This window comes from Chinchilla lanigera, unplaced genomic scaffold, assembly GCF_000276665.1.
Source record: "Chinchilla lanigera isolate Chin_1 unplaced genomic scaffold, ChiLan1.0 scaffold00091, whole genome shotgun sequence".
NCBI classification, from domain to species: domain Eukaryota; kingdom Metazoa; phylum Chordata; class Mammalia; order Rodentia; family Chinchillidae; genus Chinchilla; species Chinchilla lanigera.
The window spans coordinates 3,615,939-3,723,766 of NW_004955492.1; the positions used below are offsets into that span (position 1 = coordinate 3,615,939).

General features: G+C 41.4%; 3 protein-coding genes across 13 annotated transcripts in view; 1 reads left to right on the forward strand and 2 right to left on the reverse strand.

Annotated features, from left to right (window-relative positions):
- The first annotated feature begins 11,950 nt into the window (after positions 1-11,950).
- Heatr1 (HEAT repeat containing 1) lies at positions 11,951-56,331 on the forward strand. 2 transcript variants are annotated; one of them, XM_005404931.2, is made up of 45 exons: positions 11,951-12,083; positions 12,367-12,517; positions 13,050-13,266; positions 14,894-15,035; positions 17,003-17,104; positions 17,550-17,690; positions 18,583-18,794; positions 18,954-19,087; positions 19,920-20,022; positions 20,992-21,102; positions 21,482-21,599; positions 22,564-22,671; positions 24,145-24,240; positions 24,683-24,771; positions 25,803-26,014; positions 26,329-26,450; positions 27,019-27,210; positions 28,923-29,109; positions 29,258-29,394; positions 30,107-30,299; positions 31,800-31,969; positions 32,380-32,538; positions 34,329-34,571; positions 34,976-35,107; positions 37,133-37,236; positions 37,387-37,530; positions 38,200-38,318; positions 38,416-38,537; positions 39,937-40,065; positions 41,455-41,685; positions 42,573-42,699; positions 43,743-43,903; positions 47,234-47,280; positions 47,754-47,877; positions 48,629-48,769; positions 49,237-49,529; positions 50,219-50,369; positions 51,320-51,478; positions 51,617-51,751; positions 51,893-51,997; positions 52,078-52,246; positions 52,850-53,004; positions 53,561-53,719; positions 55,024-55,132; positions 56,029-56,331. In XM_005404931.2, the coding sequence occupies exons 2-45, from the start codon at positions 12,376-12,378 to the stop codon at positions 56,115-56,117; spliced, it is 6,435 nt and encodes a 2,144-aa protein (XP_005404988.1). In that variant the 5' UTR covers positions 11,951-12,083; positions 12,367-12,375; the 3' UTR covers positions 56,118-56,331. The 2 variants fall into 2 exon arrangements, with proteins under 2 accessions (XP_005404988.1, XP_005404987.1); XM_005404930.2 differs by having other exon boundaries at positions 55,024-56,122.
- Positions 56,332-57,294: 963 nt separating this feature from the next.
- Positions 57,295-77,839, reverse strand: Lgals8 (lectin, galactoside-binding, soluble, 8). 7 transcript variants are annotated; one of them, XM_005404932.2, is made up of 13 exons: positions 77,758-77,839; positions 76,240-76,335; positions 74,301-74,548; positions 72,613-72,767; positions 67,083-67,171; positions 65,969-66,179; positions 64,635-64,754; positions 63,982-64,038; positions 62,576-62,602; positions 62,330-62,452; positions 61,751-61,839; positions 61,150-61,315; positions 57,295-59,166 (listed from the first exon to the last, which is right to left on the reverse strand). In XM_005404932.2, the coding sequence occupies exons 4-13, from the start codon at positions 72,652-72,654 to the stop codon at positions 59,017-59,019; spliced, it is 1,074 nt and encodes a 357-aa protein (XP_005404989.1). In that variant the 5' UTR covers positions 72,655-72,767; positions 74,301-74,548; positions 76,240-76,335; positions 77,758-77,839; the 3' UTR covers positions 57,295-59,016. The 7 variants fall into 7 exon arrangements, with proteins under 7 accessions (XP_005404989.1, XP_013360163.1, XP_013360162.1 ...); XM_013504709.1 differs by lacking the exon at positions 72,613-72,767; XM_013504708.1 differs by lacking the exon at positions 63,982-64,038.
- Positions 77,840-93,880: 16,041 nt separating this feature from the next.
- The window catches only part of Edaradd (EDAR-associated death domain), a 67,688-nt gene continuing 53,740 nt past the window's right edge, over positions 93,881-107,828 (reverse strand). For all 4 annotated transcript variants that reach the window (XM_005404939.2, XM_005404940.2, XM_005404937.2 and 1 more), the window contains 2 exons: positions 106,585-106,630; positions 93,881-96,002 (listed from right to left, as the gene is read on the reverse strand). In XM_005404939.2, coding sequence (XP_005404996.1) covers positions 95,611-96,002; positions 106,585-106,630 — 438 coding nt within the window. In that variant the 3' untranslated portion in view covers positions 93,881-95,610. The remainder of the gene's footprint in view (positions 96,003-106,584; positions 106,631-107,828) is intronic.

Here is a 107,828-nt window from a genome sequence, read left to right on the forward strand (position 1 = left end):
TATATATATATATATATAAAAGCTAGTATTGCCACAGATCTTAAAGTGAGCCAAAAATCCATGTATTTAATTACTTGACTTAATGGAGAGCAGCAGTAGTACCCATCACAAAGACCAAACTGCAGCTAAAAATAACCATAGTTGAGTAAGACTGCAGGAGATATTCTAAGAACAGATGAGGAAACATGATAGCAAATTCCTCTGTCATTTGCAAATATAGACTTGTTCTTTGTTGGAAAAGACTGAGTCTTCTGCTGAGCTGGGGAATAATACTCAAAGTTTAATTTCCATCCTGTCATTGGGAAAGACAAGTTAAAATCTTGAATAAAGCCTGCCAAGAATACCTACCAAAATCAGATGGACATGTCCAGAAAAGCCTAATAATGGGACATTTCTTCCTTTGTATAGCAAATGTGTGTTTAACTGATGGCCTTGCAATGTAACTTCAAATGTAACATGATACTTCTTCACTTGTGTAACTCATTTGTGTTTAACTGATGGCCTTGCAGTGTATCCTGAGATGTTTAAATTGCCTTAGCATCCCATGATGTCATCCAATCCTCCAATCACAATGCACCAAATCTGCCTTTGTACCTCCCCACTTGTTCTCCCTATAAAAGTCCCAAAACCCCAGCAAGCAGACTCTTTGGGAGATATCCCAATAGGCCCACTGGTATAATAAAATGCCTCCTAAACCCTCTCAGTGCTGTTTCTTTCCCTGTTTGGTCTGTTTTCTGTAACAGTTGTGGATTAGTGATAGGGAAGTAGTCAGAGTTGGCCATATAAGGATAATAACCCCAAAGGTATTTTCTCTGATGATTGCAATAATATATAGGGGGAAACAACTTTGAGATGGATACAGCGCGGGTCAAGAGGCTCAGAAATTAATTTGCCTTTTAAAAAGCAGTAAATCACCTATTTAATAAGAAATACAAAATCTGACTAGGTCTGCAGTAAGCCAGAGACTTGGGCTAATGTCGTCCAAGACCTTGGTTTAGTAAAAATACTTTGACTGGGGATTTGAAAACCTGGGGTCTAGATCCAGCTCTGTCACTAACCATTTGAGGGATGTGAATAAGTTACTTATCTGGGGCTCAGATTTTTCTTCTAGGGGGAAAAGACAAAAGTAACACATATTCATTATAAAAATCACAACCAATATCTCAGCATATAAAATTAAAAATGGACTTTGCCTCACATTCTGAGTATGCCCCATGATGTGACTGACGTTAAAAATTTGTATTACTCTAATTATGTATTACTCTATACATTTCTCTGTATATATATAAATAATTGTTATAAAGACAGGTTCAAACTCTATCATCCAATGATTTTCCTTTTCTATGTATCGTGAACAGCATTTTATCCTGCAGTCTTCTATTTCATAGCACACAGATACCTAAATTAACTTATACCTGAATTACTTTAGCCATTCTTATTTCTGATGGATGTTTAGATTGACCCTGATTCTTTACCAACTAAAAGTCCTCAGCAAACACATCTGTATGCATCTCCTCATGCACTTGTATTAGGATTCTTAATGTTCACTCTAAAAGTGGAATTTCTCAGTCGAAAGCTGTATTTATTTTAAATTTGTATAGATAGTGCCAAACTACCCTCCAAAAGTGAATGGTTTTATATTTTTCCCATAATGCTCCCCGTGCATATCTTCACAACATTGACAATCATAAATTATTTTATACTATAATATTAAATTATATTTATACTGGCAAATCTGGTCAGTGAAAATGGAAATATACTGAAACTTTCTCAAGTAATAAAATGAAGAGCTGGATTCCACGATCTCTGAGGACATTTTGGATACAAGTCTCTAGAACTGCAGAAATCAGAATTGCTTTACCTAAAGACAGAAATGGCTGTGTCATGGTGGACTTGTCGGAGCCCTGCCTGACCTGTCTGCAAAACCACAACGCCTGGGCCTGAGAGTTTTCAGGGATAGTTCCAGAGAAGATGGCACATCCAGGCAGAAGATCTGCAGAAAATGAAACCTATCAATGTCATCTGCAGGGAGCAACTTTTAATGTTTAATGTTTAGCACTTTTTTAAAAAGAGCTAAAAATGAAAAAACTATTTAACCCTTCAATATTGAATACTATAAGGAAAAGATAAAAGCACAATAGTTTACCCCAAAAGATGTGAATTTCCTAAATCTAGCATGTAGCGGGGACTCAACAAAGAGTGACAGTAACTGTCCTGATGAAGCATCTCGGCTAATGTGTCCTCTCTGGCTAAATTTTGGTTGTGTAGATACTGTGCTGATGCTAACGAAACTTTCAGTTACCCAAAGGGGAAAGAAAAGATTATGACAGAGCAGTGGAAAATCTACCAGGGGAGGGTTATGTTGATTGACGCGTCCTCTTGGCTGCAGGGCTCAGTCTTTCATTTAGATTTACAGCCGTCTGAGTGGCAATTTGGAAGCCTTCTAGACTTAGCTCCTCTGCGTTCCACGGAGGTTAACTTCTTAGCTACCTTTCATTTTCATTCAATCCTTTCTTGTCTGGTAGCTCTTTTTAGTTCATAAAATCCTTGAACAGTTATAAAATCTTTAACTTTTACAAATTTTAATCAACAATATCTAAGAATGGAAGAAATCATATCTAAATGGCATTCGTGGAGAAATATTAAAATGTGATTGTAACCCTGGTACTGCATGATTGCAGTCCCCACCTGACTGTCACCCCTCTGATCTGACCTGTACTCCTTGGCCACAATCAACCATCTCTGCAACTTGGAATGATTTCCATACTTGACTTCCACCTCCTGCTCCATTCCCTTCCTCAGTTTTCCTTTGTAGCAAACTCCATGCTTCAAACTAATCAGACCAGCAGCTCTCAGAACCCTGTGCTCCATCTCAGTGTCTTGATACATGCTGACCCACTGGCTGGAATGACTTGTTCTTATTGCCCGGCATGTTAGCTTCTTTTCTTTCTAGCCAATCTTCCAAGATTCAACTGGCATGCCACCTTCTATGGGTAGATGAACTGCCTGGGGAAGGTTAACCTTTGATGGCTCTGTCTCTGTTTTATTGAGATGGTCAAGCAGATTGACTAGGTTATTTTAAAAGCTGTCTTCTGCATGGGACTCTGCTAAGGCTTCTTCCTGGCTAACCACAGGCCCTGTGTGTTGATCCTCTTTCTATCACTTATCAAAGTGCCAGGCAAATTGTAGAGGCATAGTTACTGTTAGTTGAGTTGACTTGAATGCAATTAGCATAACATAGTGGTGAATCAGAAATTATTCAAAGATTCATTTTATTGGCGATATTGACATAAATTCCTAACAAAAATACTATTTTGTCAAATAAACCACACTTAAATCATACAAGCTACTAACAAATTATGTCTCAATGAAAATGTCAGTTGACAGAGTAATCCCAAATTGTAACAGGAAAAATGAAATATGAGAAAGATTTTATTGTTACTTTGATAGTTTTCTTTGATAGGCTTCTGATACAATAGTGGTGGTTCTCTAAAGATTCTGAGACCTCTTCCAATTTTTAAAAGCACATTCAGTGAAAACACAAGGCTAATGACATGTGTAATATGTAGAAAACATATTTTTCTGGTATTTGTCCAATTACTTTCTTAAAGGTACACCATTGTCTTCCTAACCTTCAAAGAGTTCAAATGATTTTGGCTGTCCAAGTTTGGAAGGTTGAATGGAATGGACTCTCCTTTACCTTCCTAACAGTACAAAGAAAAATTGCCTTATATTATACATTTAATGTCCTGTAAGTTAAGATTCTTTCATGTCTGCAATTCACTTGTAGCTTAAAATACAGTAGTTACATATAGAATGCCTTTTACAGAAAGATCCTCTCAGGTAATGAAAAATTTCCCAATGTCTTCAAAGGCATTACAGGAGTAAATGCATTTCACTTTATTGTTCCTTTGTTACAGGACTCAGTGTTTCCTTCACAGGGGACTCTTTGTTCCCAGTCTAAACATCTTCAAAATAGCATTAACCTAAAGCACACATCACTATTTAAATATTTGTTGGAATATTGTCTCTGGCAAGTTCTTTATACTGCGTTATTTATGGGGAAAATGTTAACTATGTGCATTAAGATTTATATATTAGAGGCTGATTTAAGAAGGAAAATGACAAGATATGAAATGTGCTAGTATGCATAGATAAATTAGAAAAAAGCTGTAGTCTTTAAATTTTATGTTAAATGCATAGATATATTAACTATATGTATACTTAACTATATATAACTTTATTTTTCTAAATCCACCATCCCACACAATAAAGTGTTAATGACTTGTTCACAGCAGTGGAATGTTGGATTGTTAATGACTTCCAGAACCAGAATTAGTAAGTTAATGGATATAACATATTTTGAGTTCCTGATGCATATTTCCAAATGGTTTCTGAAAGGGTGGCATCACTTTATATTATCACTTATAATACATGAAAGTCTGAATTAAAGAATGTCTTTGCCAGGAATATATACCACTACTTTAACATTACTGTTGATAAGTGATTATTAAGTTATAAATATCACTTTATAAAAGTATATAACTTTAAAATTTTGTTTATGCAACATACAATACATATAATTTAATATTATATATAAATATTATCTTCCATGCCTCTATTTAACTTTTTGCACCTATGGATGTACTTGTAATCATTGTTTATTGTCTTGGCTAATTCTAACATCTGTGTCAGTTCCAAGCCAGTTTCAGTAGGTGTTTCTCCTTATTGTGTGTATTTTCCCACTTTTTAAGATTGTTGAGGGGACTTTTTATGTATTTTTCCACCTTTTTTTCATTGGATGCCAGCATTGTGAAATGCACTTTGCTATGTGCTGGATATTTTTGTATCCTATACATATTTTTGAGCTTTGTTCTAGAATGTGTTTAGGTTACTTGGAGACAGTTTTATCTTTCAAGGCTTGAAGCGAGGGTGTGTACGGGAGTCATACTCAGTCTGGGGTCATAACTCCCAATTCTGAGGCATGGCTTTTTGGATCCTCTACCCAGGCCTACAAATCATGAGCCTTTTGATCTCACTGATAGCTAGATCAAACTCTAGTGGCCTTTTGTCTGGACTCTTGCTCTACTTCCTCAATGCAGAGTTTGGGGAAAATGGAAGTAGATATGCATGTATCACTGTAATATACATAAATTAACCCCCCCCCCAAAATAAAAGACCCAATCAAAATCTGGGCACTTGAAACAAATAGACACTTCTCAGAAGAAGTACAAATGGCCACTAAGTACACGAAAAAATGTTCAGCATCTTTGGCCATTGGAGAAATACAAATCAAAATAACAAAGATTCTGTCTTACTCCAGAAAGATTGGCTATCATCAATAATTCAAAATACAATAAACAGAGCTGGGAATATAGTTCAGTGGCACAACACTGCCTGGCACGTGCAAGGTTGTGAGTTTGATTTCCGGTACCAAAAAAAAAAAAATACCAGAGAGATTGTTGGAGGAAAATAAATCCTATACATAACTGTCGGGAATGTAAACTAGTACAACCACTATGGAAATCAGTATGGAGATTCCTCAAAATTCCTTTCTTTTCAGAACCATAATTTGCTCAGGTATTCTGGAATCCATTCATGTGAATGAATTGAGATGAATATTTAATTTTTTCATTCCACCAAAGTGACTTAGCCCAGTTTTAATTAGTGAATATTTTCTCCTTTACTCTTTTTTATTTTCCCTTTGTACTAGTAACTGCTCACTGGAGTCTGCTCACTGGAGTCTGTTTCTGGATGAGCTATTTGGTTCTGGGATCCGTTTTTGCCCCAGAGCTATACTCTTTAACTTGAAACTGCTTTGTCATATGTTTCTAAAAGCTGGCAATGCTAACTTATGATGTTATATTTTTCCATTAAGTGACCCTCTGAGAATTTTAAAAATATATTCGAGTATACTTGTTCTTTTACATACACTTTGGAGTAAGTGTTTCAATTTTTTAAAAAATTGTTGAATTTTCTTTCTGAATTGAATATGTAAAATAACTTCAGATGGCGAGTAGACACCCTGCATGTTTTCTTTACTACCCAAGAGCATAATATTGCTCTCCATCTTTTTTACTCATTCAAATCTTTGTTTTAAGAAAGTTTTACAGTTTTATTCACTATTACTCTAATCATGAAAGAATATACCGAGTGGCAAATAGTCATAGAAACTATACAGGACAAAGCGCACTGAAACAAACAAACAAACAGAAAAAATGGGATCCAGGTTTCCCAGCTCTAGAACCTAATGTATTCACTAAACGGAGGACTGAATAGTTCTCATTAGACACGAAGAGGGAAACATAAGTTCTGTAGTTCCCAAATGACATTTGAAAAAATTGTTTTTACTTCCTTTTACAGCATGTGGAAGGGTTAGAGAATCACTATTTTAGATACTCGTATATAATATTAAAACTGAAAACTGCTGCTTCTGATAAGGCACCTAGAGACAGAGCGCCCTCTGGAGTCAGGAAAATGCTTTGCTACCCTCTGCTGGTTTCCAACCATTTGCCAGGCATTTGCTCCTATTTGTTTCTAAATCATCCTTTTTCAACTCCCAGCTTTCTATCAGAGCCATTTCAAAATAGTTACCCACCCACCAAATGTTTCGTTTTGTGGTCCTGGAGACTTTGCACTGAGCTGAACCCAGGGCCTTTGCACTGAGCTGCATCCTGATTCTTCTTTATTTATTTACTTATTTTTATTTTTATTTTGAGACAGGGTCTGTCTCTAAGTTTCTAAGTTGCCTAGACTGGGCTTGAACTTGAGATCCTCTTGCCTCCCATAGTGGTAGGATTTCAGGTGAGCGCCACTAAGCCTAGGAGGGTAAAAGGAGTTGTTAGTGACAAGATCACAAGTACTCAGACTCATAACAATGGAAATAACTTTGTTTCAGACACAACATAAAAAAATCAAACAGTTAACTTCTCAATCACTTAACCAGACTTGTATTTGTTAGTCATTGGCCAAAATGTAGAATTTACATGTTGTGTTTCTTTGCTAATAACATACATTTTATTTCTTTTCTCATCAATAGATATATGTTCATCAGGGCATTCCATTAGTTGTGATACATGACGAAAATAATCTAATATAAACTTCTGAAGTTTCTGAATACTTTTGTTGTAGTTAGAATAATCTAAGTTGCTCCTATAATAATGTTACTCTCATTCACTTTCATTCTGCTTCACATTTCTTGAGCAGAAAAGAGACACAGATATTGCTATCCAAGTTTATATTCATTCAGTTTATCAATTAACACGTTAGTCACGTCTCAGGTGCTGTATTTGGCATGAGGATTCAGTGGTAAACATGAGAAAATCCTTGTGTTCAGTACTATCTTTGGACTAGCATAAAGCCCTGATTTCTGCACATTACAAATACATATAAATAAACTTAAAAAAATCTTCCCCTTAGCACAGCAGAAGGCTGCATAAGCACAGCCTGAACATCCAGTCTCTCTTACGATTTATGCATCTGAGCTTCCGAGGAACTGGTCTTTTCCCTGTGTCCCCCAAATAAAAGACAAAATGAGTAGTCTGAGTTTTTGGCTTGTGCAGTTGCTAAGTGTTCTTCCATGTGCAAGGAGGACTTAAGATGGACTAAGGAAGACTGATTGATTGGCTTGTCACCCTTGCTTCACACTAAATGAACGCAGTAGATTTTGACATAATGCAGTATTGTCTCTAAGTAATTCCAAGCCCATGATTTCTTATTTCCTTTTGTTTTCCAGCTTATAGTTCTGGTTGTACTTGGAATTAGTGTAGTATTCTCCATAATTGAATATGGCACTTGAGGAATATTTAGCAACATTAAACAATTTATATGACTCAAATCTGAAAATAGGTAGACATAGCGCACCAGGAATGATGGGGATACGTAGTCTTTGCAAAGGAAACAAAGCAGACTTTGGTTTTGGTTAGTTTTTTTGTTTGTTTGTTTTTGAGACAGGGTCTTGCTACATAGCCCAGGCTGGCCTTGAACTCACTGTGTAGACCAGGCTGACCTCAAACTCACAGTGATCCTCCTGCCTCAGCCTTCTGAGGGCTGGGATTACAGGTGTGTGCCACCACACCTGTCTTAAACTTTGAATAATGAACTTGTAATTTATTTTTGGCAAATATTTACCAGACACCTTTAGATAGGTTTAAATAATCTTAATGGATTATTTAAAATCTTATGTAAGATTTTGCCACTAAATGAAAGTAGAAGGAAGATTATTAGAAGATGAAGGGAATAGGGTGTAGGTCAATGGAGGGGGAAAACAGTGATGGAGGGTGGATATGACCGAAGTATTTTATATGCATGTGTGAATATGCCACAATGAAACTCATTACTCTGTACAATTAATGAGCACTAATAAAAATTTCTCACTAATTATAATCTATAATTGTTTTCTTGGAAGAAAGATAACTTTTGAAAACAAGTGAAAAAAATTTAATGTTTTGATTTTAATTTAATATGTATTTTTATGAAAACATTTAAATTTTATACATGTTGAACATCATTAAATTTTATTTTCAAGTTTTTCTGGCTATTATCATTGATGGAACATGATTACATGAAAATCTACTATAGTGGAGAGGAGATGCTAAGGATTGAACACGGGGCCTCCTGCATGCTAAGCAAGTATGTTACCACTGAGCTCCATTCTCAGACCTAGTGAAAAATCTTGATTAAACAACATAATTGGTGAATTTGCTGAAAAGAAAACAAAATTTATAGGATAAATATATAGGAAATTATTAACTATATATGCCCTTATGACTCATCTAAATTCATCAATCAGTGGTATACTCAGACAGGTACAATGATCATTAAATTCAATCATTTTTTAGATTTTCTGGTTTCCAGTCTTATGAAAACATTTTTTTTTTTTTTTGTCTTTTTGAGACAGGGTCTCGCTGTGCAGTTCAGGCTGGCCTTGAGCTTCACTTTGTAGCCCAGGCTGGTCTCAAACTTGCAAGGATCCTCCTGCCTCAGCCTCTCGAGTGCTGGGCTTACCAGCATGCGCCACCATGCCCAGCTTTATCTTGTTATTATAAATGTTTATTTTGCCAGGCGTGGTGGCACACACCTGTAATCCCAGCACTCGGGAGGCTGAGGCAGGGGGATCGTTGTGAGTTTGAGACCAGCCTGGGCTACAAAGTGAGCTCAAGGCCAGCCTGAACTGCACAGCGAGACCTTGTCTCAAAAAGACAAATAAATAAATATATGTTTACTTGTCAGTGTTGGAAACTAGTATATCTTAGTTAACAGGGAGTTACAACGATATATAGCCTTTAAATACTTAGACCTACAACAGTGAGCCTCCATTCATATTCTTAGCCAGGCTCCACAAATCTTAGGGGTAGACTTCATGCCAACCTGCTGAGGCCAGTATTCTAGTGAAAGGAGCATAAAATAAAGAGACAAATCAGATCATCTCAAGTAGCGGTAGTGCCAGTGGCATATTTGATGGACAGAAAGAAGGCCACCTGTGATTGGAGCAGAGTCCCTGCCAAGATCAGTCTTATCTGGGATGATCATTTTTTCTAAACTTTTCAGGTACTAGTGTAAAATGTTCCCTCCTCAGAGAGACTTCTGCAACTCAAACTAATGACACCCTCTAATCACCCAACCATGTGGTTTTGTATTATTTCATCAGAACTCTTATCACATCATCTGATGGTTTTCCTCCTGATTTATCCACCTGCATCCTGTCTCTTCCTGTTTGAATGTATGTTGCACAGAAGCAAAGACCTCAGTTTCTTGGTCACCATCATATCCCACCCTAGCATAAAGTACTCATGGAGTAAATCAAGGAATCTGTACTCTGCATTAAAAGAGATGAGGTGGAAGGAGAGACTATCTCTTGAAAGAGAACTTATTCATTCAAATCACTCCGACAAGCTTGCTTTTGGGGAAAGCAGCATACTTGCCATGGACAGGGATTGAAATCAGGAGAATTCATCATTCTACCACATGAACTTCCCACACATCACAATGAAGAATATACGCATGGGGCAACCCACCTTCCAGGCCTCATTCTGCCCCTCTTAGACAGAAGCTTTCTTTCTCTCAATAAATTCTTCCTACTCTTAAAAAAATATATATGCATTCATTATAGCTAAAATTAATGAATGTATAACAGCAAGAGTCATGAAAAGGATTATTAGCTGGGAGATCTTCAGAACTACATATGATCTATAATATTTTAAATTCAAAAAGAATTGAAAAAAATATATTCTTTCTGGTCACTAACTGAATAACCCATGAGACCGGCATACAATCATAAAATCTGAAATGCACAGAAGCAAAGACCATTAGGCACAAATACAATGAATTGTTTTAAAATGGAGAAAAGTATGTGATTCATGATCACTATATTTTTAAGCAAAAGCTTTGTAATATATGTACTCATTACGAATTTTTGAATAATTTCCCTTTCTACTTTCCTACCCTACTTCTAAAGTAAAATTTGTCTCAGCACTAGTAGCTATTGGAACTGACAGAAAATTCTGAACCAAATATATGTAGCACAATTTTTAGTTTCATTTTAATAAAGCTTTTGAAAATACACAGAGGATTTTTCACAAAAAAATGAAAAAGAAAGTATGACATGGATAAAATAGGCCTGATTTTCACTGTTTACCAAATACCTAAGTGAATTGCTCTACAAATGTAAAATTTCTGTGATGCATGAGAAAGAAAAAAATTCCTTTAAGAGATCTGTTTGTGGAATGAAATGGACACCATCAGAACTTTGTTATTATTCTCTGCAAGGCAGTGAACACCACACAAAACATAGATTACTGTCTGAATAAATAACTGAAAAGGTTTTGGTTGTTTTACATCCTGCTAAAGCAAACCAACAACAGATCCCTTTGTGAATGAAAGGGAGAGAATCTGCAGGAAGTATAAGAAAAGGGAGGTCGTGATTTTGTGGCTGCTTCCGATAGCTCCCAGGAAAGAGGGTTGGGAAAACTCTGACCACCTGGCACCAGTAAACCCCGTCTCGGGAGAGAGCTACACGCTTCCGAACAGACAGGCGGGGCATATCCAGGCTCAGCCCTCCGTCCGTGCAGGTGTGAGCGGTCGGTCCACCCGGTGCCTAGCATGTGCCACGCTGGCCTGGAAACAGGGTTGGTGGGTGGCTTTGTGGGGCTCTGCAGCAACGCTCGTCTACACCGACGCTCGGAGGAGGAGTGCTGTTCTGGAGCAGGGCTGGGGTGGACCTCATCACAGAGGCAGAGGAAATAATTTAAGGGTCTTGTAAATTTTCTCTGGACCTGGAAGATAGTCATACCTACATACCCATTTGCTGAGCCTCTTCCAATTGTTCAAACGAAATGAGTGCATTTATTGTTTGTCAACTCTACCTCAACAGGGTTCGTTTAAAAGAAAAGTACTTCGTGCATTCCAGGAATGCACACACACACAGAACAGTGACAGGGGAGCCCCGATCTCCTCAGCGGCGGTGTCCAACACCAAAATCTCGGCTTGTTCTCATTTTATAGAGCAAGTGACAAACTCTGACAGATGACACAATTAGGCGGAGGTCACACCGCTGAGAGGCGTGCCGCTGATCTTTGAACCAGGTATCGAGGCTTCACCACTCCGACTCCCGAGCTTTAGCTCCTACGTGGCGCTGGTAAATAGTAGTAAAGGTGGAAGAATATTCGCTAAACGGATGAGTCTCCCGACTACAGAGCCTTGAAACTCACAAAGGGCGCGTTTATCTAGTGATTGAGTGGAAACTCAGACCCCGCCACATCCCGCGCGTGCGCACAGCTGAAGGGGTCGGGCAGATCGAATCCCACAGCGGAAGTCTGCAGTCCCGCGAGGCGGGACTTGGTTCAAGGGGCGTGTCGGATGGGCGGGGTTTTACGTCAAGAGAATCGCGCAAGCGAGTCGCATTTCCACAAACTAGTACCTCTTCTCTTGCCGTAGTGCCCCAAACCGGAAGTTCCTCTAAGACAGGTTGTAGGTTTCCGGGCATGAGTTGAGCTCTGATTCCATGTGGGAGCTGCTGTGAAGAGTTGTTAGCTTCCGAGTCCTACTCTAATTTCAAGCTCCGGGTGAAGAGGAACGCAGAACTGGTGGGTGTGGCTGCGGATCGCGGCGATGTACCGGGGAAGGGCGGTGTGTCGGGAGTTTTTGGCGGGGAATCTGCGGAGTCGATAGGGAAAACCGCGGCGCGGAAGACTGAAATGCTTAACGTTGCTGTGCTGCGTGCCTGTTGAGGGTCCGCGAGCAGCAGCCGATTTGTGTGTCCTTGAGAGCGCTGAGTGCGGAGGAGAGCTAGTTGTACGCGAAGCCTCTTGTAATTTGGTAGACTTCTCACGGTGGTTGTGTTTCTTAACCTGTTTTTATAAATCGCAGGCGTGAACGATGACGTCCTTAGCCCAGCAGCTCCAGCGGCTCGCCCTCCCTCAAAGTGATCCCAGCCTCTTGTCTAGAGATGTAGTTGCCTCTCTGTTGTTTGACCCCAAGGAAGCGGCTACCATCGACAGGGACACCGCCTTTGCCATCGGTGAGCTGTTGTTTAACTTTGGAAAGCTCTTTGATACATCTGCTTTCTAGATGTTGCAGTTATTTGCTTGTTTTCTCTTCTTTCTTAGAGATTTCTAACTTGTTGACTTATGTGTTAAGAGAAAGAACAACAAGTGCTATTCCCAAGTGATCATGAGGCCTAGATGCTTGAAGAGGGGTCTGAATTGCTCAAATGAAGAAACAAGATTGGGGAGGTCGACTGATACGTAAAATAGAAGAAGCAACTGATACAGGCAGTGGCTGGGCGGGGGGGAGTCCTCCATAAAGGATGACCTATTTATTGTCAGGGGTGTTAAAAGAAAATAGGAATGGCCGTTGTTATGAAGTACCTTTTGTTCTCCTGGTTGGAAAGATAGGATTTACTTTTATGTGTTGAAAAGAAGTCTGTGTTTGGGATTACATTACATACCATATTTGCTGAAAGGATATACAGGCTTTATGGTCAAGTAAAACTGTAAAAGAGAATGGGATGAGTTTGCAAAGAATTGTTAAGTAAACTGATCTTTTTCTAGGATGCACTGGCCTGGAGGAACTGCTTGGAATTGATCCTGCCTTTGAGCAGTTTGAGGCACCGTTGTTCAGCCAGATGGCAAAAACCTTGGAGCGCAGCGTTCAGACTAAAGCAGTAAACAAACAGCTGGATGAAAACATTTCATTATTCCTTATTCACTTGTCCCCTTACTTCCTGCTTAAGCCTGCACAAAAGTGCCTGGAGTGGTTAATTCACAGGTAGCTAACAGTTATTGATATAACTGTGGGCTAGCTACTCTGATTGTTTTTTGAAAATCAGACAGTTGAGAACACTTACCAATTTAAAGCTGAAGAATTAAGTGTATTAAGAAATGACTGTGTCTAGAATATGACATAAGCATTTTCTCATCTTAAACACATAGCTGAAGATCCTGAGTAAATGGTCCTCATTAGTTCTCGTGTCACTTTGCCATTACAGATTATTCCATTATACTTGAGGCAAAGGCTATTGAATTTCCTTCTTCCAAGTAGAAGGTAACAATATCCTCTAAAATACTGTAACTTAAAAATAGAACATAATAGCGAATGTGCATTGAGTAGTTATGTACCAGGCCCTATGCTACGCATTTTTCGTACATTATCTTAATCCTTCCAGTATGCAAGGGGAGATACTTGGATTAATTCCTTTTACAACTGAGAAAACAGAAGAGCATTTCAGTTGTCTTGAGTCAAACAAAAGTTTATTTCTAAGGACTGATCTTTCATCTACTTTGGCTGCTCTGTCAGTAAGCTTACTCAGTTTATATTCAAGTAGAAAGATTTCCATTTCATTATGTAGATATGGGAATATAATGATTTCCTTGTAGGAAGCAGGCAAGTCATTGAGAAAACATAGTTTTAACGTGGTTCTCTTAACTTAGAACATTAGACTCATCAGACAAAAAAAGTTCCAAAGTATAATTAAAATTCTCTTTGTCATCTAGCATTTAACTTCCAAATAGATCATTGATGTAAGGAGTACTTTTTTTATTTTCTCTTTCATTTATCTCTTCATGTAACATTTTTCAGGAAACATGAAGTTTGATACATGGATAAATAGGTTGCTTTTGGTTGTTATTTTGAAATAATTACCATATTAAAAGTTTGTGCAGGGTTATGGGGTAGCTCTGCCTGTATTAATTGAGGAAAGCTTCATGGGAAAAGTAACCCCTTAGCTAATACTATAAAGCCTTATGTATAACTAACTAACTAAAGATGGAGCAGTGTGAAGGAAAATTAAGAATCTAGACATGTAAGAGAGTACATTTGAAAGCATAGGACACTTTAGACAAACGTATGAAAGATCACTTGGCTGAGAGAATTAGGAAAACGACCTTGAAGACTGAAAGCGAAGGCATGTGAGCTAAGTCCTGAACATAGGGAAGGATTTACTGTGTCTCACAGAATGAGTATGTTTATTTTATATTCTTAAGGTACAGAGACTGATGATAAACTCCATGAAGTTCATGTGCAGATATATATGGTTATAATTCGATAATTTTTATCCAAATTCTTTCCTAGCCAAAGAAATGTGATTTTTTAATTAGTCTTTTGTTTTTATAATTATGGTAGTTAGGAATGCTGTGGGATACTTTGTTAGCATTTTATTAAAGTTCAGTGGAGAGTAGGGTGTTAATTTTGATACTGAATATTCAAAAACATTACTGCATAAGGAGTGACAGAACCTTGTTGAAGCAAACTTGAATGCAAAATAGAAGGTTTATTGAAGGTCTTTGTATCTGACTGATATTCATTGTAGGACTTTTTAGCTCGTAGATGCATGATTTAGACATGTCAGGAAATCTGCCTATAGGTTTGTGTCAATTTGAGTTTGCTTTTTTCCCAGGTTCCATATCCATCTCTATAATCAAGATAGCCTCATTGGTTGTGTTCTACCATACCATGAGACAAGAATATTTGTGCGGGTGATACAGCTTCTAAAAATTAATAATTCAAAGCACAAATGGTTCTGGTTGTTGCCAGTTAAGGTATGGTTGTTGAATGACATATCTGTACATAAATATTACAAATACAATTTGAAAAAAAAAGTAAAATCCTTAGGCCTTCTAGGGATCGTTCAAATATTACCTACATAATTTTAAAATTTTTCTTCCTGTTGAAACTGTTGTTAATAAATAAACTGGCACTTATTTAGTACCTGACATCAGGTTAGGCATTTTATATCATATTATAGTGTTGTCTGTTCTCACAAAACTAACTTTACAGATGAGGACAGATTCAAAAAATTGAGTACTTGCTGGAGTTCACATAACTAAAGTGTATGGAATTGGAATTGGAATCATGTTTTGTGGTTTATGCCTGTTTCTTCCTACTATACTGTACTATGTGCCATTTTAAATTTTGGAACTTAAAAAATTAAAAAAAAAAAAAAAGCAGCTGATGCTCTTGCTATGTAGTTTAGGCTGAACTTGAACTCACTGTACAGCCCTCGCTGGCCTTGAACTGCCAGCAATCCTCCTGCTTTAGCCTCAGCCTCTGGGCTAGGATTACAGGCATGTACCACCAGACCAGCTGACGGTACTTTTAAAAATTAAAAAGATGAAGGTAACCTGAAGAACTTCAGGAAATTATTAAAAGCTGTGACTAAGGGGTTTGGGATGAGTTTATAGATGAGTAAGAGGGTAGTTGCCTACCAGGTTAGGTCTGGATAAGATCGAGTATCACAGTATCATGGTAAAAGCACTGACGTGCCATTAGCACTTTGTCTGAAGCATGTAGTAGAGGAAAGGAGATGTATGCTGTTGGCAAGAAGTTCATTGTGTGTTGAGTGAGGAGATCCAAGCCAGGAAGAGGACAAGTGAGGCCAGAATGGGCCACGGGGTTGTGCAGAGTCTGCTGGACAGATGATGGCAAGGTCTGTGATCAGAGTGAGTGAGAGGAAAGAGATGGGGATTTTTATCGTGTTTTTTTTTCTTTGTTTGTATTTTATTTTATATGTGCATACAGTACCCAAAGCCTTCCCACTGAGCTATATTCCCAGCCCATTTTTAATTAAATACATTTTTTTTTTTCTCATTTTGAGACAGGATCTTCTTAGGTGGCTAAGTTGCATAGGCTGGTCTTAAACTTGGGATCCTCTTGTCTTAGCCTCCTAGAGTGCTGCAGGCAGGTTTTAATTTGAAGGAAAATTAAGAATCTAGACAAAAAACATTTGAACTAAAGAAACCAATATGTGATAAAGCTGCTCAGCAAGCTGTTCTTGCCAACATTGATTCTGCTCAGAGCATCAAGAGCATTTTCCCTGGTCTGCACACAGATCATGCTGTTTCCTAGGCACCCATGTTCCCCTTACCCCCTAAAGGTTATTTCCAGTTCTCCTTTCACTGATGAATTCCATTGTATCAGCAAAAAAAAAAAAAAAAAAAAAAAAAAAACAAAAAAAAACAAAAAAAAAGGGGCTGGGGATTTAGCTCAGCGGCAAAAGCGCCTGCCTGGCAAGCGCAAGGTCGTGAGTTCGGTTCCCGGTACCGGAGAAAACGTAAAAAATAAAAAAAAAAAAAAAAAACATTGTATCAGCAGATCTTGTACACTGGTGGGTAGTGGGAGTAGCAGCATAAGTTGGCCAGGTTCCTGGTCTCTTTCTATTACTGGCAATGTTGTATAGCAGTGAAAGAACCCTATCATGTTGGCTCACAAACCAAATCCAACAAGTAAAATTACTCAAAATGTAAAGAATCCATATTACATTAGTACATACCAAAATGGTAAGCATTTTTCACTCAGGTCCTCTGCGTTCATTGTTGATCTTCTCTTGAGTTTATACAGTTTGCAGTTTTATGTCTTAATTTCATCACTGCCACCAGCTAAAAAGAGCAATTATGTTTTGTATTTCTGAATTGTGTGGCAATATAAAGATGTTACTAGGGTAGGTACTTGAAAATAATAATTAATTGTTGAATATCCTTAATAGCTTGTTTTTTCCTTTCAATGATAGCAATCTGGAGTGCCCTTAGCTAAAGGAACTTTGATTACCCACTGCTACAAAGATCTTGGATTCATGGATTTTATTTGTAGTCTGGTGACCAAATCTGTGAAGGTATGTAACATATTTTTTCATAAATAAGTAATTCCATGAAATGGTTGCCTGCTCTGAATGAAGAAGACATACTGGAGCCTTCCCTGAGAGCAGTGGTACTTTGAAGAGATCTGTTTTGTTGAATGATCTGCTGTTTGGCACATAAGCAGTTTGAAAGTCAGCCTTTTATCACCGAGGGCATTTTTCTATAAAAGTAAATTAATCTACAAAAGTAATTAATACAAAAGTAAATTGTTCCTTGCCAAGTTCTAGCTACCCCGATTTAAATACCATCTACAGATGTCAGGAAGATAGCTTGGCAGTTCATTCTTATCCTGTCACGTATTTATTCAGTGTTGTATGTGATAACAGTTGAAATGTCGAAGTAATTCAAGAGAGCTATAAATATCTTTGTATTTTGATCTAATTGCCTGTAAGTCTCTTTGGTCTATACTGTTTGTTCTAGGCTTTTGCTGAGTATCCAGGAAGTGCAGCCCAGTTGAGGGTGCTCTTGGCTTTTTATGCTTCTACCATTGTGACTGCTATAGTAGCCACCAAGGACATATCAGACAACGTCATTGCCAAACTGTTTCCATATATCCAAAAGGTTAGTCTTGTAGCTGTGTCAAGGAGCTTGTGTTGTACTTAAAAAATTTTTCTCGCTTTTGAAAATTTCATTTTGATATAAATGTTTTTAAATTGAAAATTTATTTCAGATGGTTAATAAAATTTAATCTTTAGCCGGACATGGTGGCGGTGATGAAATTAACACATAAAATTGCAAACTCTATAAACTCAAGAGCACTTGGGAGGCTGAGGCAGGAAGAGCACTATGAGTTTGAGGCCAGCCTGGGCTACAAAGTGAGTTCAAGGCCAACCTGAACTGCATAGTGAAACCTTGTCCCAAAAAGACAAAATTAAAAAAAAAAAAAAGGTTCAATCTTCAAGTGAAAAATACAACTTTTCTCAGACCTAATTAGTAAATGTTGGCTCTCTGGCTCTGCTACTGTCTCCCAGATCTATTTGCTTGGCAGTCATTTTACCTCACTGGAAAGAGAGCAGGGCAGTCTCTTGCAGACACAGGCAGTCTCACCACCTTTCCAGTTGAACTTGGTTTTGTATCTTAATGTTTCCTTTCTCAAGAGCTCCACTGCCTGCTGCCTTTCCAGATGCCCTGTGGAGGCTCAGGTTTTCACTCTTACAGTGTCCAAAATAACTATCTTTAAGCAGATCCCTTTTTTATTGCTGTCCAGACTCTGATTGAAGTGTCCCTCTCATGGATAGGGCTTGCAAATCATATATGAAAACATAAAAATTGTGCATATTTGTTGGGTACCAGGCAGTGTTTGGATACATGATGTGGTATATACAAATTAGTGTAACCATATGTGTTTCCTTAAACATTCATGTTTCTAATTTGTCGTGGTAAAGTACATTTTAAGTAGAAGAAAATAATTCCTATACTTAGTGACTTACCTTATATTTTGCAAAATATCTAGGGATTGAAGTCATCTTTACCAGATTACAGAGCTGCAACATACATGATCATATGTCAGATTTCTGTGAAAGTGACTATGGAAGATACCTTTGTTAATTCGCTGGCGTCCCAGATCATCAAAACATTGACCAAGGTTCCCTCTTTGGTCAAGGATGGATTAGGTTGCTTGATAGTTCTCCTGCAGAGACAGAAGCCAGAAAGTCTTGGGAAAAAGTATGTATCACTGACCTGAGAAATACGCTAATTAGAAGTGCATGTAGTTATTTTGAAAATTTTTGTAATATAATGATTTTTGGAATGTATTAGTGATACACTATTTTATATTGCCATTTATCTAACTTGTCAGTGTCACATGTACTTGCTTCTCCCAAGGCCTTTTCCACACTTGTGTAGTGTTCCTGACCTTATTGCAATCCTTCATGGAATTTCTGAAACATATGATGTCAGTCCTCTTCTGCGTTATATGCTTCCCAACCTGGTTGTCTGTATGATTCATCATATTACAGGTATGTGGTTTTACATTTGTGTCCAGAAGCTTACTGTCTAAGACTTGACCACACTAATTTCTCATCCAACTGCAAAAAATGTTTTTCTCCTGGGTCATTAAAAGTATAAGACCAAGAAATTTCATGAATAAAAATCCATCTTATAAAAGTAAGCCAAAAGTAAATAGAAAGTGATTATTTATTTGCATTGTTTTTACCTTTCAGTAAATACAGAAAGAAGAAATACTTGATCCTGTTGCTACTTAGGGAACATAAAGACATCACTAGAATTATGTCAGTGTGTTAGAAAATGAGATTTGCATAACCAAATCTTGATTTTAAACATGCATTTCAGGAAAATAGCTACCATAAAGAGAAAATATTCTTCCTATTCTTACAGTGAAGGCAGGGGCCAACATTAAATTGCTATGTTTATAATGAATCTGGCATAGAAGATGACAACCTTCAGTAAGGAGGCACGGACATGAAAGTTAACCTGTTTTCAGAGATATTGTACTAGTGAGATTTAGAGGATAGCCCAACTTCACCACTCACTTATAATATCAGTTAGGGAAAAAGTGTCTACTTTTTTGTACTTTTCTTATTAGTAAAAGCATGATAGTACTTGTTAAAAACAGAATTTTAGGTAAAACACAAATGAGGGTAATATATACAAAAATGCTTTGTAGAGTATAAAACAGGTAAACTACACCCTTGAAAATAGGTAAAAAGCTGAATATTGATGGGTGTTTTTAAATTCTTCCTAGAAAGATTTTCTCCTGTAAGTAAATTTAATTGTATGAGCATTCAAAAAAAGTTTCCCCAACTTAATTTTAATTTATTACATATTAAGGAGAAGACACTGAAGGGATGGATGGACAAATCTACAAGAGGCACTTAGAAGCTATACTTACAAAAATACCACTGAAGAACAATTTAGACCATTTGTTGGCTAGGTAAGCTATTTTTAATATGCTTTTGATTTACAGATTTGAGGCTCATCAGACATTTCAGGATTGATTAGCAATTTTCTGGTATCTCTTTCTTATTTATATCTTACTTTCGTTTTTGTCATTTCATTAATTATATGTACTTAGGGGAATAATTGTGACAATATGAAAAGCAAAAGTAATTTCTCTTGCTTGTCTTTAATATTTATAGAAGAAAATGGAAAGGTAATAGTTAAGCCAGATTTGGCTGGTAACTAAGTACAGTTTGTGTTTAAAGTTTTCTATTAATCAGTGGGCTATAATTTCTAAAATAATAAGTCACAGTTAATAGTAAATGTCCATTGGAATTTAAATATTGAGGATATGCATGGATTGAAGAGTATTTCTTTTCTGTTAAGATACGTTAGCCTCCCCTTCTATTCATTGCCACGATGAATAGAATGTGGGCATTGCAACCAGACATAGCTTGGAATCCTGCCTCTGCCTCTTCCATAGAGTAGTGGGTTCTGCACGGCAGATTTCTTAGGTCTGTTTTGCCCTTTTGTGAGATTGGGCAGGCCCGTCCAGCTGGTGTGTGTTATCTGTGCTCCTTGTTGAGAAGTTGGTTGGAAAGTTACGTGTGAAGGCTCTGGAATCAGAATGGGCTTAATGTGTAAAAAACCCCTCTTCTTTTCTCACATACAAAGACTCAGTGAGGGTTGGACTTGTGGTGCTGTTTAATTGGACCTCAGGCAAATTGGAAGATATCTTTTGTCCTTGTTCAGTGATGGTGAACATTTTAGAACTTTCAGTGATAACAAAGAGACTGTTATGGCGTGCATGCCGCAGATTTACCACCACTGCCTCAGTTTCTGTGTTGCTAAAATAATTGCAATTTCTACCTCATAGAGGAATGGCAATAGAGGTAATATTTATAAAGCCCTGATGACACAGTAGAGGCTCAGTAGTAATTATCAAATGTGCTTTCTTTTGTAGCCTTCTTTTTGAAGAATATATTTCATATAGTTCACAGGAAGAAGTTGATCCTAACAAAGTATCTTTGCTTAATGAACAATTTCTCCCACTCATCAGACTTTTAGAAAGCAAGTAAGTTGTGTATTAGTGTTCCTTCAATGTATACATCCTGTTCTATAAAGAGATGACTTACAAGTCACATCTTACTATAGTGAGTTGTAAGAGACTTGCTGTATTTTTTTTCTTTCATGATGTATAACAAAAATATTAAATATAAAAAGAAATAGGTGTGTGGGAACTGAGAGTATATTTTTTTATAAAGAGACTGTTTTGTCTTTTAGAGTGGTCATAGTGACTAACTTGATCAATATCTTTTGGTTTTATGTATACCATTTGTTAAAATTTAAGTCTCAGTAAATATTTAATTTTTTATTTTATGTTTTTAATATATGTGTGGATGTGTGGTTAATGCCTTTATAAGACTTACGAGCTCTTTTAAATTTCTTTCCAGATATCCCCGAACATTAGATGTTGTTTTAGAGGAGCGCTTAAAAGAAATTACAGGTCTAAAAAAGCAAGAGCTTTTTCACCAATTTATTTCACTTTCTACAAGTGGAGGAAAATACCAGGTATATTGCTCTTCTGCAGAAGAATTATGACAGGAAATATGACATTGTTTGGTTATTGAATAGCTGCAGATGGTAATTCCCCTGTTTGGAAATGTCACAGAGATAAGACTGTACATAGACATTATTCTTGCCTCCGACCCAGGAAGTGAATAGATGAAGAAAAGTACAATAATTTTTAAATAACTGTGGGTACAGTGCTTATTTCAGAAAAAGTATTGTTGGGGAGTTTCATATATGATGTTCATAAACAGTTACCATATGGTGACCTAAGAGGTTCCCAGTGCTCCTTAGCTTTCTCTTAGGTCAGTGCTAGGCAGTACAATACCCACAGGTCACATTAAATCATTGATTAAAATAGATAATGACCCTCATAAAACTTTTGAACTCATTCTTGTGAGTCAACCCTAGTCTTTATACACAAGTTAGACTTTTAAGCAGAAGTTCTTGTGATTATCCTTAAAAATAGTTATCATGAGGAAAAGTGATTTAGTTTTTTTTCCATAAGACTTTCATCTTTGATAGCGTTGCATTTCCAGATCTTAGACTGATAGACTTTCTTCTTCATCCAGTTACATATGTGAATGAAGTTGTCATTTATTTGAGTTTCATTTTGCTGTATCATTTAGCTGAGCTATATGCTATCTTCAGTGAAATGTTAATGATTTATTAGAGGTGCTTTTTGCTTGCAATTAGGCATACATAAAACTACAAAAGTACTTCATAGAACTACGTCACTGACTTGAACCTACACATACACATAAAGGACATATGAAATCACCATTAATAATACAGATTTATCTGTTGTAACATTCTACAGACAGTTTTGCTTTACATTGTGATTTCTATAGTTTTAGATGGTTTTTACTAATTAATATGTTGGGCCATTTGAAGTGTATTCTGTTTTTATTGGTCGTGTTCTGCTAAGCTTAAGTGAAATCATCTGGTAACTATGGTGAACCTACAGTTTTTGGCAGATTCTGATACCTCTTTGCTGCTCAGTCTGAATCATCCACTTGCTCCTGTGAGACTGCTGGCCATTAATCACCTGAAAAATATCATGCAAGTATCAAAGGTTTGTGTCGGGTGTGATTTTTTTCTTTTCCTTATGATGAGCAGTCTCATCCTAGCATAAGAAATAAAGGTTGTAAGAATTGATACTGTGTAATCGTAGAGATAAACTGAGTTGTATATTTGCATTTCAGATTTTTAAAAATATTATTTATGTATTTGTGTTCCATATCATTAAAATTTTCAAACGTTACAGTTTTAAAATGTATATAAATAATAAGCTATTTAAAGCATTTAAGAAATGCTGCTCTATTTGATATATCTCTGATGTGGCATGAGTTGTGTTGCTTTTTTTGAGTTGTGTTTCTTTTAAAAACTGCTAATAGGTTTATTTTACTGGTTCACTCAATATAATATAAACACCGGTCTTTGTTGTGATTGGAAGAATTTGATGTCTACAGTAAAAGGGATTTCTGGAATCTTTCTGAAGTTATTCTCACTCTACCTGCTTTACTCTGAGGCTCTTTCTCTGTTCTGTGGATTTGGTTCATTTTTCAACCAAGGACATTGTGCACATTCACTTTCGGAGCTTCAGTGCAGTGACACAGTGAATGTCTTTCTTTGTGTCAGGTTTTATTCTTCCTTCTCCATCAATGAATGACAGGACATAGGTTCTGTTCTAGAATTCCAGACTGAGATATATGGCTTGCTTATTATTTTGGAAATTGTGGTAACAGTTGACAAATAAAATTTAGACTTAATTTTGTGAATTCTGAACATTTTACTTTGTCTCCCAGCAGTAATGACCATGATTTTTATAAGATTTCACCCCTACTCCCAGTGCACAGATAAGGATACATTCAGGTTAACTAACAGTCCTATATTTCTCTTACTGTGAGTGAGTATATACCTAGTTTTCATTTTGTTTATAATTTAAAAAAGAATAAGATACTGATTTGTGATATAGACTGGCTTTGAAGTACATTCCCTTATCCTTGTAAAAGTTTAGATAATAGAAGTAGCTAACTTTTATTAGTACTTATTATGTATCAATACTGACATAATTTTTAAAACTCTGCCAACCCATCAGGTAGGTATTCTTATGAGCAGTTCTGTTTTACAAGGAGAACAGTATCGTCCAGAGAGGTTAAGTGACTCGCCTGCGGTCACACACCTAGTGAGTGGTGGAGCTAGGACTTAAACTTGGGCCTTCTTGTTCTTTAGTCAGTGTACTTCAGTGTCCGGCCTCTTGTTTTAATATGATCAACTCCTTAATAGAAAAATTACACTTGTGTTATACCTATTTTATATTTTCAATGGAAACTGGAGGAAGTTTGTTCCAAATAATTGTTAATCCCAGAAGACCTGTTAGAGATGACCTAGTTCTGTAGTGTTTGAATTTTCTTCAGGGCAGGGCCTGTGTTTTTTTCACTGGTATTCTAGAAAGCTTTTCACAAAACCATTCTTCCTTTCTAGCATAAAATCTTAGGAGGTTTGTAGCAACACCTAAATTTATTTTTTTTTTCCTGTTGTTCAGGAAGGCATTGATGAGTCTTTCATAAAAGAAGCTATTTTAACCCGATTAGGCGATGATAATATAGATGTTGTTTTGTCAGCTGTCGGTGCTTTTGAGGTGAGTGAATTATAGAGATGTACATTGTTTGTAAATATTTTCTTGCCCTTCTCGCACGATTCTCTGCTCTAGGCAGGAGGATATTTGGAAATCATTCTTCCCCTGGAAGATTACTCACTTGAGAACTCAGACTTAGTCTGGTTAGAAGAAGCTCAAAGAAACATTTAGACTGAGCGATTTGATACATAAAGAAGTTCTTCAAGAGCAGAAGTGCTTTGTAAATTTTTATATTGCTTTTAATACATCTTTATCAATAGCAAATGTCTTGGGAACGTGGAAAATCGGTTCATGAGTGCCACTTTTGATAAACTGCTCTCATAAATTTTGGTGTTTCATTGGGATCTTGGGAAGAAACCTTTTCTATAAAGTTCATTTTATTTTAGAGACACTGTACATATTTGACACAAGTAAATATTTACTCGTGGATTTTTTTTCCATGTAGATTTTCCAACAACACTTTAATGCAGAAGTGACTGTTTCAAATCTTCTGACTCTCTTTCGAAGAGCAGACCTTTCAAAAAATAAGGAGTGGTATGTGTTAATTTCTTCACCTTTTTCCCTCTGCTCTTTTGAATTGATGAAGTTCTCATATGGAGGTCACATTGATTTTTCTTGTTTTTTTTTTCTTATTAATTACATTTTATTTATGATCACAGTAATAGGGCATATTTCAATGCAGTACTCTCTTGCATTATAAAATTATAAAACTAATTTATTCCAATTTATATTATACTATTTTCTATGTTTAAAATTTTAAAAGTAAAATGCAAGAATATGTAAAAAAGTAATTAAATTTTGGAAAGTAGGATGAGACAACTTCTAATTGTCTACTTTATGTACTTCTACATAATTATAACTTTGTGATTAAAAACAACACAAAAACATTAAAAAGTATGTCAGAGGTTGCTGATATCTTGCATAGTACTTGATGAGCTCCAGTTACTCCATTTTTGGCACCTAAACTTTTTGCAAGGAAAAGCAACAAGGCTCCTAGAGCATGACAGTGCATACATCTTTCACAGTTTTGTGTCTGTCATATAGGTAGATGTCCATCACATAGATACATATAGTTCCATCACACAAGGATGTGCTCAGTTAATATTATTTTTTGAATGCTTGATACATGTCTGATGTCCAGTGCAGTTGAAACATGTGCTATGACATCTTCTGTGTTATAGACCTAATGATTTCTTAACCTGGTGATTTCTTTAAGGAAAAGAAAAAAGACTTGATAGGGCAAAATGGCTGTCCCAGATAATACCTTTACTGGCATGTTTTTAAGTGATGTCTTGGTGGCTTTTCTTTTTGGTTTTTTTGTTTTTGTTTTTTTGTTTTGTTTTTGTTTTTGTTTTGTTTTTCTCTGGTGCCGGGAACCGAACTCACGACCTTGCACTTGCCAGGCAGGCGCTTTTACCGCTGAGCTAAATCCCCAGCCCCTATGGTGGCTTTTCAAAAAGAAGACCAAGATATTATCAGTGAAGCTAGAATGATGTAATGATAAAGTTTTGCGACATTACAATGTGTAACATATATATTTCAACCAGGTGTACTGCATCTTTTAGGTACAAGGTCCTTCAGATAGCAGCAGCCATACTAATTAAAGAAGAGATCTTGAGTGAAAGTGAGCAGTTGTCAAATCAGGTTGTTGTACAACTGCTACCTTTCATGGTCATCACTAATGTTGATATGGAATCTCCTGAGATGAAAATTGCTATGTATTTATCAAAATCAGGAATTTGTTCTCTGCATCCTCTATTAAGAGGCTGGAAAGAAGGTAAGAAATTCAGTTGTTCTTTTAGAAAAAGCAAACTGGTAACACTTTAAAAAGAAGATCAGTACATTTTTAATGGCTGTGTTTTCAATTTGAAATTGTGGTTATTGTGGGCCAGCAAGTTTTTAAATTTTTGCTAAGACAGAAAGTATACAGTGAAAAGAAATTGATTCACAGACAGGTTTAGAATTGGATAAGAAAAAAAGAAAGCCAACATTTGAAGACAAATAGTAAAATTTTTACCTGAATGCTTATTTTACGTAATTCTTTATGTGTTGGTGATAGAAGAGTCCTCTGTATTCAAAATTTTTTTACAGCTCTTGAAAATGTGGTTAAAAGTGCAAAGCCAGAAAAACTAATCGGTGTAGCAAATAAGAAGATGATTCACTTGTTGGCTGGCAATATAAATGCAGGAGATCCTTCACTGATGCTAAAGATGGTATGTGTGCTGCCAGAGCTCACCCTGGCTTCCCTTCTCATACTCTGGTTAGAGTCTCAGCTTTTGTTCTTATTTTCTATTTATTTATTGGTTGCTTTGTGTAACTTTAAACGTGTATATTGTTATTGTAACATTCTGCAGAATATTTGATGTTCTTAATATTTTATATGATTTTTATAGGATTCTATATAACACTAATGAGAATAGTATGTTCCTTTTCATTTTTTCTGTCATTCTCATCTAAAATAAAGTGTTTTTCCTTGTTAAAATAGCAGAATATAATCTAAAAGAAGAGAAAATCGTTTGCCTTAGTAATAAACCTTTATAAAGGTATTATGTAATTTAAATGCAGGAACCTGTTGGCAAGTGCAGTTACATTCATTATAATTTCTGAGGACATTTATTTTTGTAATTACATAGAGATCAGTGCTTACGGTTTTTTCTTTTTAAAGTTTGTATTTGTCATTTCCTTTTATTTGGAAAACGTGGTATCTTGATAGTCCTCAGTTGGAAAATGTGACCTACAAAAATCGAGAACTACCAATAATGGCGTATGTTTATTTTCAAGGTGGAAGATTTAGTAAGTGCTAGTGAAAAAGAAGCCCTTAACCTGAAACAGAAAGTGACATTTCACGTAATCGTGTCTGTGCTTGTCTGCTGCTGCTCATCTTTAAAAGGAACTCACTTTCCATTTGCAATTAGAGTCTTCAGCTTGTTGCAGAAGAAAATGAAGAAGCTGGAAAGTGTCCTGACTGCACTGGTAAGGACTGCAGCGTCTACAGCGTTGTGTATGAGTGGGGTCACAAGCGGGCCTGTGCGTCACAGCAGAACTAAAACTAGAGGCCGGGTGTGGTGTGCGGGTGCTAGTGGGGTGAAATGGGGAGTCTTGGGAAGCAGTCGGGTACTGCATGAGTGCTGTCTTGCTTTTGTGGAAATTTTAATGAGTTATACAATTTCAAGGTTGCACGGTTTTATATCCTCATTTTTATTGAGTAATTATCCAAATTACATCTAACTGTATCTAGTGATGAAGAATCTATTTGTTGTATTAGCACTTCAGCAAAGCATTATATTGTTCTATTATTTACTAAAACTAGATCTTTTATATTTTTTAAATTTTAATATTCCATTAGATGTGGATCTCTTTGACATGCTGTTGTCTTTGACAGTATTACTTGGGACATTAATTGTTTTCTTGGTTATTTGAGACAGGGTTTCACTATATAATTCAGGCTGGCCTCAATCTGACAGTGATCCTCCTGCCTCAGCCTCCCACATGCTGCGACTACCGGCATGTGCCACCACGCCAAGCCCATTAGTTATTTATGCTTCTACCAAGCACCACATCTTGAGGAAACAAGATTATTGCTTTAGTATCTGTCATATAAAATAGTATTTTGTTTTTATTTGTTCTCCAAACTTCAAAAGACTTCTCATTATAGGATTTGCTAAATGAATTACATCTTTTTTACATTGACTTATATTCAGGATTTACTTATACTTTCAGGACTTGTCATAGCCATTGATAGCTAAAATTGTGTAAACTTTAAAAGAATAATCATCTTTTAAAAAATGGCCTGTGAGCCTTTCTTAAAATCTTAACTTCTTTTTCCTTTGAGAAGTGTAATAACTGACACTGCTTGTTCTCAGTGTTTAAAATATAGACTCGCCGGGCGAGGTGGTGCACACCTATAATCCCAGCACTCAGGAGGCTGAGGCAGGAGTATCGCAGTGAATTCAAGGCCAGTGTGAATTGCATGATGAGACCCTGTCTCCAAAAAATTAATTAAATTAAATAGAGAATAATTGAGTTATATATAAGTAGGTGACAAATTGTCTTATATTACTTTATTGTTGATACCTTTTCTGAGGATCATGAGTGTATTTTCAGCTGTTGTAGCACATTGAGTCAGTGAAATCCCTTACAAAAGACATTATCTTGCTATTACAAGTTGTGCTGCTATAAACATAGGTGCACATATATTGCTACAGTGTCTTTAATTCTTCTGGGAGGATACAAAAGACATTATTTTAAATCTAGATTTAGAATATTTTCCTTTGGAGATTTTACCATGTACCTTCTTCAGATTAGCAGTAAAAATGTAGAATGAGAACATGTCCCTTTAAAGATCTCTTGGAAATCTGATTCCTTACTTTCTATTTAGAAACATGCCTATTTGCTTCCACCCTTTATTTGACAGCATTTATGTAAATAGTTTGTTTTTAGAAATAGTGTTTTAAGGTAAAACATAGATAAAAATGAAGCAACATTTAATTTTTCTGTGGGTTTTTTTGTTTTTTTTTTTTTTTTTGTAACTAGTAATAGGCCCCTTTAAAAATCTGTGGAAGTTAATAATCTTCTCTCCACTTGAATGCACTTACTGGCTGTCACTCAGGAACCTGTGCATCTGCTACAGTCTGCCTGCGTAATCCCTTCAGTGTCTGCTAGTTTGTGTTGGTTTAACATTTCAGGAAATCTCTTCGGAATGGTACCCAGAGCTGATGTTGGACAGAAGTTTACCAGAGGAGCTGTGGGCACATTACATAGAGCACCTCCATCACAGTGCCCACAAGGTTGCCATGGAGGATTCAGTGTTACTTTTATTTTCCCTGAAGAATTTTATTTATGCACTAAAGGCTCCTAAGTCTTTTCCTAAAGGTAAGATGCAGCGTGTGAATCTGTAAACATGATGCTCTGCAAAACTGAATTCTGGGCTCCACGATTCTCTTTCAACTTGAAGGAAAAGCCCCCACAACATGCTCACATAGGTTGTATGTGGCTTTTCTTTTTCTCTATGTCGCTGTAGATGACATGTGGTGGAATCCTGAACAACTGGAAGAGGACAGCAGGCACTACTTGTGTTTGCTCATTGGGCTCTTTGAGATGATCCTTAGGGGTGCCGATGCCGTTCATTTCAGGGTTCTGATGAAACTTCTCATAAAGGTACCCACCTCATCCCCTTCAGACGTTCTTCCCTATAAGAAAATAGTTTAGATTCATCTTAGGTTATTATAGTTAAGACATGTATAATATAAATGAGAGTAGCTTTTTAACAGGGGTGAATGTGTGCAAATGAACAAGGGCCTGTAAGCAGTACTGTAATCAGGCCACTAAGCAGTGCACTGAGCAGAGACCTACACTGCTGCATCCCCTACTAATGTGTTAGGTTCACGAGTGTACTTAAGAATCACAACAGCCCAGTCTGTTCAGTTATTACATACCATTTGCAAATGAGGAAACTGATATTCAGAGAGGTTTTTCAGCACCTACAATTTCATTCAGGAAATTCATCCTGAGCACTAGTAGCTTCCATGCAGCCAGTACTTGCTTCTTACTCTTGTCTAAATTGCTCTCTCCACGGCATTTGACATCATTAGCAGTGACTGCTCCACCTTCAAAGTGCTTTCTGAATGAAGCTTCCCAGGTGTCTTTTTTTTGTTTTTTTACTCAGTGTCTTTGTTTTCAAACTCACAGTTACAGTAGGTCTCCCAGGTGTCACTCTTCATATCCGTCCTACTTGGTTAAAATACTGTACGAGTACAGAGTAAGTTTAAGAGATAAGGTTTATTTTCATCTTAAAATTGTACCTTAATGAAAACGGAATTTGGAAACAACTTGAGTGAAAATTAACCTTCCCTTTCCTTGTTTTAACTAGGTACATCTAGAAGATGTTTTTCAGTTATTCAAGTTCTTTTCTGTTTTATGGACCTATGGTTCTAGCCTTTCAAATCCACTGAACTGCAGTGTGATGTCCACGCTGCAGACTCAGGCGCTGTACATGGGCTGCACAATGCTCTCTTCTCAGAAGACACAGTGTAAACAGCAGCTGGCATCCGTGTCATCTCCAGGTAGGGAAGATACCAAAATAGGCCGGGAGTAGTGGCCCAGCAGTCAGGAGGCTGAGGCAGGAGTTCTGCCAAGAGTTTGAGGACAGCCTGAGTCTACATAAGGAGTTCAAGGCTGGCATAAACTACATAGTCAGATCCTAACTCAAAACAAAACAAAACAAAACTGTTAGTGTTTTCTCCGTGTGGTTTATGTCATTTGGAAAATTTATAACTTTTTTTTTAAGTGGCTATATGTAGAATTTTTCTATTATATTTTTAACTTTCTAATGATACTTGGTCAGATCTCACTAAACACAAAAGTTGAAAAATAGAAACCGCAGAGGGCCGTACATGAGTTCTTAATATACAGCTGTTCATTTTCTGAACTCCAGCAGCTAGTTTTTTGGTTGGTTTTGGTTTTGGTTGTGATTTTGGTGCCAGGAATCAAACTCGGGACCTCAGCTTGCCAGAAAGGTACTGTGCCACTGAGTGAAATCCCCGGCCTGTGCAGCTGTAGTTGTATATATGGAAGCCAAATCATATAATTCAGTAATCAGCTTATTCAAAAATCTCTTCCAGTTGTATCTCTTTTATCAGGTATAGGTCATTTTTAAGTTTATTACTCACTAGTGAAACACCTGAAAGTAATTTTTTTTTACAAAGTGGAATTAAAAAGTTTAATGCAGGATTCATGAAATTGATGAATGTGCTGTTGATAAGCAGGCTGGCTTACAAAACTACTGGCAAATGAGTTGATCCAGCAGACTTAGACTAAAGCAAAACAACCAGAGGAGAAAAAAGTGGATGAGGATAGAAATGTGATTGATGCTTCAAACTAGAATGATTTTAATAGCAGGAGAAGAGTGGCCCTGGGAAATGGGAAATGTTCTTGATACTCTCTTTATTCTGAAATCATTTTTTGTTAGTGTTCTGTGAAAACAAAGTGAGTGATCGTACACTTTCCTCAGAACAACTTCTAAATATTTACCTTTTTTAAATTCCTGGAAAGAACACATAATTTCATTTATAGCCAAAATTTTGTTCCATATAAATAATGTAATTTTTTTATTTACAAAACTAAAACTCATAAAAGTTAAGTTTTTCTCCATTATTGCTATATATGATTGTAGTCTTTAGGTGAATTGTGCTTAAGAAGTTTTTTTCTAGTTATTTTCAGATGATGAGAGCTTTCTATACATTTTAACTTCAGTTTTTCAACTTCAGTATTTCAGTTAATGTGTAGTGGCATTTTTCCATATGGATAAATACAGAAATTTATGAATCAGGCATGATGGGCAAGCCTGTAATCCCAGTATTAGGGAGACCAAATAAAGAGGATCACCATGGGGGGCGGCAGTACTAGGGCTGGAACCCAGGGCCTCATACCTGCTGCGCAAGTGTTCTACCACTGAGCTGCATCCCCAGCCCCAGAAGGGAAACTTTTCATGATGTGCCACCTATTTAAATTTTGTACTATTTCTCTTCTTAAAATTGCTTACATTTTTCCCCCTTTGGTTTTAGTGGTGGCATCATTAATCATTAACCTGGGAAGCACCATAAAAGAAGCCCGTAGGGCTGCCATCCATTGTCTCCAGGCCCTCAGTGGAGTGGCATCGCAGTTTCATCTGGTGATAGACCATCTGGTTCCCAAAGCAGAGGAGATCACTTCTGATGCCACCTATGTCATCCAGGTAAACTCACTGGCAAAGAAGATTTTGTGTGCACGTGCGCGCCTCCTCGGCCCTATGTCCACATGAGCAATTTTCTCAATTTCTGACATTTTACCTTGTAGGGATGTTTGATGCGATGTCAGTGAATTTAGAAACTAATATGTTGGTAACTGTATATATTTTCCCCACTTTTAAAAGATCACAATACCGTATTTCTATTTTGCTGATCTTTCTGGGATAAAAGACCCATGTTTAACTTTTTATAGTGAGCTAGTTGGGGTATTGATACTCTTTCCAATTAGTGTTTTAAAAGGAAGTGAAAAAAATAAAAGCAATGTCACATCATTTGAGAAAGAATCTCCTTAATTAATATACTTAGCTTTTGTAGTTCCTTAACCGTTTTTCATCCAATTTTCTTTTGGGTATCCTAGGATTTAGCTACCTTATTTGAGGAACTAGAAAGAGAAAAAAAACAGAAATCTCACCAGAAGTTGTCTGAAACTTTGAAAAACCTACTTTATTGTGTGTATGGGTGCCCATCTTATGTTGCAAAAGAGCTGATGAAAGTATTTCGTGAAGTCAACAGTGAGGTACGTGAAGTGGAAGTGGATTGTACGTTCTGTGTACATGTCTGAGGAAGACATTTGTGCGCCTTGTGTGTATACTCTCAAAGTGATCATTTGGAAGGAGGGTGAGCTGGAGGTGGAGAAAAGATCCAGGATGCTAAAAGCACATATTGGTGAATTTCTTACCATTTTAAAATTTGTTATCTTTATATATGTTTAAGTTTAATTTTACTAGATTTAGAAGTCATGGGGAATGTACAACTGAAAATTGTTGGTTTATATTTATCTTTCAAGTGGAAAATCCTCCACAGGGGAATATATTCAGACATGAGTCTGTGACAGTTCCACTGCTGTTTGCTTATTTATTAAATACGTGTCTGTTTTTCTGGGGGAAACGTCCATAGCTTTCACTGTGTTCTCCAGGAAGCTGTGGTATACAAAGGAACAAGGTGACGAAACACACGTGTGTTGCAGGTCAGCAAAGAAAAAGTCCTCTTACCCTAGCCTTGTAAAAATGCCTGTGTGTTTCACCAGCCTCATACTGGCTGCAGACTTAGAGAATTACAACAGGGAAAATGGAATGAAGATCATTTTATCAAGTTTCTCACATTTATGCACTCTTGAGTTATCCCTGTTTCAGCATTGATAAACTTGTGTAAAGGACCAAATAGTAACTCCAGTCAGCTTCCATATCATTGAGTTCCGTGTCTGCAGATTCAACCAACCTCAGATTAAAATATTTGGAGCCAGAGCCAGGCATGGTAATGCATGCCTGTAATCCCACAATCCCGCGAGGCTGTGGTAAGGGGATGGCAAGTTCAAGGCCAACTTGGAACATAGTTCAGTCCTGTCTCAAAACAAAAAAGGAGTGGGGAGCTGGGAACAGTGGTGCACACTTGTAATCCCAGTTCCTCAGGAAGCTAAAGGGTCACATGTTGGAGGCCAGGCTGGGCAACTTCGTGAGACTGTCTCAAACTATTTTTTTAAAAGGGCTGTAGCTCACTGGTAGAGCACCCTTAGGTTCAATCCCCAGTAGCCCCCAAATTTAAAAAATAATTTGCATCTGTAATGAGCATGTACATTTTCCCCTTGACATTCCCTAAACAATGAGTATAACAGTTATTTATATACCATTCATATTTTATTACTAGAAGTGATCTAGAAGTGTTTTAAGGTACATAGGAGCATGTGCATCGGCCATGTGCAAATACTGTGCCCTTTTATGTGAGAAACTTGATCACCTATGGCTTTTGGTGTTCAACGGGATCCATGAACCAGTCCAGGAATTGGGATGGCTGTGGCCGCACGAACCATCAGTCTCTGTTTTAGCCTCTCAGTTCTGTCACTGTATCAGGAAAGCAGCCACAGATGGTACACAGACAAGTCAGCGGGGCTGTGTGTTAACAAAATGTGTATGCAGTGATTTGCTGGCCTCTGGTTTAGTTATGAAAGTCTTCACATGTAACATTTGAATTGACGCTAATCATACCAAATTGAAAACAATGTTTAAGGTAAGCACAGTGTTTTAGCAAATGCTAAAATAGTGTTATACTCAAATTTTGGTTTGTACTTGCTGTTCTCAGAAGGTCTCAAGAAGCACAGAGATTGGTCAGTGTTGGGCATTACAAGTGAACCGCCAAAGGGGACTTGAGCACCCTCAAGTGTGTTCACAGCCACCCCTTAGAGTTGTAGGGATTCAGTTCTTCCCTCCAGGCTAAGCTCCTAGTCTTCAAACAGGGTACCTTTAGATGTCTTCACAGAGCGAGCAAAAGCATTAGTTGTAACTGTTCACTAACAAGTTTTTCAATCTTTAGATGGTGCTGTCACAGCTATTGCCTCTGGTGGAACAGCTACTAGGAAAGATGGAGAAAGAGCACACAGCTGTCCTGAAAGATGAAGCCATCGTTTTGCATCTTGCTCTGGGAAAATATAATGAATATTCAGCTTCTCTTTTACACAAGGATCCAAAGAGTCTAGATATGTTTATAAAAGCCGTGCACACAGCAAAGGAACTTGAGACAGGAATGCCAACCATTCAGATCACTGCCCTCGAAAAGGTCAGTGGCTTTCTTCAAAAACCCAAGCATGTTCAAGCATTTAAAGATTTGTGAATTATTGATGGACTGGACATGTTTTAAAGGAACATGGTATATTTTACCTACTGTACAGAACTGAAAGTTGTACATTGATCGTTAAAAAGAATTGCATTTTTTTTTGTTTGTTTGTTTTGTTTTGTTTTGTTTTTTTGGTTTTTCTCCCGGTACCAGGAACCGAACTCACGACCTTGCGCTTGCCAGGCAGGTGCTTTTGCCGCTGAGCTAAATCCCCAGCCCCAAGAATTGCATTTTAAATGAGACAATAACGTGGAACAACTTTGTATTGTAGGTGAAAATGATACAGGAATTACTTGGAGTTCAAGCTTGTTCACTGAATTCAGTGGGTGTTTTTTCTTTCTCTCTAGATCACGAAGCCATTTTTTGCAGCTATATCAGATGAAAAGGTTCAGCAGAGAATTCTATGCATGTTATTTGATTTACTGGTAAACTGTAAAAATTCACATTGCTCTCAGACTGTTGGGAGTGTTTTTAAAGGGGTAAGTTACAAACTTGGTGTAATTTATTAATGCTTAGTCTCTTGCAAGTGACGCCACATTTAAGTGTCCTGCATTTTCCAGTGCTCCTAAGAGGGCAGCTGTCACCATTAGGAAGAATCAGAAAAGTAGGTCGTAGGTATAAAAGCAAAATAAGTCTCTGCCGTTAATTTTGTTGTTTGAAATATTTATAATTTTAATGAGGTAAGAGTGTGTGTGTGTGTGTGTGTGTGTTAATTTGGATCTTACTTGTATTAGGTAGACTCTGTGTGTTTTCATGGAAAGAATGAGACGCTCAGTGTTGAGCTGGGTGAGATTATTCTTAGTCATGTGCCAATATAGTGAAATTGAGACACTACTCATTGGTTTATGTGGGTTTTTGTGTTTTGTTTTGTTTTGTTTTGAGACAGAGTCTCACTATGTAGTTCAGGCTGGCCTTGAATTGACTGTGTAGCCCAGGCTGGCCTCGATCTGAAGATGATCCTCCTGCCTCAGCCTCCCAAGTGCTGGGATTATAAGCGTGTACCACTACACCTGGCTTATGTGTATATTGAAACCTAACTGGTTATTCTGTTTTTTGAATTCATAAACATGGAGAGTAGTATGATAAAGTCCTAGTATCCAGATTTAGCAGTTTTCAAAATTTTCACATATTTATTCAGGCTTTTCTTGTTTTTCTTTATTGAAGCATTTTATAGTAGATCTCAAAACACCATTTTACTTTTCATCCCTGTATACTTCAGTATGTGTCTGTATAACTACAATGCCATTATTATGTCTGAAAAAAGTTAATACCATATTTTTATGATTGTCTCAAGTATACTTTCTGAAATTGTTTTCTTGGAATCAAAATGTAAATATTTAGTTGTGATGTCAGAACCTCCCTAAAGAAGAGAGTCCTAGATGCTACCCTATTTGTAAAGAATCTCTGGGGCTCTGAGTCTGTGTATGTGTGTGTCTGTGTTTGTTTCTTAGTCTTTCCCAGTTTGATAGGATATATCTGGCTTGGCACATGGAGCCAGCGCTTGGAGGATTCTGTATTAAGTAGCTATTTTCCACTGTGAGGGATGAATATGGAATTGAGTGACTGGATGAACTGTTATCATATCACCAGGACAAGATCAGGGCTGTAACTTGAGGTGCAGGACAGACCTCAAGAGGCAAATGAATGGTAGAAGGAGAGAACTCAATTAAAATGAATACCAGAGTTAAATCCCTGTTGGCTAGTATTGAGTTGGTTTCGATTTACACCCTCTCTGTCCTTTCCTTTCTTCTGATTTTTCTTATAGTCTTAGTCATAAGATGGTAAGAGTATCACATGTGTGTGGCATGGCAGGGCAGACACAGATCCAGGAAGCTCTTCCTCCCCAGTTGAGGACCCTTCCCATGGGGTAATGTCTGATTTTAGTCTTAAAATTTTTAAAGGAACTTGGAGAGAAATTAGAGGGAATCACAAAGATAATACATACTTAACAGGTTTTGCAAACTGTATAGCACTCAGTGCTGTTTGAATTAAGATTTAATCCAAAAGGGAGCATCTTAGAACATTTAAGGGATTATCAAAAAGAGAATTTTAACCCAGATTTCTCCCATCTTTCATCTCAGGAGACAACTGACTAGAGAGCATATGAAATATTTTCACACATCATATCAGCCAAAAAGATAAGCTTGGTTTTGTATTTAAGGAAACTGTACATCTCAATATAAAAATTATTTGGACTACTGAAATTCACTCTATTAAATGAAACACTTATTTGTGACAGTTAATATATGATATATGAAAAAATAAGTATGTACTGGTATAAGTAGACTAGCAAGATGTCAGAGTAGTATGTGTCGTTATGCAACTATTGGTACATGGAAAATTTCCTAAAGGATTCATTATTGTCAGTGATGCTTTCCTTTGTGGATTGGACTGGGCTCTAGAGTGGTATAAAGACATAAAAGTGGACATAAATGCTCTCATCTCATCTCTTTTAGTCATTTATTATCCTAATCATATCAATCATTTTTTCTTCAATATTTCAGATTTCTGTTAATGCTGAACAAGTCAGAAAAGAACTGGAACCACCAGATAAAGCCAAATCCTTGGGCACAATTCAGCAAACAAGAAGACAAAAAATGCAACAGAAGTAAGGCTATGAATACATAGAGAGCATCTGCAAATGTTGTGAAAGCTTTGTGATTTTTTTGATATCCATCAACTTGGTATACTCAGATACAGTAGCTTTTACTTAGCAATGGTAGTATTTATTTTTAACTTTTTGTCTTCTGTTTCTCAGAAAATCACAAGATCTAGAATCTGTTCAGGAAGTTGCAAATTCTTACTGGCAGAGAGTGACCCTCATCCTAGAATTACTACAGCACAAGAAGAAGCTCAAAAACCCTCAGCTATTGATACCAACTCTTTTTAACTTGCTGTCAAGGTAATGACTCTTGGCCTTGATCTGTGAGAGAATAGGATTCTAACTCTTGCCCATCTGATTGTATTTAAAAGCCTTTTAGCTGGCGATAAAGCTTAGCAGCAAAAGCCTGGCCAAGCATAAGGTCCTGAGTTTGATTCCCAGAACCAAAAAAAAGATGCAAATAAAAGCTTCTTTTCAGGACGCCTTCACTTAGTTTGTACAATAAAGAAAGTTAAGTTCTATGGTTGGGAGAACAATTTTAGGTCCCCATTGCCTGGTTTCCTTCTCAACTTGCAGTACTGTGCCTGGACAGCCATTTCTTCCTTATATTTAAAGATACAGGGTAATATCTGCTATATTTTTTAGGTATAAATGATTAGGTAGCTGCAGAGTATACCACTGAATCATGGAATGTGCTATCATTTGAAAAGGAAAGTAATTCTGAAGGTCATCCTCTTAGATTCCAAAGAAGTTACTGAAGAGTATAGTAGAAAGGGAACATAATTTGACTTAAACACCTATCTCTGTGAGAAAAATTAAAGTTAAAAATCCTATCCCTTATTTTTAGACTTTATGTTTAATGATAGCATTTTAGTTATGACTTTTTTTACTGTGAGTTTTCAGTCGTGGTCATTAATGTGAAAATTGTACGACTTTTATATTTCCCATCATTTTCTGTGTGTTCTGAAGGTGTTTAGAACCTTTGCTGCCAGAGCAGGGGAACATGGAATACACCAAGCAATTAATTCTTAGTTGTCTGCTTAATATTTGCCAAAAACTTTCTCCAGATGGTGGCAGAATACCTAAAGGTATGTGCTGGACGGAAGGAAAGGGTAGAAATATTACCTACTTGGAGTATGAATGTATCTGCCACTTAGATGGTTTAAAAATTTCTCACCGCTGTAGATGTTGTAGATGAGGAGAAGTTCAATGTGGAATTGATTGTTCAGTGCATCCGCCTGTCAGAGATGCCTCAAACCCATCACCATGCCCTTTTACTTTTGGGTACAGTTGCTGGAATATTTCCGGTAAGTGCTAATGGTTATATTAGGCTTTAACATTTATTTCAGATACTTTTCTTCCATGGACATGTATTGGCATATACTGATTTAAATTCTTTAGGCTGAGAATTCTTTAAATTTGTTAGAATCAATCCCTAGAACTGGGTGAAAAGTAATTAAAAGATAAATGTATTAGGTGAGAGCATCTCTCAACACTGCTAGGACTCTCAGCCCTGCCTCTTTACAGCTGGGATACTGTGATCTATTTGATACTGCTAAACTTTGTTTCCCTGGTTTATAAAGTGAAAATACAGCGAACTTCTTCACAGGGTTGTGGTGAGGATTCAGACACTGTACCTAGCACACAGTAAGTCTAGTAAGCTAGTAGCAGCATTTATTTGGAAAAGATTAATAGCTCATCAATCCTCAACTAATCCTATGAACAGCCTTCAACTAGAGACAAGATTAATTTAATTATAATCTACTTCATTTGAAGACATGATGCTCTTACAGAAAAATGCATTATTTAAAAATCTTTGAAGAGATTATAACTATTTTCATGTCAGAGATTTATTTATTTATTTTTGTCTTTTTGAGACAGGGTCTCACTGTGTAGTTCAGGCTGGCTTTGAGCTCCCTTTGTAGCCCAGGCTGGTCTCATACTTGCAGTGATCCTCCTACCTTCTCCTGCCTCAGCCTCCCTAGTGCTGGGATTATAGGCGTGCACCACCATGCCCAGCTGTCATGTCAGAGATTTAGATTAGATGATCTAAGGTGCAGTTCTCCATAAACTTTAAGGAAACTTAAGTTACTGAAGTAATGCCAGATTTATATATATGGAATTTTTTTCCCCTTGGAGGAAGTCTAGCTCTCAAAGGAGTTACTATGAATGTTTATGTACATGTGTTTATGTGGGCATGCTTTCATATGTCTTGGAATTACTGGGTAAATCACATGGTAGCTCTACTTAAGTTTTCTGAGGAACTGTCAGACTGTTTTCCAGAGTGACTGCCCCATTTGATTCCCACCAGCAGTGTTTACAATTCTGATTTCTCCACACCTTTGACAGAACTTTTATTTTATTTTATATAACAGCCATCCTAGTAGGTATGAAGTGATATCTCATAATTTTGATTTTTTTAATTCTCTAATGACGCAAACATTGATTCATGTGTTTATATTTGTGGCTTACGCTGTGATCATTTGCATATTTTCTTTGGAGAAATTTTTTTTAATCTTTTGTCCATTTTAAATGTTTAACAATTTTAGTTGGTACAAAGGATTAAACCCAGGGCCTCATGAGTGCTATAGCCCCGATCTTACCCATTTTAAGAACAGGTTATTTCTCTCTTTACTGGTAAATTGTAATGAATTGTTAGTATTTAATATATTTGAAGTAAATGTTGATGATTATGTTTTCTTTTAGGATAAAGTTCTACACAATATCATGTCTATTTTTACATTTATGGGTGCCAATGTCATGCGCCTAGATGATACTTACAGTTTTCAAGTTATTAACAAGACGGTGAAAATGGTTATTCCAGCACTTATGCAGGTAAGCTGTCTGAATACCGCGTCATCACTGTTAGTTTTCAGTTGTTAGAACTCTGCATATATGTGGCATCGAAAGACTTTCTGAAGTGCTCAAGTAACTTGTGCCTCTTAAATTTTAGAAGGATAAAGGTACAAAGCAGTCTTGAGAGTGTTGCGTTTTCTAGGAATACAAGCAAGCCTGTTATATGTGGTCCTGATGTGCTTTGGTATTTTAACCATAAAAGTTCTTAACCCATGAGAAGGAGTAAATTTATATTGACTCTATTTCAGAATACTGTGTCAGCTTGATAATATAGTTTCTTAGACTAAAAAGGATAATGGGGAGGAGGCTATTAGAGCCAGCCCGGCCAGTTTGTTGGCATGCAACCCAGCAAACATTCACCAAGCTGCTCTAGGAGCCAAGGGCTCGGTGAAGTGAGGTACAATTAGGAAGGAACAATTAGGAAGAAACAATTAGGAAGTAAAAAATAGCTCTGAAAATGAAAGGGCTTTGTTGTCTACTGGAGTAATCTGCTTATCCCTACCAAAACGGTTTGGTATCTGTTCGCATGTCTCATCCGTGCCAGAGATGAGTGTATTAATATTGACATTAGATGGTGTTTTCTGTGTTCCACAAGTAGGTGAATATAGAAATTTGCCTAAAAATAAAAATAACTCTGCATTAATCCCTGTGATAAAGGCATAGATAATTGCTACATTTTAGAATAGGGACGAGGGTGGCCAATTTTATAAGTAGAATTTGCACTCCTACCAAAAGAGGATAGAATTTGGACAGTGAAATAGCAGAGCGTGGCATGGGCCTGTGCGCAGTGTTTGGAGAATGTGATGTAGATGGATTTGCTGATGAAAATGGATTAAGAAAGGTTGAGGTAGAGGGCATTGGGTTAGTCATCCAAGGGTTTCTTTATTTTTTGTAACTCATTCCCTTGTTCATTCACCAACACTACTTTGATCACCAGAACCAGAGTAAAATGGTTTGAACGTTAACAGCAGGAAGCTGTTGGCCCTTCTCTGCTGTGCTCCCCTAGATCACATACATTCTTCCCAAAGAGTACAACCTTGTCAGGAGGCCCAAGCAGATTGGCTGTCAGTGCCACATTTGACACTTGCCATTCACTGCCTCCTATTATTACTTTTCACAACTGCATCTTGTTTCATAGGGTTTATAAATCTCCTTTGGGGCATGGTTCACATTGTAGACTTTTCCCTGCAGGGCCACAGTGCCTTGGTTATGCTAGGTACTTATTGGCTATTTACTGATAGGGATTTGATTATTAAAATTCTTTCCATAACTTTGGGACATACCTGAAAGCCTGTTTTTGCCCACTTCAAGCTTGCGTTTTAGGAGAGTTACTTTTTCACCTACGCATGTCCTTTTGCTGTTCTGCAGTCTGATAAGGGAGACTCTGTAGAAGTCACAAGAAACGTGGAAGAGGTCGCGGTGAAGATCATCAGCGTGTTCGTGGATGCACTGCCGCATGTTCCCGAGCACAGGCGCCTGCCCATCCTTGTTCAGCTTGTCCATACGCTGGGCGTAGAAAAGTTCCTCTGGGTTCTCCTTGCTTTGCTCTTTGAACAATATGTCACTAAAACAGTGCTGGTGGCTGCCTATGGAGAAAAGGTACGTTGGGCAGGGTGGTAAGAAGGGAGATGGTGGCCTTTCACAGATTTTGTGATCCTCTCCATTTAAACATGGGGTTGTTGATACCTGATGTGCATTACTAACAGTACTTGCCCAGAACCTTTTTCAAAAATGTTTTTGTTACTCTTTAAAATTGCTTTCAAAAGCTGGACATGGTGCTACACACCTGTAATCTCAGCTGCTCAGGGGACTGAAGCAGAAAGATCACAAGTTTGAAGGAAGCCTGGGCAACTTAGTGAGACCCTGGGTTTAATCTCTAGTACTGCAGAACTGAAATAAAAAGAAAAATGCACAACACCTTGCAGTGAACCTGTGACGTGTAGAATATCCTCAGTAATACCAGAACAACTTCTAAGAGCAATTTGGCTTTTCTAAGAGACATACCTGGTTGCCAAGTTGGGCAGTTCTATTTTAAAACCAATAGAGTTGGAATTTCATGAAAATGTCTCCTGAAAGTAGCCTTGAAGGCCTGTTTTCAGGAAGCAGGCAGTATCCACATCAGGGACACACACCTAGTAATTCCTTGGAAGGGCTACACTTGGATAGATGAGGGCAGAATTCATGGGTCAAGGACTGTTTGTAAGTGACATCTTAGATGTGGGATCTTGAAGTAGATCTAGACCCACTCTAAAGTAAATGAAGTTTCTCTGGAAGTCACAGGCAGACTCTCCTGGGATTCTGCCCCTGCAGTTCTCACAAACAACTGTTTTACACAAGCTGCTCACCAGGGTACCCGTCTGGTGGGAACCACAAGGGAAAACAGTGACTGTGCTAAGGAATAGTTTTGAACATGATCCTTCATTTGTACTTATCAGTGCCCACTTGTTAGGTCCAGTTTTGTTACCTTGTCCCTTCTCTCCATACAGGATGCTATTTTAGAGGCAGATACTGAATTTTGGATTTCAGTCTGTTGTGAATTTAGTGTCCAGCATCAGATTCAAAGCCTGATGAGTATCCTTCAGTATTTAGTAAAGATGCCTGAGGATAAAGAAGGTAAGCGTAACTCTAGTGGTGTGTATCATCAAGTCTGAGAGCCAGGAAAGTAGGAGGGAATGCAGATTATTCTTAGAACCATCACACTCCTTCAGAAGGGCTTTTTTTTTTGGACATTAATCACTTTTCAGTATATTATTGTACTGGCTTTTGAGTCCTGCAGGAAGCAGTCAGTAGAAGTAGCAGTGTCCCTGTGCCTTCTCACACAGTGTGTTTATGTGTCTTGCACTCATGTGTTGGGGGTGGAATGTCACCTATGTCCAAGATTAATTATGTTCAAATGGCAGTAAGGCTGCTGGACCTTTTTAGGTGTTTCTCAGCCTCCTACTAAAATATCTGAAGACATTTATAGCAATGGTAAGTAATACTACTGAGAGCGCGCGCTGCAGCAGCTGGGTCAAGGAGAGTCTTCGCAGTGAGTCCTTCTGTAGCAGTGTTTTATTGTTAAGTTTTGTTTTTATGTGATGTCGAGAATGGCACTCAGGGCCTGTGCATGCTAAGCAATGCTCTTCCACTGAGCTATTCCCTTACTTCCCTAGGATACTAGTCTTTAAGTGGCCTATAATGGGCCCCTGATCACTGTATCCCCAAACCGTATTTAAATTGGATATAACTAGAAAAGGAATTCTGCATGTGAGATTGGAAGTTCTGAAGCACACATCTTCAGTCTTTTAAGAGCCAAGCCTTTAAGCTAGCAACCCCAGCCCCATGAAGTAAGTGTCCCTGAGACTCCAGAAACTCCATCCAGGTCCAGAGTGCAAGATTTCTTCTAGAATATCTTCATGTCCTATTCCACTTCCTCAATTGCCTGCTTTTTAGGGTTTGCTTCTTGCCTTCCCTTCTCAGGACAGTGGGTTACTGTCTTGGCAGATATGTTCTCATTTCTCACTGCTTTAGAAGAGGAAAGGCTGGGTGTCATAACTGAATACATACATGTCTGAAGTTGTGAAGGGACAACAGACTTCACCATGTTTTATTAGAACTCATGCCAAGGAGGCAGGTAGAAGGTGAGTGTGGTCACCTGTTCTATTGCTGTTTTGCAGAGACTCTTCCGAAGGCAGTATCAAAGAAGGGTGAGTCACAAGAAGAGATGCTCCAGATCTTTAATGTGGACACTCACACAAGCAAGCAACTGCGACACTTCAAATTTTTGTCAGTGTCCTTCATGGCCCAGCTCCTGGCTTCCAATAATTTTCTCAGAAAGGTGATGTGTTCTTTAAATGTATTCATGATAAACTGATCTTGCTTTTGCGGAAAGAACTGTGTTTTAAACTTACAGCTTGACAGGTGACTTCTGAAAATGTGAGGCATGACTAATGATTACAGAAAACCATGAAAAACTTGGTGGCATGAACTACCAGGGTTGAATAGATAAGCCCTACAGTTCAGCACTTTCATTTTCGAGAGGCATATACTCACCAGGAGTGAATGGACATGTATGCCAAAAACCATCTTTAAGAATGCTTATGAGGGGCTGGGGATTTAGCTCAGCGGCAAAAGCGCCTGCCTGGCAAGCACAAGGTCGTGAGTTTGGTTCCCGGTACCAGAGAAAAACCAAAAAAACAAACAAAAAAAAAAAAACAAAAAAAAGAACGCTTATGAGAGTACTGCTCAGGGCAGCTCAAGACTGGTCATACTCCAAGTGCTGTGGATAAATTGTCTGTGGTCATAAGTGAACGTGGGTGAACAACACAGCCATCTGGTGAATCTCAGGGAAACAGTTTTGAAAGAGAGAGGCCAGACACAAAAGGATGCATTCCATGATTCCAGAAAGAGGCAACATGAATTCACAGTTTTAAGTATCAAGACAGTGGTATCTATGCAGGGTGGGGGACAGTAATGGCAGGCAGGTAGGAGAGGACTTCCTGGGGCACTACTAGTGTACTGTGGCTTTGCGTAGATACAGTGAGCTCTGCATCAACGATTGGTATACTCTATTTGGATGTCAAATTTCAGTGTAGATAATGAGAAGAAAGGAAAGGACAGTCATGAGCAGGAGTATAAAAGTGTTTCAACACTATGACTTCTTTTGAAGTACTATGCTACACTAACAGATTAAGAAGAGAAACTATATAATCCTAATGTTTACATGGTGATATTTCAATAGATGCATTTTTCATTCATCATTTAAGAAAAAAATTCTCTTAGTATGGGATAGATGGGAATTCCTTTGGCTTGATAAGAGTATCTATTAGAAGTCGGAAGAAAAATCTGTGGTGTATATCATATTTAATAACAGAATATTAATGGTGTTCCTGCTAAAGTGAGAAGCAAATCTGCCTTCTGTCGTCACGTCTATTCAGGAAAAGAAATGAGGTATAAGAATGAGGAAAAAATAGAAACAGCAAGCTCTTAGTCATTAGTCTTAATCATCAGTCCAGCAAGCTGGCTTGATAGTAATTAGTGACAATGGTCTATATCAAGCAAGCCAGCTAAACTCACTAGTCTTACACACCGTTTTATAGTGTTAGCATTTATCTTATTAAATAGAATAAAAAATATTTTACATACAATAAAAACAAATTTATAAGGTGCTAAGAGTAAGCCTAAGAGAATGTATGTTAGAATATTGTAGAGCAATTTCCATTATATTAAAGAAAACTTTAAAGAATAGAAAGAAATACTATTCCTATACGAGAAGATTCTCCAAAGGTTCCAGTTCTTTTCAGATTAATCTAGAAATTCAGTGCGTTTCCTCAGTTATGTTTTTTTAAATGACCTTGACAAGTTGATCCCAATATGTATAGGACCAAGGATAGTGGTGGAACAAGAGTGATCAGACAGATCAGTGTGACACAGCACACTCAGAAACAGATGTGGGTAGAAGAGGTTACAGGTGGTATTAAAGCCTGTCCGTGTGCAGTGGTACCTTGGTTCACAAACTTCATTTGCTCCACGATTCTGGGGAAGATGGCCACAGCCATGTTTGTTCCCAGTGTGGAGTTCTCAAACAGAAGCAAAATTTTGCCAGACACTTTTTTTGCGAACTAAACTGTTTGAACAGAAGCATTTGTGAAGCAAGGTATTACTGTACTAACACGGCACAGCTTGTTTTCTATTTGCAGGAGGAAAAAACTCTGGTCTCATACCATGTATAACAATTTTAGGTAAAAACTTTAATGTAAAAAGCAACACTTAGAACTTTTAGGAGAAAATCAAGGAGAACAGTAATGTGACCAGAGGATAAAGAAGAATTTTTCTTGAAAAATGTGGTTCAGCAAAAAGCCTGTATAAAGTAAAAAAGCCAGAGACCAAGAGATTATTGCTCTCCATAAATTAAAAATCATCTTCTTTGATTAAAACAGCTGGCAAAGAATATGAGAGGAATCACAAATGGCCAATTAATATACATCACAGTTCAACCTTCTTAGTGAACAGGAAATGCAGATTAAACGAGATGCTACCGTGGTACCCAGTGAACTGGTAAAATAGTCGGAGTGACTAATTACCAGGGAGTGGCAAGGACATGAGGTACACGATGATGGGTAGCTTGGGTTGGCCCAGCACCTTAGAAAGTACTTGACAGGGTACCCTGGGCCAGAGAGCTTAGTAATTCCCTTTCTTAGGCATTTACTCTACAAAAACTTTCTTAGTGCTCAAAACACTTACAAAAATGGGTTTTTTTTTAGCATAGTACAGGTTGAACATCCCTAATCTGAAAGCCAAAATATTCTAATACCCAAAATTTGGGGATGTAGACATGAAAAGTGAAAAATACCACACCTGACCTCATGTGGTGAGTCATTGAAAACATAGGCATACTAAAAATATAAAATCACCTTCAAGCTGTATATATGGTATGTATAAAACGTAAGTGAATTTCATGTTTAGACTTGGGTCCCATCCCCAGAATCTCTCATTATGTATACACAGATACTCCAGAATCTGAAAAAAATCTAAGCTATGTAAAACAAAAGGCCATAAAGTGAATGTCTAACAGCAGAGGCACAGGAATAAGTAAGTTGTATCCACAGAGGAGTACTATGTACAGTTGAAATGAAGGAAATAGAGCAACATGAGTCTCCATCAGGCACAGGTCTCAGAAATCTAATGTTACCACAAAAACACATTGTTAAATGTGTGCTGTTTAGAAACAATAACAGATCCAGAGGGATGGTTGTCTTTGGGGGCCTGGGGTAGCGGGAGGATGGGCCAGGGAGCTGTACGTAGGGGTCTACAGCGGTGTCCATCATGTTTAACATCTCAGCCAATTTTGTAGGAGCTACCAAGGTCAGCATTTTATAGACTTAGGAAGTAGGAAAATGAGTGCTTTTTGGTTGCTATATTTTCCTAAATTTATGTTGTACTTTACAGAGCCTACAAATAGAATATAATTAAACTAAATTAGAAGAGGTGCAGTTACTAGTCCTGTTACTAGTCCAGTGAGGATGGTCTGAACCCAGTTAAATTCTAATGCCAGAAAGTAGTTAAACTGAGAGGTTTGTGTAAATAGCCTGAGTTTCATTGAACCTATTTCAAATGACTTCACTAGCAGAGTCCATCCTGTGCTAATGGAACCTTCTTTATAACTTAGGTGGTTGAAAGTGGTGGTCCTCAGATTTTGAATGGCCTTGAACAGAGGTATGTTTACTTCTTTTTTTGTTTTTTTTTTTCTTATTTGGGAATAATTTGAAACTTATGGAATGACTAGAAGAATAGAAAACACAACTGTCATAGACTCTATAGCCAGGTTCATCAGTTGACACTTCCTGTCATTCTGTCTGCATACATTTTTGTCTCTGAGCCATTTGAAACTAAATCATATACATTACACCTCTTTCCTCTGATACGTTAGTGTACTTTTCCTAAAACGCAGAGATATTCTTTAAAAACCACAATACAGTTGCCAAGATCCAGAGTTGGAATGAGGAAAGATATCCAGAGGCCTCTGTTTACTTCTTAATGGTATTTCTCTGTAATAATCTTTCCTTCCACATAATTTTTTAGATACTTTAGTATGAAATCATTGAATTTCTCACATTCTGCATGAGATAAATGCAAGTTCTTTAAATGCTTTCAGCTGCTTTTTGCTGAGTGCAGCTTTTGTGTTTTAGGTTGCTAGAATCCGTTCTTGGTTATATCAACACTGTAGCACAGTCCATGGACAAAAACGCAGACAAACTAACCGGGAAGTTCTGGCGAGCGCTCCTTAGTAAAGCTTATGACATGTTAGATAAGGTACGTTTTCATTTCTCCCCTTAGTTACTGTTTTGTCACTAGTTTTTAAAGCACTGAGAAATTATTTGATTTAAAGTTTTACTAAGAACAAATTTAATAATATAGTGAAACTCAGATTTTTCTTGAAGAAAAGTCTTGACAACTAGGAATAAACGTATGTGGAAAAAAGCTCATTGTTAATTTTATTGTATTAAAGTACAACACAATTTTTAATATTTTAAAAATAGGCACCTCAATAAATATGATGGGGTGTTTTATTTTGTTTTGAGAAAGGATCTTGATAAGTTGTCCATCTGGACTGAAATTAATAATCCTCCTGCCTCAGCCTCCAAGAGTGCTAGGATTATAAGCATGTACCACCATGCCTGGCTTAAATCTGATGTTTTAGTATTCTGATGTTTTTAGTATTCAGTTATATATACAAAGTTCCACTCGATTCAAATGAAAAGAAATTAAAATATCTATTAGCCAATTATATTGGCTTTGAAATGAAGATCACATTTCAAATATAGCTAAATCTAGCTATATGGCCTTCAGCAGTCTACTTATTCTTAGCATCAGGTTTTCTGTTTTGTTTTTAGTTAATAAATTGTGATAAGTAATGACTACCTCAAAAGTTATTGTAAGAATTATATAAGAGTTGTGTCTGAAGATACCTGGCACTTAGAGGTATACAATGCATAAAAGTCTATCCTAATTGAAGGTTTTCTTTCTTTTTTTTCCTTTCTGTTAAATGTAAACTTCTGTACAGGTCAATGCCTTGCTGCCCACAGAAACATTCATTACTGTGGTTAAAGGGCTCGTGACCAATCCCCTGCCATCTGTACGCCGGAAAGCACTAGATCTTCTGAATAACAAGCTACAGCAGAGCACATCCTGGAAAAGGAAAACGGTGAGTGAGGGTCGTGTTGCAGACCCTGGTCCTCCCCATGCTTTATTAAGAGCTTCTTTAGCTCAGTGAAGTTCCTCCAGTGGTACCATTTAAAATAGTTACATCATCGCAGTATTATGTGTGTGTATTTTAAAAGTGTGATGTTGATTCTAGTAGACATCAATATGTTGTAAGAGCTCTTAGAATGGAATTCCTGCTTGTTAGCTTATTATTGACCATTCATTGCTTTAGCATTAGCATAATTTTAATCACCCCTTCCTGCTAAGGTGCTTCATATAAATCAGAAGTTGCTTAGAGAGCATATGCATTTGCTAGCAGTAAAGAAAATGGAGAAACAACTGCTTTCGTGTAGTCACGTGGCTTGGGAGCCCTCAGTCTCCATTAGATAGACTGTAGCTGTGAAGATGGAAAAAAGGATTGGCAGTTTTTGCAGCTTTAATTATTTGGGGATTTTGGCTGTTCTCCAGGTTTACCGTTTCCTAAAGCTGATTCCAGTCCTTCTGGCCATGGTGCAGCATAAGAAAAAGGAGGCAGAAGAAGAACAAGCAATAAATAGACAGACGGCTCTGTATACCCTAAAGCTTTTGTGCAAGAACTTTGGTGCAGAAAAGCCAGAGTCTTTTGTGCCGGTGTTGAACATGGCGGTGCAGCTGATTGCTCCAGAAAGAAAGGAAGAGAAGAATGTCCTGGGCAGCGCGCTGCTGTGCATAGCAGAGGTGGCCTCCACCCTGGAGGCACTGGCCATCCCCCAGCTTCCCAGGTATGCTGCTGGAGACGTGGAGCAGGAAGCCCCGAACTCCCAGGCAGGCTGGAAAATCATGCCTTAATGAGTTTTTTTTGACCACTGGAAATTACCTAAAAATAGATTTGTTAAAGAATTGTTCTGCTCTTCAAACTGTAAACACAACCTTGCGATTCACCTTCAGAGGCAGTGCCTTGTGTGGTTGCATGTCTCCCACTTCTCTTCCCCTTTGACTACCTATCATCAGAAGCGGTGCCACAGCTCCCTGGGGAGAGGTAAGGCTGGAGTAGCCTTACGTTGCCGCCTTGGGAAGTCATCACACCTAACTCTATCTTTGGCTCTGGCTGGAACTAGCTGTACACCTGTGACCAACCATGTAACCTTTGAGAGCTGTGCTATCTGTAAGCTAGAGATGGTGCCTGCCATCCTGTGGGATTTCTGCAGGGCAGGGTTGACCAGGCTTTGTTTACAGACCTTCCGGATGTGGCTCATGTCCAGTAATTCAGACACTGGTATTTATAACAGTTCCTGTTGTGTCAGTGCTGTTGCTTCTGCCAGATCTCTTACTCTCAGCTATATACATAAAACGTGTTATGGGTACATGGGGATTTCACAGGCATGGTTGGTTTGGATTTATTCATGCTGTCCCCTGCTCCAGTCTCCATTTCTGTTGGAATTATTCTGAAGTGCTTGCTCTTTCTCCCCAGCCTGATGCCATCCTTGCTGACAGCCGTGAAGAGCACTGGCGAGCTGGTGCACAGTGAGGTGTCTCTGCTCAGTGCCCTTGCTGCCCTACACAAGGTCGTCGAGACCCTCCCACACTTCATCAGCCCCTACCTGGAAGGGATTCTGTTCCAGGTGAGCTGGGGTGGCCCTTTGTGCTGTGTGGTGCAGGGAAAGGTGAAGGACTACCAATTTTCATCATTGTGTCAGTTAAGTGTTTCTGTGTAGCGCATTATTTCTGAAAAGGTGCGCCTGTTCTTACCATATGTGTGCTTCTTTTTCTCCTGCACTGTCCCTTCTGCTTCATCATGAAACTGACTCAGGGGTCACTTTTCAGTGGGGGTCGCTTTTCATCCTCTTTGTGCAGGATGTATTTTATTGCTTTTATTTTCTTCTGCAAAATCTTTGGGGTTGGGCAGGAAGAGCTCCCTATAATCACGCCTGCTTGTATCTGATGTGGATGGCAATTTACATAACACAATTCCTAAAGTGCAGGTCGGTGGCTGGCTGTCCGCACACAGTGAGCGGGTGGTATTCCTGATTAAAAGCACCCATGCGAGTTGAGCCCACGTTTCTCTGTTATTCTGTTGTATGCATCATTTGCCATTTATGAAGTTAGGAACTTTACTTCCATAGTGCACATGATTTAACCAGTTCATGTGCTCTTCCACCAGAACTGAAAAGTAGCCTTCTGGGACTGGGCATGTAGCTTAGTGGCAGAGCATGTGCCTACCATACTGAAGCCCTAGGCTTTAAAAAGGGGTTGTTGCTTGTGAGGAGTGTTCTGAGGTTTTTTAGCAAGGAAGATCCTGGCTCTTCTTGTCCCTAGATTCCCATCCTCTAAGGAAATTGTCAGTCGGGGTACTTCGTGTGCTTCCACGGCTGCTGTTTGCCTCCATCCCTGGCTGCCCCATCTTGCCCACAGACACTAAGGGCCGGCCATGTGAGGGATTCTTTGTGAAGCTGAATGTGCTCAGCATTTCCAAACTCAGGGTTTCAGTTAACTCAGTGTCACCCTTGAGCCTTTTTGTGTGTGCTTGTTAACACAGAACCAGAGATCAGTCATGTTTTTTATATCCCTCTAGGTAATTCATTTGGAGAAAATCACCAGTGAAATGGGCTCTGCCTCACAGGCTAACGTCCGGCTCACATCTCTTAAAAAGACACTGGCCACCAAGCTCTCCCCCCGAGTCCTGCTGCCAGCCATTGGCAAGACTTACAAGCAGATCAAGAAGAACTGGAAGGTAAGATCATTGGATACTGATCTTTGGCGGAGGGGCACTTGTGAGAGAGAAGCATGCGCTGGTTTAGTTCCATGAAAGGCTGTTGCTGAGCTCTAGGAATAATAAAAATGGCACATCTCATTGCTGTGTTCCTGGTAGAATCACATGAGCCCGTTCATGAGCATCTTGCAAGAGCACATCGGGGTGATGAAGAAGGAGGAGCTCACCTCCTATCAGTCTCAGCTGACCACCTTTTTCCTAGAGGCCCTGGACTTCCGAGCACAGCACTTAGAGGTAAGCTGGTCCTCACCCCTAAGTCCTAAGTTCGTTGTCCGTGTAGGTAAGAACCAGAGAAAAGTCTGGTTGTGCAGCACTTGTACTTGCTAAATGATTTAGTTAGTACTCTGGCTACTAAATCAGTTCTCCTATTTGTAGGATGACCTGGAGGAAGTTGGGAAGACAGAAAGTTGTATCATTGACTCCCTGGTGGCCATGGTTGTGAAACTGTCTGAGGTCACATTCAGACCACTGTTCTTCAAGGTGAGGCTTCTTCCTCTGCATCTTGTGTGACAGGTGTGACAGCGTGAGTGAAAGACACTCATGTTCTATTACGTTTTCAGCTGTTTGATTGGGCCAAAACAGAAGGGGCCCCGAAGGACAGGCTGTTGACATTTTACAACCTGGCCGACCGCATTGCAGAGAAACTGAAGGGGCTGTTCACTCTTTTTGCTGGCCACTTGGTAAAGCCTTTTGCTGACACCTTGAACCAGGTGAACATCTCCAAAACAGGTTAGTAACTCCCTTGCTCTGCTGCCTGCCTTACACGGGGCACAGTTTGTGCTAGATGCATCTTGTGCCCAAACATTTGTTAAAGGTTCTTGAGAAGTAAATTTTTGCTTTTATGTTATTCAGGTGTTTGTTTTAGCAAAATGGGAAAATGGCTAGGAAAAAGAAGAAAGTTAGGAGGTAGGATTAGTTACTAAAGTGACTCTTGAAAACATTAGAATTGGGTCTAGAGGTGTAGCTCAGTGGGAGAGCATTTAACTAGCATGCTTGGGGCCCTGGGTTTAATCCTAGTGCTAAAAATAATAATAAAAATAAAGATTGGTCTACTCTTTAATGCTAGTGACTTCATCATCAGTTCAAGGTTTAACTTGTCAGACCAACCATTAGAATCTTGACAACTCTAAAAAAAAATCACTTCTGGGATGCCATCCATTTTGCTTGGGTTCAGCTTTCATCCTTATTATGATTTCTAGATCATGTCTTTTTTTAAAAATTTTTTAAAATGTAGATCATTTCTGAAACACTCTTCTGACTGTAGTTACTTTAACAGTGATTCAGATTTAAACACTGAAGATTAAATTTTTTTTAACCTTCTCCCACCTACAGATGAAGCATTCTTTGACTCTGAACAGGACCCTGAAAAATGCTGCTTGCTGTTACAGTTTATTTTGAACTGTTTGTATAAGATTTTCCTCTTTGATACCCAGCACTTTCTGAGTAAAGAGCGAGCAGAAGCCCTCATGATGCCTCTGGTGGATCAGGTAACTGGCGGGGCTGTCTCCTCTGACCACTCAGCTGAAGCAGGTTTCATGTTTGCAGAAGGACAGCTGTGAGCCTTTTTTAAAAGGGTGTTTTTGTTCTTCTGGGGTTTTATTTTCTTTTTTTGGTGGGGGTTGTCCTTTTATATGACATTTTACTTTAAAATTGATTTCTCATGGCTCTGACTTAAGAGATTTTCTTTTGAACTATTCAAAAGAAAGACATGCTACAAGGCATCGTGGTTGATTTATTAATTTTGGAAGCAAATATTAGATGTATTTTAACTGAGCTCCATCAGGCCAGTCTCAGGGCATGGCTGCCCCTGGAGGAAAGAGTCTTCCATAGTTTTGAAGTGAATGGGCTGGTGCTAAGAGCAGCAAGACTCTGAGTTGAAGGTAAGAAATTTGCTCTGGAGAGACAGTATTATATTAGAGTAGGACCTAGGGTCTGAGCCTGCTCATACTGTGAAGGACGGTAACATACCCGAAGCCGCATACATGTTCAGACAGAAGAAAGAAGGAGAGCTGTCGCTCACAGTCCTCATTTCCCTCCTCCCAGCTGGAAAATAGGCTTGGAGGAGAAGAGGAGTTCCAGCAGCGGGTGACACGGCACCTGATACCCTGCATCGCACAGTTCTCAGTGGCCATGGCAGATGACTCTCTGTGGAAACCGCTCAACTACCAGATTCTGCTGAAGACCAGAGACTCCTCACCCAAGGTAGGAAGCTGCATGGTCCCCAGCCACCTCAGCAACCTACACATGGCTGCAGGCACAGGCTCCGGGTACAACAGAAGGGAATACCTTTGCCACCTGTCCTCGTACTACAGGTCTGGTCTACTGTGTTGGCCAAAATTCAGGCCTAAGAAATTTCTTTTACTCACAGACTTCATAACTAATAGACGCCCCCTTCCTCATCCCAGTGGGGTGACAGGTACAGACATTACCATTTAAATGTCACTGTACTTCTTAGACAAATGCTTTGTTCATAGAACACTCCCATGAGGTAGAACAATGTAGCAGACCATCATCTCCTTTGTACACAATAGGCTTCTGATTTTGTTAAGTGGTGGCTGCAGAAATACAATGACATGGGTAATTTGAATGGAGGTCAGAATTCCACATCTGTATTTTCAAGTGGTTTTAGCAGTGAATCACCATTTCTCAAACTAATCACTATAATTAGAATTTCAAGGGATTTAACAGACTTATTAATAGAATTTATTAGTTTGAATTTTTAACCTTTATTAATCAGGAACTAAAAACAATGAGGCTGCATTGATAAAGCTTCAAATTTTGAGTCAGAAGTTCTTAAGTTGCAGGATCAACTTTATTTTAATACTTTACTTTGTTGCACAGTATAACAATATTGGTAGTAAACTAGAAAGAACACTGTTATTTCGTTTCAAAGTGACTTTGCTAACAGTATGTCTGCATTTCTTATCACAGAAAGGCATGTAAGAAATGCCCAAGCCATAGTGTGTGTTTGTGTTAGGGGTTTTTTCGGTTGTTTTTTAATTTGAGAACTAGGACCTTATAACACCGTGGGTGTTTGATTCATTGCTGACATTGCATGCACCCCATGTGGGTGCCCCAGTCCCCACCAGACTTCAGTGCTGGCTGTGGTCGGGGTTATGAGTGGGCAGTCCTGCCACATCCCCACTCTACCGTCGTCTCCTGCAGCCCCACCCCCACAGATGGACAGCTCCAGCACAGTTAAACTTAGTGACACGCTAAGTTTGAGTTTGCATGTGGCATTTTGGTCTTGTTTTTTTCTTAGGTCTATGTCATAAAAAGACATTGACATTGAAGAGCAGCAATGCAGGAACACAGTTTGAAACCAGATTTATAAGGGTGCCCATATTCCATAGAGCCCAGATGGTTAAATAAACTGCTGTTCTAATAAGTGAGATAAATGCATGTGAAATAACATTAAATCTTAAAAAGAGCTTGTCAAATCAGATCTTAAGATAATACAACAGTAAACGATAAACTTTTTTATTCTTTACTCTTGTCCCTGGTAGGTGCGGTTTGCAGCCTTGATTACTGTGTTGGCGCTGGCTGAAAAACTAAAGGAAAATTATATTGTCCTCCTCCCAGAATCCATTCCTTTCCTGGCAGAACTGATGGAAGGTAATCTCCCGACATTAACAAGTAATTATAGTACAGCTCTGTGGATATGTGCCCAGGTGACATCTGCGGATGTAGTGTTTTGTCAGCAGGTCTAGTCCTGCCACCACCCCGACGTAAAAGTACAGGCAGGCTGGGGACAGATACCACCTCACTGTCCACAGAGAGGTTTTTACAGTATGTATCACTGCATTCCTGTGGGGTTTTGTGCTCAGGTAGACTACAAGATTGTTTTTTGTCAATCTCATGTGTTTATGTGCGATTGAGTACTTTGGACCTCAGATGTGGGGTTACTGTATCAGTGTCTGTGTGATGAAGGATGAAGTTGGGGCTCTGCAGTGCTCTGTGTTAGTTACGCGGATGATCTCATTGAAGCCTCCCACTGGGATAAACACCACTGTTCCTGTTTTACAAAGAAACAACTAGAGGCTTAGAAAGTGTAGATGGTTTGATGATGGTAGCGAAGCCAGTGAGTGTGACAAGTAAAAGTGACGGCTGGTATAAACAGCCAGGTTTATGCTGCACTGCGGCCTGCGCCTCACTGCTGTTGTCACTCAGCAGGAGCAATAGCAAGGAGACCAGGACTTTGATATTAACACAGAATCGTAGGCAGAATGTGTCCTCCGTTGGGTCTGACTGCGCTGAAGGCATATGCGCTTCAAAAGGAGCACAACCCTCAATTTTGGGTTTGGATATGTCCACCTGTGCCAAGGATCTACCTGGTCTCTGACAAGGCCATACTGTGAAAGTAGAGGGAGGCATGTGCCCTGCCCTGGCTCCCTACCTGTGTTCCAGGACTGATTACCAGAGGACTTGGGACCCTGGACCAGAGCTGTGAGAACTGCGGCAAGGTGACTGGTGACCCAGGTTTTAATTTTGATCTTGTTTTTTTTTTTTAGATGAGTGTGAAGAAGTGGAACACCAGTGCCAAAAGACCATTCAGCAGCTGGAGGTCACATTGGGGGAACCCCTCCAGAGCTACTTCTAAAACTTCTTTGGAGGGCCAAACTCTGTTGAGAGTTCAAATTTATTTTTCGTATTTTTATTTTGGGGTGTTTGGTGCCATGTTACTTTTGGTGCCTTTACCCCTGCTGGGACTACCTGCAGATATTTTAATGACTGCTGTATACGAAATCCCTGTAAGCCTTTCCTGCCATTTGTACAGAGTTGCTAAAGAGTAAACAAGCGTGTCTTTCTACAGACTGCTGTGTTTGTGAAGCATTTGTCCTCGGCTTTTCTGAATGTTACCAGTGGGCCGGACATGAGTAACTGGAGCAGCAAAGCTGACCACACGTGTAGACATGAAGCTGTTTCATGCGTGTGGAACTAGGTTGGAGGCTCACTCTCCATCTCAAGTAGATGGCAGCCATTCAGGGTCAACACGAATCTTCTGACTAAAGCCATTTGGTCTGTACTTTTCACGCTGGATAGGCTGAGCCTTCAACCTCCATTTGTATGTGTGTGGTTCTGGAAAGCATTTGCACTCAGGGCTGGGACTGTCTTTTTCCTTCAGTCATTTAAGAGGTTAGAGGAAGGAAGCAGTGTGAAACAACCCACACCTACCTTGCTGATCACATACAGAAAAGGCCCAGAAATAATAGTTGGTCCCAGCAACTGAAAATGATCACATTAATGATCATTAATTGGTCATTAATTAATTGGTCATTAATCCAAGGGTCCTTGTATAAGAAAGTAAATATCACTACCTTTTTTTTAAGGTTTTGAAGTCGTCTAGTCTCTACTGAAGCTGTAAATAGAGGGCTCAAATAAAATTAAATTTGCCTTCATTTTTTAAAGCATTGAAGAACTAGCCCATGCGTTACGGCTTAGATCTAAAATGTCCCCCCAAAGCCTCACAGGTTGGAAGATGACTGGATCACGGGGGTGCTGTGCTCACCGGTGAGTCATCCACTGATGAGTTCATCGCTGAACGTGCCACTACGAGGTGGGGCACGACGTCCCAAGGAAGGCCCCTCCCTTGTTCGGCTTCCAGGCTGCCAGCAGTGAGCAGCTTTTCCTCCAGATCCCTTTCCACCATGCTGTTTCTGCCTTGGAACCAACCATGGACTGAAATAGCCAAAATGAACCTCTTCTTTTAAATTGTGGGTGTTGGGTATTTTGTCCCAGCAACGAGAAGGTGACTAAGGCACCACAGAACGTTGACATTGCGTCACCTTTGATCTCATTTAATACAGAAATTTAGTGCAGAATTACAGCAAAAGGCCCATTTTGAGATACAACTTGCTAGAAATAGTTCTATTTAAGAAGTGTATTGATAAAGTTCATTAGTACATTAATAGCCTTTTTAAAATAGAATCTTTTCTATCAAAGAATCAGTCTTAACAGCTCCATGTAAAACAAAAATGAAAACAAATTTTTACAGATTTAACAGGAAACGGTATGAGGGGGCTTTTATTTTCTTCCTACATGCCTTTTGGTCTCCAGTATATCAGTTGTGTATTTCACTGTTCTTTATGAAGAAATAACCCAGAGGGATTCTTGAACTTTCTTGACTCCTACAACTACCCCTCCACCCACACACACTTCCATGTCCTTCTGAGTCTTAACATAGTAAATTAACATGAAAGAATTAAGGGCTAGCAGTTTCCACAATGAGTACTTTTTTAAAAAAACAAGATAATGGTATGCTTTTTAATATATGTATACAAATAATACCTAACCAAATCTGTTGTGAAAATCTTTCTAAACAATGACAGAATTCTTCCCAGCAGTTCATATGATAAAATGATCTGACCGATTTAGCTTATTCTCCGCAGGCCTGAACCTTTGAAATGTAACAAGATCTGACCTGTAAAGATTCTACGTGGAACTTCTGCCAACTCCCTTCAAATAATAGAAACATTACAGAAATGCAACAGTTCAACTTGCTGATACAGGTCTGATTTTAATCACTTAAAGTAGAACAACATTTTGATCTCGCTGCTACTGCTGGACTAATCTTTAGAAGGGCAGAGGTGAGTGCTGGTTTGCACGCAAACATTTTTTATGCTGCCTCTGCATCGGTAGATTTTGCTTTCTTATAGTGCCTATTCACTACATCTCATTTGACGTTTCACAGCCCACAAATGTGTAACTGACTGAATTAGCTAGCCTCTGCCCTAAACTCACCACATGTGCACACAGGCCTGCACCGCAACACTCATGGAAACAGATCAACAGCTCATCAGTGAGTCAACACCATGGGTTTGTTTGCTTTGGGGCTGTGTTTTGGTTGGTTGGTTGTTTTGTTTGTTTTTGGTCTTAACCTTTCTGCTGTGCTCAGATGTCCTATGCATGATAATTATTTGGTAAAGCTTACAGCAAGGAGAGCTACATGTTTATTATGCTACAGATTCACTGGCAGACGAAAGTCAACATCAGTCCTCTTGACTGGGACATGATAGAATGCTCATTGTGAAAGGAGCCACCGGGGAAGGAAGAGTGTCTTCAGGAAATTAGTATTTTATGTGACCGAACAGCTACATAACCCTTAAAGCAATGAACCCAACATGTCAGACAGCGCATGGAGGCGCAGCCCTGGAGAAGAGGGACACTGGCTCCGCACCCCTTGTGCACGCCTGCTCCCAGCACAGTGCTGACAGAAAATACGTGCTCGATGCCAGTTAGTGGCTGTGTTACAGTAGGCACTCACTAAATTCTTCTTGAGTGTGGTTTTGAAAGAGGCCATGTGGGGAAAAAGCAGTCACCTCACTGGCTGTAAGTGGCTGTTGTCTGGAATTTCCTCCTCGGGCCAATGGGACAACAGTGGGACTTAACGCTATGATACACAAGTGCAGTTTAAATAAGGCGGTAACAGTGAGGTGCGTTTTGACACAGCCAGGATCACAAGGCCATTCTGTATTTGGGGTTTATAGCACGCCTGACGGTTACCAGCTCCTTACTTCCAGTAAGCGGATATCGCCATTGACGGCCACTGTGTCAATGCTGCTCAGGTCCCGAAATCTGTGCTTGTACTCCAGGCTGTGTGTTCCATTGACCGCAACCTTGAAATCTCTAGCATCACAATAAACTATCATCTGGAAGGAAAGGAAACATGCCACTGTGGTTTCCCGTGGTGTAAAATTTTTGTGTTGCACACTAAGAGGTCAAAAGGAAAACCACTTGGTGTGGGTTCTGCCAGAGCAGCTCTCTCTGCTGACTGCAGCCCACTTCCCTTCTGTGATTTCAAGACCCGGATCAACCGTATCCTGTGGTGGCACCTTCTGCCTGGACCCACTCAGAGAGTTACAGGCTTGGAACCCCACACCACCCCCAGGGCCTGCTGAGTGAGCCTCCTTTTCCCTGGCGCACCCCCTCCTGACCCCACTCCTGGGAAAATAGGAAGCTGCCCACCTCATGATGTTTGAGACTTAGGGAAGGGCAAAAACTGCTGACATCCTGACCTTTCGTCACTGAGAAGCTGATTTCAGCTAGCAAATGAGGAACCAATGGACTGGGATCCTGACTTTGCTGCCTCAAACTTCAGGACCATAATAGGGAATTTGGGAAGCTCAGGGGGCTCTCTCAGGATTGCACATCAGCTTGGTGATCCTGCCTTGACCAGCACACTGTGGCCTTGGCCTGTTAAAAGCTCTTTGAGCTGAGGAGCCCTGCATCTGGACGGAGTAATTCGCATTCTGCTAGACTCATCACTAGCGTTAGCCCTTCAGAGTACTCCCATCCAAAACAACAAAATACAGCGGACCTCTGAAATTCATGGGGTTACATTCCTAGAGTAGCTGTGAACTGTGAAAAACCACAAATGTCACATATGGTCAGAACAATACCTATTACGCTACTGCAGCGTAACTTTTTAGTTCCCAGAGCAAACCCAGTTGTTCAACCTCATGGAGTATCTTAAACTTCTGGCACTTAGGTTCATTGCCAGAAGCCTTCGAAGGTACAAGGCATTTTGGCCGCATCTTAGGGCTGTAAAAACAACAAAAACCAAGAACACTCAACATTAGCTACATGCAGTACAGCAATCTGTTTAGATGCAGGAGTGCTGGTGCATCTGCTGGAGGTGGGTTACAGAGCAGCAGCCCATCAGCAGCACGGAGAACCGAGTAACGCTGTCAGACTTGATACTTGCAAACCTGCTGCCAAACCTACAATTGCAGAGGATATTTGTGTTTTCCACAAAATTGTAGGAGTTTCTGTGAACGATATTAGTTAAGTTCTAAGGAAAAATCCACGAATGATGCCGCAAACTCTGAACCGGGACTTCATGGAGGTATACTATATCCTTTCACATTGCCTTAAATGTAACCCTATGCTTCCAACACCACACTCCCAGTGCCAACGTGGCCACTGATTCTACCCCACTGCTCCTTGGTCCCCTGAAGGCTTCAGAAGAGAGCAGCACAGCATGGCTGCTCACCTGCCCAAAGGCCAGATGGGCACAAACTGAATGCAAAGCAGCAAACGTGCTCCTGACAGTAGTCATGGAAATGGTCACCGGGGGAAACAAAGGAGGTAACAGCTGACCACAGTGAAAGCTGTAGGGCTACACAGAGAAATAGGATTATATCTCCCAGGAGTGGTGGAAATCCCCTTTTCAACTAGGTGGAAGGGACCCTGGGTGATGGACATTCAGTAAAATCTCAAGAAAACACTAAACACACAATCTCCTGTTACGTAGCTCAAAAGAAAAACCACACTGGTTTCAGACGGATGCAGGGGAAAAGTCAACAAGGACCCTTAGCAAGTTATCTGTATCTTATCAGAGCCAATGCAGAAACAATGAAATAAACAGCAAAAAATCAATACTGCTTCAGATGGAAACAAGCAGAGAGCACAGGACATCAAAGACCCCAATCTAGGAGGGAGCAGAACAGCAAATCCCTTGGAAGCACCTGATGTTCAGAACAGCTGGTAAAAACATGAATCGGATGGAGGGGGCATGCCTGTAATCTCAGCACGCTGGGAGGCTAAGGCAAGAGGATCACCAGTATGAACCCAGCCCAGGCAACTTGGTGACTCAGTGAGACCCTGTCTTATTTTCAAAAATAGAATCTTACCTCAAAGTACATCCCAGGACTGAATGGGAAGAAGGTAATATTTCTCTCTTCTTCTCCCCAGGCATCATTAAGAAAAGAATTTCTTACAAATGCTTTCATATTCAGGCGTGGGTTCAAGTGTAGAGCAATATCCTTTGATCTTCCTGCTACTAGATCAACATTAAAGCTTTTGAAAGAGGGAAAAAAAGGAACTCAACCAAACAGAAGACAGTACTGAAAATTCTACAATTCTAACAATAAGGCTTGAACTGTCATTATAACATGAAACACACGTGCACATGGACTTGGGATGCAGAGGAAGGTGAAATTTTCAACTCAGCATTCCTCTGACATGTTATTTGCAAAATGAAATTAAAAACACCATCAGTGTTAAGGCTGAGAGCTGGTGAGAAGAACCTGAAGGCTTAGAGCTAATAAGCCAAGAGATGCTGCATCTGGGAGCCAGGGACCATTCATTCTCTTGTCTTTTAACACTTTTTACCTGGCACGGACCCTGGCCCCCTTACATCCCCTAAATCCAGCATGGGTACTGTTACAGCAAGGCAGTAACAGGCATAGGTGGCAACTGCCAGCACTATTACTAGTACATAACAACACTGACCTTTTGGCCTTCATATTCACTTCTCCTTTAATGACAACAGTCCGACCAGGGCCCATGGGGGAATTCAACCTTGCTTCGAAGGGCAGTGCCTGAAAAGGAGCTACAGTCAGAACCAGGAAGCTGGAGGAAGGGACCTCACGAGAAAACTGTCCAAAGAATACCAGGGCTGGCTGAGTGTGTGTGAACCCAAAGGGACAGATTAGATCTGCCCTGGTCCCAGCTGGGACCCTGACGCAGCACTACACCTAGCTCACAGTATGCACTCAGGGACAGTAGACACAGGGTGGGACCTGAGGCCATCTGTTTGGGTGACACTCTGGCAAAGCTCTCGATGTTGGGGTCAGAGGCAGTGCTCTGTGTCTTCCCTGAGGGCCTGATGGTGGCGAGGAAATGCTCACCTGTAGGTCAGAGTTACGAGCTTGGTTTTCATGTATCTGTCCAGTGACAACACACAAATACGAGTGGCCACTTTGGGCTTCTACCGGGGGAGCGAGTTACATCTAACGACAGCCAATTATAACTTAATTTTTATAGGCAATTTTTATAGAGACAGTTAAGACAATTTTGGGCTCTTCAAACCTTTGACAAACAGTTGACAGGTAGTATTTTGGTGCAAGTCATACTGTGATTGACAGTCGAATCTCTGCTCTTGGTGTACGCAGATTGTGGTATGATTTTAAAAATGTCTCCTCTATTACTAGGCTGCAGGGAAACAGTTCTACAGTAAGGCATGGAAAGAATGAAGCTGCCTTCCAAGGTTAAACTTCATTTTCTAGGCAATTTTAGAAAATGCTCCAGGTAGAATAAACAGACAAAAATACTTACAAACTGTGAAATGCCATTCTTTTGTACCTATGGGAAGAAAAATAAAAATGAAAACGTTTACAGGAAAGATTCACATTCTGTAACATGAGTGGTCTGAACTGCTTAGTTATATTGTATCCCGTTTAGTTCCAGTTCAGAGTTTGCAGCCTCAGTCGTTCACAGATTTTTACTTAAACCTAACAATTGTTCATAGAAACCCCTGCAATTTAGCGGAAACCGCAGATATCCTCTGCAATTCTCTTTTGGTGGGAGGTCTGCAAGTAGCATGTCTGAGAGTGTTACTCAGTTCTCCTTGCTGCTGATTGGCTGTTGCCCGGTAACCCATCTCTGGCAGATGCACCAGCAGCATTCATGGTAACAGGTTGCTCAGTGCCACTTGTAGCTATCTTGACTGTTCTCAGTTTTATTCTTAAAGCCCAAAGATCCTTGAGATGCCGCCAAAATGCCCTGCACCTTCTAAGGCTTATTAATACAGTATTTTATTAAGCTAAATTATATAACTGCAGGAAACAGCATATTTAGAGTTTAAACTATACAAATTGGCATTTATAGACATTTCTCTGACCATATCTGAAATGTGTGGTTTTTCACAACTTGCAAGTGCTCTAGGAATGTAACCCCCATAAATTTTGGGGGTCCACTGAACTGAGCTGAGTCTGGCCAGGACCTGGGTGTGACACACAGGACAGGTGCTGCTTCCTGACAGTGCTGTACAGCCATAAAAGGCTCCATGGGCTGGAAAAGAGTCCAGTAGTCCCTTTCATGAGTGCTGTATTCTTCATCATCAATCATTTTTCCTAGGACTACACATGAACTTCAAACACATCTTACTCATTCCTCCCACGTTCCCCCAAAATGCTGAGACTGTATTCCATCTGCAGGGTGTGAGCGTGCTGAGAGGGTTAAGACCTGACCTCACTTTGTCCACTAAGAACAGCAAAGACACAGTCTTTAAACTGCACTTATTCCCAGAGAGGGAGAAGGTATTTATGCAAGTTTACTTGCAATGTATTCACTGATGTACCAACACCTTATGCTAGAACATACTAGTTAGAACGAGGGGTGCTTTGTACATGAGAATGGCTGTTGATGGACATATAAACTGACAAGTTCAACATCAATGAAGGGCTGGGGATTTAGCTCAGTGGCAAAAGCGCCTGCCTGGCAAGCGCAAGGTCGTGAGTTCGGTTCCCGGTACCGGAGAAAAACCACAAAAAAAAAAAAACAAAAACAACATCAATGAAAACTGAGAGCGCCCAGACCATAAGCAGTGTGTGCCTCTATGATTGCTGCCATCTTGGCCTCATATTAAAAATACAATTCTTAAAAATTCAGCCTTCCTCTCATCTGATGGCAACTAAAAAGGCTATTTTAAATCAGAGGTTCATTAAGGATTTAATGCTTACATTTTCTCTATTCATATTTGTCAGTCCTAGTGTAGATGCTTGGGTACTTTGTAAATCCTGGAGAAAAGATAATACTGATTAATTTTAACATCAGGACATTTTTTTTTTTTTTTCTAAAAAAAAACCTGTTTAAAATGTCAAAAAATTATAAGTGCAACTAAATATGAAAATTTGCTGAAGTATTATCCAAAAATACATTTGACACAGGCCCCTCCTCTGAACTGCCAAGCATAAGGTCGATTTTCAACAACAGGCCACAGATGGCACAGCTGTTGAGCGTGCAAGTAGTCTTCACCTTTTGGGGGACAACTGAGTAGTAGCCAACACAACTGAAAATGCAAATACTTGGATCTGACAACCCACTTCTAGTAAACTGTCTTACAGAAATACTCCGTTGTACTCCCGTGTAAAGTGAATACACGCTATTTAGCTAAAAAGGTGTCTGTATTGCTAGGAGATCCCAAATAGGAAAGCCCTCACAATGAACACCACGCGCCCAGTGTGAGTCACTTCCAAGAAATTAGTACTCCAATGAGGCAGATAGTTACACTACTTGTATCCCAAAGAACATGTTAATTAAAGAAGTTTTCGGACATTCCACCAAAAAATATAAGTCAAAAAAGACCCTGAGCTATGTGTGGAAGAGCACTCACCGAGCTGAATCTAAAGCCAACTGAGTGAATATTCACATGGTCATAAATGCCCAGCGTGTCTATTTTCTCTAGCTTAATCCTGTGAGCATAGAGAAGAGTATGTTTTCCATTCACAGCCACCTGGAGAGACAAAGAAGACCAGGTCCCCAAAACTCTGTTAACAGACAGACATGCACAGTTAACTGTTTCTTTGGGTTTAATTCTATACCTGCCCCACACAGGAATCCATGCACAGCTGACCAAACTGGCTGAAAGCAGCCACCACCCTAGCAGGGCTCCTGCACTTTTGGGTTCCTAATCTGGATCTGATTAAACTGTTGACACCTGGATCATCTCTCCAAAGACAGAAATCAGCATTCAGGAGTACAAGCATACATGCATACCTGTGCAGGCACAGGACCTCTGACAGGTGCCTGGAAGCCTGGGAACACAGGTAAGATCTGCCCACCTGGTCCCTCACACTGTCCTTGAGCCCCACATTCTAACACCCCAACTGATTCAAGATTTGGGTTTCTTATCAGTAAGAACGAGTTCAACCTCAACAGAATACTGCTGTGTGGAGACAATGAAAGTACCTTCTATGAGTCAGAAGCCACCCCTGCTCCTTCTCCCTCTCTCCAAAGGCCAGAGATCATGTTAGGGCACATGCAGGAAACACAAGTGGCACCCAGGAGGGTCTCTACCTCAGGGAGCTTGAACAGGGTGAGAGTGAGCACATGGCAAAGCAAACAGGAGAGAGAGAACTGTGAAAAAGAGTGACACAGACACCCCGCTGGAAAGGTAAAAAATGTAAGGCCAAGGGACAGAGGACCTGCACCAAGATGTGACAGTCTCCGCTGGCATTGAGGGAGCTCTAGGAAACAGAACTTGAGGGCCAGTAAGCATAGAAGACTGTAGGTCTAACTTTCACCTCACACACAGGCATGAGGTATGAATTACTCCAGGATGTCAGGAGCAGCACTTACTGGATCCTACGGAACTATCCTTTGCCAAGACCTGATCTCACAACCCTTCTCGTCTACGTGCTGGGGTTCCCATCTGTCTGATCCGCCAGGATGCCCCACACTTTGGGCAGTGGTGGTGGTTAGGATTCACTCCCATAATAATATGACTTGGTATAAATGAAGAACTCAGCCATACAGGGAAAACACAATCAGACGTGGCCACTCTAGGGCTACAACAGGAAAGAGGGCAGCAGTCCCTGGCTCACACTAAGGTACCTGCCTGGCCCCTCAGAGGAAGATGACAGATGTAAGTACTCGGGGTACGCTCAGCGTGGGAAGAGCCTCCTGTGCACTAACCCTGATGAGACCCCATCCTTTTCCACAACCCACCTGGAATTTGTCCTTCAGCACCATGATCACAATTTCGAAAGATTTTTCTTTTTGGAAGGGCATGTCATAGGTGATCTCTTCCCATCCCCACCTTTCGTTTGTCAGAGTGTTGCAGACGATGCAGTTCGCCCGTTTGAAGCGGGGGTTGAAGTGAAAGGCCACATCAGCCCGGGGCTTCATGCTACTGCCACACTGCAGGTCCACCTGGAATCTGAGGGGGACAGCAGGGACCATGTGAGCCCTAGAAGGCAAGTGGAGGAAAAGCCCAGCCAGAACCAGCCTCCAGGCCAAGTGACAAACAACTCCTTGTCCCTTCACCTGCATGGCCTACACAGCTATTCAGCTCATCTTTCTTTTTTCTCATAACAGCGCCCCTGAATCTGAACTGGGTCCAGAATAAAAGCCTCCCTCCCTCCACTCCCTGGAAGCCAGCCCTGTCTGTGTGGTCCCAGCCTGGCCAAAATAGAAGTGAAGTGCCTCAGAAGCAAGCAGGCACTTGCCCTGGATCCAAGCAGCTCCACCTCATGGCCACGAACACTGCCCAGCTACTCAAAGCACAGATGGGGGCTGGAATTCTAGCTGCTCAGACCCCGAGAAAAGCCTCCTCCAGGAAGAAGAGCCTGAGAGCCAGAAGCCAGCTTCTCTAGTGATGAGACAGTTGTGACAGACGTGACAGACAGAATTGACTACAAAAGCTGGGGCGACTCCTTGAGACATTTCCACATCTTGGTTAACCCACAGATGCCTGGGTGTCAGCCACACAGAGCTGGGCCCAGTCTTCACTGATACTGAGTCCACAGCTGGTACCCAAGGCAAGAAGAGGAAAGCCAACTGACAAGAGTCTAAAGAGATGCTGCAGGGAAGTTAGACTCTCCTGAGGTGCCTTCCTCAGCTAATTCTTCACACTGAAATCAGACTTTCACAATGAAATAGAAAACCCCAATAATCTTGAGTCAGTCATTCCCACTTTCACTGCACCATGGTGGGGCTGTTGATAAAAATGAATCAGGGCTCAAAATATCAAAATGGTCTCTCTCACATTACTTTCACTATTATTCCACCTTCACAGAGAAACAGTTGACCTGTTTTCTTTCATCTAACACGGCGATTTTACCTTTCAGCGTCACCAGGAACATGGCCACGGATGACAATCAAGGATCCAGGCTCCAACTTCTCAGGAATGGTGCCAACATAGGGAATTCTCTAAAGGAAAAAAATGTTAACAAGTGGACATTTACATAAACAAAAGTACTCACTAAGCAATTAAGAAAGACTACATTTTTAAAAGCTGCACATAAATTGCTCAGATTCTAGAATTTCCAAGGCATCTTTACCATTCAAACAGCAACAAGGAACAACAGGCCTAAGGAGCTATAATATCTGCAAACTGCTGAGTTGTTTAGAAGAAGATGCAAGATTAACAGTAGTTTTTATTTGGCTATGGGCTTTGTGAAAAAAAACTTTCCCTTAATACAGTAAGTCCCCAACTTATGAACGAGTTCCATTCCGGGAGAATGTTCCTAAGTCAGATTCATTTGTAAGTCCAACAAAGTGAGTCCCCTACACCTTCGACACAGATGTTCAATGTATATTGCTTTGTGTTTCCTAGCATCCCCACCACCTCACCGCTGCTTTTCCTCTTGCTTCTGGACATTCTGAGCTCTGATGAGACCGTACTGCTGTACACTATCACAGTGCCGTGAGCACACAGCAGCACAACTGTGGCAGTGTACAGCAGACACGTGAGCTACTTCTGTGATTTGTCTGCATCTACAAACGTTCACAATTTGAAGCCTGTTCATTCTGTGAAAGTTTGAAACAATGTTTCTAAGTCAAGGACTTACTATAATCTGATAATGGGGAAAAAATTTGTTGGAGTAATGAGAGTGGGAAAAGGGATGGAAATGTGATATTCTGCTTGGTTGTCAAAAATCAGACTCTCTTTCCGTTTCTGGAAAATATGTGGGCAAAGATGTGTGACAGCACTGCCCATCAGAACTCCTAGCTTGTACTTTAAGTTCAACTGGTGTTAGTAAGAGGCCACAGTGGTGCAGAATTCACTCTGGCAAGAGGGCAATGGCTGCCCCAGGCCCAGAAGTAGTAGTGGCACTGGTGGTACTGCCAGTGCCGAGGTACCACCCATATCTATCTAGTGGTGACAACAGGTATCTCTTCATGGGAGCCGTCCTCTGGTATGATTGGGGGGAGGGGTGTCGGTGGCTAGGTAGTCCCCGGGCACGGCTCTTCAGACCTCTAGAGTCTGAGAACTACTCAGTATCATTTAACAAATGCTTAAGTTAGAGTTGGCTTCTCTTTCTTGCAACTACTAGCCCTGACCAATTCAACATCTAAAAAATAGGGCAGTAAGAGTCAAATGAATGCTTCAGGAAAATATGATAAAGAATCTCAACTGAGTGGCCAAAGATGGTCTAAGAAGCAAGTATGATGTGCATTGGGTACAATGTGGTTGAGAAAGAGGGCATCGATGGCAATTAACAAAGGCAGAGAGGCAGGAAACAAGACCTACTAGGGAGAGAGGGTAGCCTGGAGCATTAAAAAAAGGTAGGGCCAGGATCGATTCTAGAATGAGAAATGAAAGTGGAGGTCACAAACACCACTCCAGAGAGCATGACAGTCTGTTCCAGTGTCTGGTGGGAGGTGCTAAGGACACAAAACAGGTTGCTGGCAGTGGACACTGACCGGTGTGGGCCAGAGGGAGAGGAGACAGATATAAGAGATACTTCAAAGTCTCCAGGATCCACCAAGTTGGTAAAGCTGGGAAGGAAACAGAGTTCAGAAGAAAGGTGATGACTTTAATCCCTTTTAGTGAAAAGGATTCATAGGACACCTAAGGGCAAGTCCACTGAAAAGAATTAGATATAGGACCACACAGTGGGTGGATGCTCAGAACTCATATTCACAAGGTTGAGTAGAAATGATTAGTACAGATATTGAAGTACATAAATTTAGAAGCTGTACTCAGAAGCTGTCTCAAAAGTACATAAACTCAGTATGTAAGTACATACATACGTACATGAAGTACATAAACTCAGAAGCTGTTTCGAAATAAAAATTTTAAAAATAGGGCTGGGGATGTAGCTCAGTACAAAGGTCCTGGGTTCAGTCCCCATTACCAAGGAAGGAAGGAAGGAAGGAGCTGAGAGGGAGGAGGGTCAGAAGACAAAGCCTCCGTGAGTTTCAGACATTAGGAGGTGTCTATAAAGTAGTTACCAAGAAGGGCTTGACTGCGTTCTTTGAAAGGCCTCCTTACAAGCCTAGTCCCTAAAAGGTTTGTATCTAGATGTCCTCCCAAAGCCTCAGGGCTCACAGGTGGGGCTTTTTCAGAGGTGGCTGGATCTAGAGTATGTGAATGTGGATTAAGGGTGTGATAACTGGCTTTAGCCCATTGACTGGCTTCTTGTTCTGGATGTAAATAATGAGAAACCCCACCCTGGGTATGGGTGGCACCAACCAATAGGCTTTAGCCTGGATAGAATTCTAAGGGACAGAAAGAAGGCAGGCTTGCTGCTGCTGCTTCCTGCCTGCCTTGCTGTGGCCTATTTCTCTCCTGCCCTGTCCCTATGCTGCACCACCCTGCCTTGGAACCAGCTATGCCTGAAACCTCTACAAACTGTGAGCTGAAATAAACCTTTCCTCCTTTACAGTGTTGGATATTTTGTCCCAGCAAATGAGAAAGTAACTGAGATAGTACCTAAACTTGAAATTTTAGAAGGCGCCCACCTAAGCAGCAAGGATTGATGCCTGTACCTGTTGATGTAAACAATATGGTTATGCTAAACACTTGCTTTTCTCTGGGAGTCTGGAACTGTGGTGTGTACAAGGGAGAGGCTGGTGCATATGTGACCAGCCCACAGTAAAAAGCCCTGGGCACAAACAGTGTCTAAAGCTTCCCAAACAGGCATTTCACATGTGAGTCACACTTACTGCTGGAGGATTTAAGACCTTAGACACCCCAGGTGTCCCCTAGACTTTCACCCCCATACCTTTTCCCTTTGCAGTTTTACTCTATGACCTCCTATTGCAATAAATCATAGCCACAAACACAATTCTCTGCTGGTGAGTCACCAAAGCTAGTTGTGGCCTTGGGCAGCTCAGCACAGGGGTAGGAGAGAGAAAGGCCTGTCAAACCAGGGCCCTGCATCCCCATTCAGTACCAGGAGGGAGAAATGTCGACAAGCAGCTTTTTAAGCTATTGAAACAACCCATCTGTCTAATATCTAAGTAACTTCTTAGCCAGCTAGCACTTACTCATACTTTAAGAACTCTATAAAGAACAATAGTAAAATATATAGGAAGACTATGAATTGCCAAAGAGTAGATTTCCCTGACAGCTTCTCTAGTCTGAACTTAATTGTCTTCCAAATAATTCGCTCAGTCTCAATGCAGAAAGCCAGGACATGGTGGTGCATGCCTGTAATCCCAACACTTGGGAGGCTGATGCAGTAGGATCACTGTTTGAGGTCAGCTTAGGCTACAATAGTGAGTCCAAGGCCAGCCTGACCTATATAGGGAGATTTTGTCTCAAAAACCATAACAAAATTTGAATGCAGAGAAAAAAATGCCCTTGATTTTTTAAGCATTAGATTCTATCAATGGAATTAGTCAAAGAAATAGGCTAAATAAAAAATACAATTATAATGTCTTTTCAAGAAAAGTTAATGTAGACAGTTTGTCACAAGTATGGATCAAAAATTTAAAAACATTCATGAAATAAAAATCAAAAGATTGCAGTTGTGCCTTCATAATACCTAACAATTAATATAGTGGAGATGCGATAAACACTTATTGTTTGAAATGGTAGCCAACAAAATAAAACCATGATATAAAAAATACCTTTTTCTGGGTCTAGTTTGTACAATATCCTACTTGATAACTTAAAATATCTAAGTTATTTGTAAGTTCTTTCTTAAAGGGGGCGGTCTTTTGAACACAGGAAGGATAAAAAACTATAAACACAACTAGATACTATACACATTTAACAGCTGAGAAATTTAAAGACAGACAAAAAGTTGTTTGACATCCAGGGCTGTTTTTCTACCTCTACTCTTTTTACCCTCTGTTAGAACTGACAATAAAAGGGAGAAGCCGGGGTGGGGGTGGGGGGAAGTTACTGCCACATCTCAGCACCCGCCCACTCAAGGCCACAGCATTTCCTGGTCTCTGGCAGCAAAGCTTCTCCAGACTCCACTGCTTCCTTAAAAAAGTCTAGTTGCTTTTGTTCCGACTCTGCAGTCAAGGGTGCTGACTACAGAAATCACAGGAATCACCACATGCTAGAATCAAGACACGCAGGGGTTTCAGTCTATAAATCTTTTTTCTAACGTTTAAGGAAGGCATCTTTCCACGGAAAGGGCAGGCATGGGCAGTGTAACCTGGACATTCCATTCCCTCTGCTCTCCAGCTAGAGCCAAAGTGACACACTTCACTCTCCCTTGGCAGGTACCCTAATACTGTTTTTTAATCTTTAAAGAAAAATCAGTCTACAACCATGAGACTTTTTTTTTAACTATACTGGTACTATGCACAAATCACTTAAAAAATACTTTACTAATGTAAAATGGAGTAAGGCTTCCTTTTTAAACCTATTACTCCTGAGTTTGCTTGATATGATGGCTGTACCTCATCTCCTCTCCTTTGCTTTTTTTTCTTTTCTTTTTGGAGATAATCTTGCTGGGTAGCTCAGGCTGACCTCAAACTTACCATCTTTCTACTTGGTTTTACCTCATTTTACACAATGACATTAAAATATAGGGAAAAGGGATTACAGCTACAAAATAACCAAAGTCTGAACCCACACACTAACAAGACTGGTCTAGGGCCTCATTTATAAAATTCTTGCCAGTTTTAAAGACTAGGTCTCACACAGGATTTACCATAAAGCATCTGCCCTTCCTCAAACTTAAATGCAGCTTTAAATAAGTTGAAACCAGACATTTCTAGATTCTATCGCCAAATAAAACTAAATCAAATTCTTTACTGCCCAGGATAGTCACGAGAGTCTCCAGCAATTCTAGTCATTCAGGGGCCCTTGGACCACCCACGCTGGACAAGACCCTTACTTCTCATGTTCCAGCTCAACACTGGCTCTGGACATTTTCCCTGCATGAGTACTAAGAAGTAAAATGTAGAGAGAAAAGCCGAAATGTTCTAATTTTAAAAAGAAAATAAAAACTAGTACAGTAACAAATCCATTTTCCTTTCGAAATGATGATTTATGGTAGAGCCCCCTCCCTACCACTACCCAAAACTGGCACTCCTTTCATGTACTCCCGCTTTTTCTGTTACAACTCTGTTCTTTTGTTTTGTTTTGTTTTCTGGTACCGGGAATTGAACTCACGACCTTGCACTTGCCAGGCAGGCGCTGTGCCGCCGAGCTAAATCCCCAGCCCTTTAACTCTGTTCTTATCACCTCATATTGTCACTGTGACCTCTTCCTCCACTAGAGGACAACAGCCACATCTATTTTTCAGTCAGCAGCCACCACAGTCCCTAGCATGTAGCAAGTACTTTACAAATATTTACTGAATTTTATTCTTGCCCTGTCACCCAGTGGATAATCACTAGTCAACTGAATTTTCTCTCAATCCAGTCACAGAAGAAGAAGAATTTTATAGAAATGTTACCGGGTTATGGATGACATTTTGAAGGTTGTTTAAAGACAACATAATTCTTTTCCAATTTAATGCAGACTTTTGCTGACTGGAATCGCTCTTCAATGAGTAAGATTTTAACTATGTTTCACTTAAAGGTTATCCAGAATGAAAATGAGGTACTTGGCCTGTGTAAAATCAAAATGAAAAGAGAAACAAGCATGCATTATTTTCCTTTATATTATAACTTTATGTTTAAATTATAAGTTATTTTACTGGTATCTGCCAAATAATAGAAAGTTATTACAAAGATCTAACCCACATTCTTACTAGCTTGCATTCATATAGTGAATAATTTTGGACTATGAATGCAGAAAATATTGTAAAAATACATCAGTAGATTTCTAACATGAGATTATTATTGAAAAATACTAAATACTAGGCTAGGGGTATAGCTCAGTGGTGTGTGCTTAACATTCTCCGGTCGTACGTTCACACACAAAACCTAAAATAAAATGATGACAAATACTAATCAAACAGTCCTCTACCGCTATCAGAAGTACTCATTTAATATTTCATGTCTGTAAAATGAGTCTAATAACAGTCTTCGCACGACGGGTACATTGGGTTTGTTCTAATGAGCCAAAACAGTGGAATAGTGATTACTGTGCGTTGCCTATAATTATTAATAGAAGGGGTTGCTCTTCCTCCTCCAAATAAATCAAGGGGGAGAAAACCCAGCCCTTTGAATAGTAATAAAGTACTATTTTCTGTGCTGCCAAAAGGGTAAGGGAATGCACCAAACGCATTTTTAAAGATAAAAATTCCTAGAACACTACATTAAATAGCGTAGGGAAGACTGGACTCTACACAGAACTAAAAGAGAAACGAAACTAGAGCTTCCTTTCTCTTACTTCCGGCAACCCTCTCAAACTGTATAGCAATGTGCATTAACCAGATCTATTAGTTTTTCTTTACTGGCGGAAAAAAATGCACCCCTCTCGGTTTACCACCTAACTATAACTCCATTCTAGCCCACTAACTCACGCGTTGGTCAAAGCCTCAATAATTTTGGTTCAGCGCGGTGAAACACTGGAAACAGAAACGAGAGCAAAAGAATGAAAGACTGGGTTGCCGTGGCCACATTCATAATTTCTGTCACGACCAGGCTGGTCCAGTTTAAAAGCCCCGTGGGGTTCAAGACAATCCGTCCCCGAAGCACCCAGACAGATCCCGTTGTCACAGCGCTTGGTTTCCCAAGCACCCGTCACCGGGGCTTTAGGTCGGTCACGGGGACTCGCGGCTTGCGCTAGCGACGCTCAGCGCTGCGGTCCAGTGACTCAGCACCGCACACCGCGCGCTGGGAGTCAGCGGGAGCGACCGAGGTCCGTCATCAGAAACGCCTGGAAGAAACTCGTCCCCTCCTCCGTTCGGCGGGGGCGCTCAACCAGGGCCAAGAGAGAGCAGGCAGACAGCAGCCGGGGATGGGAGTGCGACGGCAGCACAGAGGCGACACCCCGGCCCACTGCGCGCCGGGCTGTCCGGGGAGGCCCAGGACCCCCGACAGCCCTCATTTTCCCGGCGCGCCGCCGGACCGGATGCCCGAGCCCCCGGTCCCATTCACCAAGCTGATTTAGGGACAGCAACCCGGATCCCTCCTCGGCCGCACGACCACCGGGGCAGTCACGCCCCGGCAGTGAAGCCAGTGTCCCCCGGCTTACCCGGGGCTGGGGTTGCAGCAGCCGTTTGTCTGCGGGAGGGTGCCGTCCAGGATCCGGTGCTGCGTCCCTGGCGTCATCGGGAAGTAAAGGAAGTCAATCCCCGCCCATTTCCGACTTCGGCTCCCGGAACCCGCAGTCGGCTGGGCGCTGGAGTCGGAGCGTCGTCCCGGTTTTCTTCGCCAGCAGCGGGTCCGAGGTGCCGACCGCTAGTTCTCTCGTGCGCTTGGAGTTTTCTAAGCTGGATATTGCTTTAGGAAACAATTTAAACTATATGGAGCCCAATTTCAAACATTAGATGTTCAGCTCCCAGATTCTCAGTCAGGGACCCACACTGGCTGATAGTTTGACCCAGCCACTGTAGAAACACCGGAGAGAAATGCAAGTAAAGTGACACGGGCTGCTTTGAAGGACTGGTTGTGCTATGTTCTTACTTCGTGTGAAGGACCTCAAGAGTTACTATTTGCTTTACCTTTATAGCCAACCTTGTTTTGAAAGTCATGTCTTGGTATCACCTGGATGGCCTTCCTCCTCCTTGGCTTTTGTTTCAGTTTTTTATTTAAATTGAAGAATACCAGCATACTCATATTTTTATTCCTGATAACTTATTTCTCCTCATCCATTTTCCAAGTTTGATTCATTCTTCAAGATCCGGTTGAGTAGCTGAGTTTAACCCTTGACGTACACTGCCTTGGATTGTGTGTTTTATCTATTCCCCTGGATTGTAAACTGAGGAAAGGAGCCTGTCTTACACATTCTTTGAGACCTACTGGAATGTGTTGCATGAAATAAATACCTAAATATTAAATACCTAATACCTAATATTAAATATTAGGTTGATATATTGTTATTGATAAAGTGAAGAGCAATTGAATATCTTTGATTTTGCCAGGCTCCACACAGATCTTCTTTTACAATGTCAAAATATGTCGAAATAAATGTATCTCAGTGCTGAAGAGACATTCCAAGCTGTAGAGACAGCTAATGCAGAGTTCCCAAGGCTCTTGGAAATGAGGGTATATTCAGGAAACTAAGGCCATCAACATAGTAGATGAAAGAAAAATGGTAAGAAGTTATGGGAATGTATAAGGTCATGTAGGATAGATGGAAAAAAGGAGCTAGGACCAAGCCCTGGGAAGATAAAAGAGCCAATAAAAAAAGAAAAAAGCAACGGTAAAAGAGACTAGGAAGGTGCAGCCATGGCGACCTGTGGAGAATGATGTCACAGAAGCCAAGAAAAGGGCAACAGCCAAGACTTAGCAACATGGAGGTCACTGGTGACTAACGGAAGGGAGTGGGAAAATGTAAGGCAAAGAAGTGGTGGAGATAATGACCATAAATACTTTTAAAACTTTTGCTGTAAAGAGGAAGTCAGAAGCCGGGCATGGTGGTGCACACCTGTAATCCCAGCACTCAGGAGGCTGAGGCAGAGGATCAATGGGAGTTCAAGACCAGCCTGGGCTACAAAGTGAGCTCAAGGCCAGCCTCAACTGCATAGCTAGACCCTGTCTCAAACACACACACACACACACACACACACACACACACACACACACAAAGGAAGTCAGAGCATTGTAGCTGAGGAAGCTGTGGAGTAAAGGGAAGATCTTAGTTTTTCTTGTTTTTGTTTCAAGGAAATATTGGTGGCTTTTAGTCTTTTCAAAAAGTGAGCTACAATAAACATCTACGTTTATGACTTGTTAGATATTTAAAATTATAGAAACAAAAATTTCACAAAACAACATTCTTATGTGTAAAACAATCTACTTTTCATTTAAGAAAAATATTCATAACCCACAAGCATAACCCACCATTGGTTTACAAGACCCACCAATGAATTGTAACTTGAAATTTGAAAACTACTTTCAGTGGTTTATTGGGGTTGGCTCATCTCACGGTGACTTATGAGAGCCAATTTTGTACATCTCTTACATATTCATACCTTGAAATTAGCTGCTATGAGTTAGAATTTTTCTGCTTTTGAGAACTGAATTTTAATATTTACTGGCACACTGCTGACTATACTCATGTGGATAACCTGTGGAGAAGAGAAACATGATCAGCACAGGCAAGGGGATGGGTACAGAGGTGATTCTTGAGATGACTGCCCAGGAAACAGGAATAAAAGTTACAAATATCAATTCAGAACAGCATGATATTACAAATGATACGCCATAATTGTTTTAGAGTTCCAAAGATAAAAGGACTGCTTCTAGTTGGTTTCTTTTTGAGACAGGGTCTCTATTCCAGGCTGGCCTTGAATTCACTACGTAACCCAGGCTGACCTCGAACTTGCAGCCATCTTCGTGTTAGCCTCTCAAGTGCTGGGATTATAGACACATGCCATCCTGCCCAGCTAGCACCACTTCTAGTTGGATCAGTTTATTTTTCATCTATGTTTATTATCCTCTTTCATTACCTAAGAAGCCATAGTTATAATATATCTCAAAAATCTTTGTATCACAAACCATGGTGGTTCTTGTGTTTCAGGTAATCCCAGCACTCTGAGAGGCTGAGGCAGGAACACTACAAATTCAACCCCAGCCTGAGCAATTTGTCAGCTTAACAAGACACTGTCTCTACATACAAAAAAAAAGTACTGGTGATGTACTTCAGTGAGATGGCCCTGGTTTCAATCCCCAGACCTAGAAAAAAATTAATATAAAAAATACAGAAATAATGTGATGGGAAAATATTGTCTTACAAGCAAAGTGTATAATAATATGTACTGCCCAAATTTTTCTAAAACCTAGGGGGGGAAGTGACACAATTTTATACTCATAAGTTGTAATCTGTATGTGCTCTTGCTGCCTGGCAAGTTTAACTGATACCTGCCATATTTTGTCAGTGATGTTAATGATATTGTTTCAGGGTAAGAAACACTATGGCAATGATTTTGCTTATTACTATACTGGTGTGCTATTTTTCGTCTTATTATAATTTTCTTTAAAAATTTGATCTTTTGGGCATTAATTAAATAATTGTGCCAGGGCTGGGAAAATATGCCCCAAGTTAATAATTTTGAAATACAGTTAGGCTTAGTAAAATGCTATGAAGAGCCTTAAACAATTGCCATGAATTTAGAAGCCAGAACTCTCTAGCCTGAGGCAATAATGATAAAAGGCAATTTTAAAGCAAAACATGGACCACAGTAGTTACAGATTTAGGAGCTCTGAGAATACAGGCATACTTTCTATTTATTCTCATCAGAAAAATAATCTCAAATTATATAGTCTTAAAGTCTTCAAGAATTCATATTTTACCAAGCCACAGCACTCATACTGCCAATAGGGATGTCTACTTCCTTGGAAAATTTCATGGCTGGTGTTTCCTGACTGCTGATTTTCCTCCCGTTTCCTCCTTGAATCCTTTCACTTTGACCCACTCTCTCTCACACTCCGGGAGCACTGGCCCTCTTTTTCTCCATCACAGCCACTGTGTTCAGATTCACCACGCTTACCTCTTATGTTCTGCAAGATCACATCCCAAAGTTAGTCTTTTCCAGTGTGAGAAACTTCTAGAACTATGGCTTTGTCATAAAATGAAAGAATCTTGGTGATGAGAGAGATGTTAAGAAGTGTGTAGATTAATTCAACTCAGTGGCTCAGATGATAAGAGGCTGTCCTGTTTCTGAACCACCGAAAGGTTTGCAAACTAGTAACCGTCAATACTCATTGTGATCCTCGCCCCTATAAAGTTGCCGAGATGCAGTAAAAGGCTGCCCTCAGCAAGCCTGTCTCAGTATTTAACCAACCTTTCTTGCATAGAGCTAATCCATATCCAACTTGTATTTACACAGGTCATTATAAAATAACTGACAAGTGGAACTCAGCAGATTTTTCTATGACAGGTTGGAGCAAGCAAGAAATTGAGAAATAGAAAAAGTATTAAGAGCAAGTGCTTAATAAAAAACTCAATAAAACACACAAAAAAGTATGTGCGGTGTGATGACCCTCCCCCTGCTCTTCTTGTCCAGCTCTGGCAATTCTTGGCACAGCCAGTCTTGTTTCATGCATCCCTCACCCACTTCCTGCCCAGCGCTGGCTCATTTTGAAGCCTATCTCTGACTTTATTTAATCTGCAAAAACTTCCAAACTGGCTGTTACACTTAAAGGCTTAATGAGACCTCGGTTTCACGTTTTGGCTCTAGGACTTCATAGGTGATGGTACTTGCAATTGCAACTCATCAGGTGGCACAGAATGTCTGGTGGTTTCTTTTTTAAGACTTTAAAACTGATGGGTGGTTTCTTATGTTTGCCCCATCCATTACAAGCTTCCCAAATTTGATCAAATGATTTTAGTGTCTAGCTATTGGTAGTCAGCACCATTCTAGATTATTTCATTAGGACATAAAAAATGATGGTATATCAATTCATTTCTTCTTACACTTACTAGTAGGAATTCTATAAGGAAATATTGTTATCTTCATCAACTCGTTGGCCTTCCCAATGTGAAGTTTACACCAGAGGCAAGACAAATGCTTCTTTTCCCTGACTTGGGATTTTCAGTAGCCTTAGTTTCCCTAGCCTCTGCCAAATTTAACTGTTAACTTTCCGTTACCATAACAAATACCTGAGCTAAGTCAACTTAAAAAGAGAAAGTTTATTTTGGCTCACAGCTTTGGAAGTTTCAGCCTAGATATGGGTCCAAGAAATCCTGATCCTGCTTTACCTTAGGAGGAGATCCAGGCTGTCTGGCAGGAAATAGATGCTGAGAGAGGTGCAGGAGCGGGAAATCTCTCACCAGAGATGAGAGGGGCACCGAACCAAAACCAAAGACAGAATCAGGATCAGGAGCCAGGTGGAGCGCCAAAGTCAAGGATCCAAGAAGCAAACCCAGGGGATTTCCAACAGGGCCAGGAGGAGGCTTGGAAGCTATCACCTGAGAGCAGAAATGCAAGCAAGTTTCTAGCAGATTGGGAAGGGTCTGAGATAGTAATCACCCAGAATAGTGACTGCTTTTCTACTTTTTGTTCCCTGGCTGGCTGGAATATACTAATGCAAAGTCAGGGCTGGGCATGTGACTGTGTTGCAGACAAGGACAGCCAGCTGTAGAAGGGCACGGCAGCTGAAGCTCAGTCTGTGTTATACGTGCCAAACTGGCTGGTGCTGCTGCTCCCTGCTTCCCACCCCAGCAGCAGGATTCAGGTGGGCTGAGGACCACCTTGTTCTAATTTGCACAGCAGTACATTTGGCCCAATCTCGACTGTGCAAAATGAGCGCAAATTACGCACAACCTCCCATTTCGGTGGTTATATCCATTCTTTTTTGTGTAATTCAGCTATCCATTTAGCCATTTTCAGTTGACTAAACATTTACTTCACAAGTTTTTTTTACACTCAGCCTGTCTTCAGATATTTTCTTCCTGTGGGTGTATCTACTTTTACCCCAGTGATAAACAGAACCTATACAAAAGAAACAGTTTTACACTAGCCTCCATTTCACTGATGCTTTTATCAGATCAGGAGGAAGGCACATGTGATCGTCAAAGGGTAGAGGGATACTGTCTTCTGCACCAGGCAAGTGCTTCCTGGTAGCACAATGGACTTTTTTTTTTTCCGGTCTTTTTGAGACAGGGTCTCACTATGCAGTTCAGGCTGGCTTTGAGCTCACTTTGTAGCCCAGGCTGGTCTCGAACTTGCAAAGATCCTCCTGCCTCGGCCTCCCGAGTGCTGGGATTATAGGAGTGTACCATTATGCCCGGCCACAAATGAACTTTTGAATTCACATGATTAGGCAAGAAACTATCTGGATTTCACAACCACAGGGAAGAACCCCCCATTTCACATGTGATCATATGTTATTACCTTCTTAAACTATAGAACAATTCATCATGTAGTAGAGGAAAGCTGTTGGTGGCCCAGATCAAACAATGGTCTAGGGCTTGAAATTGGAGATCAACAGCTTTCCTAGAGTCCTAGTCTTCCTTTTCTTATCTTTGAAAACCCAGCCAACATATATTAATGCACCCATTTTATAAACACAATAAACAGAGGTAGAATCAGAATCAGAGCCATTCAGCTTGTGAATATTATCAGAACTCTCCCTGACATGGGTTTAACCCTAAGAGCTGTCCCTCCTGGTATATTCGAGGCCAACTGCCAGCACTGGTCCCCCTTGGGAGAACAGGCTCAGGTCCATAGGTGATAGGAAGCCAGGCTATTTCCAGAATTGGAACCATTTGTTAGTGTAGAATCTTGGGTATTGTTGTAAGTCCAATTTGAACTAATACACTTTTAGGCAGTGTATTATTTTAACCCTGGAAGTTCCTCTAATAGGTGGCAGTTCCTGAGGGAGTCCCAACCCCTACACCCCCAGAGTTCTTCAAGGACAAACCACGAAGATTTGGGCAGTGGAACTGTGAATGGATACTAGTTCAGCCATTAGAGCTGGATTCCTTTAGAAACTAGATGTGAGCTGTGCACTGTAGTGCACATCTGTAATCCCAGCACTCAGGAGGCTGGGGCAGGAAGAGCTCTTCAAGTTTGAGGCTGGCTTGGGCTATGAGTTCAAGGCCAGCTTGAATTGCAGTGAAATCCTGTCTCATAAAGACAAAAAAGAAAGAAAGAAAGAAAGAAAGAAAGAAAGAAAGAAAGAAAGAAAGAAAGAAAGAAAGAAACTAGGTGTGTTTTTGTTTTTTGTTATGGCTTGTGTTTAGATGTCACCCCAGAGCCTCAGGTGCTCATAGGTGGGGCTTTTTCAGAGGTGGCTGGATCTAGAATGTGTAATTAATTCATGGTGCAATGCTAGGGTCAAGGGCGCTGGGACTAAAAGTGTGACTGCTAGCCACCCTAAGTAGCCTAGATAAGATACAAGGGATAGAAAGATGACCATGTCCCTTGTTGCTTTACTACGTTCTGACCACCATGAACTGCTTCTCCTCTGCGAAGCCTGTCTGCCATCTACTCTGCCTTGGAGTCAGCCAACCAGGGACTGAAACCTCTATGAACTCTGAACTAAATAAACCTTTTCTCCTTTGACTTTGGGTATCGGGCATTTTGTCTCAGCAACAAGAGAAAAGTAACTAAATTTTGAAGAGGTAAAGGCAATGAGCCTTAAAACTCAGTACAATCCCAATGCTTTCATGCCAACTTCAGCCAGTTTCTGCCATCCTGCAACCTATTGGGAGGCACAAAAAGTTGTCCCTTAGGGTGAACATACACTCTGCCAAGATTGGCACCTGCCAGCAGGAAGCAGGGACAGGTGCAGCTGAAAGACGGGGCCTGGCGAGTTGCCCAGAGACTGTGTACAGAGTGTGTGTAACCCAGCTCTCAGGCCCGGACAGGCAGCAGGGCCCCTCTGGGTTTTAGTGCAGTGAGTGCTGGATATAAGAGATGGCATGGCTTCCTTGGTTGATTGTATGTCACAGGGGTGTAAGATCTCAAAGTACTCAGCTGCCGCCTGAAGCCCTATCCTGTAAGGCCGTACTCCTCCTACTTGGAGGCCTCACCACAATGCTGTGGGGCAGTAATATGTTGCTTTAAAAAGACAGGCTCGCACCTGGCTCACTCTTCAAGCTCAAGTGCCATCCCCACTTCCTTGGGAAGCATGCAGCTTTAAAGCTGAGATATATTTGTTCGGATCTTTTTTGTTAGCAAGCTCTGCACTGTTTGTTGGGGTTTTTTTGTTTGTTTGTTTGTTTGTTTGGGTTTTTTGGGGGTACTAGGAATTGAACTCAGGACCTTGCACTTGCCAGGCAGACACTGTGCCAGTGCGCTATATCACCAGCTGTTTGAGATCTTTTATATCTTTAGTCGTTCTGTTATGGCTACCTCCATGTCCTGAATCCATGCAAAATGTTAACCTTTCATGGTTGTTATTACTTTGAGCCAATAGTTACACCATGCCAGATCTGGTGAATAGGTGAAGAAGGACACACCATAACAGATCTACAAGCCTGCCTTTCTGTTGGATGACACTTGGCAACAGCATTCACTATTCTTAATCTCACTTCAAAAAGGCTCAAAAGAAGACTTCCAGATTTGCATCAGAAAATGACAAGCTGTTTGTAGGCAATGTGAGAAAGCCTTCAATTCCAGCAGCACGCTTCATGCACATAAAATAAGGCAGTGACATCTAAACACTTCAATGCACATAAAATAGGGAGAGAAGCCCTATGTCTGTAAGCAAGGTAGGAAAAAGCCTTCACTGACAACACTGCATTTTATACACACAGAAGAACTCACACTGGGGAGAAGCTCTGTGCATGTAAGCAGTGTGGGAAAACTTTCACTACTAACAGCTCGTTTTGGAGCCATAAAAAAACTCACACTGGAGAGAAACCCTGTGTACGAAAGTAGTGTGGGAAAGAATTCAGTACACACAGGTATTGTCAGACACATGAAAGAAGCACATGAGGGGGAAACCCTATATAAGTAAACAATGTGGAAAAATCTTCAGTCATTCCAGTATCCATCAATAATATAAAAATGTCACAAGGGCAAGTAACTATGAATATAAAATATAAATTACACTGCCATAAAAGGAATTGCCAATGGAGAGAAACCCTATATAAGCAATATAAGAAGTCTTGGAGCACAAATTGTACATACATAAAAGAAGTCACAGTGGACAGAATCTGAACATAACTAAGAAAGGTGAGAGATGCTTCATTTTACCTAAAGCATTCAAAAACATGAAATAATTCCCATGGGAGAGAAGTCATACGTATATAAGCAAAGTTGGAAATGCTTCAGATCTAGTTACCTTGAAATACATTAAACAACTCACACTGGAGAGAAGCCTTCTGTAGACAAGTAATGTAACAAAGCATTTTGTAATCCCCATAATTTCAAAAAAATAAAAACAATTATATTGAAAAAAAAGAGAAAATGACAAGAACAATAGGATAAGTGTATTTGAAGCCGGGGGAGTATTTTGAGGGAGATTACTGGCAGTGTGTCTTTTGCTGTAATAAACTTTTGCTCTGGTTTATTAGTACATGTGTGTAATACAAAATGTTCACATTCCTTGTGGGAAGTTGGCACATGTACATAACACACCTTCGTTCCTTTCTTCATGCCCTTTCCCTCCCTCCCTTCCCCCTCCACCTGTCTCTTGATTCCCTTCCCTGTTTTGGCGCATGCTCACAGTACATGATGCTCCTTGTGTGAAGTTGGTACACGTACACACACACCACCACATCCCAAGTCCCTTATTCATCTGCTGCCCCTTACCTCCATCCCCTCTCCTTCATCTCTTGATCCCCTTCCTCTTTGAGGACATCTGCCTCCCAACTTCCTATCAGCTATCTTTTATTTTGCTTTTATTTTTACTCTGGATTTCTCATACAAGAGAAACCATGTGATATTTAAGATTGTATGTCTGATTTATTTTACATAACATATGGTTTCATCCATTTTTCTATAAATGACGCAAATATCTTTCTCAGTGACAGAATACTACTCCATTATGTGTAAATACTGCATTTTCTTTATCCATTTATCTGTTCTTAGACATATGGGTTGCTTCCAAGACTTAGCTATTTTTTTCTGATTAAAATAACCGCGTCAAGTTGCGCATGGGACCCACACTTGTATTCCCAAAACTTCAAGAGATTGAGGCAGCCAAGCCCAGGAAATTAGCAATTTAATTAAACCTTATCTCAAAAATATTTTTTTAATAAAGGGCTGAGGATGTTGCTCAGAGCAAAGGTCCTAGGTTCAATCCCCAGTACCACCAAAATAGATAAATAGATATTACAATGAAATCCCTTCACTGTATATACTTGCAAGTATAATTTTCAGGATTCATAATTTTTAAAAAATGTATTATAAAGCCACTATTGCCTAAAAGTCTTCTGGATTCAGTCAAGCACATTGATGTCCACTTGGGAGTCATCTCTGTTAACTGTGGTGGGGAAGCTGGCCAGGCACCTAGAGGGAGAAACGGCCCAGACAGGGTCACACTGCTCTGTGGACAGGGCCAAGCTGTCTCTGAAATGGAGGGTGGGTAAGGCACAGGGCCACAAGAGACTTGTCCTTGGGGGCTGGGACAGCACCCCTTCTCTAGCCTCACATGTTAGGTGAATGAAGCATTTGGAACCCTTCCAGTGACGCTGCTCCTCCCCATCTGAAATCTTCCTAATTAAGTACCTCAGTGTTAACTTGGGGCAAAACATCCTCTCCATAGTTACCCTGCTTGTTCACAGCTCAGTTGTCATTGCCAAGAACAGGTAAAACAATATCTGTTATGTATTTTCTGTTGAGTGTTGCGTAAAAGGACTTATTGTTTTCATGAATGGAAGTGAAGATAAATCCATCAGGGACCTGGACAGAATTTTGCTGCTAGCTACCAACAGTGTGTTTGACTTGGACTGGATTTTTAAAACTGTTTTTAAATTGAATTTTACCCTGTGGTTTTTTGTTTTGTTTTGTTTTTTTCTTTTTGAGACAGGGTCTCGCTATGCAGTTCAGGCTGGACTTGAGCTCACTTTGTAGCCCAGGGTGGTTTTGAACTTGCAGCAATCCTCCTGCCTCAGCCTCCCGAGTGCTGGGATTACAGGCATGTGCCACCATGCCCAGCTACCCTGTGTTTTTAAACTGTAATAGGCTCCAGAGAAAATGATGCTTCATCACTATGGCTTGAGTAAAGCTGTGATGTCTATTTTCAGGACAAACAGATACCACATCCCTGGAAGGGTAAAAAAGCCGTAGAGGGACAATGATTTTATTTGGTTGGTGGTAGGAGGGTGAGAGAGCAATGGAAGGTAAATCAAGGGATTTAAGTGGGTAATGATTTGAGTTGATCTTTATTTTGGATCACTCTCACCCATGTATGAACTGTGCAGGGGGAGGGTTGTAAAGGAAATGGAGCTGGAGACCACTTCTGATCATGGTGGTAGAGAAGGCAAGAGAAGAGGCCCTACAGTGGGTGGGGTGGAAGGGACCGAGCAGGTCCACAGAGCTGCTCAGTAGGATGTTGTCAGCGAGAGGAGTGTTGCGCCTGGGTTGAACTCCCAGTTTCATCCTGGGATGGGCATGCTGCCCTGAGGTTGGTAACTTAGGGGGAAAACAGACACAAGAGAAGTGACTCAGCCTCCCATAGCACTGGAATCACAGGTTCGTGCCATGACCCCTGGCTCACTTTAGATGCTTGAAACACCTGTGTCTTCTGTCAATGGCAAGTCGCATATATGTACCCGTGGCTGAGACATAAAGTCACAGGAACCAGCGTATGGGCTGGATTGAAGCTAGAGAGACTTGAGTAGCAGTGGCCGAGCGGGAGAAGAAATGCCACACTCAGTGCCACTGTCACTTCATGAGGTCGGTGCAGAAGAGAAGCCTTGTCATGGTTTGTGTCTGAACGTCACCCCCAGATCCTCATGCAGTCATGGGGTGGACTTCTAGAGTTTTTGGCTGATTCATGATCCAGTGCTGGGATTCCTGGTATGAGTGCTACATTCACCCTGGGGCAGGCAGCCTGCATACAATGTAAGGGAGGGAAGGAGCCTTGCTCTTGCTGCTCCTCTGTTTTTTGCTTTTGCTGCTTTTGCTGTTTTCTGCCACCATGAACTGTTGCCCTCTGCCATGGGCCACTCTGCCTTGGAGCCAGCCAAGTATGGACAGAAACCTTCACAAACTGTGAGCTAAATAAACCCTTCCTTCCTTAATTTTGGGTGTCAGGTATTTTGTCCCAGCAATGAGAGAAAAGTAACCAAATCAGGCCTATAAAGGAGATGAAAGAAAAATCTGAGAAATAGACAAGTATCAGGAGAGAACAGAGCCTCAGAAACCAAGGAAAGGGTGAGTTTAATGTTAAGGTAACCAAAACAAAATCTCTCTTAGTTCTTTACTTCCATCTGCAAACATGAGGTCCCCAGTGCCTGCAGAGTCCCCCTAACCAAAAGTGGCTTCCTGGGACATCCCAGGATGACCTTGGAACATCTTTCTGCCTGTCTCCCATGGGATCCTTAGGCTTCTCCCCTGTGCATGGTGGACCCTCCTCCACATGCCAGGGCTCATCCTACTCGGCCATTCACAGTCCTCTGCTGCTGGCCCATGAGCATAGCCATCAGTATGACAAAACTCCCTCGTGGTCTGTGACAAAGCAAGAAAGCAGAGTTCCTTCTCCTTGAGCCACTGTGTGTTAGATCTGTGTTATTTGTCAGAGAGCTCTCCAAGTCTGGAGAATTCACTAGGGGGGCATCTAGAAACATCTACTGCACTAAGTTCAAAATCCTCACTTCTTTCCAGTAGGTCAGTCTTGGTTCCTAAATAGTTTGTTATGCCTGGTTCCTTTACTCAGAATCCTCTCTGAGAGGACCCTGCAAGTGTGACTTCTGTGGGGAGACCCTTCCTCTTTCCTCGGTGTACCTAGACCACCATGCAGCAGCCCTGGCCTGGACTCCAACTCACAAGCTCTTTGGACTCATGCCATCCTTCCCAGTGAGCACCGGAGGCTGAGCGAACAGAGTTCTTCCACACAAGGACACAGACTGGTGTAGAGAAGGGAGTGGCCAAGGTAAAAGAATGTCATTGTTATCTCTGCCAGATACTTTCCCCTGAGTCACAGGACCCAGTGGGAAATGAAGAGTCCGAGACAGAAAGAGGGCTGTGAAAGGAAGGAAAAAGATAAGATGGTTGGTTGCTATAGGCAACCATAACATTTAGGAAGTTGTCCCCACCCTTTAAAGATGGTAGAAATTTGAATGGAAGGTGACTGTACCATAATTTAACTTTAGTCTTCTATTTACACTCCCTTCCATGTGGTCCAGTTGGTTTTCTTATGTTGTTGCGTATTGAGACCGCATCAACGGTGGAATGACTTTCTACAACTCACACAGGTCCCGCAGCTACAGCCCTGCCACTCAGCCTGTTCCGTATTTAATATTGTCCTGGGGCTGGGGCCAGGAGCAGCACGGAAGAGGGCTTGGAGGGAGGTGAACCCTAGGGCAGGAACTAGATCGTCAGCCAAGAGGCAGCCAAGAAGAGAGCAGTGGTGAGGGCTCTAGAGGGCTCCTGCTCCCTGGGCTAGCACTAAGGAACCAGGAGCTGCCAGTTCCTTAGCTGGACTCTCCCCGCTTCCTCCTCCCCAGCCCTCAGCCAAGCCCCTGCTGTTTCTGCCTCTCTTGCCACTGTGCCCTTTCTCTCCAGTGGGGCTATAATTTGTGTAACATGCAATTCACCATTATGACCATTTTAACCATTTTAAATGGTACTGTCCAGTGGCTTTTAGGGTATTTGCAACACTCTACAACATCACCACTGACTAAAAAACACAGTTTTGATCTCTTGAGCCCAGAACATGAATGGAAAGGGGTAAATCTCATCAAATAAAGGAAAGTTATCTGGAGGGTAGGACAGTATATGCCTGTAGTTAGCGCTCTGGGAGGTTGAGGCAGGAGGATCACAAGTTCAAGCCCCACTTGGGTAACTTAGCAAGGTCTTATTTCAAAAATGAGAAAAGGGCTGTGGATGTAGATCAGTGCAAAGGTGCTGAGTTCAATCTTCACAACTATACCCACACATACACACACACAAAGTTCCCAGCATAGCAGAGGTTTGGTAAAGAAATCCCCTCATAGGGGCTGGGGATTTAGCTCAGCGGCAAAAGCGCCTGCCTGGCATGCGCAACGTTGTGAGTTCAGTTCCCGGTACCGGAGAAAAACCAAAAAAAAAAAAAAAAAAAAAAAAAGAAATCCCCTCATTTTGGGGTTTCTATTTATAACTTTTTTTCCTCCCTAAAAGCCATAAAATTGCAGAGAGGTGTTTTGTTCTCTTGAAAATCTTTCATTTATTATTCAATAAATTTCATTTCATCCATACCCCTATTTACCATCCCTTCTCGGTCAGGTGCTCAGTGCTGGCAAGATGGAGGGAAGTAAGCAATCCAGGCCCCTGTCCTCTGGGGTAGCCTCCCTAGCAGGGACAACAGGCAGGACTGAAGCAGTTACGACTGCGTGTAAGTCCCAGGAAGACAAGAAGTCTGGAGGCCTGGTTCCGTCCTGCTGGGGAAGTGGCACCGAGGGTGAGAACGGGTGGCTGAGTGGCTTAAGCAGGGGATGTGAATGTGGGCCGGGCAGAGGGAGCAGGGGACACTTTGAGCAGGGAACACGATGCTGGCCACGGGGGCCCAGAAGTTCAGGGTGGCAGGCGCTGCAGGACAGTGGAGCAAGTGCTGCTCAGTGACGGGGAAGGAGGGCTTAGTAGACCACAGTGATGATTTAGGACTGTTCTGGTTTAGGTCCGAAACGTCCCCCAGAAGTCCCATGAGTTTGAAAGTGATTGGGTCATGGGGTGCTGTGCTCATTAGCAGACTCATCCCTTCCTGAGCTTATAGCTGACTGTGCCATTAGGAGGTGGGGCCTGGCTGGAGGTGGTCACTCGGGCTGTGACTCGGAAGGGTGTATTCTTGTCCCCGGCTCCTCCCTTCTCTCTCTGAGTCCTGGCTGTCATGGGGTGAGCACTGTTCCTCCACCACGCCCTTCCACCATGCCATTTCTGCCTTAGAGCCAGCTGACCGTGGCCTGAATCCTCTGAACGCCATAAGCCATGTTAAACTGCTCCACCTTTAAGTTGCAGGTGTTAGGTATTGTGTCCTAGTGCCAAAAAAGCTACTACAAGGACCAAATCTTCAAAACGGGAATCTACCACTGGGGTAACACCAAGAACAACAGACTCCACCCACTGTGTGGAGACCGGCTAGGAGGACATACTTGGGAGACAAGCAGTGGCTGTTGGGTCAGGCCAGCAGCAGTGAGGCCGGAGAGGAGGGAAAGGCTTGGGAGCTACTCAGGAGGGGGAAGAGACGGGGAAGGAGAGGAGAGTCTTGAGGATGACTTGAGCAGTGAGGTGGATGGTAAGACAAGCAGCTTTGGTGAGAAGTTTGGAAGGAAGGATCACGTTCAGCTCAGGACAGGACAAGTCGAGGTACCCGTGAAGCACCCGCCAGGCATGTGAAGTGGACAGATGGGGCTGTCTGGCAGCTCAGAGGACAAGCCTGGGTGTCTATGAAACCGCCCTTCATGCCAGATACGATGCACCTGAGACACTCACTGGGTGGCCAGTGAGTAGCTCAGTACTTCTTAGGCTGGTTGTGTGAGATCCTAGACCACATTAGCCCCCCTCTGCCCAGTCCTGTGTCTCCTTGTCTATGACTCTCCCTGGCCCATGGCTCCTTGAGGATAGAGCTACAGTATGTATCTGCACCAACACCATCCAGGACAGGAGAACACAAGAGTCAATGACCATGTTCCAAGCCACAGAAAGGCACCAATTAGAAACAGCAGTTGACATCAATTTTTAATTTTGTAGCACTCATTATTATAGTTTTAAAAAAATCTCTCCTTATTTATAAGAAAAACAGAATCATACAGATCAAAACATAGGCAGTTTAGAAGGTACAGCACAGAGGTACACAAAGTGAGCTTCACAGGATTCGGCAGTTCAGAAGCGTCATCTGAGATGGCGGAAATGCTCTGCACGAAGCTTCCCCAAGGATGAGCTTCAGAGAACAGTGGTCACTGGGCTGCCACATGAAGCAGAAGAGCATGATTCAGCTCAGGAAGCACTGACAAACTACCCTCTTCCACTTCCACAAGGGGTGGTCAGTTCAGTCATTTCATTTCATGTTGCCTGTCAACTGCTTCTATCTCTTTGCCTGTGGGACTGATTTCTTAAAGCCATCCTCTCCCCAACGTGACCCTCGGACCCACCCCTCTGCAGCCTCAGGAAAATTGGGGACAGTTCTGCTTCCAGTCTAGACAGGGGCACCTAGTGTGCTACACCCACCAGGCCTGAGGTTCCAGTGGGCCCAGCGTCTTGGCCATGATCCTCTTTAAACCTGAAGGATGTGGGAGACCCCTTTATCCAGTTACAACCTAGTAGCCAGGGGTCAGGAGGTGTGGGTTGCACTTGCAGGCAGGAAATCAGAGAACAAACAGAGCAAATATTTCTCACTCACTGTGTGGGCATGTGTGAATATAAGCATTCACTTACAAGGTGTTATGATTTAGATCTAAATGTTTCCCAAAATTCTCATGTGTGTTCAAAGGCATACGGGGCCCTCTACTCATCATGGATTTACCCACTGATAGCTGAATGTGCTGTTAGGTGGGGGGCCTGTTGGAAGAGGGGGGTCACTGTGGCCATGCCCGTGGAGGGTGTATCTCCCTCCCTGACCTTCCCTTCTGTCTGTCTTCTGGACACCATGGGTTGATCGCCCAGGCCTTCACCCAGGGCCCTCTGTCAGCCTTTCTTAGTGAGGCTGCCTAGGAACCAGCTGACCGTGGACCAAAATTATGAGCCAAATAAATGTTTCTTCCTTCCCAGGTTGTATATGTTGGGTGTTGTGTCCAGTGATAGGCAAGTGACTAAGACAGAAAGGCCTAAAATGGCTTTAACGTTATCAGCACCAAGCATCATTAAATGAGGAGGAATAACCCAGCATGTTGCTTTCGCATGTGTAAGCAAGACAAGGAAGCAGAGGTTTGCCTGCAGCAGGGAGAGTGAAGGCATTGGCATACGGCAGGAATCCCATCTGAGAACAGAGAAAATGGCTCAAAAACAAGCAATACAAAGAGCAATGCCAGGAACCCAAAGGGGGCAGAATTATAAAACGGGGCAGAAGTTGGAAAAAACATCACAAGGAAGAGAGTAACATCCTCAAAATGAAATGAAACATATTTATTCATCTAAAAAGAAAAAAAGGAGAGAAATCTGCTAGGCTTTAGTTATGCATCTTGTGCTGAAAGCATATTTTGGTAGTACAGATCACAGAGGAGGGGCAGGGCTAACGCTCCCACTTAACGTTTGCTGTAATGGAGATCAGTCCCTTGTCCACTTAGCATCAGAATCAGTGTCGTCCTGACCACTCCCTGAGGTATTGTTGAGAGGGAAAAGTATTCATGAACAGTTAGCCCTGAGTCCAGTGGAGGAAAGGGCCATCTGCAGACTGCCACGTTTGATCTGAGCGACAAAGCTGTAAGGCTGGGCACCCCCAGGAGCCAGGCCCCCTACCTCAGCTCTGCCACCCTCATCTGTATCTGTCAAGTTGTTAAGCAAGGACACTCTTCCTTTCTTTCTGAGGCTGCTTGTGAGGCTCCTGACACCCAACCTGTGCTTAGCCAAAGACTGGTTCCAGCTGGCATGAGGATGAGGTGTAGATTTTGTAATCCAGCAGGGGGCAGCACCACACAGAAATTATTTCTTAGGACTACCTGGGGAGCAGCGTCTTCTGTCTAAAGCCCCAATTTTCTGTGACTGAATAGTTACTATTTGGTGCCACAAAATAAATGATTTGTCCACACAGTTTTATTTTTTTGTGGTATTGATGGTAAATCCCAGCATAATGTAAACCTTAACAATTTAAACTTTATCATGCTGAATAGCTTGTGCCTTACTCTTGCCCCCTCCTCCAGTGCGGGTGTCCCCGAGTGTGGATGTGTCCCCCGTGCCCAGTGTGCTTTGCCTCCTCTTCTCTTCCATGTGATACTCTGTTACTGCAACTAAGTAGAATGCATCTTCCATAGAGACTCATCACAGATATAAATAGGAGTTTGTTGCATGAGACGGTCCCGGCAATTAGCTGGAGAGATTTCCCTATTCTAATAGCACCAGGCCCTCATCCTAAGCAGGTCAGTTTACAGTGGGGTCAACTTAGCACAGATTCCCAGGACAGGTGATGAGCAAAGAAAGCTCTTCAGGGTCAACGAACTTCACTTTTAATAATTACTCAATTTGCCACAAAGTTACTTTCTTTTCATTCTTTCTGCTGTAAAGTATCAGTGTGTTTATGCTCTTACAATACTTGTTTACTATAAATTAATTTTAAGAAAAATTGGAGTTATTACACAACTGACTTTGGGGGGGGTGCTTTGGGTTTTATTCCGGTACCAGGAACTGAACTCATGACCTTGTGCTTGCCAGGCAGGTGTTGTGCTGCTGAGCTAAATCCCCAGCCCCTACACAACTGACTTACACTTGTATTTCAGTTGAGAATTACTGTTTCATATTTCTGTATATAACAGAGATCAAAGTCGTCTTACATTTAATCAAAGTTAGAGCCTAAGTAAACTTTAATTTTGAAAATCATTTGGTTAAGTTTTTCTCTGCTAATATTATGCTCCTAATTAATTTAAAATCTCAACAAAAGAAATGCCAATCAATATGGATGTCAATATGTGTAATAATGGTACCCATCAAAACAACAAATTTGTATCAATTCCTCTATTTTAAAAGAATATCTTCCACCACAGTACTTTCCCTATGTAATTATCACAGGGATTTAAAAAAAAAAGACAACAAAGATGCTAAAAGCTTTCATAGTCATGCTGGAAGCTGAGTAGCGATAAACCCAGAGGTGGAAATTATTAGTAATCGGGACTCTGGAAATGATGATGGTGGTGGGGAGAAGGATGACAGTCACAGCTTTCCTGTTATCTTGAATTGAAAGACAAAAGAGCCCCTTCAACTCTGTTTTTTATTGATTTGCCTGAGTGCTGAGTCCTGCTTGACATTTTTGATCTCAAGAAAGGCGTTCAGCTGACACCAACAGCTGTGTTGCAGGTAGATCTAAGGGCAGTCTCCGTTTAAAGTCACTTTGGGGACTGGAATTTTGAAGCTGAAATGTGTGACCATGGCCCACAGAGGCGAGGTTGATAGAGACCCATTTCCCCAGGCTAGCCCTCCAAAACCTTCTACTTTAGAAGTGCGTGACATCTAGAACTTGCTTTTGATTAGCGCCTAATCACCAATCACCCGTGAAGAAATTTTCATCCCATGGTGTGAATTTTTTCCAGACTTTAAATCTGGAATATTAGGAATATTTTAAAGTTGGGATCACTTTGGCTGCTGGGGCCTCACACTGGAGAGAGCTGGAAGCCTGCCCCTGCAGAAGCTGTCCCAAGCTACCAAGGGAGGTGGTGGCTTGGAGCAGAGCAGGGCTTCCAGTCCGCAGGGCCGGCAGGGAGTAGGCAGGGAATGGGCAGGGAGGGGTGGGAGCTTCAGTCCTCTTCCTTCAGCGGCGTCTGCCCGCTGTGTCTCTGCCCTTTGCCAGCCTCAGAAGAGGGGGTGTCTTTGGAAATGAGGGCACCCTTCTCAGCCTCTGCTGCAGGAACGATGGCAGAGCCGCTCTTTTTCTGGTCCATTTGGGAGCAGGAAGGTCCAGGAGGGAAGCAGCAGCCTGAGGAAAGGAGAGTTTTCCCTTCCTGTACCCTAACACTGCCTCTGGGTGGCCACAGGCTGGACTGAGGTGACAAGTCTGTGTGGGTGGAGCAGGGGAGGAAGGGTCTTTCTGGAGGTGCCTGGCACATTAGCCACAGGGAAGACATCTGTCAGTCAGGGAGCCTCCCCTTACATCACCAGGGTGGCAGAATACAAGGAGGGATGCCCATAGGAACTCAAGGGCTGGAACCTTGCTGCACAAGCTAATCACAACCTTTTAAATTGCATTTTCCTCAAATGTCCAAACTGAACGCACAAAGTCCTTTCACATTTTCCCAAAGTAAATCCTACAAGCTAAGAAGGGAGAACTGTCCCTGGTAGTTTAATGAAAATGTAACACAGCTGGGCATGATGGTGCACGCCTGTAATCCCAGCACTTGGGAGGCTGAGGCAGAAGGGTATCTGTGAGTTTGAGGCCAGCCTGGGCTACAAAGTGAGTTCAAGGCCAGCCTGAACTGCACAGCGAGATCCTGTCTCAAAAAAGACAGAGAGAGGGGATGTAGTACATCAAATCAAATTCGCGGGCAACTAGAATGTCCCCCATCAAGTTCTCTACAGAACTGGATCCTGGCTGATTCTGTGAAGTACACATTTAACAAATGCCTCATTGAACACCAATTTCCTAGAGAATCAATTTTTTACATCACATTTCATTACTGGTTGTTACATTAAATATATGAGGCAAAAAGTGTGACATTGACCTGGTAACTCTGGCCAGGTGTGATGACCACCGGCCGGGACGGATGAGCACGTGTCTGCAGCAGAGGCTGCTCCGAAGTTTGCCTCTGGCAGGGACGCTGACTGTGTATTAGCAACCTAATGAAACCCCATAACCATTAGCAGAAGAAACATGGTGGTTTAGCAACTAATTTAGAGCCAACCCTAATCTTTCTGGGGTGTCTAGTCAGCACTATTTATCCCTTTGGTTTATTTTTAATTGGGGGCTAATACAGAAGCCCCCACAAACTGAACAGAGGGCCTTCACTTTCTAAGCCCATGGCCAAAACCAAATAGCCCTTTTGTGGACTTGTCAGCTCAGCCAAGCTCTGCCTCTGTCTCTTTTTGCCCCCAAAGAGCCTAGAAAATCTGACTTCTTCAGTTACAAATCCTCCCATCCCCATAATTGCCTATTCCTAAAATAATCAAGTAAGAACATCGATATTCTTTAAACCAAACTTTCCATTTGGTGTAAAATCTTTTGAGAGTTGGATTTTAATTCATCAGCAGAGATGTTCCTCTGTATGGCCACCCTCTCCTGTGGCGTCAGTGGGTCTAATTTTCATCTGGGATATTAGGTGCTAGAGGAGGGTGCAGTTCAACAATGGGCCAGGTGATTCTTATTTATTAATTAACTGGGTTTCCTCTCAGGGAGGAAGCACTCCACCTTTCATAAAAGAGAAAAAGTAAATATTAAATTAACTTTTAAAAAATCCTGGATAACAAAAGGGCATTTTGAGTAGGATTCTTTGTCAATTACCGTTCCCATGATACTTATTAAACTCTGATTCTTCACTCTGTCCTCCCAGTAATGACCAGTTTTCATATTTCTTTGAAAAATATCGAAGCAAATGACATTGCGGATAGTCTATAGGGTACACAACTTTGAATAAAAAAGATGGCACACGTGGTCTATAGCATATGTCCACATAGTACTAGCCCTTGTTAATCACCTAAGCACTTTACAACAAAACAATAACAAAGAGACAAAACAGGGTAACTTCTCATTGCTGTCCTCTGCTAGGCTGTGCATGTGCTGGTCACCAAGGTGCTTGCAGGGATGATGTCCTTATGTCTAGAGCCATCAACAGTCTTGGGTCCCCCTGAAATCTCCAGCAGTACTTGAGAGGATCGTTTTATTTTCATCACGGCATGAATCCACCCTGATTGTAGCCATTTTCCCTTATGTAAGTCTATAAAATATTTTTTCCCAATTCCACATTCAAATATTAAATTAAATCAGATGTGCAAAAAGAAATAAACGATCTGCCACCAAACCAGAAACTACTCCTCCTCAAAACCACCAGCCTTGGGGAAAACAGTGTCCACCATTCCATGTCCTCATCCTAAACTCTTAAAAGGAACAGGTTCACACTCCTCCTTGGCTGTGGTTGCTCCAGGGTGCAGCAGGCCCGTGCCAGGGGGACAGGGGCTCTAGACGTGCGAGCGGTGGTCAGAGCGGTCAGCTCGTCCCCGCCTGGGCCACTCCTCCTCCACCCACCTGCGCAGGACCTTCTCCACATCGGCGCGGTGGTAGAGGAGACACAGCTCCATCAGCTGGTCCACCGTCCTCTGGCTGTTGCGCAGCAGAAACTCCAGGGTGGGGCTCTGAGGTCTCTGCTCCAGGAAGCACAGTTCGTCATAGGGCATGCCCCATTTGCTTGCAAAATTCCGCCAGTTTTTCACTGTTGGGTGGCACGGATCTAGCTTTATCCTGATCACATCTAATAAGTCCTGGTCATTGAGCAAGTCACTTATGGTGGGGGCCCGCAGCAAGCAGGAGCAACAAGCACAGTCTTCTTTGCAGGGGTGGTCCTTGCTGACATCTGCAGGAAGAAATAGTGCACAGGTCAGCTGAGGCTCTACCTACACATTCATTTCTTAGGTTCTTATTTTCCTGCGGAATTATCAATAGCACCAGCCTTCCTTAGAGAGGAAGGGTGCAGAAAACCCACTGCTCAGCACTTACAAGAATATATATATATTTTTAAGAAGTGGAAGAAGAATTAGTAAGACTTTGTATTTCTGGAAGGCAGCTATGCTCACTACTATACCACCAATGCACACAGGACTTCGTATTTCTGTCCAAGACACTCTACATCTTCCCATATGCATCGTGGGACCACTGACTAAAATGAGGGCTCTGGGGACAGGTCACAGTCCAGTGGGCCCAGCCTGGAGAGAAGCCAGCCCTGGCTTGTGTATGCTCAACCTGTACCCTTGACAACTCTTAAATACCAAACATAGCATGCTAGGGTGCAATGGATTGCACAAGTCTTTAAAAGTTTTTGAAAAAAAAAAAAAAAAAAAAAAACTGGAATATCCACTCCATATGCATATTTGAAAACAAGTGATAATTGATAGTGCCAGAACACTTACTTTTAAAATTTATGGCCACCTTATCTTCCCTAGGCCTTTATCTCTGTTTTCTTCACCTGCGGGGCTCCCTCTGAAGTGCAGCCAACAGCCTCGGGTGTGCAGTGATGTGTAAACAGGCCGAGGACCACAGCAGGCTTGGAGCTGTCCCCGGCCCCCACAGGGAGACGCCTTCTTCCCTCCAGGGTCCTCAGCCTCATTTGTTACCAGGAGTGGGAGGATGGAGTGAGTGGGTAAGATGCAGTTGGCAAGTCATTTATAATAAACTGCTGTCTGCACAACATGGCAAATTGATCTGCAATACAGTCTCATGAGTCCTCTGAAATAGCCAAGGGTTTTTTCCTTTTCTTTTTTTTTGGTCTTTTTTGGGACAGGGTGTCATTATGTAGTTTAGGCTGGCCTGGAACTCACTTTGCAGCCCAGGCTGGCCTTGAACTCACAGCAATCCTCCTGCCTCAGCCTCCCCAGTGCTGGGATTACAAGCATGCACCACCATGCCAAGCCCAAGGGCTTCTTTAGCGATCAATGGCTTAGAAGACTCTGGGGAAGTGATGATGACCATTGCTGTATATGGTATCACACTGATCCACAACCTCCCAGTCTAGAAAAGTGAAGAATTTGGACCAAGAAAGTCACCTTGGTGATCTTGAGAACCAGCAATTCTGAGGCAAGTACAAATTAAAAGGCAACAAAACAAGAGCTATGGCAATTTTGCTCATACTCTCTGACTTATAGTGTGACTTCTGGGATTACAGCCCAAAGATGTAAACACAGGAACATTTTATTACAGTGTTAGGCCTTTTTGGGGGATCCTGGGGGTTGAATTGAGGGCCTTCACACAGAACTACATCACTAGACCTTTTATATTTTTCAGACATGGCCTCACTAGGTCACTAGCGTGTAGGGTCTTTGCCTTTTGCATTTACAAGACAGTCCAGCCCTTGTGTGGTGGTTAGGGTACAGTGTCAATTTGAATGGCTTTGGAATCCTCCCTGGGGACTGGGAGAGCACAGGTCTGTGTGTGTGGTGAGTCCTGGAGGTGTGACTTTAGGTACTTCACATGGTCCCGGGTCCCTGCCTCTTTGGGCCTGTTCCCTCTGCCACTATGAACTCAATAGTGCTCCTCTGCCAGGCCCTTCAGCCATGAAGTTCTTGCCTTGGAGCCAGCTGACCATGGACCGAATCTCCCAAATAATGAGCCAAATCAAACCTTTCCTCCTGTAAGTCGTGAGTGCTGGGTATTGTGTCCCAGGGATGGGAAAGCTGATTAACACACTTTGGCACACAGCAAGTGCCTAATCCATGCTGAAGAGGGAATGGATGCACTGGTGATTCTGAGTGATGAGTCCTCTGCTCTCCTAGCTCTAAAATCAGCTACGGAAAACTTCTCTTGATTTCTGGGTGACATCACCAACTCAATGCACCCAAAGAGTACTGAAGAAGTTCTCCCAGAAGCACCCCAAAAACCTGGACTCCCTTATTCACACCCTGGTTTCCCGAGTCCTTGCAGACATCCACCACATCCTCCGCTGCCAGGTCCCAGCTCCCACCACTGTCTCATTGCTGTGGCTTCCTCAGGTAGGTCCTGTGCTCCGGCCAAACCGGACCACTCAATTTGCTGTGGTGTATTTTTTTAAGTTTAGTTTAAAAGTTTTTAAAGCTAATATAATCAAAGTGTAGAAAACTTGAAAAATATATAATTATGGATTTTGAATGAACTAGTAAATGCTTAGAATTCTCCCAAATTTTCAGAACTGTGGGTGATGGTGCCCTGCAGACCTTTCATATAAATGTCTGCCCCATCTGAATCCCCCCACCGGTAATGGGACGTGGGGTATGAGCATTCTAAGGCTGTTGCTGCGTGTGCCCAAAGTCACTTTACAGAAATTAAACAAAGAATACTTTTAAAACTAGTACTCAGGGCTAACAAAGGGAGTGAAACTAGGTGTGGTGGTGCCTGTAATTCTAGCACTCTCTCAGAGGCTGAGGCAGGAGGACTGCAAGTTCAAGCCCAGGTGAGACTCTGCCTCAAAATTAAAAATAAAAAAGGGCTCACGATGTAGCTGAGTGTGAAAGCCCTGTGTTCAATCCCCGGTATCACAAAGAAAAGAAAAGAATAGAGAGCAAGGGAGGGGGAGAGGAAAAAAGAGAGGAGGAGAGAGGGAGGAAAGAAAGCAAAGAGGGAGGGAGGGAAAGAAGAGGGTGGACAAGACACCCTAGCGACGCTCTGGTCACGATGTTAACTCACTTTTGTTAGCATAAAGTACTAATTTTAAAAATCCTTGTCAATTCCATATGTTAAAAAATGATATGCTGAAAAACCTACCAATGTTTTCTTTTTGTGTTTTCCTTTTTTTTTTTTTTTTTTTTTTTTTTTTTTTTTTTTTTTTTTTTTTGGTTTTTCGCCGGTACCGGGAACTGAACTCATGACCTTGCGCTTGCCAGGCAGGCACTTTGCCGCTGAGCTAAATCCCCAGCCCCTTTTTTTTGTGTTTTCAAAATCTCAAAGCATAAAGTATTTGCTGAATTGTGGCCTTCATAGCCTGACGACATGAATGGCTTTAGACCCTTTTAAAATCATAAACTGATTAGCTCTCCCAGGGGTTTCAACAGAAGAAACAATTTTTTTTCCTATCCAATATGTTTTGTCCTGCTAAACTTCAACAATCTATCATGTATATTACACATGAAAAGGAACACTGGGAGACGTCTCTGGGAAGAAGGACTTCGATCAAAGACATCTTCATCAGGAATGGGGAAAGCTGGGTTACAACTGGAAGCCTCTCCAATGACAAGCTCTGGGCACACATCAGTCACTGGATAAGTGAAAGCTACTGTGATGATGATCAACTGATCCTTCCTCTCCTGAGAAATTCTTCCTAGAAGTTCAAAATTTAGTTTTTAAATGAGAGCTGTACTTTTCCATGGGAGACATGGTAGATTTATAATTGTTTAATGAATCTCAGAAGGGAAAGAGAGAACACATAGTAAAGGAAGAGAACATAGTAAAGGAAGAGAACACATGATAAAGGAAGAGTAAAGGAAAAGACTACTAGCAGTAACTGGGTAGAAAATAGTATGGAATTGGAGCCGGGCATGATGGCTCATGCCTGTAATGTCAGGATTCTGTGAGGTTGAGACAGGAGGACTTCAAGTTCAAGTTCAGCCTGGGCAACTGAGCAACTGAGACTCTGTCTCAAAATAAAAAATAAAAAAGGGCTGGGGTGGAGTTCAGTGCAAAGGCCCTGGGTCCAATCTCTAACACACACACACACACACACACACACACACACACACACACACACACATAATTAGTCTTTAAGTACAAAAAGTGTATCAGTTCTAGGTTGATGACAAAAAGGGTGGATTGTTGAAAAAATGTAATTTTCTATAAAAAGTCATCTAGCTTCTGTAAAAATTAGGGTCCTCACCCTAAGTCAGGGGTTCTGTATTTTCCCTCATATAAAGCAAGACTGGAAGCTGGGTGTGGTGGCACATGCCTATAATCCCAGCACTCAGGAGGCTGAGGCAGAAGGATCGTTCTGAGTTCAAGACCAGCCTGGGCTACAAAGTGACCCCAAGGCCAGCCTGAGCGGCATATTGAGACCTTGTCTCAAAAAGACCAGAAAAAAAAAAAAAAAAAAAAGCAAGACTGGCATATACTATTAGTTTATGACCACAACTTCTATGAAAGGCCAAAGCCCTGGGAAGATTTGCCCTCTGCAAGTCTAGCTTGAGTACTGGCTTACAGTAAGGAAGACTGTCAGGGAAGGGAGGCCTATTTTTCCAGGTCACAGTGACTCATTTACCTGGTCTCTAATGTCTACCAGCCCCGCACTGGGTCAGTGACAGTCACAGTCCCAGATCATCTTTCCAGTCTGTACTAGGAGGGGCTCCTCAAATCCCTGTGCTCCAACCAGCTGGAAACTTCATTTCTCAGACCACGGAACATCTGTGGACCTCACGTTCCTCCTCTGTAAGATGAAGATGGTAATAGTTTCGGAATCGATGATGAGAAACCTTTTCTGTCAAGTCTTGGGTAAATCTTATCTAACATGCTGTTCATCTACTTATTTGTTTGTTTATGCAGTACTGGGTATTCAGTTCAGGTAGCACTAAGCTATATTTTCACTTCTTTTTTTTTTTTTTTTTTTCAAATTTTACTTTGAGACATGGTCTTGCTAAGTTGCCTGGGCTAGCTTCAAACTTGTGATCTACCTGCCTCAGCTTCCCAAGATCTGGACTTGGGATTATAGGCGTGCTACACCATGCCTGGTGTCTTAGTTACTTTTCTCATTGCTGAAACAAAATGCCCAACACTGAGAGGTAAAGGAGAAAGTTTCTTATAGCTCACAGTTTGAGCAGGTTTTAGTTCATAGCTGGCTGGCTCCAAGGCAGTGTGGCATGGTAGAGTGGCATCACGGAGAAGAAACAGTTCATGGCATGCAGAAGGCAGCAAAGTAGCAAGCGACAAGTGACAAGAGCAGCCCTCTTTCTGTCCCGTATATTTTATCCAGGCTACCTGCCCTTAGGGTAGGTAATACTCACACCCAGGGTGGGCCTTCCCATTATCCACACCCAGGATTCTGCCAAATCAGTCAGGGGACTAATTTAGTACTCACACACCCTTAATCCCAGCATAACACACTATAAAACCAGCCACCTCTGAACAAGCCCCATCTATGACTGCACGAGGCTTTGTGGGGGACATCTAGACACAAGGCATAACACCTGGCCTGAGTTTATTTTTTTAAGTGGGCAGGAAGGGGAGGCCTGCACAGTCTACTGGGTCACCTCTTCTGCTCGCTTGTCTGTGCAGTGCTGAGCACAGGCCAGCTGCGGGGCCTTTCCCCCTGCAAGTGCACTCCCCAGAATCCTCCCTGGCACCTCACCCTACTGGCTCCCTGGTACTATTCAGTTTGGCACACCTCCTCTTAGCTACTGGAACAGCATCCCCCTGCCAGGCACCATCCTATTACCTTTGCTCATATTCCTCCAGACCTTTTTCACCACATGAAATTGCTTATTTTTTTCTGTATTTATTGCTTGTCTCTCTCAATTGAAACTCTAAGTGGAAAAGGATGTTGATGCCTGATATCTCTGCTGTATGCCAGGTATACAGTAGGTGCTCAATAAATTAAATCAAATGAATGAGGAGTGTGACATAAGCGAAAGAGTCACATCTGAAACCTCTGGGCAGCTCATGAGACGCTACTTAGACATTGTCAAGCCAATAGACACTTTTTTTTACCCCATTCCTGGAGACTGAACCCGCTACCTTCACATCCAGCCACATCCCCAGCCCTGTCCCCCTTATTTTTCCATTTTGAGACAAGGTCTCACTAAATTCCTAAGTTGCCCAGGCCAGACTCAAACTCATGATCCTCCTGCCTCAGCCTCCAAGACTCTGGAATTACAGGTGTGCACCACCTGGCCCAACTCAGTAACCATGTGTTTAACGCTTAAGGATCATGCAGGAGGCAGAAGAAAGACAACCAGTTGCTATGGAGAAGGCCCACTGTGTATTGCAGATTGCCGGCATGAGCCTCATGGCAGCTAGCTCAGGTTTGTGCTTGTACTGGTTACCAAGTGTGCTAAGTTCCTGTCTCACTCCCTGCACTGGGAAAACAGCCGCCACTGCACAAGGTGGCTGTGAGGGTTGAAGGAGAATCCATTAAAGCCCCATCCTAGCATGTGGTACATGAGGAACAACACCCAGATATGGGTGAGGGATAATCACCAACAGCCTTCTAAACTTTGTTCTGGGATGGAACCCACCAACCTCCTCCATCCCCTGGAGGAAATTTACAAAATCTTGATGTCTGGCTCCACCCACCGAGACCCTTATTTAATTAGTCTGGGGTGCAGACAGGACATGGGAATTTAAAAATCTGTCCCCTCCTACCCACCAGCATCTCAAGTGCAGCCAGGGTTGAAAATCACTGCCTTTCAGACACTTCCAGAGTAAACAATGAGAAGGCCAGAGTTAGAATTTGGAATTACCATCACTTTTCTTTGGTTAAGAGTTGCTGGATAATTTCTGGGTGCCATAATATGCTTCTCTAGTCCCAGCTACTTGGGAGGCTGAAGTAGGAGGATCACTTGAGCCCAGAAGTTCAAGGTCAGCCTGGGCAACATAGTGAGATCTTAGCTCTTAAAAAATAAAAAAATAACGCCGGACGTGGTGGTGCACACCTGTAATCCCAGCACTCGGGAGGCTGAGGCGGAAGGACTGTTCCGAGTTCGAGACCAGCCTGGGCTACAAAGTGAGCTCCAGGCCAGCCTGAACTACATAGCGAGACCCTGTCTCAAAAAAAAAGAAAAAATAAATAAAAGAGTACCTGGATCCCTAATGTCTCTACAACCACCAGCACATGAATGGATTTCCCTGTGGGGCGTTTTCTCCCGCCTCTTTACCCTCCATCCTTCCTCACACATGCCTTTCACATTCTACTTTAAAGAAGAGTTCAGGATCAAGCACGTTCATTGACAGCGAATGTTGAGCATTTAAAGCAATCGTAGGAAAAAGTTAATGTGCAATGGTGTCATGTCTAGCTCTCACCTTTGGGGACGGTGCATTATAAAACATCAGTCAATTAACATTAATTGTGAACTGGAATGAGATTCAGAATTCACAAGGTCATGATTAGTTGAGCCGAGAAGTGGCTCCAGTCAGGATGTTGGCAGCGGATCACAGACGGACTTAATGTGCCTCGCTGCAGGGAAGGTGCCCTTTTATCTTGTACACCCGGGCTTCTCTGTCTTCCCCGGAGCTCTTACCACACCAAGCTTCCCTCCCCTGCGCTCAGCACCATGTTAGCTCTCAGACGGCTTGGAATGAAGTTCCCTGGGATCACCACCTACGTCTCAAATCAGTTCAGAACAATCGAACTTATAAACACTTTATATCGGCAACTGTAGAGACAGCAAAGTATTGTGGTCCCAAAATAAAGTAACTCTGTCTCAGGTGTCTTATAAATTATCAGATTGGAGCCCACAAAATAGCACCTCGTGTCAAATAGAATCACATACATCTGCAGTTCTGCTTATTAAGAGTGCACATTTGTGCCCTTTTTTCTGTGTGTAGTTTCCACTGAGGTTGGAAGTAAATATATTTAAGATGCCAGTTTCTGGCTTCAATGAATCATTGGGTTGGGGCACACATACACCACACTATTTATCAGAAGTAGTTAGATGTGATGAGCTGGAAAGTGATGAAGAATTATTTTTATCTATGAAAAAACAGACCCAAGGTACCGACACTTGAACTCAGGACCTTACACTTGCCAGGCAGGTGCTGTGCTGCTGAGCTATCTCCCCAGCCCATTGTCTGATCTCTTAACCAAAGGGAAAAACATGACTTCATTTTCTCTCTCTGAAACATCCTAAGGAGACACCAAGTGGACTGTAGCTCTGGAGAATCTCACTGAAATAGGGTAGATCCAGGCAAATCAATTACACTGGGCCTCAGTTTGTCATCAAATAAAACTGTAGTGTAGAAGCCACACACACACACACACACACACACACACACACACAACAAACTCTTACACATATAGAAGGATTTAGATTAAACATTTAGCATATAATTACTTAAATTTGAGTAATGTGTTCCTGACATGATGGGATATGAATCAAATGTCACTGTAACGGCCTAATCTGAAAATACCAAAATCCTACTTTACAGTCATTTCTGTGAGGAAGTTAATTTTAGATTTGAAAGTTGTTAAATTATGCAATGTCTCCAGAAGATCATCTCTTAAAAACTAGCCACAGTGGGCAAAATGTCAGGGGATATGTCGTATGACTGACACTAGAAGGGAATGCCACAGCCAGTTTTCTTCAATTATTTCTTCCAATTTGAGATGTAAGAGTGATGCTTCAATTCAGTGACCAAACTGGAGAGAGGAAATCTGCCAATCTGGTAAATGTTTTAAACATACAGTATAACTGAGCCTTATTCCTTTAAGGCCCAAATGCTTCATTTTGAAAATCAGCTGGTTCTGACTTGTATCCTCCCACTTTCCTTGGAGGATACAAACTGTGGCTGTCATTCTATACTCCTGTGTTCCTCCACAGGGCCCTCCACCTTGCTTGCTTATTTGTTTATTTATTTAGTACTGGGGATTGAATCCAGGGCCTCTGCACTGAGCTATACCCCCAGCCTTTTTCCCGCCCTTATTTTCAGACAGGGTCTCCTAAATCACTAACTAGGCCCGCCTCGAACACGTGACCCTCTTCTCTTATCCTCCCAGGGTGGGATTACAGGCATGAGGCACCACACCCACTGCATGTTTTAACCACTTGTAGACTACACTGCAGATAGCTAAGATTTTCAAAGGGCATGAATTAAATAAAAACCAGGCCTTGAATTAAGGCCAGAGCCTTACTCATAGCAAGTAGAAAGCTTCTGTGAAGGGCATTTTGGCCACTCAGAGATTTGGGGGACCAGTGGCCTCTGGCTGTGTTGGCTTAGGACTTCATCTGAGACAGTGGAGCCTGAACCCCACTCTCCCAAAGGACCCTCAGCTGAGCAGGGGTGCACCTTGCAGGTCCCAGTGGAACCCTGCCATATCCTTGGGGGCAGCTGGAGCCAGGCCAAGGCCTTACGTCCTATTTACTCCTGAGTGACCCTGTAACGCCTCCCTCACCACATCTGTATGGTGAATAAATGAGCAGAGCTATTGAGCAGGCCCACCCTGAGCTCCCCACCCCTGTACAGCATTTAAAAGAGCACCTGGCATACAGTAGGTGCTCAGTCAGTGGCCACTGAGTCCACTCTCTTGTTTGTTTATGGAAAATAAGGCAAACAAAACCTGCAGGCTGGGCACATGCAAGACGCTGCAGGCACCAGTCCCAACAGCACCGTTTCTGCTCTCAAGAGCAGCTCGGGGGTGCCCAGCGCACATGCACATTACCAGCTGTCAGGAAAGTTTATCCCCTTTTGACACTTCTACGGTTGTTTGTTTGTTTGCAGCACTGGGAATTAAACCCAAGGCCTCATGCATGCCAGGCTTCTGTTCGTTTTGACACAAGTAAAAATTTCTGGAGACAACAAGGAACTTGATTAAAATTCATCTACGAACTAATTACGGCCCTAACTCATACAAGAACTTCAAGGGTTTATAGCTGTTCCTAAATAAATTTCTTCATTTTTATTTTAGCTAACATGCCACATTAATGTGGAAGGTATTAGTCCTTAAAATTTAAATATAGATTTTTTTATTAGAAAAAATATGTATACAGGCTAGGGGTGTAGCTCAGTGGCAGAGCACTTCCCTAGCATGCCTGAGCCATGGGTTCCATCCCTGGGTCTGCGAAAATAGACGGTGCAGAGGGGCAAACTGATGCTTCTGTAGACAACACACTAAAAGCCCTGCTGGGCCCTTCACAAGCAAAGGCGGGTTAGCACAAAGAAAGTACTCTTCAAAGACTCTCATGAAATTTTGTGAAGTAAATCTTTCCTGCACTTCTCCATGGCAAGTAGTACGGAAAGTTGCTCTGTTCTGCGGGACAGATTTTAAAAGTTCATGTCAGGCTTTCCCTCGGGTTACGCAGCAGGGGATGAGAAGATGGTCTTCTGCCACCCATGAGGTGGCGGCCCAAGAATTCCCATCAACATTCACAAGTGTAGCCATGAGTGGCCTTTAGGAAGCTTGGCCCCTGGGCACTTGAGGAGATCAGGAAATGTGCCACGCAGGAGATGGAGCTCCAGATGTGCACATGGATACCAGCCACAAGAGCGCTGTCTGGGCCAAAGGGATAAGGAACGTCCCACGCTATATCTGAGTGCACTGTTCAGAACACATAACGAGGATAAAGAGACACCAAACAAGCTCTACAACCTGATTACCTATGTACCTGCTACCACCTTCAGAAACCTATCATCAAGATACGTAAGACTTAACCACTGATCGTCACATAAAATTATAAAACCACACACAAAAATAAATAACAAACTCTTCAAATTAACTTCAATTTGGCACATTAGTTATTCACTGCACCCTGACGTCTTCAGGGTGGACCACTTACCTGAAAGGGGATCTCCAATACTGTCTGGAAAGCCATTTTCTTCTGCCTAAAAAAAAAAGGTGACCTCATTAAAATGAGAACCATATGTGAACGGGGGACGATGGATCTTAAGAATGGCACCTTAATGGTGGGGGCGGCTGTGTGACGCTCCTCAGAGCACTGAGCTTCTCAGGGGCCAGCTTTGTGTATTAACTCCCTGGGCTGTGTCCCAGTGCTCAGAGCAGAGCCTGCAGGGAAAACACTCCAGAAGCGGCTGTGAAATCTACTAGTGTCCTGTTTAAAACAATGTATCAATGCATGCAGCTATGTACTACTGGGTTTTTTTCTTATTTTACATTATGAGTTATTCACTTTATGTTATTTCCAAATGGCTGGGTTTGTTGTCAGGCTAGGTAACAATGCTTTACCTTATTTATTATACTGATTTATTTGAGTATATATTCCAAAGAAGTTAAAGGGAACTGAAAAAGCAACACCCAATCCCTGCAGAGGCACATCTGTTCTTAAAACGAAGGCCAGCTGTGGTGTGCAAGATGGGAGTTTACTCTGATCTCAGAGCGGGGTATGTGTACGTGCACGTGTGTGAGTCCCAGCACACCTGTGCTTATGCGAACTGCATCATCTTCATACGACTAAAATCACCCCATCAACTATGCTCGCCCCTCAATTCATGGCACGAGGGGTGTTCACAGCCCCAGCTGATGGCTTCGGGCCCCCCCACTAGCACTGGCCTCCCCTCCGTAGGGGCAGGCAGAGCTGCCTGCTGGCTTAGCCCAACTCTAGGGGTCTTTAGCTCTCAGGCCTCTGAGAGCGTCACCCTTTGTTAAAGAAGTGCTAACAGCACAATGTCAATGTGTTTTATGAATTTTCAACAACTGTCTCTCTCCTGTAGTTTTCTAAGAAGCCTGTCTCTTCAACCTAGGCTGGCCAGTCCCATGTCTCAGCACTGCGTACACATTTGCCTAATCACAAATCTAATCTTTTTTCCTCTTTTTCCCCCTACTCAGAAGGATTTCCTGTCTTAGCTAGATGCTCCCCCTAAGGAATCCCAACAATCCCTGCTTTGGTTTGAGTCCCATTCCTTGTCACTCACTGTCTTTACTGGACCAACATTACAAGGACAAAAACCAGCTGCACATCAAAATTCATACAATGTCTTTTCATCTTCTTGAAGTTGTACTTTCTCCCCACATTTGCTTTACTTGGGCAGAGGTGTGTGTATAAGAGAAAGATAGACACAGAAA

What these genes read in the sequence shown, in the direction of transcription:
- Lgals8 (XM_005404932.2), bottom strand. Translation starts at nt 72,654, where the DNA reads ATGTTGTCTTTAAACAACCTTCAAAATGTCATCCATAACCCG. An exon ending in TGCTGAAGGACAAATTCCAG is followed by an intron (nt 64,755 to 65,968) that starts GTGGGTTGTGGA and finishes TTGTCTCTCCAG; the next exon opens with GTGGCTGTGAATGGAAAACA. An exon ending in CAAATATGAATAGAGAAAAT is followed by an intron (nt 62,603 to 63,981) that starts GTAAGCATTAAA and finishes TTCTTCCCATAG; the next exon opens with GTACAAAAGAATGGCATTTC.
- Heatr1 (XM_005404930.2), top strand. Translation starts at nt 12,376, where the DNA reads ATGACGTCCTTAGCCCAGCAGCTCCAGCGGCTCGCCCTCCCTCAAAGT. An exon ending in CTTTCAAAAAATAAGGAGTG is followed by an intron (nt 24,772 to 25,802) that starts GTATGTGTTAAT and finishes TGCATCTTTTAG; the next exon opens with GTACAAGGTCCTTCAGATAG. An exon ending in GCCATCCCCCAGCTTCCCAG is followed by an intron (nt 49,530 to 50,218) that starts GTATGCTGCTGG and finishes CTTTCTCCCCAG; the next exon opens with CCTGATGCCATCCTTGCTGA.